Source organism: Opisthocomus hoazin, chromosome 2, assembly GCF_030867145.1.
Source record: "Opisthocomus hoazin isolate bOpiHoa1 chromosome 2, bOpiHoa1.hap1, whole genome shotgun sequence".
Lineage (NCBI taxonomy): Eukaryota > Metazoa > Chordata > Aves > Opisthocomiformes > Opisthocomidae > Opisthocomus > Opisthocomus hoazin.
Genome location: NC_134415.1, coordinates 107,677,498 through 107,821,676, shown reverse-complemented (window position 1 = coordinate 107,821,676; position 144,179 = coordinate 107,677,498).

Below are 144,179 nucleotides of genomic sequence, written 5' to 3'. Positions count from 1 at the left end.
AGAATGCTGCTTTCACATGAAAGGTCATATTTTTATCTGACAGCAGAATTCGACTGCAAGAACAGAAGCTCACGAAAAAGAAGTTTAATTTCCTATTGTTGGTGTCTGAAATGACAACTGTATTTCTTTTTGTCATTCCATTACTCAGACAGTTGCTGTCAAAAGTTTATAAGTCTCCGGAGAGAGTTCATTTTAAACAGACAGAAAGAATTTACTTCCTCCAACAGCAGTATAGACTTGTGCTCTCTGGGCAATTTTTATGATGTAAAACATATTCAGCATTATAATTTTATCAAGACTTCCTATTTTGTTATAGTTCATTTTTTTTTTTCCATTGGATATTTCTGCTTTGCTTTTATTTTCTTCTCTTTCACCTTGTTTTTATCAATTTAAGGCGTCTGATGTGGTATATGACCTTTATTTTCAGCGTTGTATTAGAGCTACTATATCCAACCATATCTCTAAAATAGATGTCTCTTCACTATTCTTTTTTATGTTATAATTCTTTTCCCATCTTTCTATCACACTTATTCCACTTGTCACTGCTTGGATCTCAGCTGTTAACATTTTCTAAATTCTGTTGTCCACTGTTAGGAATCCAGATATCTCTGAAAATCTAACCTCAGCTGTGTCTGACAATAGGATTTAGGTAGATTAGAGACTTAGATATTTTATTAAAATGTTACAATAAACCTATGGAATGACTGACGTGTTGTAAAACAAACATGAAAAAAAACCCCTTTTTGTTGTTTTGTCTCATTTCTTTCATACTCTTCCTACCTCCTTTTATTGATCATAGTAAAAGCCTTCACAGTAAAGCTGGGAAATAACAGGAAACAATGTTATGCATGAAAGGATTATCAGAACAAAACTGGGAACTTGAAATGCAGGAATGTTTGAATGGCAGTGGAAAAATGTCAGCACAACGTAACAGAAAAGTAGCCCATGTGCAGCATTCATTTATGCGCTTACTGCTTCTCATTAGGCTTTATATGTCTGTGATAAATAGCAAAGGTTTGCTGCTGTTGGCCAAAGAACTAGGGTATGCGTAGACTGTAAAACGGCACACAGCTCATTACTACTGCCTAAACAGAACCCTCATTATTCTGACGATATAAGACCTTTATGCAATGTTATTCATTCTAGGGTTCAAGACCATAAGAAATTCTTAGGAATCATCTATTTGACCTTCTGCATGTCGAAAATCGTTACAGACCCTAAGCTAGCCAATATTCAACTTAGTAATTTGGAACTGATGAAACCTGTTCTTTGACTATAGTGTATCTACCATGCTAACTTCCATGATGTCTTAACTGCTTGCATATAATATTTAGACTAGAAATATTTAAGAGAAACTCTGTTTAGTGTACCAATTTCCTTGAACTAAAAGAAGCCTTTACACCAATAAACCCATCACTTCCTTGTTCTCAAGAGCAAATTCACACTTGCTTGTAAAAGACTAGAACATTATCAAAAAATTGAATTCTCTGTTTAAGTATACTGAAGTCTGAAGCTGAAATTTCAGGGGCAAGGAAAATGAAAAGGCGGTTTCATTCAATTTGGTTATTGGCTATTGACTAATTGTTGGCAAAATTACTTGGATTCCAGGAGAGGGAAGCATCATGTCATTGTACTTCATGTAAAAAGCAACTGTGGAACACACAGAAGATTCTATTTATTTCTCTTGAATCCTTTAAACATTTTCTGTTCTCACAAATTCATTGAACAGTTCTAAAACAAGTATGATTCTGTCTGATTGATTTTCTGAAAGATTCTGTGAACACTGCTAGAACCAAAACCTAATATTTCAATCCCTGTTAATGCTTCTTGATTCAGTATTTACAGGCAAGCTAATCCATCTATACTCTCCCAGCTTCTCCAAGTATCCAATCTATAAATGTATGAGACTATGAAACTTGTTTGTGATAAGGAATCAATTGATTATACTGTCAAATACTAAATGGTAAAAGGTCTCTATGGGGTATACAAACTTAAAAAATGTCATTTGATGATTTTTTAAAAATAAAGCTATAATTACTGCGACAATGCCAAGAAAAGAGCCTTAGGTTGTCAAGAGAATGTTGCAAGGTGCAAGTTGGAATTGATTGCAGTAACGTTGTACATTTCAGTAACAGGTTATTGACTTGTGCACTGACTTGCGATGAAGAACAGCATGGAGAATTTCAGCCTGCAAGAGTATGTGACCCTCACATGAGCAAGTGTGTATTATTCCTTATGAACAGAATAGCTCTGCCTTAAGGACTTGCTCCTTTTAAACATGCATTAGTATTCCTTCTTTGTGAAGTGTTCTCTTTATAGTATGATATATGCCTGGAAAGTATTTTCTCTGGCAAAGAAAATATTAACTGTGGAATACCACTGAGATACCCTGATATTTGAAAATATGTCACAATAGAGCAAAAGTTCATTTTTTTTTTCCAGAATGAATGGGGGAAATTGTTTTATACCTAGGAATGTAGCAAACCAAGCAACTCCTTGATGCACTGTCTGTAGTTAAAAATACCTTGATTTTCCTAGTCTACTAATTTTTCTCACTGTTGACTAAATCCTGCCCTGCAAAATGCTGTGTATTTTCAGAAATATCTATGCCATTTGAAAGAGTACTTGTGTTCTTTTAGGAAAACTAGTAATGGAATGAGTAGCAAGTGAGGACAAGAGTTACTGTACCCATCATGAATAACATGATATATGCTCAAATATAGCAAACATTATCTTCAAAGGGACTACTTAGATGTAATAAGTTAAACCATCACCTCAGGTAGGATAAAGCCATTTGGGCAAATCATTTTTTTAAAAAGCTTTAACTGTCTTCACTTACTCCCTCAGGATGATTTTTGCTGAAATTAATATGATCTTACTGTCTGAATGTGACTAGAATTTTTTCACAGGAAAATCTAGGTCTTTTTAAAAGCTGTGTACCAAGATGCAGATTTGGAATTAGAACTAGTGTTTTCCGATTCATTGACAAATGAACACTAACAGCTTTCCATCTCCTTGTATCCAACAACTGCAAAATTACCTTGACAAAGAAAAGTGTCATAAAAATGTTATGTCATACACAGCGATGTCCACTTTTGTGCTTAACTTCATTATAAAATGTTGGGTTTTACACGTGTGGAGGGTTGATCCCAGAAAACACCCACCCACTTTCTCACTGACTCCCCTCTCATGTGGGACAGGGTGAAAACAGAAGGAAGGTGGGAAGATTCTTGGGTAGATAGTCATAGGTTAATAAAGACAAAAAAAGTTGTGCGCCAACCTTGTGAATGGTACTGTAAGACTGGCTTTAAAGAAGTTAGGTTTTTCTCAGTTTCATGAGCATAACTATATGCCTGACTACATGAAATTACATGGAAAAAATCTATTGATAACGCAAAAAATGCACAAGATACTTTGGAATCAAGATATAAACAAATGTGCATGTTATTTTGTTAACCAGACTAAGAAAATTTCTCCACATATAAATCCTAAAATCTAGTAACGTGGTTAGCCCTCCTACTTTCACAAGATGATGGACTAATTATCAGCTATGATGAAGAAATATGACAGCAAAATGACCCCAGTGTACAGAGAAAGTGCAGGAGACCCATTTGGCCTACAGATTCAAATGGGAAATACTGGGCTGGGTGGGTCTGCCCCAACCTCTAGACAAAAAGGAGGTTAAACTGAGATCCTAACGTTTTGACGATTTGCTGTTTGCTGGCTACATTATGTTAAATCATTACTAATTTTCAAATAAGCTGTTAAAAGTCTTCTTAAGTACTCAGCGTTTTCAAGGTCCTTGAGGGAATCGTCTTGTCAGGCATACGTATCATCATGCAGGTTACTCATATATGCTTAATAAACCGGAGACTGCTACCCAGAAATGTGGCATAGCATTTCAAGTAACTGCAAAATGCACCCCTGTGAAATAAGCAGGAAGTAAAATCTCTGTGCTGTTTAGTCACTGACCTTGACACTGTGAGAGAGTAATTCAACTTACTGTGAATTAATGGCATTTTTCTGTGGTTTGCTTGTAGCTGTAGTCTCAGGCTGAGTACACTAAGTCCAATTAAGGACTGCAGAAGTATTGACCAGATCCAAGATAAATGCTTGCAACAGCTTGTCTACCTACAGGTGGAAAACATCAACCTGGTCATTTCAGCCATTTGACAGACAAATTGACAACATCTGAGCTTACAGCTCTGCCTGAAGACAATAAATGTGACTAACAAGTGACAGCATACAGAGTTTTGATTTGAAAGAAATATCCTTCAACATATCGTCTGACTACTTGCTTCATGCTTACCGTGTACAATACTACACAAACCCTTGGGGCATGAAGGAGAAGTAGGTCAGCACCTTGCAAAAATACAGCCACCTACCTCTAGTACCATACGGCAAACTAATCACTTGGGTAACTGTACTCCATGGAATTATTACAGGAATGAGCAAGCCAGCTATGCAGTATTAGGGTAGTAGAATGGTCCAATTGAACCTTTATAAGTTGCTAATGAGCTAACAAGGAATTATGATCATTTCAGTTCTCAAAATGGAAACAAGAATTATTTCATAGATACTGTGCTGGTATGCTGTTGCTTACATCCCTTCCTCGGCAGTGCCCCAATTCTATTTCAAAATATCAATATATTATACACTGCAAAAATACAGCATTTGTAAACATGTAGAGTCTAAGACCAAATTTTTTATTTTGTGCTAAAAATAGGCCTATTTCCTATTAAAAATTGGAAACCTGTACATTCACTTCATTGTAGTCATCTTAACAGAAGGTATTGTTGTCTGATTTCTGTTTTGGCATGACACACCAGCTGAGGTTATGTGCTTTTTTCCCTTCCTAGCTGAATTTAGCTGCATATTTGAAAAGTAATCTACCTGTTTAAGTATATAAGTACATGAATGAGAAAAAGGAAATATCTCAAAGCTGAGGAATGAATACATATCTGATATGGAACCCTGTGGTGTCTTTTCTGGAAAGGCCGTCATAAATATTGAGGTTGTCAGTCATTGTCAAAGCGTTATAGTCTATTGAAGTACAACCATAAATGGCTCCTTTGGGACATATTTACTGATTTTAAGTGCTCTTCTCAACAGCTACTCTGTGACTCTGGCCCTTCAAAGTACACTAAGGGCATACAGGTGACTGCAATATGCTCTGAAATAAAACATTTTTATTTCTAGAATCTATGTGCATCCTTTTATAACAAAACACACATGCACAGACTTGAAAACTTTCTTTATTGGTTAGAGTTTAAATGTGTCTTTTTTTGCTCATTTTCCTATTCCTGATGGGTGTCCATTACAGTACCGAAAGATTAAAAGCAGGAAAAGTTATTTCTTTCAGGAGCTTGCATGAGTGGAAGTTTACCTGTTCAGTAACATTGTTCTGGTGCTTTTCTTTTTTCTATGCTTGTTAGAGTCATTGATAAATGGTTAAATATGAGCCTAAAAGAGGACAGAACTGCCCTGATGCTCCCAGAAAGCCCTAATTACTTCCCTGTGGACGAAGTGTGGCAAAATGATGGCTGCCATGGTTTTAATAATGAGACATGAAAATTGTAAATTATGTACCAGTTTACTGGAAATGAATGTCTTTTACAAAGATCTTGTAGTTGCAAAATGCAAACTTCAAAGATCCATTGTGAGAAGTTGTATGTTTTTCTGATACTTGTTCACAGACTTCTTTCTTTTCCTCCAGAATTAATTAGCTCAGTAATGATCCAATAGTCATTAAAAAAGGATCTGGCTTCTTCAGAAGCTACATTCTCCTCAGCAGCAACAAATAAAGGATCTGAGATATCAGTAACCTTTACGCTTCTTCCTCTACTACCCTCTTAATTAGTCATAATAAATGACAGAAGGGGTGTAATAAATTACTATGGAAAACTGTTGAAAAAGGGGACATTACATTTGTTAAATCTCAGGCATGTTTTGCTGAATTAGCTTCTGTAATTACCAAACTCTGAAGCCTAATATTATAATGAAGGAGGCAAAGTGAAACAGTGGTTGTTGAGCAGTGTATCTGACAAAGTGAATTGATGTCCTTTGGGGCCCAATCCAAAATTTGCTGAAATAAGTAGAAGTGTTCTCTGGATTATGTTTGGACAACATTTGAGTAAGGCTTACTGACAGACAAATACCGTTCAAGCAGGAATCAACCAGTAATGGCTGCCATCCTAATTTTTTGTCTCCATATGAGTAGGTCAGTGAATTGTCTTAGTGGAAGCTGGTTTTGACCTTGTAGTCTTCAGATCTTATTCCTTCTGTTCAGTCTCTCAGAATCATCTGTTACTTACCTATGACACAGATTTTCAAGTGTGATGTACTGATGTACTGAAAGTAATTTGGACTCTGAGTTTGGTTTAGGTTATTTGGATAAACACTAGCTTAGATAGTTTGTAGAATTCCTTGTAATTTCTATGACATTGATAGATTTATTGTATCCTGACAGAAAAATATTTCCTTTGCTATCAAATATAGTCAATCAGAAAGATTTTATATGTACAGCAGATTAGTTGGTATTTCTTGTGTCTGTAGAAGGAGATGCACAGAAGAAAAATGCAAAACGGACACCATGGAGTAAACAGTATGACCTTTTTGTATCCTATTTTTGTCCAAAATATTTTTTTTCCTAAAAGAAGTTATGAGAGATGTATTGACATTCCACTTTAAAACAGTATATATCCAGTTGATCTGAAGATAATATCTCCCCCAAAGCCCCAAAAGGATGTTCTGCTACATTTTATTTGCAAGCAACAGTCCAGATTCCATCTGGATAATGCCTAAATCACTAAGTATACATCCCAGCCTCATTTGATTTACCTTAGACTTGATTTAATCTGTAATACAAATCTTCTTCTTATGTATATATACAGAGAAATTACAGTATGATTTAGTAACAATTAATATCACAGCAATTCTTCTTTTGCATGGATTTGTTTTTCCTAAACCAAAACCAAATCAGCTTAATCTGGCACAGAAAATTTGGACTAAATCCTCTTTTTTAATTTAATCTAATTCTTAGGACCATATCCAGGGACAGTAATTTTGTGTTGCTCATTCCTTTTACCTGGAAAAAGACCAACAGGGTGCAATTCTAGAGTTAATAATTTACAGTTTTTTTACTGATTATTTATCTTGACTGAAATTTAAAAATTATTTGGTGTCTGGTTTGATCCTGGCTTTTACCTCATTTCTCAGATGCTGCCACATATGTTGGTTTGTATTTTTAACATTTGAGAGCATGAAAATATATAGAAAATATTTTTGCGTTGTAGGTTGCACAAGTGCAATACTTTGTTATTCTAATAACTCCTTTTTCATCTAAGCCTAGAAATTTTCCCACATCCATGTCACATATGTTCCTGTTCAAAACAGAAACTAATAGTTTTTCACTCTCAGGTAGAAAATAGGTCACCTCTATACTAAATGGTAGAAAATAACACTAAACAGAATTATTCTTGCATTTGTGTAGAGGGCCTTTAGGGACAGAGCAACATCATGGGGCCCAGGAAATGGTGACTTGAAGTAAAGAAAATGTCAAACTTGAACTTTGATTTTGCGCTGTGTTCTAGATTTCCCTTTCTACTGCATTACAAACTGTTTATATCATTGTTTTAGAAAACAAGACTTGCGCTTTCTTTCACTTTGAAATGGCATTGGGTGTCTGTGAGCAAAACATGCCACACTGTCATAAATATGCATTCTAAATTTTACTCTCTAAAATTTAAGCTCATTTTTCTCCTGTCCACATTTCTAGCTAAGTGCTTCCAAATTTCTATTGGTAGATGACATTAATATGCTAAAGCAAACCTTTTTCTTTAATGAAAATGGTCATAATAATCATTAATTCATTCTGAGATAAAAAAACAAAACCTCAACAGACATTCTAATTAATATTCAGGTATGGATTACTTTGGCAGAAGTGCTTTATCACTTATAACAAAACATACATGGTGAATGTCAGAAGATATTAAGGCATCAGCCACCTAATAATGAAGGTTAGGTCATGGATAACAAAGTCACTATAAGTATTTGGAAAACAGAAATAGTAGTGCAATCCTTCTCACTATGTAGCTTCAGAGACTGCGAAAGTTTATAGCCAGAAGGACTATTCAATCATCTAATCTGTCCTCATGTATCTGTCACAGTTTCTTAAATTTAATTCAATCATTCTTATGTTGGCCCAGTAATATGGGAACATCTCTCAGGTCTTCATTTTGGGAGCTGTGTCTCTGACTATATTTGTAAGGAAATTACTGAAGTGGAGTCCCAAATTCCACTTATATCTATGCACATTATAATAATATAAATATACAATATTAAAAAAGCTAACATACTCTTACAAAAAAGGTCTAGCTGTCAAAGTGCAGTGAATAGCAAAAGTGAAAATAAAGCATGAAGTAGCAGTACAGTGAACTGTATGGCACACAGTCAGTCTGTATCCTAGGAGAAGTCTATCGACAGACTGTAATTGAATCAATATTCATGTTTCTTTTCCGCTGGATCAAAAGCAGACAATACTCATTACCAGAGGAAATCATACCCTGACTTTTTAGAGAGGAGGTTTGTGTTCTTTCTTTGACTAATTTATGACTCCATTATTTTACAGAGGTGTGTGTCAGTGACACTCTAAAGAAATGATGTTACCGATACTGAAATCTGCTAAAGCAGTATAATAAAAAAATATAGAGAAGTCAGTATTGTAACTAGAGAAGAATTTGCTTCCTTAACTGCAATTTCTTTGATCAGGGTCAAAATTCTAGTGGACAACATCTAACATGTTCTTCAAATTATGCCTTTCTGGGTAGAGATCTTACACTTCTTTACTAACTAGAAATATAAAGGCAAGGGTGAATGTTTGCCGAAGTTTGGTAGATATCCAAAACAAAGCATCCCCAATAATTTTGATGGCACCAGTGTCAAAGTAAGGTATTCTTATTTTTGTGTATTGTTACTTTTACATGTGGGTTATAGAAGATAAATGATGCCTATAGGGTTACAATGTGAGCCAGCGTCAAAGGTAAAATAGCTGATGTTCCTTAACATCACTTGTCTTTCCTCCTCTGTCTGTACTATGCAGTTGTGAAAGAAAAATATGCAAAGCTATCAAAAAAGAAAAGTTGAGACAGTTTTAGCAATAAGTCTATTGAAACCTGAAGAAATCCAGTCTTTTAAAGGGTCTCTTGAAAGGATTCTACGGACAATCTCTCAGAGGTAAAGCCAAGATATCACATTAAAGGAATATATTTTCATATTTTCTTATTAATGTAAAAAAATTACTTTGTCTTTAGTATAAATACAGTAAAAGATTTAGTCCCATCACCACTCCAGCTTATGGAGGAAAAAAAACACTAAAGAGAACAGTCATACTCCTTGTATTTAAACCAGTTTCTTCACTATGAGAAGACAGTAGTTTTAGCAGAAAGTGAGTTTAAAGGACAGGTATCAGCAATAGCTCTGTCCTTCACCCAAAAAATAGAGGGAGGGCTCAATAAAATGTCTGTCTAATCAATGGCAACCGCTTGCTCTCCTGGCCCCTTCTACTCCTGTGTACCTCAAAATCACACAGCACAATAGCACAGGCTATTTTCTCTGGGGTCTCCCAGCTTTGGGTTTAGTTCTCGAGATGGTTTCTAATCAGACATTCTTCTATTTATGGATTGAATTACATTCTAATGTGTTAGTAATAAAAATTAAAAAAAAATTAACTGTCAGAGAGAGATTAATATTATTTTATATTACAACTAAAAATACTATATAGTTAAAATTATTAACTACATTTGTAAATTATATAATGTTTTATTTTGGCAGTTTCTAACAAAAATTTTCTGTTGCTTTTGATATCGTATTTTCAATTTTGAAAATGTCATTTTTAAGTGAAAGAAGTACTTCTAAAGAAAAACAAGAAATTTTTTTATTGCCTTGTGTCAAAAGATATATTTTTGGCTCAATCAAAAGAAACTTTTTTCAATTTCTTCTTTAAGAGTCCCAAACACTGTGGGTCTTATTATACCTATAGTATTTCTGATACCATAGCTTCTAAAAAAATCTTTCTCTTCACCTGTGACATCAGTGTTGCAAGAGGAATTCACTTTTCTGGAGAAGAAAAAGGTTCTTTTCCTAATAATACTTGAAAGCTGTTGTCCTTTTTAGGACAAAAAGTAAAATGAACCCCCCGCTCCTATCAAGTTTGCACTGTTGGTAGTTTTCCTAAGTGAGTTACATTCTGAAACAGTGTACACAAACAAAAAAACCCCAAAAAATCTCTTTGTTTTTGGTTTTTTTGTCTTGGTTAATTGCTAGTCAGCTCACTGTCACGTGTGACTGTGATATATCCATTGCTATCAATTAAATCAAACATAATTTACTCCAGATTTAATTTTCAAATGACTGAAGGAGAGAAAATAAATGTACTACTGTAATTACTGTCCCAGCTATGAAGCTTAGGATAAACTTATTCATAAGACATTCTGAAGTAGTACAGATGACCAACTTTGTTACGTGTTGTAACGTGAGTCGTACACAGTGTATAGAAAAGGAAAGTTTTCATGCTTTAGTTAATTAATTGGATTCATAACAAAGGATTGGCACTTAATATGCCCTCAATCTAAGCACTTTTTAAGAAAGTTTGCAAAATCAGTTTCAGAAGAACGACCTAAAGATGCACTTTCAACTTGTTTTATAACACAGTCTTCTTTGGAAAAGGCAGTTTTAGAGTGCAGAAAAAAATGTTAAGGAGAAAATGAAGTACCATGTATTTATTCTTTGCCTAAAGGAGACATAAATCCTTAGTGGCACTTTAAAAATGTCATTGTCATGGTTCCTAACTTTCTTGCTCTGTGAATAGCTTCTTTTTTCTTCTCAGATAGACTTTAGGTTAAGAGATCAGTCAAGTACACCCTGGACATCAGCAAATATGAAGTATTAGACACAGAATCCTACAAACATATTTACTAGTCAATAATAGGTCGATATTCCTTAATACATTAGTCTCCAGTTCTACATAGACTTAGGAATAGTCTGAATATTAATTTAGTACATAGAAGTAGACATTGAATCTAGCTGGACTACCATAAACAATTCTGGAAAACTGAAAATGAGGCTTCATCTTGGATTGTAATTTTCTCCAGAGAATCTCTATGTCCTGTACTCATAGGCATGAACAGCGTGTCCTGAATAACTCTGAAAACAAAAGGTTTAACTTATTTCAATTTTTTAGATTTCTCTGTCACTTCACTTGAACAGAACACATATGAAGGACTAAGGAAGACATTACTAATTTCCAAAGATCTTCAGACTTGTAATAATTCCAAATGAACACTGAAATACAACCAGTCAAAATCTACCAGAAATATTAAAAATTGTAACAAGCTGAAAATTATATTTAGAGGTTTGTAGTGATCCTAGGCTTAAAATAAATTTAGTTAGTCTAAATTTGTAGTCTTGTGGAAATCACTATGAATTGCTGGAGAAGACCTCTGCAGGATCAGAGATTTATAATAGTTCATAGTACATTGTAAAAGGATTTCAGCTGAATGACTGAATAAGTTGATTGTTTGGGCTCTTGGGTGTCTATAGGTGTGGAGTCTGTGAAGGGTGTAGAGACATGGTTATCCATACTGCACTCTGATAGCTGATCGTCAAGCTATTCTTGCTTCAGACTCAAAATTTTCTTTTTTTGTGATGGTTCCCGGATGCTCTGAAATCCCAATGATCAGAAGAATTCTGGTACATTAGGCATGTCATAAGACCTGATGAAATTTTATTCTTTGAATCAAACTCCCTACCGTTAGCCAAAGTAGTATTTCCCAGCGATGTGTTTCTGGGGGGAAAGTGTCAGTGCAGAGTGTTTGTTTAGAGCTACATACATCCAGGGAATTGTCTCGCATTGTCATATAGACAAAAATGTTCACATATGAATAGAGTAAATATCTAAAATGAGATCTAAAGTAGCTTGAGGGCAGGAGAATAATATTTTGATTTAATCATTGTGTATTAATTCTGATCCTGAGAGGGAAATAAATGGATTTTGATGTTTCAGGCAGCTGAAGTACTCAAAACCTAGATTTTTACTTAGAGTTTGTTGAATATAAAATGCTTAGGCGTAGAAAGAACAGTTCTTTGTAGCTCAGAATTGCTGCAAGACAAGAAAACCATAGTTTTCTTATGAAAGTAATATTTAATTGTACATATTTTATACTGGCACAGCACTTTCCATTTCAAGGGATGGTGAAAGTCTGCATGTACACACACTACTCCATTATCTGACATTCAGCACAGCCAAAATGAAGAAAAAGATATCTTCTTGTCTTGGCATCAGAGGCATGACTACCCAATATCAATTTATCTGCAATTTTTAATGAAAAATAGGGCAACAGATACACCTGGTATATAAGTCCTTTCTTCAGAACATAGAAAGATCAAAATAAACACCAAATCACTAAACCTAAGAAGTGCTCTGAAGCTGGGGAAAAAAATTAAAAAGTCATTAATATTTAAAACTTGTCTAGAAAGAACTCTCTTCAATATTTATAAGGCATCTTAAAACCACACCAGAAATGCTAAATACTGCAGAAATGCTTAAAATCCAGAATGCAAGTCTGTGTCACTAACGTCCTTTTACTTATACAGCTTCCTTGCAAATTCTTGCAGAAGATACACTTTCACGTATAAAAACCTTGCTTAGCAGAAATCTATCTCAATTGCTCAAATAGCTGTTACAGCACTAAAGATATTTGCTAATTGCTATTATGTAAACTCTGCAATGACTATCTTGTAGCTGATTTGGTTTACAGAATGGCAAAGAATAAAAATCCTCTCATTTCACATTCCATTTTTGCCCAACCCTAATATAAATGAATTAAAAATTAAAGATTTTACAGTGGGTTAAAAGACATTGTATTTGGGAATTAAGAACATCTGATTTATCTTATAAAGCTAGCCAATGAATAAGAAATATAAAGCTCAAGAGATCTGTGGATTGATCTTCTTTTCTTCTCCCAATTTCTGACTTTGTGACTGCTGTGTAAGAACTGATCATAATAATTTGACCTTATGACCTCTTTGCAGCCTGTTGATATCTCTGTGGACCACCTCAAGTCAGCATCAGCGAGATGCTCTGAGGGCAAGACGTTGTCGTAATGCCTTCAATGCCAGTGCTTTCTGGAAATTTTTGCGATTAATGGAAATAACCAAATAACTGAGTTGGTATTTTTGGGTGTTAGGCAGGATCCACATAGAAGTGAAAAAACGACAGCACTGGTCAGGCACAGCATCCTTTAACCAGAGGAGACAGTGCTGCAGCAGCTGTTCTCTTTGCTCTCCCTTGGTTTCCCTTCTTATAGGGGTGGATTCAGCCATTTAGACCTCAGTATTTTCATCAAATACAGAGTGTTTACATATGTTGGATATAAGTTCTCTGTTTACCTCAAACTGGTACTACTCAGCTCCCAAAATTTCCTTCTTTTAGTGACCGGGACTGCTATACCTAGAGTGGGAATAAACTCGTGCAACTACACTATGAAATGTTTCTAGACACAATGTTTCATTTTGAACTTATTGGACAGAATTTAGAGCATCTAATTCATAAGAGGTTATTCAAGTAACTTGCTTTACCATCACTGTTCAAGTCTGTCCAGGCCGCATTCAGTATTCTGGTATTCAAATCATTCTATGAAAATAGAAATTTTATTTTCTTGCAAGTCTTTGACTCATGGAAATTACTGCAGTATATTAACACAAAATCTGGTGAAATTATGGTGTGATATGATATAATATGGTATGATATGATATGATATGATATGATATGATATGATATGATATGATATGATATGATATGATATGTGAGGGTTTACACACTGGGAGTTTAGATGCAAAAGAATAAAATGCTCCAGCCCAGGCTCCCCACGGGTTCACAGCTTCCTTCAGGCATCCACCTGCTCCAGCATGGGTTCCCTTCCATAGGCTACAGCTGGATATCTGCTCCACCGTGAACATCCATGAACTGCAGGGGGACAACCTGCCTCACCGTGGTCTTCATCATGAGCTGCAAGGGAAAACTCTCTGCTCCGGCATCTTGAGCACTTCCTTCCCTCTCCTTCACTGACCTTGGTGTCTGCAGAGTTGTTTCTTTCACATAGTCTCACTTTTTACTCTCAACTGCCATCTCACCACAGTTTTTTTCTTCCCCTTCTTAAATATGCTATCCCAGAGGCACTACCACCATTACTGATTGGCTTGGCCTTGGCCAGCGGAAGGTCCATCTTCGAGCTGGCTGGCACTGGCTTTATCAGACATGGGGGAAGCTTCTCACAGCTTCTCACAGAAGACACCCCTATAGCCCCCCCACTACCAAAATCTTGCCATGCAAACCCATAACACCCATGCAGACTGACCTTGAAGACTGCCGGTAGTGAGGCATCCACAACTTCTTTGGACAACCTGTTCCAGTGTCTCACCACCCTCATCGTAAAAAATTTCTTCCTTATGTCCAATCTAAATCTACCCTGTTTCAGTTTAAAATCATTGTCCCTTGCCCTGTCACTATGGGCCCTGGTAAAAAGGATTTTTCTGACCTTCTTATAAGCCCCCTTTATAGATTGAAAGGCCATCATACATCAAAGTCTCCTTAATCTGAACTACACTGATACCTAACCCACAGTCAAAGATGTTTTTTTCTCTGGGCTACCAGGGCGAAAAAAATCTCCCACTGTTTTCGACAGATGTCTAGAAATCAAAACAGGAAGAGACAAAAAATCCCTACTCTTCTCCACTCTCCTCAATTCCTCTATGAAGGGAGTTTGATGAACACGTATGGAAAAATGTGTTATTTCTGAAGCAATGATGGAATATAGATAATTTGTTCTACAGCGGCACAGAAAGAAAGACCAAGGGTAGCATGTGCTAGGCTATTTCAAGCTACGCAGCTCTCTGTAACATTACTTAACAACAGTAGAGTGCACATTGCTGATTTTCTGTCTTTCTTTTCAAGTGCCAGTCTAACGGATCACTGGAAAGGACTGAGGGAGCAATAGAAGAACTGATAAATGGTTTGAAAGAGTTAATTTATAATAATAGCTAAGCAGCTTGCAGTTTATTTGTTAAACCACCAACTCACAGGTCAAGGGCAGAAGTACACAATAAAATTAACCATCCCTTTCGGACTGCTTGTGGGAATCTCAGTGCATCCTGTGCAAGAGAGAGAATTCAGAGATTCAAGTGTACTGGATTATGCAGTAGCCTTTTAGGGAAAAGAAGGAAAACATTCAATATATCTAATTAAGTAAGCTTGTTTCTCACCCTAATATCAGTAGATCTCTGCAAATCTTCACTAGCGTACAATTAGAACCAAGAAGATGCAGGTACGCGGCTAAATAAGATTTATCCCAGATAGACTGATAGATAGTTTCATCTATCATATCAGGGGGATATATACAGGGGACTGTGTATCATATACGGCAGGTATCTATCTACCTGCATACTTATCTACATGTATATATGACATAGACATATATTTAAATCTAACATATACATACATGTTAGTTGTATAAAGACATAAGTAGATATATACCTACCACATAATCACTGTATGTCCACAGAATCAGAATAACTCAGGCTCAAAGGGACCTCGGGTTGTCTACAGTCCAAATGCCTGTTCAAACAGTATAAATAATTAAATCAGACCAGGTTGCTCAGGCCTTCATCCAAGTGAATCTTAACATCCTGTAAGGCCAGAATGTAAATGACCTCACTAGACAACCTGTTCCAATGCTTAACTCTCTTCAAGGTGAAAAAAGTTTTCCTTATAGTAAGGCTGAACACCTCCTGTTTCAGTTACTCCTCTTGTTTTCCCATGTACTGCTGCAAAGAGAATGGCCTGCCTGAAGAGAGATTGCCCTGCAGCCCATGGAGAAGACTGTGGCGATGCAGGTTGTCCCTCTGCAGCACAAAGACAACCACAGTGGAGCAGATATCCACACTGCAGCTCAAAGAGCACCCCGTGCTGCAGCAGGTGGAGACCCCATGCACAACCAGGCTCCTGGCAGGAACTGAGTCTTGTGCGGAGGAGCCCACACAGCAGCAGGTTTTCTGGCATGAACTGTGGCCCATGGGGGACCTACATTTAAACAGTCTGTTTCTAGAGGACTGTTCTCCATGGGAAGAAAGAGCAGCATAAAGGAACTCCAGCCACTCCAGTCAGTAAGTCAGCTCCAATAGGGGACCCAACTTAAATGCACATGTAGCATGGGGAATAAACAAAAGGAGTTAGATATGTGTGCACACCTGCAGGTCTATGATCTTATGGGCATCACAGGGAAGTGGTGTGACAGATCCTATGACCGGAGTGTTGGAACAGAAGGATACAGGGTCTTTAGGAAGGACGGGCAGGGCAGATGAGGAGGGGATGTTGCCCTCTATGTTAATGACCAGCTGGAGTGCATGGAGCTCTGCTGGGGATGGATGAGGACCTGACTGAGAGCTTATGGGTCAGGGTTAAAGGCAGGGCAGGGACAGGTGACACAACAGTGGTGGTCTGCTACAGGCCACTGAACCAGGAACACCAAGTGGATGAGACCCTCTATAGGCAAATAGGAGCAGCCTTACGTTCACAAGCCCTGATCTCATGGAGGACTTCAATCACCCTGATATCCATTGGTGGGACAACACAGCAGGGCGTAAGCAATCCAAGAGGTTCCTGGAAAGCGCTGATGACAAATCCCTGCTCCAAGTCATAGAGGAGCCAATGAGGAGAGGTGCTATGCTGGACCTTGTTCTCACCAACAATGAGGGGCTCGTGAGGAATGCAAAGCTCAAAGGCCGTGAAATGGTGGAGTTCAAGATCCTTAAGGCAGTGAGGTGAGTGCACAGCAAGCTTACTACCCTGGACTTTAGGAGAGCAGAGCGTGGCCTCTTCAGGGACCTGCTCAGTAGAGTACCGTGAGATAAAGCCATGGAGGGAAGATAACCCCAAGAAAGCTGGTTAATATTCAAGGATCACTTCCTCCAAGCACAGGAGCAATGCATCCCAACAAAGAGGAAGCTGGGCAAAAATTCCAGGATGGAATGCTGGCATGGATGAACAAGCAGCTCCTGGACAAACTCAAACACAAAAAGGAAGCCTAGAAAGGGTGGAAGCAAGGACAGGTAGCCTGGTTGGAATATAGAGAAATAGTCCAAGCAGCCAGGGATCAGGTTAGGAAAACTGAAGCCCTGATAGAATTAAATATGACCAGGGACATCAAGGGCAACAAGAAAAGCTTCTATAGGTACACTGGTGATAAAAGGAGGGCTAGGGAAAACGTGGACCCCCTCCACAAGGAAATGAGAGACCTGGTTGCCTGGGATATGAAGAAGGCTGAGGTAGTCGACAATTTTTTGACTCAGTCTTCATTGGCAAGTGCTCCAGCCACACTGTCCAAGTCACAGAAAGAAAAGGCAGGGACTGGGAGAATGAAGAATCAACCCCTGTAGGAGAAGATCAGGTTTGAGATGGTCTAAGGAACCTGCAGGTTCATAGGACCATGGGATGTGATGAGGTGCATCCATGCATTGATCCCGAGAGAACTGGTGGATAAAGTTGCTAAGCCACTATGCATCATATTTAAAAAGAGAAAAAAGGAAGACCTGGGGAACTACAGGCCAGTCAGTCTTAGCTCTGTGCCTGGCAAGGTCAGTACTTAAAGGGAGCTTCTAATAAAGTTGAGGACAGACTGCTTGGTAGCAAGGCCTATTGCAATAGGAAAAGACATAATGGTTTTGAACTACAAGAGTGTAGATTTAGATTAGGCATAAAAACCAAATTTTTACTATGAGGGTCGTAAGTTGCTGGAAAAGGTTACCCAGAGCAGTTATGGATGCCCCCTCCCTGGAAGTGTTCAAGACCAGGTTAGGTGGGGCTTTGAGCAACCTAGTCTAGTGGAAGGTGTCCCAGCACATAGCAGGGAGCTTGGAACTAGATGATCTTTAAGGTCCCTTTCAACCTATATCATTCTATGATGTTGTGGTTCTATGATTCATACTTGAACAGTTCTTGAAAAATTTAAGCCTATAGGAAGGATCCATGCTGGAGTAGTTTGTGAAGGACTGTCTTCCATGTGAGAGACCCCATGCAGGACCAATAGAACAGCATGAGGAGGAAGAAGCAGCGGAGAAGAAATGTTATGAACTGACTGAAATCCCTGTTCCCCCATTCCCCTGCACTGATCATAGCAGGAGGAGGTAGAAGAGGGAAGTAATGAAGTTGAGCTTGGGGTGATGGTGGGGATATGGAGAGGTATTTTAGGTTTGTCTTTTTTTTCTCGCTATCCTACTGTTATTAATTGGCAGTATATTAAATTAATATTCCCCAAGTCAACTCTGTCCTGCCAATGACAGTAATTGGTAAGATACTTCCTTGTCTTCAGCTCAGCCCATGAGCTTTTCCGTATTATTTTCCTCCTCCATTGTGTTGAGGAAGGGGAGTGACAGAACAGCAGCTGGGTCTGGAGTGAGCAAAGGTCAAACCCACCACATTCTCACAGAAGGTAATCAAGTTGACCAGGTATGATAGTAAATACATGGTGACTCTTCGTGATCAATTTCCTCTCCTTCAAGTGCCCAGAAATGTGTTTTAGGGGGACTCGCTCTATGACTTTCTCAGAGATCCTTGGATCCTAGGCTGCACTAGTAGATATATAGATGGCAGAATAATCATTAAGATTAGAGAAAGAGGAGCTTTAGGAAGATAGCAATTTGCAGATAAATCATTTGAGACAGATATATTTGTGAAAGAAGGGTTATTTACCATACTTGTAGTTAAAGATAACATTATTTGTTTACCCTACAAATACCATTAATTAACCATCAGTTTGTCTCTAATTTCCAAACAAATTTCAAGAAGATTAACTAGGTAAAATCAGCTGCTGAATTGACATGTCACTCAGTAGCAGGTTATAAATCCTAGCAAGTGTTATTTTAAATGTTTTCTGAGATCTCATCAGGTAATGTCATCCCACATCACAGAGAAAACATAAAGTTGCTTGTTGTCATACAAGCTAAGCAGCAACTGTAATGTGCTACGATGTGATAGAACCCAACATGTTCTAAAAATTCATCAAGTCAATAAGTCACTGTTTATTTGGACACTCCAACCGTATTACATCCCATGACACTGATAACTCTTACTTGACCTATGTCATTAAAGACTGATGTGCAAAGTGAATATGAAAGGTTTGGTTTGAACAAGTATGCCACACCCCTGTTTGTACCTCTTTTTTTAGGCCCCAGAAAAAATTCTTTCATTTTATGTGTAGGTAAGTTAAAGGTGACCAGGAAATATAGCAGTACAGTTTTTTCTTCAAGAAATTAATTGAAGAAATTCATAAGGATAAATTGAATGATTTTTAATTTTTTTTTCTTTCATGTTTATTCTTAAAAGTAGCAGTCTTTGAAAGAAAAAGTTTTAATACACTGAATACACTTGATGGTATACAGTGTTGAGGAAGTCTTTCTTTAAAATAAAGAAATCCCACATTCTGTTGTCACCTCTGAAAGAGGAAAAAACCCCAACAATTTAATATCCCTTGCATGCTAAAATGGCAAAATGACTGCACCCTCACCCAACATACTTTTGATCTACCTATTTTCCAACTACCTGAAGAGAATGAAAATGCAGGAAATTCTATATCCTCTGTTATTTTCCCATCAGAGTTTTTTTGGTACTTTCATAGCCTATAGCTCCTATAGCTCAGCTTTCCATCGTTCCACAAGTCCAGTAAGATTGAAAAATTTGCAATTCCACTAAATAAGGACAGGTGGCATACACCTTACCTCAGTAGTCCTTTGTTTATGTGAAGTGACCAGCTAAACTTCAGTATGTCAGGAAGGGAGAGACTTGGAAGCTATCAGTGCACCGACTCTTCCAAGCATCCCTCAAGCACAGTAGATCAGAGACGAAAAAAAAGTCTGTAAACCACATATATTGCATTTTAAATCCCACACCTGCATACTATACTCCCTCTTATAGTCATACTTCGCAATCTACCACAATACTGAAGGTATGATCTTCGTTATGGGCTTTTGCACATTATGACCTTGAGATCTGAACTTCTTAGCTGCTCTTCTAAAAATCTAGTTCCCTCGATGACTCACTTCACACTCCAACACCCCCATAAAAGTTTCTTCTGCAGAAGCTTTCATTTTGAAATACATTCATTTTCTGTTCAGTGAGAGCAATTTGATTACAGATCTCTCCTGTGTTTCCCTGTACTGTTCTGTTCTTTGCAGTGGATAAGACAGGCCAAGAACAAAAATAGTTTGTCCTTTCATGTATTTTTAGAACCATTTCAAAAAGTTTACATTCCACAGAGGTGGGAGCGTATTTTGATTCTGAATAAAAGACAAAAATAATCTTTGTTCTCAAGGAAACGTTATTTTTTTAAGCTTCCCTCCAAAAAGGAAAGAAACTTGTTACTTTTAAGGATGTAATAGGGAACATGTGTTAAGTTTTCTTAAGGTGGACACTCAAAAGGAAATAAAAAAATCCCAAACCAAAGCATACAAGCAAGAAGCACGTATACAAAGAGGAAAAAAGGTGGATAAAAAGAAGAACAAATGCTAACCTTGTCAAAGTCCAAGACCAAATGAATTAAGAACATTTTCTAAAAGGCTGCTGAACATCCTCTAAGAAACTGCGGACCTGAAGCATCTGCAGCAGTTATAAGACACTTTGTCTTTCTTTATAAGAACCTATTAGATTGACCCTTCCTTCTAACTGGGCTCTGAGAACTTTCATGTTTCTGCAAGATTTTTTCAAAAGAACACTAGCTCCCACAGTTCATAGAGATAGTTTGGAAGGCAAGATTACTTTGACAAACAGGACAAAATAGAAATATATTTTGAATATTCTAAATACAATTCATTCAATGGAGAAGTGATGAACTTTGTGAAATATTAGGAAACATTCGAATTCAAAGATTAAGAAATAAAAAACCAATAAAACTCCTTGAAAATCTATGCAGATTTTTTCTTAAATACACTATATCTAAACATTCTGTTTCTACAGACACAACTCATAAAACTACTAGATTAAGATCAACTTTTTTTTTATTATTCTACCAGACAAAAGTATTTTTTAAACTTAGGTGTGTTGAAAATGAAAAATTATTTCTACTTGATTACCTGGAATTTGATCATGATTTTATTGTGCTAATTTAAACAAAATAAAAAACCAAGTAATTAGAAAAAAATTCAGTAGACTATTAGTTTTCAATGTATTTAAAAATAATAACTGATTCTTTTTCCTCTCACTCAAACTTCAGGAACCCTTGTACAAGTACATATTCTGGCATTTCTGACATGTATGCCCTAAATCTAGTATGAAGTTCTGTCTTAATGACACAAGGGCATTATCCATTAATTATTAAAGAGTATATTAACTTTGCCAATGTTCCCACCTTAGACAGATGTTCTTGGAAATCAAATTCATTGCTTACTAAGTTGGACTCAGTAACTCATATTATGGAAAGTCTGTATTTTTAAGATCTACAACAGAGTATTACATTTGTATACAGGGAACTCGTTTTCAATCAGCCTGGTTTTTTCAAATTATAAATTACACAAGATAGGCTGTGGAGAAACTTCTAGAAACTAATCCCTTCACAGTAAAGTAAGTATAAAAAATTCAAATAATGATGAACCACACTGTAAGTAGTTTAGGCAATAGTCCAGCAAGGCTGAGTTTTGAAAAAAAGGCATGTTCTTTCATACTACTGCGTATGGTAGACTCATTAATGTTCTGTTTCATGTTTTGATGCCTGATTCCCAGAATTCCTAAGCTGCGGCTGGACACCTAACTTTACTGTCCTTCTCCTTCTCCCACTGTATACCTCCCTCTGTACTAGACACCAGTGAGACCACGCCTTGAATACAGTGTTCAGCTTTGGGCCGCTCAGTACAAGGAAGACATTGAGGTGCTGAAGTGTGCCCAAAAAACGGCAACTAGGCTCACAAAGGGTCTAGAGCACAAGTCTTATGAGGAGCAACTGAGGGAGCTGGGGATGTTTAATTTGGAGAAGAGGAAGCTGAGGGGAGACCTTATCACCCCCTACAACTACCTGAAATGCAGTTGTAGTGAGGTGGGTGTTGGTCTCTTCTCCCACGTAGCCAGCAATAGGATGAGAGACAATGGCCTGAAGTTGCATTGGGGGAGGTTTAGATTAGATATTAGGAAAAATTTCTTCACAGAAGGAGTTGTAAAACATTGGAACAGTCTGCCCAGGGAAGTGGTGGAGTCACTATCCCTGGAGATATTTGAAAGATGTGGAGTTTAAGGAAATGGTTTCATAGTGGAATTGACAGTGTTAGGTTTATGGTTGGACTCAATGATCTTGATGGTCTCCTCTAACCTAAATGATTCTATGATTCCACATAGAGACTGTAAAGGCCAGCACAGTAGCCAACAGCACACACGGGCAATGTGAATGACCAAGCAAAGAATTACAAAAGAAAAACTTTTCTGTGACAGTGGGAAATAGATCTGAAACTCTCCCCAGCATGTGTTCATATATATTCTGGAGTGTATGAGCAATTGTCTTGTTCTTTTTTACTTTAAGATGGGTAAAGGAGTGGGAGTTAGAAAAGGAACCCAGATCCCTTCCTCCCTTTCCCAAATTCCAAATTTTACTGCTGTATGCTTTGGTTTCAGAGTTACATTTCCTCATATCAATTTGGTATTTTGGGGTTTTTTGTTTTTTTTTTTTTTGGTTTTGTTTTTGTATTCTTCAGAGGTAATTTGACAAAGTGCCCTAGTCCCAATTCTGTAGAAAAAGGAGACTTTCTTGGTTTTTAATTTAATTTTATATTTCTGTCATATATGAAAGCAAGTCAGAATTACTTAAAAATCCAGAACTCAGATATACTGTTGCTATGTTTAAGAAATAAAAATGAAAAAAACAAAAAAGATGGTGGGAGGGAATGAGGAAGAGAAGGGATATAGGAATGTGTGGAGAGGGATAATGGAGAGATGAGACACTGTAGAATGATAAAGTTGAAAGCATGAAGGAGGAGAAGGAAAAGAAATTGTGTTAGATAAAAAAGCTCATTTTGAGAAAAGTATGGCTAAAGGTCTGAAATGCCTATTTTTGCACTTGGGTTTAGAACTGAAATATATTAATACCATCTTTTATGTATCTTCAATGTCCAAACCTCTATTTTTATATTTTATATTAGTATTTCTTCACAAGGAGTAATTGCAGAGAGAAAAATAAATACTTCCTCTGAGCAACAACATAATTGCATTATAGATAAGTTATAGTCTTACCTCTGTTCTGTTTTACCACAAACCAACAGGTATTTATCTTGAGAATGATATGCATAATAATTCTTGGTATTAGTTTATAAAATCACCTTGATCTCAAGCGTGCCTACCAGGAAATCTTACCGATATAACTGAACTTTTAAAACATTCTCATCTGCATGGTATTAAGTAGCAGGAAACTAAACAAGGAAAAAAGGCTATTGTGATGTAGGTGTTCAGACAAAACACTTTAATAAATCCTACAAGATTTCTGTCTTAGAAGAAGATATTATGACTCTCTGCTGCCTCATTGTTATCTCTATTCCATTATGCCAACGGGTAGCACATGTACGTTATTCCAGCTGGTCCCCAATTCATTCAGTGCAGTGCTGGCTCTGAACATGATGGAAGTGGTTGCTGTGCAGGCATGGTGTGATTCCCATCGTGGTGAGTCATGGCACTGTGTTCGGTGCCAGCCCACGCTCAGTCCACACTTAGCTTGGTGGGGAAGTGGGAGTCCCATGGTCAGAGGGTTATAGATAGCTGGTGGGAATGGACCCCGCTACCTCCATGGCAAACGCCACCCCTGTACGCATGTACAACAAATCCAGGTACAGGCTCTGTTACCTGTGATAAAATACATTAAGACTAATTGAGATTTTATTTGTGGAGGGGATTTTAAAAATTGGTGTGAGAGAAAATAAAATTCTATAGAACTATTAAATCTGTTCTCTTTTACAAACAACTAAAAGGCATATAATTTTTCCATCTCTTAACTCATTATGGAGAATTTCAGAGTAACTGATTTAAAGTGATATTCCATGTATAGAATGGTTATCAATGACTATAACTGATTGATAATACCTTCTAGCAATCTTCTTTCCACAGAAAACTCCACGAAACAAAGGAAAAAGGACAAGTATGTTTCTTCTGCAGATCCGTATTCTGAAGGTCAAAAAAGTATTTTTGAAACCATTGTCAGACTTACATTTAGTTAGTAATTTCAGGTCTGCAGATTATACCTAAAGAATCTGATAGGTGTAGAAAAGACAAATCTTATTAACATGTGATGAAAGTGCACTATTTGTCTTTTTCAATTTTTGTATAGTTTATTACTTTGTAGTTTTCATTTTAGACTAAAAAACCTTGACCATAAACAGATTTTGCTTTGATTTTTTCACCTGAAAACCTGTCCTCTGTTTTATATACATCAGACTCTCTTATTAGCATCTTTTTCCAGTTTCACACATTTCGTAGCCAATGTTTTCTTCAAAGAAACTTTTCACTTCGCTTTATCCTTAAATATATATCAAGGACCATTCTAGTTAACCATGAGCCAGCAGTGTGCCCTGGCTGCCAAGAAAGCCAATGGGATCCTGGGGTGCATCAAGAAGAGTGTGGCTAGTAGGAGGAGGGAGGTTCTCCTTCCCCTCTACACTGCCCTGGTGAGGCCTCATCTGGAGTACTGTGTCCAGTTCTGGGCTCCCCAGTTCAAGAAAGATGAAGAGCTACTGGAGAGAGTCCAGCGGAGGGCTACGAGGATGGTGAGGGGACTGGAGCATCTCCCCTACGAGGAGAGGTTGAGGGAACTGGGCTTGTTCAGCCTGAAGAAGAGAAGGCTGCGAGGGGACCTTATAAATGCCTACAAATATCTGAAGGGTGGGTGTCAGGAGGATGGGGACAAGCTCTTTTCATTGGTGCCCAGTGACAGGACAAGGGGCAATGGGCACAAACTGAAGCACAGGAAGTTCCGTCTGAACATGAGGAAGAACTTCTTCCCTCTGATGGTGATGGAGCACTGGAACAGGCTGCCCAGGGAGGTTGTGGAGTCTCCTTCTCTGGAGATATTCAAGATCCGCCTGGACGGGGTCCTGTGCGGCCTGCTGTAGGTGACCCTGCTTCGGCAGGGGGATTGGACTAGATGACCCACAGAGGTCCCTTCCAACCCCTACTATTCTGTGATTCTGTGATTCTGTGATTCTGTGAAATGAGCTGCTGCTACAATTTGTATGTCCATGTCAATAATTTCATTACTGACACTGGGATCATTTACACTCACAGTATAGATCATCGTAATTATTAACATTCTCCCCATTCTCTGAGCTCAGATAGTCCTCTTTCTTCCCTGAAAGATTCAAAGGAAGAGTTAAAAATACCTCATGAATTCATGAGGTACTAAAGGTATTTGCCCATTTGAAACTATGATTTCTTTCTTCAATTTCTTGTGTTTCCCAATATCACTGTCTGATTTCTCAATAGTTTTACAATTTTTAGAACACAATTGACCATTTGAAGTTTTTTCAATGAGTTTGAGAATGTGTTAAGAAATTCTGGATTAATTTCTATTTCTTATGAATTCCAGTAGAAATTATTTCTCTATACATTACAAAACTCTCCAGTAGTGTTCAAAATGCTCTTTGTTGAATACTTTAAAAAGTTTTTTAATTTTTTCACATGCCCAAGAAATTGAAATCTTTAACTAAGAAAAACCTTAAATATTGATTTCTCGCTGATTATTCTCATTAACCTTTTTTCCACTGAATGCTCTATTTGGATGTCTTGCAAGTACTCCCTAGGTCTGCAAGTATACGAGTTATTTTGCCAGCAATTTCTTTCCTACAATAGAGAAGAAAAAGAATATTTTTCAGCCATCTGCCTCCTACTTATCAAACTGAAGCATTAGTATATAGACTGCATTTGTTCATATTTATTCTATGAATCTGAGAACAGTGTACACTAACACAAGTTGCTAATGTCTGCATTTTTCACATATTTCCCATGTTTTCAGGCAGCTGAGCCTATACAATAGTAACACCACCAAGATTTCTTAAAAAAAGATTAAAAAGTTTTTTTATTTTCTTTTAAATAAATACTGCTCAATTTTTTTTAATGGACCCACTGATTTGAATAATCCACTTACCTTTTTGTGAATTATTGTACCTTTCTGTGACTGTAACGAGAAATACTTCTTTGGAAATCCTTGTTTTTTTTCCTCAATTGTGATAACTGATTTCTTTCTGTGTATTGCAAGAACCTCTTCAAAGTTGAAAAATATGAATCAAATCCTCTTGTACAATAGGGAACTCATAGATAGGGACTCAGCAGGGATTTCATAGATAACCAGTTTTACAAAGACAAGACTTATCCTTGGCAGGGTGAAAGAGAAGCTAAATTATACACAGTTCATCACTGTTCTTTTGCCGTAAGTATCAATAATGATATTTTCTTGTGACTGGAAATTCATATCTAGGACAACTAATTGTTGACACTTTGAAGCTTTAAAAATCCTGTCCAACTGTTTCAATATTAAGACATTATGCAAAATAAGTGCTTGTAAAATTCCAATTTATGTACACTGTTAAATTCCAAAGTATCCACTAAAGATAAGCCTAGGTTCATAAATGGAAATACTGATTTTGAGTTGTTATTGATTGTGCATTTTCAAAGCAAAATTCTTTTTCATGCAACAAACATCTTTTATGTTGTATAAATCAGACAAGGATCATGCTCATCAATGCTTTAAAAAATACACAAGAATAATATAGTGATATATATACATACATGTTTTTGGTAGGTTATTCCATACAACTGGCATGACAGTATGTGATGAAAAATGCTGTCACACAAACAAGAATTCAGACTCTCTAAAGAGTATCTGACTTGTCTTTGCAATCCTTTCAGATGGGTGATCTAAATGTTGATCCCTACCATTGCTCAGTGTTTCCAGAATAGTTCTCTTCAGGTTACATTGGTACAACTTTGAATTTCATCTCAAATTGTCACATTGCATGTTCCTGTGAAGTGCCGTAATGTTTATTGTCACTCTTAGAGCAGCGCATGTTAATGTCATCTTCACTCTCAATTAAAGTCATAATGGGACATCCCACATACATCGACACAAAAATGCTACAGTGTTTAACCATAATAACATAGATAAGTCACTTTGGAAAAATATCTCAATGTTTTCAGTGAATGTCCACTGTTCACAGAAAATTATGGAGACATTTGTTTATGGTAATATAGTGACCATTCTGACGAGACAGAAATTCACTTCAATATGTTAGACAAAGTGTGCTAATTGCAAGTGCTAGTATTTAAAGTTTTCCAACGTCCTACTGTTAAGTTCTATACAATTTTAGAACACTTTTCCAGAAATAAAACTTATTTTAATAAGTTTTTTATCACAGCTAATCGCTGAAGAATGTACAGTAAGACCATAATACTTTTTTGGCAGTATTGGCTTGCTTCTATGGCATAACACATCTGCTCATACAGCTTTTTTCCTGCTATCATAGCTGTTTCAACAGATATTAAATCAAATTTTAGATAGTATCACAGTTGGAATAGGAGTAGACACTACATTATTATTAACATATTACTACACAGGAAGCATAATTTCCTTTTTTCCCTTGAAATATTAACTTTGAGGAGGAAGTCCATCATTGTGGCACAGAGTATATAACAGAACTATAGTGTCAAAAGAGACCTTCAGAATGCATTTAATCCTTTTCCTACTACAATTAGCTATAACTACTGTTGTAGAATAATTCTGATAATACACCAGTGATAATTTCTATAAGTACCATATGTTGGTGGCAAGCAGTTACCAGAGTGTTGTGTCTGCCCGTCTAAGTGTCTGTATGTGTACGTGCCTTCCAGTACATCATTGTGTTCATAGAACTATTAATGAAATATTTATTTCTGACAATGTTGTTCTAATAAATGTTGTCTCTATTGTCAGGAAACCACAGGTGGAGGGATGTTAAGGAAAAACCAGAATTTATCAGAGTTCCCCAAAAGTACAAGCACAAATGGTGGCAAAGGCCTTGAAAGTACAGAGAAATGGATGAAGCCAGGGGCTTCAGGCCCTCACACCAACAGTCAGTTAGTTGTCATTAAAGAAAAGCAACCTTGGGAGTTGAGTGTAATTTTCTTTAAGGATAACAAAGAGAACAAGGAAAACATATCCAACATGAGTAAACCACATCCTACATAATCTATGTGGATTTTAAATGGACTGGTGAATCACTGAAGAAGGAGATTAAAGTGCAATGCACATTACAAAATATAAAAAAGTGACCCTGAGCAGACTCTGCAACAAGTAGTAAGAAACCGTCAACATTAACATTAAACACCTTTGTCAAATAGCTTGGGATGATAATTACTCACTCTGACCCACTATATTTCTTCATAGATCTTTGAACCCAGAAGAATACAGGAAGGCGAACAGAACACCAGAAAAAAGAGAAAACTGTACAATAGTTTTAACTGTATAGTTATTGGGAATGTGTGGTGGTACAGCTCCCCCCCCCCACCTGGCAATCCCAGAACCAGCCAACATTGTATTCTTGCTTGCACTGCAAGAATAGTTAGCTGGTGTGCATTGAATCACAATGATTTTGCACTTTCCTTGCCTTTGTATGAAAAACAGTGAGTAGGGCCGATCAGGTGCTCCCTGACCCCACCTGAAACTCCTGTTGTTTGGAGTCGCACCCACCTGCAGAACTGTACATTCTGTGTAGTACTGGAATTGTATAGTTGCTGTCTGCATCATGTGGATTGTGACCAGGATGGAAAATTACAAATGCCTAAAGTCAATCATCTTGAGACCCTATAAAGGACAGTACCAAGGAAGGCCCTTTGAGCTCTTCTGGTCCGCAGCGGGCTGTACCCAGTAACTCCCTTTGAGCAGGTTGCCTCTCAGAGTAACTCTCAAACTACCTGGGCTGATCTTGAGACGCAAGCTTTGCTCGCTGAGAAATCATTAGATTTGAAGTGAGCATTTCACTGAACTCAAGGGGATTTTTTGTGTGAGTGTGTGTGTGAATCGATTCAACGCAAAATTCTATTACTTGATCACTTAGTAAATGTGAAGTTAACTAGTGATTAATAACTGCTAACTTCCTGTAACTCTCTTGCTCTCTCAACTGTGAATACACAAACATGTTCCTTAGACACAAACCGTTGTGGTCTAAGGTTAGTTCTGAATCCAGCTGCACCTAGGCTCCTCTCTGAGAAGGAGTTTTGGGAGCAAGGGGGTTCAGTTCGAACCTGGTGACTCAATGAGGGGGTCTCCTTATCCCATTACACACTTTCTTACACTCTGCATAAATCATTTTCTATATAAAATCCCTTTTAGTTTTGTATTCCATTCATTTGATAAGTAATAATTTGAACCTTGCCAACAAACTCTGTAAGATCACATTTTCTAAACTTTCAGTAAAATCTTTCCTTGCATAACCTTTGAGTAATCATGTAAGTGACCTAACTGATCACTCTTAACAGAATGAGCTGTAATAATTGCACAAGTATGACTATAATGTTGTAATAGGACTAATAATAATTTATTGATTGGATTTGTAAGACTTTCATTACACTAGCTATAAATCCTTGGCTTTGAACATAAGGTGTGTTTCTTCATCCTTCATAAAGTGCACAGAGTGATTTTTTCTGATAACCCACCCTAGACAAATGGCTGTTAAACCTGCATATGGTGCTATGTCATTCCTAGTATTTCTGTTATTCCATTCTTGAAGACAAGTCTCTAGATTATCCGCAGGTTCATTTCTCTAACATTTTCTGCATGCTTGGTTTCCCCTGCCCCCCTCCAATGTCCTTTTTTAGTGTTTTTACAGAGAAAATATTACACCTTTCCCCTCTGAAGCAGCAAAATACTCTTTGCATCTTAATCTTGAAGACTATTGTGGTATGCTCTATCGAAGAACGTAATCTTCTTTGCTTCTATGGCAAGCCAATTGCTCTTTTCAAGCCCATAGTGTAAAGGAAAACAGTTAATTTTATTCTTTCTTGAAACTGTGTTTCATGTATTTGAAAACTAGAAAAAAGTCCCAAAACTTTCTAGTTTGTGGAGTATTCGTTGAGTATTTAAAGTGAGTCTGGTCAGTTTTTCCTCAAAAATCAGGATTTCCAGAACTGTGATCATGTACATTGCTCTCCTCTGGACTTTATAAAACTGGTTCACATCTTAGAAACACACAAACTAACAGATTTCCCAAAATGTGACACATTATCTCAATGGAAGATTCATCGCTGAAGGTTATCTTTAGGTTGCACTCTTGCACATCCCACAATGGCATTTGCATTCTCTACAGCAGCGCAACATTGCTGATTCAAGTGTCTTCTGATACATAGCACCCACCACAAGCTTTTTCTTCAGCCTACTTTGTTCTTTTTCCTGTATTGTTATAGATGATTGTTCTTGTACCTTGTAGTTAGAATTATAGCTCAATCATTAACTTATTTGTTGTCCTTTCCGGCTGGGAATTACTTTAAGCTCTTTATAACATAAAGTATTTAATCAATAGTAATGAATACAAAAGTCATTCCTGTGTTGCCTTCTTACATCTTCCCCTTAACAGTGAACATGGTCTCCAAACTAGTTTTTTACTTATTTTACAGAATTTACATGTAAAAAATGTGCAGATAATTTCACGAATCACCTGCATATAAAACTGCAGTATGTGACACGTAAATAAACAAAAAAAATGTCTTAGTTCTAGGCTGACACAAAGAAAGGCAAATGACTTTGTTGACTTATCTCAGCTGCAATAACAACTTTACTGTATGTCATAATATCCAAGGCTTAGAATAAACTCAAAGTTTACAGTCTGACATAATCCGGGAGATTTTTGGAGAGAACATGGAGAGGTACCTTAGCAAATCTAATCAAGTCATCCGTATGCACCAACTTCATAAGAAGTCTTTTAAAATCATTAATCAGTGATCTATAATTCATATCTTAGTTGACATCTACACCCACATTGCACTCAAATAACGCACAAGTACAAATCTCTGCAGACAGAAAGATGGCAAATATTTTCTTACGCCAGCTACTTAAATGTAATGTTGCAATTTAGTAAAGAGTATTTGAAATATAATGTTAGGGGTGTTTTCTTCTATTAACATCTGTACCAGCCAAGAAAACAAAATCTTTAACTATTTCCTTGAGTCAGCTCTTTGAACTGAATCATACTACTTCATCCTCTACTGCTGCTAGAGGTAGTAATGACCACAATGTGAGGTAATTTGAGGCCCTGGGCACAATATCAAGACTTGAAGGTCTCCTCAAACTTTGGAATTCAATATATACAAGAGGTGGAATAACTATAACTACTGCATTTCAGAGAAGGACAAAAAATGACTACAGATCTAGAGAAATGTAAGACATGTAAAACAAGACTTGGTATGAGATTAAAAGACTTAATCCAGTCATCTAAAAACAGGTATGTCTGTGATGCTCCAAAGTAGCTAAGATAGCACATGTGTCTGGCAGATATAGCACCAAATATACAGGAGATCTGCTGCTGTGCACAGAGGTACTGTGGTACCGAAGCGTGTTAAAAGTGGGATTAAGAAGAGGAGAAGAAAAGTCTTCGGGAAGACCTTATTGAGGTCTTTCAGTACTTAAAGGGGGCTTCTAAGAAAGATAGGACAAACTTTTTAGCAGGGCCTGTTGTGATAGGACAAGGGGTAAAGTTTTTAAACTAAAAGAGGATAGATTTAGATTAGATGTAAGGGAGAAATTTTTTTTACAATTAGAGTGGTGAAACGCTGGATCGGTTGCTCAGAGAGGTGGTAGATGACACATCCCTGGTAACATACAAGGTCAGGTTGGATGAGACTTTGAGCAACCTCATCTAGAGGTAGATGTCCCTGCTCATTGCAGGCGGCATGGACTAGATGACCTTTAAAGGTTCCTTCCAACCAAAACTACTCTATGATTCTGTGATTTTAAGAAGATCGATGTCCTGGGTTCAGCCAAGACGGGGTTAATTTTCACCAGGAGCCAGGGGGGAACACAGCTGGGCGGGCTGACCCATCCTGCCCAAACAGAGCAGGGTATTCCATACCATGTACAGTCATACTGGGTTCCGGTTGGGGGGCAGCGGGGTGGCGGGAAAGGGACTCGCGGCTTGGGAGCGCGCTGCAGCAGTGGTCGGTGAGAGCCGCTCTCTGGGTTCTACTGTTTTGTTTTGTGTATTCTCCTTATTTGTATCGTTGTTGTTCCTCTTCCCTTTGTTTTGCTGTTCTGTTAAACTGCCGTTATCCCGACCCAGCAGTTTCTGCCTGTTTCTTTCCATTCTCCTCCACACCCCAGTGGGGGGAGGGGTGGCCGCGTGGGGCTTTTGTTACCAGCCGCAGCCGAACCATAACAATTGAGCACCTTGGTCTTTCTTGATTATAACTGGAATTTAAACACAGCAAACATGTAGACTTCTATATTGGTGTTTTACTCTGCGATCTGAAACTATCCCATAATGGACCTGGGAACTCCATTTACTCCTAAATGACCAGCTTGAGAAGAGACCCAGCTGGTATATTCAGAGCTTTTGTGGATTGCTACTGGGTTCTGAAGCAGGAGAATGGATTTATCTGTCCTGTCTGGGATCATCAGACATACTTCACCTAATCTGCTTTTTGTGATTGAAGAGATTTTCTTTGCCAGTATGTTTGGTTATCTATTTTTCCTTGCTTCTTACTGCTTTTATGTATGCCAGTAAATGAAAAGCTTTATTTTGCCCAATATTTGCATTTGATACAGTGTATATAGACCTTATGATCCCTGTGAAGCACAAGATTCATCTAGAACATCACATATTCCTTTCTGCTCTTACATTCATTGAAATTCACCGTGTTTTCAGTGGTCCCATCCCCAAACTGAAATGAGTACACTAGGTATTTAATGAAATTTGTTGTTCTGTCACTGTCCACAGTATCTTGCTGTAGGAGAGCACTGGAACAGGCTGCCCAGGGAGGTTGTGGAGTCTCCTCTGGAGATATTCAAGACCTGCCTGGGCAAGGTCCTCTACAGCCTACTGTAAGTAACCCTGCTTCGGCAGGAGGGTTGGACTAGATGACCCACAGAGGTCCCTTCCAACCCCTACCATTCTGTGATTCTGTGAATTTGGAAGACGCTTCTCCATTAAAGCTATACTATAGAACTTAATACAGCTCATGATGCTGAATGGAGGCACACTGTTCGTCTTGTGGTACTCACAAGAAATCTAGCAGTACTGTGAAACTCTGTATACAAAGATTGTCCCCTAAGTGGGATTAAATATCTACTGCATTCAGTTTACTGAGATACAGTATGATCAATGAAAAGACATGCCAGTCTTTCCTTCTAAGGAATCATAATACAATCAAATCAAAAGAAAATATATTTTTAAAAAGCTCTGTCTGCCTTCTCTCAAACACCATCTTAGTTGTCTCTAGACAACTATTTCCACAGGCTTAATTGGTGGAATTAAAATACCTCTGTCACTTTACTGAAACTAGAAATTTTTCATTTGCTTTATACTTGCTACATTGCCGAGTTTCAGCATCCATGCAGGGACAGGAATGACTCTCACACATTGATACAATGCACAGCCGATTCCCCCTTATTGGTCTGCTTGCGTGTTTATATACATTTTTCATATCTGCACACGCGATCACGCTTATTCGGATAGGCTACAGACATAAATCACGCGCTGTTCACGCACCCCATATTCCCTTATGATTGGTAACTATGCACTAACGCCAATAGCAACAGACCGCCTCCATGTCCTTGAACACATCTTGTTTTTGCTAACCCACATCATGTACACTCTCAGAACTTTCTCAATTGCTATTCTTAGCTGTCCTTTCCAGGGGTCTTTTGAGTTATGCTGTTTTACTTAAATGGCCTAGTCGTGCTAATTCTCAAGGTACATTGACCCCAGCACTACACGATGTTGACTATCATGGTCAGAGGCCAAAGAAAATATCTAATAATAATTGTGTACCTTAGATGTTACGAAACTTTTTGGAAAAATAATCTATACTTTTAGTAAAAAAAATTGTCACAGAATCACAGAATGGTTAAGATTGAAACGGACCTCTGATGGTCATGTGATCCAATGCCCCCGTGCAGCAAGGCCACCTAAACCCGGCTGCCCAGGACAATCTTCAGACAGCTTTTCAATATCTCCAAGGAATGAGATACTGAAAATGGGAAGATGGGCAAGCTTGCCAGTGCTTGGTCACCCTCACAGGAAAAAAGTGTTTCCTCATGTCCAGTCAGAACTTCCAATATTTCAGTTTGTGCCCATTACCTATAGTCCTGTCACTAAGCACCACTGAAAATAGCTTGGCTCCATCTTTCTGCAGACTCTCCCTTCATGCGTATGAACGGATCAATGAGATCCACCGAACCTTCTCCTCTCCAGGCTGAACAGTCTCATGTCTCTCAGGTTTTCTTCACAGAAGGGATACTCCAGTGCCTTCACCATCTTTGTGGCCCTTTGCTGGACTTTATCCAGTATGTCCATGTCTTTTGTACTGAGGAGCCCAGAACTGGATCCAACAGTCCAGATGATGCCTCACCCGTCCTGAACAGAGGGGAAGGATCACCCCCCTCAAGCTGCTGACAATGCTTTTCCTAATGCAGCCTAGGATACCATTAGCTTTCTTGGCCTTGCTAACTACTAGGTTTCCATTATTAGTGAAACAAACACCGACTCCACAACAACAAATTATTTATTTGTATTCTCTTGAATATTTGATATTACAAACAACTGCCTTGTCACCTTAGCTTTAAAAACAAATCTTCACTGGTCTGAAACACAGAACTCGGAGGAAATGAAAGCTCATAAAAAAAAAAAAACCTCCTAAGAGTAGTCTGAGTCTCATATGGGAGATGTTATTGTGGGTGTGTACTACAGGCCACGTGGCCAGGAGGAGGAAGTTGATGAGGCCTTCTACAAGCAACTGCAAGCAGCCTTACCGTCACAGACCCTGGTTCTCATGGGGGACTTCAACCACCCTGACATCAGCTGGGAAGACCACACAACCAGGCATTTGCAATCTAGGAGGATCCTGCAGAGCATCAATGATAACTTTCTGATGCAAGTGGTGGAGGAACGAACAAGGAAAGGTGCTCTGCTGGACCTTGTATTAACAAACAAGGAGGGACAGGTTGAGGCTGTGAAGGTTGGAGGTAGACTCGGCTGCAGTGACCATGAAATGGTCGAGTTCAGGATCCTGTGTGGAGGAAGCTGGGCGATAAGCAGACTCAAAACCTTGGACCTCAGGAGGGCTAAATTTGGCCTCCTCAAGGAGCTACTTGGAGGAATCCCATGGGCCAGGGCTATCGAAGGCAGGGGGGTCCAAGAGTGCTGGTCAATGTTTAAACATCACTTCCTCCAAGCTCAGGAGCAGTGCATCCCCCTGAGAAAGAAATCTAGCAAAGGAGGCAGGAGACCTGCATGGTTGAACAACGAGCTTCTAGCAGAGATCAGGCGGAAGAGAAAGGTCCATGGAATGTGGAAAAAGGGTCAGTCCACCTGGGAAGAATACAGGAATGTGGTCAGAGCATGCAGGGATGCAATGAGGAAGGCCAAGTCCCAGCTGGAATTGAATCTGGCAAGGGATATTAACAACAATAAGAAGGGCTTCTTCAAGTAGATCAATAGCAAACAGAAGACTAGGGACAATGTGGGGCCGCTGCTGAATGAGGCGGGTGTCCTGGTGACAGAGGATGCAGAGAAGGCAGAGCTACTGAAAGCCTTCTTTGCTTCAGTCTTCATTAACAAGGAAGGCCCTCAGGAATCCCAGGCCCCAGACGTAAGAGAAGAAGACCACAGAGAGGATGACTTTCCCTTGGTCAAGGAGAACTGTGTGAGGGATCGCTTAAGTGATCTGGAAGCCCACAGATCCATGGGCCCCGATGGAATGCACCCACGAGTGCTGAGGGAGCTGGCGGATGTCATTTCTGAGCCACTTTCCATCATCTTTGAAAGGTCCTGGAGGACAGGAGAGGTGCCCGAGGACTGGAGAAAGGTCAGTGTCACTGCAATCTTCAAAAAGGGCAAGAAGGAGGACCCAGGGAACTACAGGCTGCTCAGCCTCACCTCCATCCCGGGAAAGGTGATGGAGCAGCTTATCCTGGAGGCCATCATGAAGCAAGTGGAGGAAAAGAAGGTTATCAGGAGTAGTCAGCATGGATTCACCAAGGGGAAATCATGTCTGACCAATCTAATACCTTTCTACGATGACATGACTGGCTGGGTAGATGAAGGGAGAGCCGTGGATGTTGTCTACCTCGACTTCAGCAAGGCTTTCAACACAGTCTCCCATAACATCCTCCTAGGGAAGCTCAGGAAGTATGGGCTGGATGAGTGGTCGGTGAAGTGGATAGAGAACTGGCTGAATGGCAGAACTCAGAGGGCTGTCGTCAGCGGTGCTGAGTCTAGTTGGAGGCCTGTAACTAGTGGTGTTCCCCAGGGGTCAGTACTGGGCCCAGTCTTGTTTAACTTCTTCATCAACGACCTGGATGAAGAGTTAGAATGTACCCTAAGCAAGTTTGCTGATGACACCAAACTGGGAGGTGTGGTATATACACCAGAAGGCTGTGCTGCCATTCAGCATGACCTGGACAGGCTGGAAAGTTGGGCAGAGAGGAACCTGATGAGGTTCAACAAAGGCAAGTGCAGGGTCCTGCACCTAGGGAGGAACAACCCCATGCATCAGTACAGGCTTGGGGTGGACCTGCTGGAGAGCAGCTCTGTGGAGAGGGACCTGGGTGTCCTGGTGAACGACAGGTTAACCATGAGCCAGCAGTGTGCCCTGGCTGCCAAGAAAGCTAGTGGGATCCTGGAGTGCATCAAGAGGAGTGTGGCCAGCAGGACGAGGGAGGTTCCCCTTCCCCTCTACACTGCCCTAGTGAGTACCGATCTGGAGTACTGTGTCCAGTTCTGGTCTCCCCAGTTCAAGAAAGATGAGGAGCTACTGGAGAGAGTCCAGCGGAGGGCTACAAGGATGATGAGGGGACTGGAACATCTCTGCTACGAGAAGAGGTTGAGGGAGCTGGGCTTGTTCAGCCTGAAGAAGAGAAGGCTGAGAGTGGACCTCATATATGCTTAGAAATATGTGAAGGTTGGGTGTCAGGAGGATGGGGCCAAGCTCTTTTCAGTAGTGCCCAGTGACAGGACAAGGGGCAATGGGCACAAACTGAAGCACAGGAAGTTCCGTCTGAACAAGAGGAAGAATTTCTTCCCTCTGAGGGTGATGGAGCACTGGAACAGGCTGGCCAGGGAGGTTGTGGAGTCTCCTTCTCTGGAGATATTCAAGACCTGCCTGGACATGGTCCTGTGCATCCTGCTGTAGGTGACACTGCTTCGGCAGAAGTGTTGGACTAGATGACCCATAGAGGTCCCTTCCAACCCCTACCATTCTGTGATTCTGTGATTTTGTGATTCTGTGATTCTGTGATTGTTTTAAACTAAGGGAGGGTAGGTTTAGACTGGGTATAAGGAAGAAATTTTTTACCATGATGGTGGTGAAACACTGGCACAGGTTGCCCAGAGACGTAGTGGAGGTCCCATCCATGGAAACATTCAAAGTCAGGGTAGACAGGGCTCGGAGCAACCTGGTCTGATTGAAGATGTCCCTGCTTACTGCAGGGGGTTTGGTCTAGATGACCTCTAAAGGTCCCTTCCCAACCCAAAGCATCCTATGATTCTGTGATTACTGTGCTGTCCCCTGAAATAAGTGACTAATCCAAAACGACTGTACAACAAGCAGCAAGTTGAACAGTGCTGCCAAGGTACCAACACGGAGAATCTATCAGGAGTGGTTCACAAACACACTTCCATCTTCCAAACATGCCTGTGTTCAGCTCCTTTCACGTGTTAGTCCTTGAAGTGTTTTAAACACGGGCTGTTCCTCACATTGCACACAGGAAAGAGTAAGTACTGAGGCTGGCTTAGACAAGAGATTGTATCCAGCCAGTGGCAAACTGGTGAGCTGGATCAGACTCAAATGCTCAGCTTTCTTCTCTCTGCCTGCTGCTTTGCCTTTTTCCCCGTCTGGCATTCTGGTCCTTGGTCACTTCTGTTTGCAAAAAAAAAGGTGTGACTTACAGAAACTTGTATATTAAGAAACTGTCCTGGGTTCGGCCAGGGCAGGGTTAATTTTCACCAGAATTCAGGAAGGGACACAGCTGGACGGGCTGACCCAACCTGGCCAAACAGAACAGGGTATTCCATACTGACATGCGGAATCAAACTTCAGAACTCAGAGAGTTATAAAGCAGGTATGTTTATTGCGACGCCGGGTGCAAGGGGGATCACTCCTCCTAACTTGCACACCGAGTCACGAAGCATGCACCTATTTATTACAAAGCTTATCGAAGTAGGCTGGACTATTGCAATTGTTTCTAGGAATTCATTATCATACTCCACCCCCCTTTAGCACTTGCGCAGTGTCGTCTGGTGGTCGTCTGTGGGGGTCTTCTGGATGAAGGCTCGTAGTCTTCCTCGCTGTATGCTTTCACCTTTGGCTCAAAAATTCCTGAGTTGTCTGTGTTGGCTGAGTCCCAAACCATAGAAACAGTTTCAGCTAGAGAGTTGCTTCTTACAGACAACAAAGTTCTGATTATCAGTCCTTGTTTCTCTTCATCTGTCTCACAAGCAGTCCTTGTTAGCTACATTTGAGCCACAACAGTCCTTGTTAGCAAGATTACAAAGAACAGAACTAAACTGAATAACAGTGTTTAACTCTTACTTTAACATAGATGCAAAATTATATAAAAAAATTGAACTAAAGCTATAGCATAATCGAACTAATTGTCAATTCCCCACATCAATACCATGTGTCGTCATGCTGGGTTCCGGTTGGGGGGGAGCAGGGCGGCGGGAACTCACTCGCGGCACGGGAGCGCGTGGCAGCGGTGGGTAGTGAGAGTTGCTCTCTGTATTGTTTTGTGTATTCTCCTTATCTGTATGGTTGTTGTTTCTGTTCCCTTTGTTTGCTGTTCTGTTAAACTGCCCTTATCACGACCCACCAGTTTCTGCCTGTTTCTTTCTATTCTCCTCCACATCCCAGTGGGGGGAGGGGAGGCCACGTGGCGCTTATGTTGCCGGCCACAGCCAAACTATAACAGAAACACAATGACAACAGGACCCTTTATAAGCAAACAAGCTTCACTATGTTATTGTTTTCCTCTTTAAAAAGATAGATAGACCTAATATAAGACAATTAATAGACATTTGTTAGACCAAATGTAAGTCAATGAATAGCTAGTTTGTTCCCTGAATGAATGACGTGGAGGTTTTGGAGATCAGCTTTGTGAGAGTACACTAGAAATAAAACTAAAAAGACCAATAATTCTGATATTGAGCTGTGCATATTTTTCCTAGGTAATAGAAAATGGGGTGAGGAGGGAGCTGATGTAACTGATTTATGAATTAGATATATTTCAACAAATTAAACCCAGAATTTTTACATGGCTTAAGTTACTAAACTCATTAAAATTCCAATTCTGAAATAGTAGGTTGCAAAAATAATGTTTTAGTTAGTGCTATGTGTTTATCATTGCATAAAAAGGTAGCTTATTATTGTGCTTTAACATTTTACAGTCTGGTTTCATCTCCAGTTCTCCTCTTAGAGCTTCCTAAACAGTTGCACGACTAAGAGAAGAACACTGGTGAAATGGGATATACATCAAATCAATGACTTCTCCAACAGGCAAGGTCAAAATCCAATAGTTTTGGTAAGATTTCTGCTCATTTTCTTGTTGTCTATAAAATTATTAAAGTTTCTAACCAGTGTGTTTTTCTTCTTTAATAGACACTCAGTTTCATACCCAACATATAATATTACTTAAAGCACCTTACTTTGCTTTTAAGTTTGCTATGTAATACAGTGTCAAAACATTACCAATGTTAAGTTGTAACAGACATAGCATATGAAAGGCATCTCTGTGCAGTACTTCCTCCATAACCTTAAGGTGTATGACTCTCTTGTATAACTATGTCTCTCTCTTGCAATCCATTTCTGAGAATTCCATGTTGAGTCATACTCACCTCATCATGATTGTTCAAATGCTGATTAATAGTCCCTCTTACTCTTCTCTTCACATATCTTCTAATAACCAGAGCTGTCTGGTTTATAATTGCCTGTGGCCTTTTTCTTCTGTTTTTCTAGAGATAGATGTGATGTCTGTCTTTCTCTGATCTTAGGTACTTAATTCATCGACAACTTAAGTTAGATAACATGGACGAAGGAATATTGCATTTATATATTTGCTCAATAAATGAATATTTTTCCAAGATCAGATCACTAGATTTATCTTTTCACTTGTGGTTCTTGGATTTTTTGCTAACATATCTAGCATGTAAATACTGTTTTCATGAATGTGTCTGCTGACTCTTCAAAGATCTTCCTATAGTATAACAATGATATTACTGCCCTTAATTTCTTTTAGCTGTACTTTTGGGTTAGTAATATTTATCTGTTTCTGGGATATTTATGTTCCTGTCGTATTACTTTTTTTTCTAAAACCTCTGCTGTATATTTACCATTCTTACTTTCATTCTGTTCTTAATAAGAACATTCCATTCTTGTTTATATTTCATTGTGTGAACTTTATAACATAATTACTGCTGAGTTTTTTCCAGTTTAATATCTGTAATCATTAAGGCAAAAAAAAAGAAAATGAGCATTAATACTTCTTCCTTTTTAAAATGTTCCCTTTCCTGTAAAGCACACTGATTGTCTTAGTAGACTTGATTACTTGCATGTCTGAACCTCATGGTACTTACTTGCCTATTTTCAGAGATCTGAGGGGAGATGTATGGTTTTCCTTTCCTGACAGTGAACATGCTATTTTTTTTATTCAACATTTTTTTAAATAAGAGTGTAACTTTAATTAAGAAAAATATTACTGCAATGCAGTTAATATGATTATCAGCTTTTGTTTTTGCCTAATAAAATTTTACCAGAAAAAGGACCATTTCTTTCATGCACAGAAATAGCACTTTGTTCTCACAATTTCTTTCCTCATCTCTCTGTAGCTGTTAGTACTCTCACTCTGGAAAGTATTATTTCTATGGGACTTAAAGATTTCTGCCTATCTGTTCTGAACAAAATGGATGAATGAATAAGTAGAAAGTCATCTCATCTCTTGGGTCATTGAATGCTGTTTGACACTAAAACAAATTTATAACCCAACAGTATCACAGAATCACAGAATCATAGAATGGTAGGGGTTGGAAGGGATCTCTGTGGGTCATCTAATCCAACCCTCCTGCCGAAGCAGGGTCACTTACAGTAGGCTGCACAGGACCTTGTCCAGGCGGGTCTTGAATATCTCCAGGGAAGGAGACTCCACAACCTCCCTGGGCAGCCTGTTCCAGTGCTCCATCACCCTCAGAGGGAAGAAGTTTCTTCCTCATGTTCAGACCTGAAGTGTAGATATCTGGAGGAGCAAGTGCCCAGGTTGGTTGAAAGTCTCAGCTGAAGGTGAACAATTCATTAGCTGAAGAGTTGTTGTGTTATAAGGGGTGGAGGAATTTGGCAGAAAATAAACCCCCTTGTGTTCTAACTCTCCTCACCGGAGTGGGAGGCTAGGTGAGGCTAGGTTTAAATTCTGAGTGATATCCAACTTGCCACTACCAGTCCAGTCGCCTTTAATATGTATATTAAACTACCATGATTCTGGATACACTAATAGTCCAGTCGTGCTCATGAACTAGCACGGCCGCGCTCTAGGGTTCGGTCGCATTCAGTGAGAAACTGTGACAACTGGCTACTTAAACAGTGCAGTTTTATTTGTGCAACAGGTATATAGGTTTTTTGAATTGCCGGTGATTGTGACTGTCTGCAAGAAAGCATGTGCAAATATGATGTTATTAAGTAAAAAATGCATGAAAAATGTTATAAATAATACAGCCTGGCTATAAACATTAGGGAGTAACTCTCTAGAGAGATTTCTAAGATTCCCGAGAAAAGCGCTTAGTCTAAGTCTCACCCAAGGCCTCCCAAGGCATTCCAAGGTGGGGAGAAGCAAGGCTCAGCCCGTCGGCCAATGCCGGTAGTCAGAGGCACTCTGAGGTGGAGTTTCCCTTAACTTGCTCACGGTGTTATCTTCTTCTCCAGAAATCCCCTATTTACCCGGCTATTTTTATATCCTTTCTACATTCAAGGTGGAGTTTGAGTGACTGTAGTCATACATACCTTTTATCATGATTCATGTAAAAATCTCTTGCTTCATGTTTAAAGGTATCGTTTACAAAAAATCGAGGGCGCAGACTCGAAGAGGAGTGGTTGCACCTCAGAGGTGGGTAGACTTTGGGATGGAGGTGTGTTTTGGTATTAAAATTGTATTAAAACGAGCAAAGTTCACGAAAGGATAGCATTTTGGCAAGGTTTTAAAAGCCTGTTGGCTCAGGGGGCCAGATGAGCTGCTCATCTGTTCTAGAGGACCATTTCTTCCCACTTTATCATCACGGAACATGGCCACGGAATCTTCACTCCGCTCCATCCTCTATGGTAAGTTGCAGGGAGTTGCTGTGTTAGTGGATTCCTCACATGCCTGCTGCAGCTGTGTCCCATCCTCAGAGCTCGTTTTGTTTTTATGCTTTTCATCAATGGGTGAACAATGCTACGTTTTTCATATAAACTTTAATTTTCAGATGTAAACCTTAATTTTACTAATAATTCCACAAGAGTCCTGTACCCTTTCTGTCCCAGCTGTTAAGAGCTGACACTGGGACTGTAAATACAAAAGTAGCTAACTAGGTAAGAGAAGCGTAAAAGTAAATTTGATACAAATAAATGTCGTACCAAAACAAATGTTAACAATCCTGCATTTGAGTATAGTTTTCATACAGATTTATGACTTGGTAAAAAAAAAAAAATCAATATCAAATGGCACCCAAAGTAAAAGAAGTTCTGTGTGATCTTATCCAAGAAAATTGTAGTAGATGATAGGGAACTGAAATAGTGACATTTAGACATGGGTTGAAAGAAAAGTTTCCAAGATGAAAACAACTTCTGTTATCCGTTGAGGTTTATATACAGCATATTTGATCTACTTGTCATGCATACAATAGACACCCTATCTCTTGACTCATAGCATAGGGTCTGTGTAGGTGCTTTCAACAGCGTTTGATTTAGAAACATTGTATGAGTATTGTTTCATTTAAAAAGTAACAATGTAAAATCTATTCCTGATAAAATAGCCTAAAATATCTCTCTGTGTGAAAGTCTGTATTAAAAAAAAACTAGTAAACTGTGACAGCATTACCACATGATCCTCTAAAAGGAAATAATATTATACCAAAGATCAAAAAAAAAAAAAGATACTTCTGGATCATTCTTAGCCTTTACAAAAGTATCTACTGTCAGCACAATTACACCATACTGCATGTAACTGCTAAACTACATAGTGAGATATTGTTAAAAAACACCAATGAAGTGTACATAACCTGTGTCAACAATTAATCTTTAAAAGCAGCAGACTAACTTACATTGGCATGAACAACAAACATCGAGTAAATATTACTGTGGATGACATTGAATATCAGCGCGTACACACAGAACATATTGAGTGGGATGGTTTCCCAAGTGAGTAGTCTCTTTATTTCACTGTGTTAAACAGTGGCTGTGAAATCTTAACATCCTTCTTTAGTACAATTTTGTTGCATCACAAATGGAAAATATTCTGTCTATACCTAACTGATACAAGCACCACTTCATTAATTTCTGTTGTTAACTCCTTAGTAGCTATAGAGAGACAGTGTCAACCAAAGATAGGACAAGAAGATAAAAAGTAAGAAGATGGAGATGAAGAGAAAAAATCTGTTGTTCCTGCCCATTTCTTGTAGTAGAGAGCAAAAGAGATAACAATAACATAAGAATTATCCAACAGATATGTGGAACAAGTCAATAAGACAATTCGAAGACAACGATGTTTAATTTCATTGTTACTGAAAATATAAAAATATTATAAAGTTAAAATAAACAAGAATCAGTTGATACCATTGATATCTGACACCAGTATGAATTTTCAAAACCTGTCTTTGTTTACAAGCTTTGCTAGTACCTGTAGGGTGGAAGTAAAAGCCAGAGAAGCCAAGGAATATGTTGCCAATGAAGTTTAACTCAGCTAGAGAAATGCAGAACAAGAGAGAATGCTACCAATCCATAAGGGTAAAAAATGTCATTCAGTTTCAAGTCAGCCAAGGTATATGGTTCAAAGTATGTCCAAGATTCATTTAATGATAAATGGAAAAGCCACACATGAATATGTACTGTGCCTTAGTTTCTAGAGGGACAAAAACTTTCCACTACTACTGTCTTGCCTCTTTTGCAAAATCAGGTTTCCGAACCTCTACACTGAGTCTTGACTGAAATCCTTCTAAGTCTTTCTTATCTTAACATATACAAGAAGGCTCATATTAATATTTTTCTCATTTCTGACATTGATTTTTTTTGCAAATGCATCTAAAATGCTTTATGTTAAAAAATGGTATTGAGTCAGAAAATTTTCTGTTTTAATTCTTCCATTAGTCTTTCACAAAAAGTTCAAATATTAGAACTTCTGTATGAACATTGTATGCATGTGCTACTTGTACAGATATGTGTACAGATGAGCACATTGTTCATATACCATGACTTGAAGAAAAGTCAAGATATTGTCCAGGAATGTCAAGGGCAACAAGAAAAGCTTCTATAGGTACTTCAGTGATAAAAGGAAGACTAGGGAAAATGTGGGCCCTCTCTGGAAGGAAACAGGAGACCTGGTTACCTGGGATATGGAGAAGGCTGAGATACTCATTGACTCATTTGCCTCATTCTTCAACAGCAAGTGCTCCAGCCACACAGCCTATGTTGCAGAAGGCAAAGGCAGGGACTGGGAGAATGGACAACTGCCCACTGTAGGATAAGCTCAGATTCAAGACCTAAAGGTCCACAAGTCCATGGGACCTGATGAGATGCATCCATAGGTCCTGAGGGGACTGGTGGATGATGTTTCTAAGACACTATCCATCATATTTGAGAAGTCATGGCAGTCCAGTGAAGTTCCCACACATTGGAAAAGAGGAAACATAACCCCATTGTTTTTAAAAGGGTAAAAAGGAAGACCTGGGGAACTGCAGGGCAGTCAGTCTCACCTCTGTGCCTGGCAAGATAATGGAGCAGGTCCTCCTGGAAACTATGCTAAGGCACATGGAAAATAAGGAGGTGCCTGGTGACAGCCAACATGGTTTCACCAAGGGCAAATCATGCCTGTCAAATTTGGTGGCCTTCTGTGATGGGGTTACTGCATTGGTGGATAAAAGAAGAGCAACTGTTGTCATCTACCTGGACTCGTGTAAAGCATTTGACACTGTCTTGCATGACATCCTTATCTCTAAATTTGGAAGACATGGATTTGATGATGGACCACTAGGTGGATAAGGAATTAGCTGAATGGTTGCACTCAAAGCGTTGCAGTCAGTGGCTCGATATCCAAGTGGAGACCAGTGACGAGTGGTGTTCCTCACAGGTCAGAACCGGGAATGGTGCTGTTTAAAATCTTTGTTGGCAACGTGGTCAGTGGATTGAATGCACCCTCAGCAGGTTCTCCAGTAACACCAAGCTCTGTGTTGCAGCTGACACGCTGGAGGAAAGGGATTCCATCCAGAGGGACTTTGACAGGATTGAGAGGTGGGCTTGTGGGAACCTCATGAAGCTCAACAAGGTCAAGTGCAAGGTCTGTCCCATGGGTCGGGGCATTCCCAAGCAGAAATATAGGCTGGGCGGAGAATGGATTGAGAACATCCTTAAGGAGAAATACTTGGGGCTGCTGGTTGATGAGAAACCCAACATGACAGTCACTCAACGGCAGTGTGCGCTCGCAGCCCAGAAGGCCAACCATATCCCGGGCTGAGTCAAAAGCAGCATCGCCAGTAGGTTGACGGAGGTGATTCTGTCCCTCTACTCTGCTCTGGTGCGACCTCACCTAGAGTCCTGCATCCAGCTCTGGGGCCCTCAGCACAGGAAAGACACGGACCCATTGGAGCGGGTCCAAAAAAGTGCCACAAAAATGATCAGAGAGCTGGAACAGCTCTCCTGTGAAGAATGACTGAGAGAGTTGGGTCTATTCAGCCTGGAGAAGGCTTCAGGGAGACTTTATCACAGCCTTTCGGTACCTGAAGGAGGCCTACAAGAAAGCTGGATAGGGACTTTTTACAAGGGCATGTGGTGATAGGACAAGGGGTAATGACTTCAAGCTGAAAGAGGGTAGATTTAGGTTAGATATAAGGAAGTAATTCTTTACTGTGAAGGTTGTGAGGCACTGGAACAGGTTGCACAGAGAGTTGTGGCTGCCCCCTCTCTGGCAGTGCTCAAGGTCAGGGTGGAGGATTTTGAACAACCTGGTCTAGTGGAAGGTCTCCCTGCCCATGGCAGGGGGGTTGGAACTAGATTATCTATAACGCCCCTTCCACCCCAAACCATTCTATGATTTTGTGAAAAAGTAAATAAGAGGAATGTAATAGATATATGAAGATTCACTGGAGCCAAGATTATACAAAATGATCTTTTTTGAGCTCATTGGAAAGGCCAAGATGTAAGATATGTTTCTTTACAGAATTCATCTGTGAATTGTTTTTGAAAATTAAGCTATTAAACAGTGTATTAAGAATGTTGCTACTGGCATCCTTCTTATTAAGTCAAGGAACTTCTATGAAATGAAATGGATTTCAGCACTCTTGCCTGGGAACCAGTGGCTGTACACTTTTTAAACAGCTGAAGGACTTCTTTAGTACTTAACTACTTCAATACTATTGCACAGGTAGCAAGTATGCATGAATTATAAATATAACCAGCCCGTGTAACTCTGGGTGGAACATTTCAAACCAACAGAGAAGAGAGTACAAGCCACTCTTAATAATATTAATTTGAGGTAGATCATTGTATTCCCTGTAAAAGGAAAAGGACATCATATCTGAAATATTTAAACGCATTATATTATACTATAATGAAAATAAGAATATGCATTATTCGATACATATATATTCAATTAATATGTAAACACTGATACATATATTATGACGGAAAGTTATATAAACATAATAATAGAACATAAAAACACTTTCTGATAACACAATTAATGCAAGTACCAGAACTACAGCAACCGGAAGCTTATGTTTTCAGTCAGGGGATAAGCTCTCTTTATTCTTAGTCTATAACTTTCCTAATTCTGTTAGCTCTTATAAAATAATACACAATGAAAATGAAAGTCACATCACGTCTAAACTACTGGATCTTATTATATGATTGTGTCCTCTACAAGCAGATTAATATTCTAAAAATCTCATGTTGTTTATTTGGGGTCCTTACTAAAGGCTTTGCTATAAACTTGTCCTTGTTTAAATTTCTAAGAATCTGATTTCTTCAGGAGGCCATAAATAGTGTTTTTTCCTTTTGTTTTTTGTTGTTCTTTGGGAGGTGTGTGTGCAGATCTCTCATCTTTTAATATTTATGATTACAATACTGTTATTGAGGACAAAATTCACAATGTTGACTGAAACAACAATTTTACATATATTTTATGTGAGATAATGCATTGAGTATTAGATAAAGTGGCAAGCAAGCCAGCCACTTATTAGCAAATCAAATAATTGCTTTTAAAACACAAATGGATAAATTTGTCCTAGGAGGAAAGTCCCTAATAGTTTTCCTTTTCTTTTCATCTTATTTTTTCTTTAACAAACAAATGAAGGGAAAACCTAATTCCATGTGGAACAGGAAAAAGGTCATGAAAGAGTGTATCCTACAGGAGGGACCTCAGATTGAAGCAGGGGAACAGCATGAGGAAGAAAAGAGCGGAAGAAAAGTGTTATGAACTGACCACAACCCCAATTCCCCATTCCCCTGAGCCACTTGGTGAAGAAGGACGTAGAAAAATGAAGAATGAAGGAATGAAATTGAGTTTGGGGAGAAGTGGGGAGCAGGGGGAAGGCACTTTTAGTTTTGCCTTTGTTTCTAGCTATCCTACTCTGTTATTAATAAGAAATAAATGAAATTAATCTTCCATAAGTTGAGTCTGGTTTGCTCATGACATTAATTGATGTTCGATCTCCCTGTTTTTATCTAAACCCGTGATATTTTCCATTTTATTCCTCCCTCCATCTTGTTGAGAAGGGAGATTGAGACAGTGGCTGAGTAGGGGACTGTCAGCCAGTCAAGATTAATCCACCACAACTCCCCTTGGTCCCTTTAGCAGCCAGCTGTCAAACCTGATGATCCCTCTGGTACCCAGCCCAGGCTTATGGCCTCCCCAGTACTTATCTCCCAAAGCTCTTATTCTACTCACTGGTGAGCCTGATTTGCTCACAATGATTGCCCACACTGACCTATGCAACCACACAGTACTCATGCTCTACTAACTATATAAGTAGACATGTAGAACTACTTAATTTTCAGTAGATTTATACAAGGACTTCAGTTATCTAAGGGAATTCACACATCAGATTCAATTATATGAGATATTTTCAGCTGACACAAGTAACATCCTTAGTGTTATGCATTTAGTTTATTTTTAATCAATATTTGCTCTTTTTATTTCTATCAGTTAATATAGCATCACTCCCATTAGGGAGAATTATAATCCTCTTTTCTCTCTAAAAAATAAACTGATATATTTGGGAAGGTGTACAGTATGTTACACTCTTACTCCCTGACAGCGTAAGAATAAAACTGTGGTCTTTTTCCTTCTGTATTATCTATAATATGTTATAGGAAGATATGTTAGTTTAATATGCTAGTTGCAGGTATGTTCTATTATTTTACTAAATGCATTTTTATCAACAGAGTAACATTCAACAAGAAATAGCTTGTTATTAAATGCATAAATATGGTGGTTAAAATTTGAACTTCCTAACAAAAAGCATCACATTCATTTCCCTAAAGAATTCAGTTGTTTTAGAACTTGTCTCTTAAAATAACTTAAACATATCTGACCTGAATTTATAAGAAGTCAGAGAATGGCGATCACAAGTCACAGTTACATAACCTTCTATCCAGAAATCTTTCAACAGTTTTCAACAACCTAGCAAGCCAATTTATCAGTTCTTAAGAAATCACTAGAGTTTACCTCTTAAAAAGTATACAGTGGGCTTTTGTGTATTTTCCGTAACTTCCATATCAAACACAATCAGTTTAAAAGTGAAAAGATTAAAGTTCTTCATAGCCGTATTCAACTACTCTGAATTATCCACAGGGATTCTTGAAGTTAACCCTTAAAAAAGAAAAAAACCTTCATGTTATCCATGCTGCAGTAACAAGGAAATACTTGAATCAGAAGTGAAAACTGATGTATGTGATATAAGGTACAAGTTCTTTACAAATCAAGATTATCTATCATTCATATAGTTATCTGAAGCTCAGCTTCTCTGAGAATCTCACGTTGGTATATGAACATAAGACCTTAATCTGGACTGACTGGCTTGCATTGGAGTGCAATAAATTTGATAAATAACTCAATGACTAATATAATCTTATGATGTTATGCAACCTTGAAGCAAATCCAAAGTATTGATTTCAGAGTTGAAAATGCAAAGAAATAAATCAAAATAAACAGCTTCCTTTTTTCATTAACATAAGAAGACACAGTGGAAGAAGACTGTGAAATTCTACCTTGCATAAAGAATATGCAAAAAAAGGTGGACATTGCTTAACCGTATCTTCAAATCTATTTAAGCCTGGGTATATGAGGTTTTCTCCAGGTTCTCTAAACAGTTTTGACTTCATCTACAAGCAAGGTCATATGAATAAATTAATGAAAAAATCAATAAGTGTTCCCTTGTTTCAGTCAAAGTCATATATTTGGAACCATTTTGATTCTATTAAAGAGTTCTTCCTTTGAGACTAACCTATGTAGTAATCAGTTAGATTCAGGTTAATGGTGAAACTGATGATGTCAGGAGCATTAACACTGAAGAACAAATCTGGAAACAAAGAAAACCTGGCAGAGAATATTCTCAGTAGAACATTTAGTAAATTTGTACATACCTTTAAACACCTGTGGTCAGTCTATGTGTAGCTGTGCTTTCATCTTGGCTAGTACTGTCATGTCTAGAAGAACCTGAAAAGGGAGCAGTTTGACTGTGTGTTCTGGGTTTGCATGGCAAGGTTTTGGGTAGCTGAGGGGGCGATAGGGGTGGCTTCTGTAAGAAGCTGTGAGAAGCTTCCCCCATGTCTGATAGAGCCAGTGCCAGCCACCTCTAAGATGGATCCACGCCAGAGCAGGTTTGCTGGCAGGGCATGTGACCCTGTGGGGGACCCAGGTTGGAGCAGCCTATTCCTGGAGGACTGCACCCTGTGCGAAGGCACCCATGCTGGGGCAGTTCGCGAAGAGCTGCGGCCCATGGGAAGGACTCACGTTGGAGAAGCTTGTGAAGAACTGTCTCCCATGAGATGGACCTCAAGCTGCAGCAGGGGCAGAGTGTGAGGAGTCCTCCGCCTGAGGCGGTAGGAGCAACAGAGACAACGTGTGATGAACTGACTGCAACCTCCATTCCCTGTCCCCCTGTGCTGCTCGGGGGGAGAAGGCGGGTCAATTAAACTTTCCTTTTCTCCCCAAGTTCAATCTGTTTTTTCCATGATGGTAACTGGTGAGTGATCTTTGTCTCGACCCACAAGCCTTTCATCATATTTCCTCTCCCCTGTTCAGATGAGGAGGGGGAGTGATAGAGCGGTTTTGGTGGGCACCTGGCACTTATCCAGGCCAAACCAGAACACTGTACATGGGTTTTCAATCCTGTACATAATAAGGCTGTTAGAGGTCAGAGATGTCTTTTTAATACCCTTTTGCTTGCTTGTCTTACACTATTTTAATTTTTTTATATTAAAGTATATGAATGAAAGTCAGAACAAACAACTTATCCCTATCTCATCAGCTTTAGTCTCCATAATATTGCTCACACTCATGGTGTCTTTTGCTCTCTTTCAATGCCTTTTGAAAGCTTTGGTTATGGTTCTGTATTGCATGGCATTTTGAGTAGCCATTTATACCTGTGCAATGTGAATGCAAACTGAATGTAATTTTGTTAGGTTCTGATTAAAGCATTATTTGTTCAGGAGTAACTCCCTAGAGCAGGAGCAGGACTGTGAATTATCACAACAATCATCTTTATGATAAGGGTAGAAAAGGTAAATGAGCTTGTAATGGGTTTATCATCGTGTCTTGTATTTTATACATTTTTCCCAAAGTCTCAGTTTCAAATGGTTTTATCCATCTGATTTCCATTAAAGTCAGTTGACGGTTAGACTTGATGGTCTTAGAGTTCTTTTCCAACCTACAATTCCATGATTCTTCTCAGCTGGAGTCATATGGCTTAAATACCACATGGCATTATGCAAAGCAGGGAAAGTAATTATGAACAGTATAATTGCCGAAGACTAAACTCATATTGTTTCCAGTAGATGTCCCAGCTGTATTATCTGTATTGATTTCTGTGTATTTAAAATCTGATTTCTCCCTGGTATGAAACAAATTAAAAATAGTAAGTTTTGGAAACAATTTTATGGCATATGTGGACACTTTTTGTGATGCTGGAAGGCTAGTAGTACAGAAGAAATCTAATAAAACTACAATAAAAAGGTACACTGGAATGTCTGGTTTTCTAATTAAGTGATAATAGTACTATTGTGGTATATTATGAGGTTATAATCCTGTTCCCAAACCGTGAGGCTGAAGGATGAACACTTTATTCCAAGACTGGAACTACATTATTGCCTCATAAAAAGGTACAGCAGCACATTATGGGTATGATGTGGCTAGTATTAATGCTACTGTAGCTTTTTGTACTTTTTATCTGTTTAGAAAGTCTAGTGAAAATCTGATTAGAGTTATATGTCATTTATGAATACATAGGGTGAGACGATGATGAGTTTGGGACTGGATAAGTAGGTAAAACCACAAAAGGCTGCATGAAGCTGCGATCTGCCAATTACTACTTTGCAAATGTATTCACATCACTTTGAAAGGAAAGTAAAAAACATGTGAGTACTAACGCTGTTTTTCTGTTTGCATACAACTGTGGGACTATTGACTTACACTATGCCTTTAGTCACTCAGTGAAGTGAAATTCATAATGCAGAAAATGCTGCCTTAGGGTTGATCTGAAGGCATCTGTATTTTGCATTACTCGTGAATAGTCATAATGAAGTCAGTGCAGCTACACAGATATGTAAATTTGCCCACATATATTAGAAGATTCAGGGTCAGAATCATAATTCCTTGTTGGTCTTACTTCCAGTACTTTGATCTTGGAAAATAAGAATGAACTCTTCTCATTACTAATGTAAAACAGAAAGAATACATGTGGAAGGCAGTCAGTAGCTGCAGATTATCCACTGAAGTGGGGGACAGTTACCTAGCTAATGGTCAAAGGCCAAAGCACGTCTCTTTTGTAGAAGGATGCAACACACCTTGCTTGTCAGCTGTAGGCAGGCTACACTTCATACTTAGTCCAAGCTTTTCTATTTCCCTATTTAGGATAGGATAGAACTCTGTCATTCCTGTCTATGCTAGAAAGCTTCTTTGTTATGTCGCATGTGTGCTAGCACCTTCATTGTTACTCTCTTGATCAGATTCCTTCAGTCGTCCAGTGGAATGTCCTTGGCGATTAAATCTTCAAAAATTTTCAGTTTCTTCTCTAGCTGCTTTTCAAAAAGTGGTGAATATCTAAATGGTTAAAGAGGAATGGTAAAAATCTATTGCGAGCTACAGTGAAATGTAAATAATAACTCAAAGCAGCATGAAAATGAGTAGTAGAATCCAGTAAAGGAAGCTGGAAACAAAACTAGAGAGACACATGTTCTCTTTTCTGTTTGTTTGTGGCTTTGTCCAGTTATGACCTTGTTCAGCTAATCAATTAACACACAAAATCACCTTATGTTTTTGAATTTCTCATTCCTGGGATCCCAGCTGTCCCTGAAGTATGGCTCACGTCCTTTCAGAAGTTGGTGCACAGTGATGAATAAAATAAATTTGGTGGATATTTTAAAATTATTTAAATGTTTGCACACATAGTAGAGAAGTGATTAAAAATTAATAACTTTAATAGGTTTGTTTAGTATTTTAGATGTTAGAATTACTAGTAATGATCTTCCTACAGCTTCACTCAAGAGCACAATGGCTGCCTATTGTTGTGTTGCATTCCTCTTTTTAACCAAGTTTCCAACACCAAACTTAGTGTCAAAACAATTTATTTGTTTTTCTTTAAAATTCCAAATCGTTTCTTCCAAAACAGAGAAACACCTAAAAAGCACTTAAGGGAAATATGAAAAAGAGAAAGGGCAAAAACTAGAAAACATATATTCCAAAAAGGCTAGAAATTCTACAAATTGAAATAATCTCTACTTATTTAATTTATCAAGAATACCTCACACAATTTAAAGTTTAAAATTTAAAAAGTTCTTGAAACATGAGGATACAAGGCATCTTTATAATTATCACATGAAGTGCAGAGCAGGACCTTTTTCCCTACCGTGGAAACTTGGCTGCTGTGCTCATCTGCCGCTAAAAGCATCTTGTTCAACATCCCATTTTCTCATGGATATACTTAGTTATGTATTATTCAATTATCAGAGTATACGCAAAATGAGAGCATCAATGAATGTCTCTGCTTTTTGCAGAGTATACCTGTTTACTTCCTATTTCTTCTTCACATATTTCTCTAGTACAAAATGAATTATTACAATTTAATCCACGAATCAATTTGGAATCTGAAAATTTAATGCCTGTTGATGTTCAAAATCAGTACTTGCTAGCATACTTTGCATTGTATAAGGTAGCAATGCCATTTTGACACTGGCAAAATGGCCAGAATAGAAACAGTTACTTAGAACAAGCTGCTTTGAAGAATATATCATTTTCTTCAATAGTTCTAGTGTTCAAATGATGCAAATTCAAAAGATCATAGTCTTTTACAGGATAAGACTTGGGAACACTTTCGTTACTCTTAGCACAGATATTAACTGTCAGTTGCTCATCTACCAGAAGAAAAAGTAAGTTTCTGAACTCAAATTTGTATTTTGTGCATTATGACATTTGTCCAGTTCTAGAAAGATTTCACTACAAAAAGATTTCAGTATAAAAGTTATTGGGGGACAAGCTGCATTTCAGGACTTTTTTCAGTATTCACATCAAGTGGAGGAAAGTTAGACAATGGTTCAACCAATTAACATATCCTTGTTGTATGTCTGCCACAGAAATGTCCCTCTGAGAACAATGACAAATCTGTGAATCTCCCAAATGTATTTATTTATTTTTCTTGTGTATGACCTGCACTGCACTCCCTAGCTACTGCTTAACATTCTTCCAACTTTTTCCGATGAGCAGCTTACTCTAACTGCACATAGGGTTTAAAATCTGCTCAGAAGTGGAGTTAAGCTACGGCTGTGGAAACCTATTTTTTTCTTCAGCAAACACTTAATGCTGCAGTTTTTCACGTGCGTTACTGCTGACACAATAGACACTGTCTCTTTCCACCTTTGATCAGGTATAACAAGCTGACAGTGTCATCTTTCAGTATTTGTGAAGGCAGTAGAATGCTTTGCCTTTTACATCACTGTGTAACTATTCAATAACTAATCCTATGCCGTCCCTGTGAGGCTGATAAGTATTATCCTTCTCTTATAGATAAGGCAGAGAACACCAAAGACTAAATTCTATTGACGTCAGCAGAGGGTTATTAAGGATTTTGTAGAAGATCACAAAGTTAAAGTCTCTAGCTCCTAATTCCATGACCAATTCAACAGTCTAAATTATCTAATAACAAACTCAGTTTAGTTCTTCTCTTACAGAACCACAGATCATCCCCAAGTACACTGGATATAAAAGGATATAATTTATCTACTGCATCGAATGTTCTCCAGGAGGCTATGAAGACATGAACTGCAGAATAGTTTCCTCTCTTACAGTTACATTTTCCAGTTCTTTCCTTTTGCCATTGAGAGAAAAAGCAATACAGCCTCAAGTCTATTTGCTATTTAGAAAAAGTGGGAAATTATTTTAATCTCCTTCTGATTAATCCTTTGCAGGATTTATCATTTGATTACTTTTGTGCTATGCAGCATTTTCCTATGGTAAGATGTAATACATGCAGTTTGGCACAGACTAAATGCAAGAAAACCAGTAGCAGTCTTAAAATTTTAGATTGTTTTTCAAAAATCAGCACTGCAAGCTGAATGCCAGCTACTAAACATACCACAAAAGCCGAGGAGACAATCATATGTCAGGACGATCTACAGTGTGATGTAGATCTGTAGAAATGAGATTCAACATGTAACAATTTTAATAGGTCATCATTCTAATAGAGCACTGATCAAAAAGGTAAACTATCCCCTTCCTTACTACTCACTTCCAGAATATTTCTGTCCACTTGCTACCTCTAGCAAATACTTCTTGCTAGTGAATCCAGCTTTATCAGCAAGTTAAAAAATGCAGAGTAGTAAGGACAGCTGACACAGAGGACTTTCATGTAAATTCTTAACCTCCTAAATATAGGGACCCCACAGAAACTGCTTACCAGGAATTGTCCATGGCCTAGAATTTTTGGGAAGATTTCTAATTGGCAGACATCAAAAGAATGCCAAAGTCAATTCTGAATACTTTTATAATAATCAATTGAAGTCCAGCACTCAGCAATGTTCCCAACAACTTTAACCTACCAGCATAAACATAACCAAAGAAACCAGCGACTGATGTCACCATAATGTCAAATAAGATTCTATCTTCATTTTGCCTGCCTACCTAATCTTAGCTGCATGGGTAAATGCAAGATGAGATAGGAAGATCTCTGGTTAAAAGATGCTACAGCAGGTGGTAAGTGGATCTGCATCTCTGAATATGTGTTGTGCATCAAGGTAACCAAAATGTCTTATTAACACAAAAAACCCCACTGACAATTACTCAGGTGATTACTCAGATTTTGGGTGTCATTTTCTTACAATTATTGATGATTACTGCTGATCACTGAAGTTTTTAGTATAAGGGTGGGTGTTTCATCCCACCTTACTCTAGATGTCTACAGACTAAATATTCATGCTGGTCATCTAAGCCCAATGTGAAAATAGGAAAGAAGGGAGAGAAAAAAGGAAAAGTCATTTCTAGACCACGAGTAATTTTGTGACTGGTAAAATCAAGCAAAATCAGCCATGCCTGGAAGTGCTTATTTGTCCCCATTGACTGTGAAGAAGGATAATTAGATGGTTGTAGATACCCAAAGTTAAGTTAAAAGTGTTTGGGTCTACCGCCTATGGAAAAAAGGGCAGGTGATTCAAGAGGAGTACAGGGGTCTCGTTAGGTCATGCACAGAGGAAATTAGAAAGGCAAAAGCCCAGCTAGAGCTCAGGCTAACCACTGCTGTAAGGGACAACAAAAAATATTCTTACAAATACATCCACAACAAGAAGAGGGCCAAGGAGAGTCTCCATCCCTTATTGGATGCAAGGGGGGATATGGTCAACAAGGATGAGGAAAACGCTGAGGTCCTTAATGCTTTCTTTGCCTCAGTCTGTAATAGTCAGACTAGTTATTCCCAGGATAGTCAGCCCCCTGAGCTGGAAGATAGGGAAGGAGAGCAGAATAGACCTCCCATAAACCAGGAGGAAGCAGTTAATGACCTGCTATGCCCCCTGGACACTTACAAGTCTATGGGGCTGGATGGGATTCACCCAAGAGTGATGAGGGAACTGGCGGAGGAGCTGGCCAAGTCACTCTCCATCATCTATCAGCAGTCCTGGCTGTCAGGGGAAGTCCCAGATGACTGGAGGTTTGCCGGTGTAACACCCATCTACAAGAAGGGCTGGAAGGAGGATATCAGGAACTACAGGCCTGTCAGCCTGACCTCGGTGCCGAGAAAGATTATGGAGTGATTCAACCTGAGTGCGCTCACCGGGCATGTGAAGGACATCCAGGGGATCAGGCCCAGCTGACATAGGTTCATCAAAGGCAGGTCCTGCCTGACCAACCTGATCTCCTTCTATGACCACGTGACCCAGCTGGAGGATGAAGGAAAGGCTGTGGATGTCATCTACTTGGACTTTAGTAAGGCCCTTGACATGGTTCCCCACAGCATCCTCCTGGAGGAACCAGCTGCTCGTGGTTTGGATGGGTGTACTCTTCACTGAATAAAGAACTGGCTCAGTGGCCTAGTGCAGAGAGTGGTGGTGAATGGAGTTAAATCCAACTGGTGGCCAGTCACAAGTGGTGTTCCCCAGGGCTCAGTTTTGGGTCCGGTCTTGTTTAACATCTTTATCAATGAACTGGATGAGGGGATGGAGTGCTCCCTCAGTAAGTTTGCAGATGACACCAAGCTGGGCAAGAGTGCCAGTCTGCTTGAGAGTAGGAACGCTCTGCAGAGGGATTTGGACTGGCTGGATCAACGGGCCGAGGCCAACTGTGCGAGGTTCAACAAGGCCAACTGCCAGGTCCTGCACTTGGGACACAACAACCCCATGCAACTCTACAGTCTTCAGGAAGAGTGGCTGGAAAGCTGCCCAGAGGTAAAGGACCTTGGGGTGTTGATGGACAGCTGGCTGAACATGAGCCAGCAGTGTGCCCAGGTGGCCAAGAAGGCCAACAGCATCCTGGCTTGTATCAGGAATAGTGTGGCCAGCAGGAGTTGGGAGGTGATCATTCCTCTGTACTTGACACTGGTGAGGCTGCACCTGGAGTACTGTGTTCAGTTTTGGGCCCCTCATTACAAGAAGGACATGGAGTTGCTGGAGCATGTCCAAAGAAGGGCAAAGAGGCTGGTGAGGGATCTAGACTACAAGTCTTACGAGAAGCGGCTGAAGGAACAGGGGCTGTTGGAGGATTCAGTGAGGTTGTAATGAGGCAGGTGTTGGTCTCTTCTCCCAGGTAACTAGCTATAGGACAAGAGGCAATGACCTCAAGTTGTGTCAGGGGAAGTTTAGGTTAGATATTAGGAAAAATTTCTTTACTGAAAGAGTGGTCAGGCATTGGAATAGGCTGCCCGGGAAGGTGGTTAAGTCACCATCCCTGGAGGTGTTTAAAAAGCGTGTAGATGTGGCACTTTGGGATATGGTTTAGTGGGCATGGTGGTGTTGGGTGGATGGTTGGACTTGATGATCTTAGAGGTCTTTTCCAAGCTATGATTCTATGATTCTATGATTCTATGATTCTATGATTCTATGATTCTATGATTCTATGATAATGTCATTCAAGGAGTCTAGACTGTTAGATGTGATTAGCAGAGTACTTTGGACTGTAGAGGGCATTGCTCTGACAGTGAAATGAGCTAAGAGCTTTCCCCCTGCCCTTAATTAAAGTTTATTTCTCTTTTGGAAAAGGTATTTGGCTCATTCCTTCAAGACTTGTAACTGGACTGATTTGAAAGAAAACATTGGAGCAAGATATTTGCAGAGTTAAGATAATTTATTTGTCCAGTTTATAAAGCTACTAAAAGTAGGCATGCATTTCAGCAGAGTGCTTTCATCAGACTTTTCTGTTCTACCCGGTTATAACAGTTTATCTGACAAATGATATTATCTTTCCTTGGCTTGTCTCATTTACATATACTCTTGTACTATGGAATCTGTTTTGCCTGACTTTTTTCTCACAGCCATTTTTTATATGTCTTCAGAATTATTTCTGAAAATTTTGTAACATAGAGATTTTGATTTATTATCAATACAGATGTGTATATTCTGTAGATAATATGGGAAAACTCAGTCCATTGAAGCACATAAAATATTCTAGTGTGCAGGGCACCATACTGAGATTCACTAACAACACATTGAGTTTCTGACTTTGGACAAGTCAGCCAATCTATCCTGCAGGGGAAGGTTGGGGAACAAAATCAATTCACTATTTTGAGGTACTCAGGGTAAAAATCTTTAGAAGTGCATTCGTGATTATGAATTGAAAGGCCATTTTCCAAATAATCTGGAGATTGGAGTAGACGAGCTTTAAAGGTCCCTTCCAACCAAAACTATTCTATGACTCTATGAATCTATGATAGGTGGAGTCCACATCATCAGTTATGGAATGCTGCAGCACACTCACAGACTTGGAAAATGGAGTTTACTGGAATATACCCCAGATCCTTCTCTGCCATGCGACATGATCAACTCTGGAAAAAAAGGCAAAATCACATCAGTTGATCTACTGTGACACTGGGATCAGGAACAAGAACTTCAGAGTAGACTATGACCGGCCAGAAGAGGATGCCTCGATTCCATTTTCTGGCACTTTTTTACTGTAATTAACTACTGAGAATGGAATATTTCCTACAGCTCAGACATATGATTGAGTTATTGATACTGGAGACATTATTACATGTTAACAGCCATAGTGACAGCGTGTGTGAACACACCTCATGACAAATTTAGGGCAAAATGAAGTACGTCAGTCTCAATAATTTTTTTTAACCAGCTTGATTTTCCTTGGTCTTTCTGCAGTTAGGAAGATACACACAGTTAAGTTACTGCAGTTCTATGGACACACAAGAAATTTTCAAACTGCAGTAACTCTGTCGCACATTTATGGCCCCAGATACTGAATTACAAGAGGGATAATCTTTATTGCTCGGTAAGATAGGAGATAGGATCCTGTGTATACACTTCCAAAAAAATACGTATTGTAGAATTTGATGAAAAAAAGTACTAGACAATTCCTCATGACGGGAAGGGGGAGAGAAAAGGAAAACCCAGCATAGCTTAATACATACGAGGCTGAGAAACATGGCATAGTCAGAAGGCATATTTAAATTCTACAAACCTGCCTAGAAGTTCCATTGGTCTAACTTATAGCAGACCTCAGTGACCACTTTAGGAAATATTTGTCATACATGCTGTACTCCATATATAAATAATTTTTGAATGTTCCTGATCAAATCATGACAATAAATACTAAGAAGGAAATCAACATATAGAGTATTTCAGGGAAAAAGCTAGTACTATGAAGTTTAATTCAAGGAGATAAAAAGCAAAAGTAAAAGTAACTTTGACTGAAGAAGTGCTAAGTGAAGAAGCACTAATAGATAGGAAGGAGGATAAACCTTCAGATCTGGTGTGTTTTACCGAGATAATACAACAACCATTACTTGAATTACAGTAGGTTGACATTCAGTCCACAAATATCCAGGCTAAAGGGCTGTAGTCTCATTGTGTTCAATGCCAATCTAGTTCACTAAATGGAGCCCAGGGAGAGAGAGATTCAGCTTACCTTAAAGTAGATCCTTTTGTAGCTGGTGAACTGAATTGTGCTGCAGGCATCCTTCTGTTTATTGATCAGATTTTCATTAACTACAATGGTGGAAAGACACTTAATGCCACCGTAAACATCCAAAAAAAAGGTATCAGTCTCATGCTGAATTCCACCCTGTCATGTCAAGGGGAAACATTTATATCAAGGTCCTGTACAGACCAAGGCACCTATTGATACTGATCCTGGCCCCATTCTTCACTGAACTCCTGCCTGCCTTGCATGCATAGGGTGTTAAGGTCTGTTCAGGGATGGCACATGCTCAACTTACAAGACTGTGGGTCTTCCCAGAGAAGACACCTATCCCATAAGTTACTGCTAGAAAAAGCTTCTGCTTCTTTGAGACAAAAGACAGTGATGACAGCAGGAGGCTCATCAGTGGGACCAAGCCACCACTGCATTTCTACAAATACACTTAATCTCTTATCTGGGAAAAAAGAACATAGTCTTGATCCCCATTCAACCCAAGGTTGCTGGCTACTGAAACAGGAAGTGCTGAAGACACAGGCAGTCTTTAATGTAGTAGTCGTCAGCACAGGAAAGCACCACTATAATGGGAAAAAAAATATAAACTGAAGCATTGGCAGATAGAAATAGATTGTTGAATGGTTGAACTGAAATCTGTAGAGTTACTTCATATGTAACTGCTGGATGGCAATGACTTGTCTTCATATTTTTGTGACCTGTTCCTAGATTCAGTAAATTCTTTGTGAGGACTATGAAAGTTAACTTAAAACACTAAGTATCTTCAACAATGAAAGTCTTCTTCCCAAATATGAGAGCAAGAGTAGTGTCAAGATTCTATTTCGTATAAAATTAACATGATCTTTCTGTTAATGAGGGATTATATTCATGAATACTCTAAAACTATACAATTAACTGGGGTTTTTTTGATCACGTATTATTCAAACCCAAATGGCATAAAGCAGGGTTGAAAATCTTCTAAAATGTTTAAAGAAGAAAATCGTCTCATTAAGTACCAGATCAATGGCTACAAGCAATTTGAAGAGGAGTTCACTCATTTTTTCTGAATAAAATATTTTTAAAAAGAAAGAGAAATTTTTGGAAAAATATCAAATTAAATTTTTAAATATAAGGAAATTAAAAATGAGTTTTCATAAAACGTAGTAATTGTTCTTATTTTATTTATCTTTTATCCTTTAACTTCATATTTTTTCAAGTTCCAGTAATTTCTTCTGAAAATGAGGTTCAGTTCAGGAAAAGGCACAGATGAGCCTTGCCTTTATCATTGTCTGTGTTACGTTATTCAATTTTCTGCTTACTATCATGGTTTAACCCCAGCTGACCACCACCCCCGACAACTGCTCAATCACCCTTCCCCAGCAGAATGGGGGGAGAGAATCAGAAGGGTAAAAGTGAGAAAACTCATGGGTTGAGATGAGAACAGTTTAATAGTTGAAAAAAAATATTAATAATAATAATATTGTAATTAAAAGGAAAATAGCAAAGAGAGAGAAACAAAACCCAAGAAAGGCAAGTGATGCTAGTGAAAACAATTGCTCACCATCAAACAACCGAAGCCCAGCCAGTCTCTGAGTAGCAGCCCCGCCAACCTCCCCCTTAGTCTTCTTGCTGAACGACATCATATGATATGGAATATCCCTTTGGTCAGCTGAGGTCGACTGTCCTGGATTTATTGCCTCCCAACTTCTTGTGCATCCCCAGCCTACTCTCTGGTGGGATGGTATGAGAAGCAGAAAAGACCTTGACTCTGTGTAAGCACTGCTCAGCAACAATGGAAGCATCCCTGTATTATCAACACAGTTTTCAGCACAAATACAAAACATCACCCCATATGAGCTACTCTGAAAAAAATTAACTTTATCCCAGCCAAAACCAGCACACTTACTTATGAGCTGGTGTTTGAAACAATAGAAAAAGGGGTAATACTAGGGTCAAAAAGAGAAACTTCAGAATGCTTGGAAGATGTTAACTTCCTGCCTGATTACAAAACAGATGTAGTGTAAATACTACCACAGTCATAGAGCCTGCGAAACTGAGAAACAGCATATTTCTTTTGGTCAGAAAAGGACAATTCCCTCCTAGGCTTCAACTACTTATATTTTTAAATCAGAAAATAACAAAAACTTTCTCAAATATATTAAATTAACTTACAAAAAATATCAGCCAGATGGTTTAATCACATGAGAAACACCCAAGTCTTAGGTTCATTGCACCATCTGCCCAAATTTTTTTTTTTTATTATAATAACTTTTTAAGACTATATAAAGGTAAGTAAAACTATCTGGCATCTTGAAAGGATTCTGTGTAATGATTAGTAATCCATTTGTGGGTTTAATTTCTTTTTGATCAAATGCATTGTCTAGAGACTGGCCAAATGGAATGAAAGCAAGAAGCTTTTAAAGAGGAGGGATATGGTCATTTGACCAAACAGGAAACTGAGATGACAAAGGACTGGGTTCAGCTGAGCCCTAATACAGATTCTGATTCAATTATTCTGCGTCTTTGTGCTGTATGTAAGGAGTGACACAGGCAACTTCTCAAAGTCCTTTGTAGTTACAGAATTAAGAGAGGTACTGATTTGTAACTAGTAGAAATGTTATGGGAAAAACCTGTTTCTCAAATCGGCTCTTTCTTGGGAATAGAAAGTTCTTCATGTGGAGCTGCAAGAAGGTTCTTCTATTTTGTCCTGGGTTCAACTGGGATAGAGTTAATTTTCACAACAATCTGACCTGACCCAAACAGCCAATCAAATGGGTTATTCTATACCATGTGATGTCATGCTCAGTATTTAAGTGGGGAGCTGGCTAAAGGAGGTGCTTTTTGCTACTCAGGAGCAAGCTGAGCATCGGTTGGTGAGAACACTGAACGTTGTATATACTTTTATTAGTATTATTGATTGTTGTTTTCTTCTCCTTTTGCCATTCTGTTAAAATGTTCTCATCCCAAAAAATGCCTTTTTTTTCTTCTTATTCTCCTCTGCATCCCATCAGGGAGGGGGAAGGAACGAGAGAGTAACTGCATGGTTCTTTTGTTGCAAATAGAGACAAAACCTCAACATACTTGAGCTGCAGTCCTCTGGATTAGTTTTGAGGCTAGTCTTTTTTTTTTTCCTTTTTACTTCCCCAAACATTATTTTTAATCCAACATGGATGAATTATTTCATTCTTTCCCTGATGTGGTCAGTTTAAGATTAAGAAAGGTCAAAACTAGACAACTGTATGATGATACTTCCCAGGAACACCTTCTCGTTCTTGAACTTTCTTAGGTTCACTAAGGATTGAAATTCATCATCACAGATTTAAATTGAATTAAACATTAGGTTTTGGTAATGACTTAGGAATAGAGCAAGGTACATCAGTGTTTCTGTTGTAATAAAGCAGATTAATTAATTTTAAGAGGAACAATGATATCACATAGAGCAAGCCAAAGTCAATTAGTGGGTATTCTGGGTTCCAGTACTTGTGCAAATCACCACATCACTGTTTTAGATTCAGCAGTATGTGTCCAAATCTCTGCTCCTCTCAGTGAGTACTTGCCAAATGATATCTTCTTTTTCTGAACTTATGTATGCCCTCAAATCCTGTAGACAGTCAACCCAGAAACAGTGGATAAATAAACATATAGATACATAAAAATATTTCAGGAAGAACTGATCTTTATTATGGATAATTTGTCAAAAATTAAATACGAATTTTTCTGTTAGGAGACAAAACTGTCAATATCAATAGCAAATTAACCTCTTGAAGCACAGAACTTGCAAACTCTGTTATTCCCGATACTGTAAGCCTTTTAAAAATAGTAGGTGAAAAGTGCGAGAATAAGAATAAAAGGACAGGTCAATTTTTTCTTAAAAATAATATTAAAATGTTCTGTATTTCTTAATGCAGCATAAAGAAAAAACAATTATACAATTGCCTCTTTTTTGCAAGTAACCTAATTAGTAGACTACTTAGTTGTTTCTCATGTGTACACAATATAAGGAAGATTTGTACATAAAACCAAAAAGAAGTGTAAATCATAAGCAAGACATATCGAGATCATTCTTATCTTAAATAATTAATATACTACTATTAAAAACCTGGAATTCAAAATAATGTAATTTAAGATTTTCAAGGTTATCAGAATTTAAAAGAGTCAATGTTATGCATGATAAACAGGACATCCTTAAACCTTATACCTTCTAAAATAAAGTGGAAAGGTAAGCTGAATAAAAGAATTTAAACCACACATATTCTTTACAGTGAATATGAGAGTAGTCATTTGAAGTACTAGTATATTTTTACTTAAAGATTTAACTGATGCATCCCTCATCTCCCGGAAATTTTTGCCATGCAAGATAATGGTGGTGTTCTGGAGGAACAGAGTAGGTGGATTTTTATTGTTGCTGTTGTACAAAGCAAGAGTATATAAGACATACAAATGGAAATCAATGAAAAGCAGGAAATGAGCAAAGAAAAAATAATAATTTGATTACAGTGTTACAAAATGCTATCACTTATGATCCTGTTTTTCTGTTTTTCCAGTTCCACACATGGAGACAAAACATTCTAAAGCACCAAAATAGCCAATAAACAAGAAGTCAACAAAATCAGTCAATAAAATGTAGCTATATTATTAGCATCAGTAGAGGCTGAATCCCTGGGAAACAAATATTTGAGATGTTTTGATGTGTGAGGAGAAAGAATGTTTTCAGTCATGGAACATTAGTGATGAAAAGATTATTATCCAGCAATCTATAGTTCAAATGCTAAAATTTTTTAGCCCTGATCCACAAATAAAAATTCCTGCTTACAAAAGAATATACTTAACAATGAAGTACATTCATTCACAGCCTGGATGTAATGTGGAGATAGATTTACTAAACTTGTCCTTAGAAGATAAGGGCCTTAAGAAGAGTGACAAGACACAGAGGGAGATTCAGACAAGGAAGTTTCATTACTGAAAAGAATGGATGCTCTAAGAAATAAAAAAAATTCTGACTTTGAATTCTTGTTTGGTTTCGGCTGCTGCCGGCAACAAAAGAGCCACGCGGCCGCTCCTCCCCCTGCCGCGGTGCGGAGGAGAATGGAAATAAACAGGCAGAAAAGTGGTGGGTCGGGATACGGGCAGTTTAACAGAACAGCAAAACAGAGGGAACAGTAACAACAACGATACAGATAAGGAGAAAATATGGCACAAACTTGAACAACAGACCCGTTCTCACAGACAGGACTGGCACCACGCGCTCCCGAGCCGCGAGTGAGTCCACGCCGTGCTGCCCCCCCCGCAACCGGAACCCAGCATGACGGCACATGGTATGGAATACCGGGCTCTGTTTGGCCAGGTGGGGTCAGCCCCCACCCCCCGGCTGTGCCCCTTCCTGGAGTCCGGTGAAAATTGACCCTGTCCTGGCCAAACCCAGGACATTATCCACCCCTTATTCCATACCTTCTACTTCATGCCCAGATCCCCCATTGTCCAGTTGATCACCACCACTTCTCCTGTCTCCAGATATCATTCCCTTAGTCTATGGATCATCACTCTAAATTGTCCATTGAGTTCATTTAATCCATGACTTCAGGTTCCATCTGTCGTAATGGTCTTCCGTGGCAGGAGAGGTGATGTGTGGTGATGGGCGGTCACTTGCTGCATCCGGAGCTCACGGCTGATGTATCTGGTGCGGCCCGTGCCCACAGTCTGTAGATGTTGATCTTGATGAAGTTGCTGGATACCAGTTGTTGAAAAACAGGTCCAGTCCCATCATCGCTGTGCTCTGCTAGGTTTTCATCGAAAAAGTCCATCCTTCTTTAATCTGGACGATTCTTACTATGCTACTATGGGTACAAAATATAACAATTATAACAGTGATAACAGACAGTGACAGGGTTATTTAACAATTAACTTTATACAATTTATTTATGGACTATTCTCCCCCAAAATCAAATCCCCATGAGGTACACATCGGACTTCCCCATTCTTCCGCATTACCCACCAGGTACACCCAGGTCCTTGAGCAAAAGCAATCCCGCGGACAGGCTTGCCTTTGCCCGAGGCAGGACTAACCCAGACTGTCTTCCCTAACATGTTCCACATGTGCACCACAGGGACTTTATCTCCTTCTACGGGGGGCTGAGGTTTTGACTGGGCAAGACCAGCCCGATTGGTGGATCCCCTGATGTTAACCAACCAGGTGGCCTTTGCTAAATGAGCATCCGAGTTTTGGAAAGTTCCATCCCCCATTGCCCTCAAAGTGGTTTTTAGCAGCCCATTGTACCCCTCGATCTTTCCAGAGGCTGGTGCATGGTAGGGGATGTGATACACCCACTCGATACCATGTTCTTTGGCCCAGGTGTCTATGAGGCTGTTGCGAAAGTGAGTCCCATTGTCCGACTCAATTCTTTCGGGAATGCCATGTTGCCACAGGACTTGTTTTTCCAGGCCAAGGAAGGTATTCTGGGCGGTGGCATGGGGCACAGGGTAGGTTTCCAGCCATCCGGTGGTGGCCTCCACCATTGTGAGCACCTGGCGCTTGCCTTGGCGGATATGTGGCAGTGTGATGTAGTCAATCTGCCAAGCCTCCCTATATTTATATTTTAGTCATCGTACTCCATATCACTGAGGCTTTACCCGCTTGGCTTAATTGATTGCAGCGCATGTCTCACATTCATGGATAACCTGTGCGATGATGACCATGGTCAAGTCCACCCCTCGGTCACGAGCCCATCTGTATGTCACGTCTCTTCCTTGGTGGCTGGAGGTGTCATGGGCCCACCGAGCTATAAAGAGTTCACCCTTATGTTGCCAGTCCAGATCCACTTAAGCCACTTCAATCTTAGCAGCCTGATCCACCTGGTGGTTGTTTTGATGTTCCTCAGTGGCCCGACTCTTAGGGACGTGGGCGTCCACGTGACTCACTTTTACAGCCAACTGCTGCAGACGGGCAGCAATATCTTGCCACAATGGGCCAGCCCAGATAGGTTTGCCTCTGCGCTGCCAGTTGTTCTTCTTCCATTGCTGCAGCCACCCCTGCAAGGCATTGGCCACCATCCAGGAGTTGGTGTAAAGATAGAGCACTGGCCACTTCTCTCAACTGGCAATGTCTAAAGCCAATGGATAGCTTTCACCTCTGCAAACTGGCTGGACTCACCTTCTCCCTCGGCAGTTTCCGCGACTTGTCGTGTAGGGCTCCATACAGCAGCCTTCCACCTCCGCTGCTTCCCCACAATGCGACAGGACCCATCCGTGAACAAGGCATGCTGTTTCTTATCTTCTGGAAGCTGGTTATACAGTGGGACCTCTTCAGCACGTGTCACCTCCTCCTCTGGCAATGCTCCAAAATCTTTGCCTTCTGGCCAGTCCACGATTACCTCCAGAATTCCTGGGCGACTGAGATTTCCCATCTGGGCGCACTGGGTGATCAGCGCGACCCACTTACTGCACGTAGCATCGGTGGCATGATGCGTGGAGGGGACCGTCTCTTTGAACATCCAGCCCAGGACCGGCAATCGTGGTGCTAGGAGGAGCTGTGCTTCAGTGCCGACCACTTCTGAAGCAGCTCAAACACCTTCATATGCTGCCAGAATCTCTTTTTCAGTGGGAGTATAGCGGGCCTCGGATCCTTTGTATCCCTGGCTCCAAAACCCCAGGGGTCGACCTCGAGTCTCCCCTGGTGCTTTCCGCCAGAGACTCCAGGTTGGGCCATTCTCCCCGGCTGCGGTGTAGGGCACATTTTTAACATCTTGCCCTGACCGGACTGGACCAAGGGCTACGGCACGAACTATCTCCCGTTTAATCTGTTCAAATGCCTGTCGTTGCTCAGGGCCCCATTCAAAATCATTCTTCTTCCGGGTCACGTGGTACAGAGGAGTTGTAATTTGGCTGTAATTTGGGATGTGCATCCTCCAAAAACCTACAACACCCAGGAAGGCCTGTGCTTCCTGTTTGCTGGTTGGTGGGGACATAGCTGCTATTTTGTTGATGACATCCATTGGGATTTGACGGCGCCCATCCTGCCATTTTATCCCCAAAACTGGATCTCTTGCGCAGGTCCCTTGACTTTACTTCGCTTAATGGCGAAACCGGCTTTCAGAAGGATCTGAACTATTTTCTCCCCTTTCTCAAAAACTTCCTCCACTGTGTCACCCCATACAATGATGTCATCGATGTACTGCAGATGTTCTGGAGCTTCACCCTTTTCCACTGCAGTCTGGATTAGTCCATGGCAAATGGTGGGACTGTGTTTCCACCCCTGGGGCAGTCGATTCCAGGTGTACCGGATGCCCCTCCAGGTGAAAGCAAACTGTGGCCTGCACTCTGCTGCCAAAGGGATGGAGAAGAATGCATTAGCGTTGTCAGTCGTAGCGTACCACTTGGCTTCCTTTGACTCCAGCTGATATTGAAGTTCTAGCATGTCTGGCACAGCAGTACTCGGCGGTGGTGTGACTTCGTTCAGGCCACAGTAGTCTATTGTGAGTCTCCACTCTCCAGTAGAATTTCTCACTGGCCATAGGGGACTATTAAAGGGTTAGTGAGTTTTGCTGATCACTCCTTGACTCTCCAGCTGGCGGATCAGCTGATGAATGTGGAGAAGGGAGTCTCGGTTGGTACGATATTATCGCTGGTGCACTGTTGTGGTTGCGATGGGTACCTGTTGTTCTTCAACCCTCAGCAGCCCCGCAACGGAATGATCCTCCGAGAGACCAGCCAAAATGGACAACTGTTTAATTTCTTCCGTCTCCACAGCAGCTATGCCAAAAGCTCACTGATACCCCTTTGGGTCCTTGAAATACCCTCTCCTAAGATAGTCTATCCCAAGGATGCACGGAGCCTCGGGGACAGTTACAATGGGGTGCTTCTGCCAGTCCTGCCCAGTGAGGCTCACTTCAGCCTCCAGTACACTCAGCTCTTGGACCCCCCTGTCACTCCAGAAATGCAAATGGACTCTGACCCTTTGAACTCTGATGGCATTAAATTACACTGTGTACCAGTGTCCACTAGAGCTTTATACTCTTGTGGATCTGACGTGCCAGGCCACCTAATCCACACCATCCAATAAACCCGGTTATCCCTTTCCTCCACCTGGCTGGAGGCAGGGCCCCTCTAATCCTGGTCACAGAATTTGCTGCTCACCTGCTGTAAAAATGACTTGGAGGTCCCCTCCAGAGAATTGGAATCAAGATCAAACTGTCTACCTGCTCTGGAGAGCTGACTGCTGGAAACTGGAGTGGCATTTTTCCTAACAGAATCTCCTTTCGTGATTTTTTTACCTCACAACTCGCCCTCGTGCCTCTAGACTTGAGGTGGGTTTTGCATCCCACTTCCTCATGTCCTCTCCGTGGTCACGCAGGTAGAACCAGAGGGTGCCCCGTGGTGTGTAGCCTCTGTATTCCCTCTCCTGAGCAGGGAAACGCTTACCCCTAATAGCTGAGACACTGGCCCATACAGGTGGGGAGTAGGACCTACTCTCTTTCATTTGTCAGACCTCCCAGGGCAGTTTCTCCACAGCTGAGACAAGGGAGGAAGAGAGACTTTCCTCATATTGCCGGAGTCGGGCAGTCACCTCATCCACTGTTGGTGCGTCTTTACCTTTCCAGTCTACAACTGCCAGTGATTTGGCATATGAGGAGGGTGTGCTCCACACAAACTTCCTCCACATGGATTGTGAGCACTGGACTTCATCTGGGTCTGTGGGTACCTGCTCATCGTCTGTGTCACAGTAAACCAGCTCCCGCACAGCTAATTCCCTCAAGTACTGAATACCCCTCTCCATATTGGTCCACTTGCCAGGACAGCATACAAAATCGTGACTGAAGGGGTACCTCTCCCTCACACCTGACAGAAGTCTCCTCCAGAGGCTGAGGATTTGTTCCTTTTTCTCAATGGCCTTGTCAATGCCCCCATCCCTGGCCAGGGATCCCAGCTGCTTGGCTTCCTCGCCCTCTAATTCCTAGCTTCTGGCCCCATTATCCCAGCACCGCAGCAGCCAGGTGGTAATGTGCTCGCCAGGGTGGCGGCTGAAATCTTTCCGCATGTCTCGCAGCTTGCCCAGCGACAGGGACGGGTCATGATCTCTGTCTCTATCTCCTGCGATGACCCTTGCTCATGGTCATCCCTGCCGGAGCGATCTGCTCTCTTTGCGTCTTTCTTTAGTTTTACAGGGGCGACTGCTACCGGCACAGGTTGGTCATTGGGCTCAGCCGAGATGCCTGCAGCTGGAGCTGGGGCTGGAGCAGCTGCCGTGCCCGCTGGGGAAACCGAGGCAAACCCTGCAGCTGTGGCAGCGGTGGTGCCGGTCAGGGGGGCTGTGACTGCCTGCTGGGCTGGAGGGGCTGCAGGGCCGGCTGGGGGAGCAGCGTCAGTGCCTGCTGCTTCGTTTCCCCCCCTTTCCCCTTTAAGGCGCTGAACAGTGTTGAACACGGAAGCTCGATAGGAGTGGGCCAGACCCCAGCACATTGATGTGATTTGTGTCTCTCTGGAGTTCCCGGGGTGGCAGCACACTTTTTGCAGATTTTTTACTAGTTTGTCCGGATTCTGTATTTGTTCAGGGGTGAGTTTAAAACACACCGGGGGTGCCCACAGCTCTAGACACCTGCCCATGCTGTCGCACACACCCAGCCACTCACAGCTATCCAGCCCCGGGACAGGTCTCTGCACGATGTTTTTAACGACTTGTTTAACCCTAAAAAAAACCTGCAACCCATTCAGGAGGCAGAACAAAAGGAGAGTGCTACCCTGAGCATCCCACGGGTACTCGAAAGAGAGGCAGGGTGAAAGAGTGGGGGAAGGTATCCCCTCCAGTTTTCCCCACAGATTGGGTTTGATTATTAACAAATTCTAAGACATAGGGTCCGAGGTATGGAAATGATCGCAGTGCCGCGTGCAAATACAAGCCTAATTTCATGTACATTGACGTTATCATGTCATAAGTCGATATCGTACAGTACAGTAAAATCTTAATCCTTATCCTTTTCCCCGTGACGATGAATAGCACCACAGGGAACAAGTACAGCAAGTACGGATTCAAAAACCACAACCATCTGATGAAAGACAGAAACATTTTTACCGGCGACTATTTTAACACAGAAGCAGTTCTTTATGGTGCACCTTTAAAGAAAGAACTGATCACCGTGCAAACACGTAGTTTAATTTGAGATCTAATAATGTTCAAAACTAAACCTAGTGATTTTCACATTCATGTAACTACAAATTATAACTAAAAATTAAAATCTTGTGAAAATGTGGTTTATTTATAACAGTGCATTCTGATTTACAGTATTGTTCTCAGTAGGAAGGAATGTATTCCACAGATAGGAACATATATTTGTTATATATAAGTAACAAATAAATATGTGTAAATATAAAAAAGTATGTATATTTTAAGAAATTTAGAAATATACTCTAATCTTTTCTTATGGGACAGTTTAGTCTGAAGAAGAGGAGGCTGAGGGGAGGCCTTATCACCCCCTACAACTACCTGAAAGGAGGTTGTAGTGAGGCAGGTGTTGGTCTCTTCTCCCAGGTAACTAGCAATAGGATGAGAGGAAATGTCCTCAAGTTGCATCAGGGGAGGTTTAGATTAGATATTAGGAAAAATTTCTTAACAGAAAGAGTGGTCAGACATTGCAATAGGCTGCCCAGGGAGGTGGTTCAGTCCCCATCCCTGGAGGTGTTTAAAAAATGTGTAGATGTGGCACTTCAGGATATGGCTTAGCAGGCATGGTGGTGTTGGGTGGATGGTTGTACTTGATGATCTTAGAGGTCTTTTCTAACCTTAATGGTTCTATGATTCTATGACTCTAAAAGCCAAAACCTTAAGAGTGTCACCAGCCACACTGCCAGGCATTCAGCTGTTTAGTTCATGTCCTCCTTCCTGAACCCATTCCTGTGACTGGGAGGATATAGGAGAACACCACCTGTGCTTCGGATCCTTTTATCATTTTTCTGAGGGACAGATAGTCTCTTTTGATGGTGCTAAATTGTATCGTCGTCATATCATTAAACTCTATGAAATAGGAGGAGTGGATGGTAATCTGTCAGGTTCACCAGGCTTGGAAGACTCTCAGAGATGTCACGAATGCAAGGTTCTGGTAGACAGCAAACTTTTCTAGATAAATTGTCTAGATGGCAAATGGGTGCTTTGGTGTCTCTCATTTTAATGCACTGCCATTGGTTTCTGTAGCAAAATGTATCTATGCAGCAGTTCAGGTGGCCTGACAACTACTCACAGTAAAATGACACATCTGGGAACAGGTATTAAATGTCTGCCATGCTTTAGAATTACTTCTGATTTCCATGCATAAATATCCTGTATGACTACACAGTTACGAAAATCAGCACATACTTTGATGTTCCTTTCCACAACACGGAGGTACAGTAGTGCTGTCCATGATGCAGATGAGATCTTGCCATGAATCACAGAATCACAGAATCACAGAATGGTAGGGGTTGGAAGGGACCTCTGTGGGTCATCTAGTCCAACCCTCGCGCCGAAGCAGGGTCACCTACAGTAGGCTGCAGAGGACCTCGTCCAGGTGGGTCTTGAATATCTCCAGAGAATAAGACTCCACAACCTCCCTGGGCAGCCTGTTCCAGTGCTCCGTCACCCTCAGAGGGAAGAAGTTCTTCCTCATGTTCAGACGGAAATTCCCGTGCTTCAGTTTGTGCCCATTGACCTTGTCCTGTCGCTGGGCGCTACTGAAAAGAGTCTGGCTTCATCCTCTTGACACCCACACTTCAGATATTTATCAGCATATATTAGGTCCCCTCTCAGCCTTCTCTTCTTCAGGCTGAACAAGCCCAGCTCCCTCAGCCTCTCCTCGTAGGAGAGATGCTCCAGTCTCCTCACCATCCTCGTAGCCCTCCGTTGGACTCTCTCCAGCAGCTCCTCATCTTTCTTGAAGTGGGGAGCCCAGAACTGGACACAGTACTCCAGATGAGGCCTCACCAGGGCAGTGTAGAGGGAAAGTAGAACCTCCCTCGTCCTGCTGGCCACACTCTTCTTGATGCACCCCAGGATGCCATTAGCTTTCTTGGCAGCCAGGGCACACTGCTGGCTCATGGTTAACCTGTCGTCCACCAGGACAACCAGGTCCTTCTCCACAGAGCTGCTCTCTAGCGTGTCCGCCCTAAGCCTGTAGTGGTGCATGGGGTTGTTCCTCCCCAGGTGCAGGACCCTGCATTTGCCCTTGTTGAACCTCATCAGGTTCCTCTCTGCCCACCTTTCCAGACTGTCCAGGTCACGCTGAATGGCAACAGATCCTTCTGGTATACCTACCACACTTCCAAGTTTGGTGTCATCAGCAAACTTGCTGAGGGTACATTCTAACTCTTCATCCAGGTCGTTGATGAAGAAGTTAAACAAGACTGGGCCCAGTGCCGAGCACTGGGGGATACCACTAGTTACAGGCCTCCAACTAGACTCAGCACCGCTGACGACAACCCACTGAGTTCTGTCATTCAGCCAGTTCTCAATCCATCTCACTGTCCACTCATCCAGCCCATACTTCCTGAGCTTCCCTAGGAGGATATTAAGGGAGACAGTGTGGAAAGCCTTGCTGAAGTCCAGGTAGACAACATCCATCGCTCTCCCCTCATCTACCCAGCCAGTCATGCCACCGTAGAAAGTTATCAGATTGGTCAGGCATGATTTCCCCTTGGTGAATCCATGCTGACTACTCCTGATAACCTTCTTTTCCTCCACTTGCTTGATGATGGCCTCTAGGATAAGCTGCTCCATCACCTTTCCCGGGATGGAGGTGAGGCTGAGCAGCCTGTAGTTCCCTGGGTCCTCCTTCTTGCCCTTTTTGAAGATTGCAGTGACATTGGCCTTTCTCCAGTCCTCGGGCACCTCTATTGTCCTCCAGGACCTCTCAAAGATGATGGAGAGTGGCTCAGCAATGATGTCCGTCAGGTTGAATCCTGCATGCAGTCTGGAACCAAACTCTCTAGAGGCTGAATTTAACCTGTAACATTTAAAAAGAAGTTGATCAGAAGTAAAGAGCTTTTATTAAAACAGATAGCAAATGAAAAGTTTATTTCACTTAATAAACACAAAGGTAAGATGCAGAGACATGTAACCTGGGAAGAGTATAGGGACACTGCCCGGTTGTGTAGGGATTGGGTCAGGAAGGCCAAGGCACGAATGGAGCTGATCTTGGCAAGGGATGCTGAGAATAATAAGAAGGGCTTCTACAGGTGCTTCAGCCACAAGATGAAGGTTAGAGAAAGCATACCCACCCTGATAAGCAAGACTGGCTAACTGATAACACCAGGCAAGGAGAAGGCTGAAGTACTCAACAACATTTTTGCCTCAGTCTTCACTGGCAGCTTCTGTTCCCACACCTCTGGAGTGGATGGAATTCAAGAAGGGGACTGGGGGAGCAAAGTCCCTCCCACAGTAGAAGATCAGGTTCATGACCACCTGAGGAACCTGAATATACATAATTCTATGGAACCTGACGAGATGCACGCCAGAGTCCTCGGGGAACTGGCTGATGTCGATGCCAAGCCACTCTTCCTGAAATATGAAAAGTCATGGCAGTCAGGTGAAGTCCCTGGTGACTGGAAAAAGGGAAACATTGCACCTATTTTTGAAAAGGGTAGGAAGGAGAACCCGGGGAACTACCGGCCTGTCAGCCTCACCTCTGTGCTTGAATAACAAGTTATCAACAGTATGTTAGTTCAGAAAATGCAAAAAGATAGCATCTTTAAAGAAATCTGAGAAACATCTGTGTTCAAGGAATCAGTCTAACCAGCTTACAATTTCATACAGCTGCATAAGATGTTTGTCTACTACAATAAAGTAATATGCCTTACTGAATACATCACTGCATGATTTTGTGAAAATGGATTGAGAATCAACTTCTCATTTACTTAGAGAATTTCATAAAGGGAATTATAATTAAAAAATAAATAAATTGTGAGATAATTTACAAGAATGTAACCCAGTTTAACAAGATGGTAAGTACATCGTTGTGGAATTTGGGAAAACTTTTTATTTACTTTCATTTGAAGACAAATATCAAATAACATGGAATCTTTGCAATGGGTGTAAAACGTCAGGATTAGAGTCTCATCTTTTTAGTTGTCATCATTCCTCTAGTGACCCACATATGTCACATTCTGAGCATCTAAACACAGGGCTGAGTTGTGGAGCTTCCAAGAAACAATTTTCTTCAAAGCTTCAGAATGAAAATGGTGGTAAGCAGTTTTTAGAACTGTCTATTATTACAAAACTAGATACACAGGAAGGAATATATTAAAAAAGTGGAAACAGAAGAAATAAAATCTATAAGAAAGAAAATTTCAAAATAACTTGTCTTTTTTTTTGCTGAAGGAAAGCTGCCATTTTAAAAAGCAAGGTAAACTGGTTTATGCAACTGATAAAATAATTTGAAAAATTATAAAAAAATGTTTAATCACTGTTTTTTGAGTAACACATTGTCCACATTCCTTCTAGTGAATTAAAACTTCTTCGCCTGTGTGGGATAGCTGAGCAATCACTTGTACCTGACATACATGCCTCCAGTATGCTGCTGAGCCATGGAAACTGGCTTTCTAAATTGAGAATATTGGAATTCATTATTTTGTCACAATTATTCACTTAGGAGCAAGAGTTTCTGTTTTTAACCAGACCTTATACGACGTATATTGAGTACAGAGGGTCCAAAAAGTGTATCTAATTTAGAAGAGTTACAAAATGGGTGGAGAGAATGGAATGAAAATCCATGCTCAGTACAGTTCACAGATCTCCATTAATTACATCAGCCTTTATGATTCACCTGTCCCAGTTTTGGCTGTGCTCAAAGGATTGCATTGGTATTATCACCCATATATATATTGATATTACATTTTATTCTCAGAGCAATTTCCACAACAAAGACTTCATTCTTACCCAAATAATACATATCTTTACTTATTCTTCTAGACTGTATTCCTGCTTGGTATACATGTATATATTTAAGGAGGAAACCTGGTAAGACTAAACTTCAGATGTGCCAAAACAAAAGGTGATTAAAAAGAACTTTAAAAAAAAAAAAAATCCTATTTTTTTTTAAAACTCAACTCGAAAGCTGAATGAATGAAATTCTGTATTTTCTCTATCTTGTCTCGTGATCATACTACGTCATCTCAAGAAAAAGCTGTCATATATGTTTCTTTTCCACCTCTGTGTAGATATGGTCTCACAATAATATAGAATCTATTTTCAGTTGATAATATTGTCTGCAAACCGATTAAGGATATGCCTCAACAATGTAGTGAGACTAACACTTTCTGAAAAGAAAATCAGCTGAAGCCTCACATGTTTTCTACAGAGATGTTATAAGGCATCATTTAAATTATTGACAAGAGAATTTAAATAATGTTCATGAAGTAATTCCCTCCAGATATATCCTGGTTTTGGCTAAAACAGAACCAATTCTCTTGCAGTGAATTTTCATCTTAGCTAAGTTCTAAATAACTGCATTTTTCTGAAGTTGGCTGCATGTTTTTCAGACAGTGCCTGCTCCAAAGCTGATAACATCTAATGTTTATAGTTACACTGAGCTAACAGTAGGAATGGAATGCAGAAAAAGGTCCCTGTTAATAATTAGTACTATAGCAGCCAAAGTCACAGATAGACCTTTTAGGTTCCACAACTGAGGAGTCATAAAGGGTTGTTCTAGCAGGGAGAGGTGGACAGAAAAGGTGATTCAATATTGACCAGGGAGGTATTCAATGCCAGACATGTCATACTCAGTCTAAAGCTGGTGAATCACAAGGGTCTTACTCTTTTTTGTCTGTGTCTGGTTTCTGAAGAGGACCTTGATGTTGTCCTGCCTGCAACCCTGATCCAGACTCCGGTCTGTGCATTCCTGAATCCAGTTCCCATCTATGGCTGAGTCCAGTCCAGTACTTCCTGGTGCCTGCCTGGCAGCTGCTGGCAGGACACCAGCACTGGTGGCATGCAATTATAGGAAACTCAGTATCATTTTTGTATATTTTGTTTTATTTCTCTTTTTATTAGCATTATTAGTAATGTTGTATTCATTTCCAGTTTGTGAGTCTCTCTTCCTTTTACTCTTCTTTCCCCTTTGCCAGCGGGGACGGCAAGCGTTAATAGAGAGCATCTGCCACCCTGTTTATTGCCTCCCTGCCCTAAACGGTGACAAAATATTATTAGAATTTCAGATTATCCCATATCACAATTATTTTGGCCAGTATAAATATGCAGTTTTTGAGTGAGGCAGCTGCAATGGTTTTTAAAAATTTCACAGATCTTATCTATTGTCTGATGGAAAAAGCTCTTAACAGAATCTTAGGTATGGCAAATTTCAGCACAACACAGGATAATCAAAATCCTTTCTCTTTGTAACTGTGTTGCTCAACTCCACGTTGTCATTCTCATCGCATTTCAACGTAGCTTGGATTGAAAACAACAGATATTGACCAGAGGTCAACTTGTCTTTCATACTAAATTATAATTAAGTTTTATAAAATATTAATACCCAAAGCTAAGTGAGAGGAAACCATTTACAGCCCATGTAGTGCTTTAAAAATTTAAGAATTTCTGTATAAATTATGACCCTATATTACTCAGGAGTTCATTCTGATTTCCAGATAACAAGACCAGAAAAAAAGTGTCAAAAATTTTCAGTTAATTGGTTAATTTCAAACACACACATAGCAGTTTATACTTAGAAATAGAAAAGCAAAAACCAAAATCCTCAAACCTTTCATTCCCTTTAATGAAAACCTCAGATTCTACCATGTTTCACCTAGCATCCTTATCTTTAACATGTTTTTACTAGTAGAAGATGAAAGTCAGCACAAGTTTTGAAGCTGAAACTACAAAATCAAATGTCTCAAATAGGTCATTTACAAAGGCAGAAAGCAATAAAACAGTGAATTCTAAGCGTCAGTAAACTAAAAGTTGACAGGTAATTAATATATAAAAAATAATAAGATTGTTTCCAGAACTGTCCATAGCTAAAACTCTCCTTATTCTTCTCTATATATTATGTATATTTTAGGAAAAAAAACCTGAAAACACACCAAAACTAAATTAATAAAATGAATAATTTACTGTAATTTCAGCACTGCAAGTCTCAGAAATTTTTCTTAATTTTTCCTAGACTTTTTTTTTGTATGATTTCTTCTCACTTTATTTTTTATAATTTTGGGCAAATTCCTTCAACATGTTGCTTGAGCTTCCCTGTAAAAATAATGATAATTTTGTTAAAAGTTGTAACATAATAGAAGTTATTATGAGGGTTACTTGGCAACTGAATTTGTTTAGAAGTCAAAAAAAAAAAAGATGCTGTGTAGTTTCCTTTGTATATCTATTTTCATATACACACAAACGTCAGTTCCAATTAGTAACCACTGTCTAGCATGTGAGGTAAAAGCATATTAGGAATGAGAAGACAAACAAGATTCCAACAAATTAGCTCTGCCTGGCCCATGTCAATTCTTCATCCAGCTAACTCAGATGTCTGTGCAGTGTTCCTAGATCAGCAGCTTGGGAGAGCAGGGGCAAGTACTTGAATATCCTCAGACAGAGTCAGGCAAGTCTAGCCTCACTTGCTAGCTCAGTGTCAGTGCCTGTGGCAGAGTTAATAGGAAGTGAGAAGGAGGCAACAGCATCTCTGAAGAAAGGGCAGGAGCTATGCAGCTAGACTTCATGAAGCATGGGACACCGCCTTTAAAAATGTTGGAAGTTACTGTGGGTAAGACTCTAACTAAAATAACAGCCCAAATGGAACACAGCTAAACTTAAATTACAGTAAACTGTAATTTTAACATAAGCTAATTGCATGACTGGAGTTGCTTGAATGCAGACTTTTTAATGCATACAGCATTCATCCAGGAAACAAAATGCACCCTCCAAATTGACTGAAGAAATTTGGATCCACTGGTGATTCTAAACCACAAGGCTGCCTTTTATTTTGGGAGGAGAATTGTTTGTGCTCTTATTATTGAAGCTGTATATATGGATACAAGAACCTTCCGGTCAGGAGGAGACCAAGAAAGATGGAACAGGACCAAAAATATGTTCCTATGTAATAAAGAACTATCCATTTTATATGAAAAATTCACTCAGAGGGGTAGAAGGGGGTGGAGGAGCACCACAAAGAATCCTCAAGGATATATCCTATGTCTTTTCTCTTTCCTTTGGATCTCTGTAGAACTCTGAAAGTATGTCCACACGAAGTAACAGAAAATTGCAGTAATTTAAAGTTATCTCACTCATACAGTTATTTCCAAGATAGTTTGATTCAATGTTAACTCTGCATAGTACTCTGATGTACCTTATTGCTAAGAACTGGGACCTTCTGTCTCCGAGTGACAGGACCTTTCTCCTCCAAGGCTGGGGACCTGGACTGTTATACCAGTCTTTCTCATCACTGATCTTTTAACAAGCCATCTGAAGGCTGGCATTCAGTGAAATGCTTCTCTTTTGCAAATTACTTTTGCAGACATTATCTACGTCAAACAATGTTTATGAAAGGCCCCTCCTTTGTTAATATGGAAGAAGTTAAGCTTGCACTCTCCTTAGTGTTGGCAATGTTACCTTCTAGTGTAAGTGTGTTAGTATGTTCATCACTGTTACTAAATTAGGTCAACAGACCAACACCAATGTATTTATATGACCACATTCAGTCTCTGTATACAACCCAGAAAGTCCAGTTGGGGAAGTAGGGCATAAAACAGAGAAGAAATCAAATCATATTTAATTTTAATAAAATACTTCAGATTAACTTTACATTCTCTGCAATAACAATGAAGATAATCACAAATGGTTAAACTACCTCAAGATGTTTCCTCTCTGATATTTCATACGGTTTGTTTTAAGTATTGGAATTATATTTAGAATTCAATAAATCCATTTACTCTATGATTTTGTATTACTTCAACTCAGATTTTTCCATGAACCCACCTTTCTTTTTTAGATTCTGAATAAAATTGGAAGAGGTACCAGAAGCAGCACTGAAATAACCTTGTCCCCGTAAATTGTCTTCCTTATCAAACTAAAATCATTCAAGTAACATGAAACAGAAGTTAATACAAGAAGCCATGAAGCATCTCGGTGAAGTTGGACTTCAGTCCCATTTTTTTTCTCTACTGGCTATATAAGTCTTTCCCTCTAGTGGGTCTTTTTCCATAAGAAGCTACAGCTGCATCGTGTCTAACTAGAAATAATTACTGAGACAAGAAGATTGCATTGAAAATCTAGGTCAGAAATGAGATGACTGCAAATATGGTCACACTTGGATTTCTACATATTGGTTATATAACTGAAATGGTTTGGGGAAGATTTGCAGAGAAACTGGAAGAAACCACTTCAGACAGAAGATGGAAACCCAGCTGTGGGAAAGATGAAAATGTCAAGTATCTGCAATTTAATGGTGTCTTTACCTACCAGAAACTTAACCTAGTGTTGGTGAGGGATATATCCAACCCCACAACTTGGGCTTGATAAATGATGCATGCAAATATCCTTCTAAGAACATGTGCATGCATATACATAGAGAGCAAAGTAGAAATTTTTTGGGAAAGGGGGGTTTGGATGACTTGGAAGACTGCAGAAAGGTAAATAGCAGGGATTATTCTCATAGGGAGGGAAGAACTGGAAATTTTTCCAGAGCATAAGGGTGACGTGCAAAATTCTCTTCTCCTGAAGACTTAACTATTCATTTCTCTGTTCAGCATACAAGACCATAGATAACGTTTGAACCACATACTCTGAACCAGGTGCTCAGCTGCAGGACAAAAAGACTGCTACAATAGGATTGCAGAGGATCGAACAAGGGCAAGGTTTAATGCCTTCAGGAATTGATTGCTGAACTCATTTGCAGTATAAATGATTTCCTGTGATGTTGGTCCTTTGATCTTTCCCTATCCACTACAAATTAAGGTTCAACAAATTTCATTTCTTAGGAATATGGCTAACCTCTGTCATTGACTCTGTTTTCCCTCCACTTCCATTCGTAAAGAAAAAACAAAATGTCTCTCCAGAGATGCTCCCTCTCCAGGTGAATTTTCACCCAATGCTTCTTACACCAAAACCAACTTGGGCAAAATTCTACTTGGGCACACAAACACACAGATGAAGATACATATAAAATAAATCAGCACAGTTAGCTAATGCTAGTCAGAAAGCTTCTCAGCTTCGTTTAGTGGAATTTTGTACTGTATTGCACAGTATGCAACTTTTATTATTTCACATCCAAAAAGTTCTAAAAGATGACTCTTTGTAAATTAAAAAAAAATTGTGTAAATTTTATGCTGACAATGTGGTTTACATGCTAATGAGTAATGAAGAAAACCTGGCTATTAGTACATAATTACTTCATAGTAAGGATGAAAGTATACCAGTATCTAGTAAGAAATTGCTTTTATAACCTGTGTTTTTACCGATACTCCTCACAGTCAAGCAAAAAGGCACCAAGTACATTGCTAAGTGGTGTGTGAAGGGCCACAGCCTGATTACACTGGCCTCAGTTAAAGACTGGATAATCAATTTCAGATCCCAATGGTTTATGTAGACATCATAAGTCAGGAATTGCCATACTCCAGTGTTTATACTGCAACCTTAAAGATTAAAATCAAACGTAGTTTTGAAAACAGATTGTATTTGCTTTGCAATATATATAAAATAATACACTTCTGATTTGACAGAAAAGCACATTTGAACTAAACATACCGAGAATTGGTCTCACATTGTACAGGCTTACCTTAGTATTTTTCCTTTGCATGGTAAATAATTCAGTGGTAACAAAAAATTTCATATTAGAGCTGCCAATAATTAGAAAAAAAATTGGTCTTATTTTTGCAGTATTACAAAGTTTTGTGCTGATTTTTCCTGGGATTTTTAATAATGCGAACTTAGAATCACTGAAGATTAAACAGTGCAGGTCAATCTTTGCTCAGCATTTGGTATCACATTTATTGAGTATCTCATGCCTAGTAAACACGTTTTAGTCCATTTTATTTAGGCGTATTCCAGTAAATTGTGTATCATAATGCATTAATTAAATAATTAAGGGACCTGCAGCTGTAAAGAATTTAGTAATTGAAGTACAACTACTTTTATGATGGAAGGTGTTGGTAAAAACAGAAGAGAAAGGAAATACTTATATAGTACAGATCTTAAATTAGAAGCAGCAGATACAACTTGCAGGAGCCATAAAAAACTCATGCTCTGTACTTCATGCTCTAGGAATGGTGTGAGTTATTTTCAATTGCTGTATCAATATAAGCAGCAGAACACCTTTGAAATCGGTTAACATCTGTCACTCACAGTTGTTTTATTTAAAGCCTGGTCTTAAGCCGGTCCTAAAAATTTACGTCTTTCACAAGACCCATCAGTTTTAACTACCTCTTGCAGTGATTCATGAAATGCTCGCTTTCTGCTATTCTTTTAAAGAATAAAACAGTTTTGACTTACTGCTTGTTGACTCTGTGACTTTCCTCAATGTAATTCCTGTATGAATTACAGATAGGTAAAGCCAGGAGAACGTAGTGCTGGATGTAGTCCACTATATTGAATAAAATGACACATGCTACTTTTGAGAAAGCAGAGTAGTTCTGAAATAAATTGCTAGACTTGGCACTGGGAATAAGACTGTACAGGCAAGAAGAGACTCATATATTCATCTTTCTCACTGAACAACAGAAACAAAGTATGTTACAGGAAAAATACCAGCAGCTACCTGAGACACTTAAATTGTGTGTGGAAAAATAAAAACATGCAGAATGCTAATTGCTTCAAAAATCTTGCACTTTGGTTCCTAAATCTTTCTTGTTGTGGAAGTTTTAGGAACAAAATTTATAGCAGAAAACAAAAAAAGGCAGGTTATGATCCAATATAATGAGTCTATTTGAAGACATATTTTATTGTTTCAATGCATCTGACACTAAGATTTCCAGTGCAATGCCACTTAAAAAAATTGAGCAAAATGAATTGTTGCTGCCTGAGCACCCTTCTCCCCCCCAGATCCAAAGTAACTTGATCTTGGATAAGTTTTGTAACATGCAGGAGATGCTGCATCAAATTCAGTTGAGACAAAAGACTAATTCAGTAAGTTATGCCTTTTTTTTCAGATTTGAAGTTGGACCTGAGCTTTGAGGCAAAGGAATAGTTTGGTCGTATTTTTGAGATCTCTATGTAGTGCTGTACCAAAAGGAAAGCTTAAAGAAGCTGTATCTACATATGTAGTATAATTAAATATGGTCTGATAAGTAATTCTGAAATCTCGTCTTTGGAATGGTAATGCTAATCAATGTAAAAGTTTACTTTTGATCAATTTTGCTGAAGTCCCAAATCCCATATTTACCTAATCTTCTATTTAAACTTTGCAGAAATTACTAGAATCTACTACTTAATTATCAGTGTGCTATTCTCTATCTTAGTTGTCCTACTTTAAAGTTTTAATATTTTCTTACAAAAATGAAGCTTAACCTTTTTAATAAGCTTCTTTTCAAACATCAGGTATGTTTGTAGTACTTTCTCAATTTCTCTGATTCTGCTGCCTGTGCCAAAGTATATATGAATGTCAAATTCCATTTATTTTAAATTTACTTTGACTCTGAAAGAGCCCCACTTTTCTTTATCTTAAAACTTTTAGAAAGCTTTGCTTATTTGTGTTTCTCGACTATGTACAGCCATATTATTTTGATAGTATAATAGTTTCAGACTGATCATGCCATTCAGTTTAGATGTGTTCTATCTGATGTGTAATTCCTTTTCCTCAGTTTCCTCAGCGGCAGAGAAAAAACAATGACTCCATGCTTCTTTATCAGTCTCGTTTTAACTCGGATGGCACAGAAATGTAGCTATAATCATAGATTTTGTTAAGGACTGTCTACTAGTTTGTTCTGGTTTGGCATCAGCTGACAACAAAAGTGCCACACGGCCGCCCCTCGCCCCGCCGGGGTGTGCAGGAGAATGGAAAGAAACAGGCAGAAACTGGTGGGTTGGGATAAGGGCAGTTTAACAGAACAGCAAACAAAGGGAACAGTAACAACAACCATACAGATAAGGAGAAAACACAACACAAACCGCACGACCCACAGAGACGCCCTCCACGACCGCCGCCGCGAGCTCCCAAGCCGCGAGTGAGTTCCCGCCCCCCAGCTCCCCCTCACCGGAACCCAGCATGAGGGCACATGGTATGGAATACCCTGCTCTGTTTGGCCAGGTTGGGGTTGGGTCAGCCCACACTTCTGTGCCCCTTCCTGGATTCTGGTGAAAATTAACCCTGTCCTGGCCAAACCCAGGACAGTTTATTCTCATTTTACACCACAGAAACACAGAATCACAGAATGTTAGGGGTTGGAAGGGACCTTTGTGGGTCATCCAGCCTAACCCCTCCTGCCAAAGCAGGTTCACCTAGAGCAGGCTGCAGTGCACCACGTCCAGGCAGGTTTTGAATACCTTCAGAGAAGAATCCACAAGCCCTCTGGGCAGCCAGTTCCAGTGCTCCTTCATCCTCAAAGTAAAGAACTTCTTCCTTGTGTTGAGATGGAACTTCCTATGCTCCAGCTTGTGCCCATTGCCCCTTGTCCTGTCACTGGATACCACTGGAAAGAGTCTGGCCGCATGTTTTTGACACCCACCCTTAAGATATTTATAAGAATTTCTAAGATCCCCTCTCAGTCTTCTCTTCTTCAGGCTGAACAAGCGTCTTTCCTAAACAGATCATTCCTTGTAACAGAGATGCTCCAGTCCCCTCACCATCCTCGTAGCCCTCTGCTGTACTCTCTCCAGTATTTCCTCAGCTTTCTTGAACTGGGGAGCCCAGAACTAGCTGCAGTATTCTAGATGGGACCTCATTAGCGCAGAGTAGAGGGGGAAGGTGAACCTCCCTCTACCTCCTGGCTACACTCCTCCTAATGCACCCCAGGATACCATTGGCCTTCGTGGCAACAAGGGCAAACTGCAGGCTCATGGTAAACCTGCTGTTCACCAGAACTCCCAGGTCCCTCTCCACAGTGCTGCTTTCCAGCAGGTCAGCCCCTAGCCTGTACTGGTCCATGGGGTTTTTTGTACTCAGGTGCATAACCCTGCACTTGCTGTTGCTCACCTTTGTCAGGTTCTCCTCTGCCCAACTCTCCAGCCTGTCCAGGTCTCACTGAATGGCAACACAGCCTTCCAGTGTATCAGTCAGCCACTCCTCCCAGTTTTGTGTCATAAGCAAACTTGCTGAGGGTACACTATGTTCCTTCATTCAAGTCACTGATGAATAAGCTGAACAAGACTGGGCCCAATACTGACCCCTGGGGAACACTAGCTATAAGCCTCCAGCTAGACTCAGTGCTGCTGACGACAACTCTCTGAGCTCTGCCGTTCAGCCAGTTCTCAATCCACCTCACTGACCACTCATCCAGCCCATACTTCCTGAGCTTCCCTAGGAGGATATCATGGGAGACTGTGTCGAAAGCCTTGCTGAAGTCGAGGCAGACAACATCCACTGCTCTCCCTTCATCTGCCTGGTCAATCCTGCCATCATAGAAGGCTATCCGATTGGTCAAGAATGATTTTCCCTTGGTGAATCCATGCTGACTACTCCTGACAACCTTCTTTTCTTCCACTTGCTTAGAGAAGATCTCCAGAATGAGCTATTCCATCACCTTTCCCAGGATGCAGGTGAGGCTAACTGGCCTGTAGTTTCCTGGGTCCTGCTTCTTGCCCTTTTTGAAGACTGGAGTGACAGTGGCTTTCCTCCCGTCCTCAGGCACTTCTCCTGTTCTCCAGGACCTTTCAAAGGTAATGGAGATTGGCTTAGCAATGACATCTGCCAGCTCCCTCAGCACTCATGGATGCATCCCATCGGAGCCCATGGATTTATGGGTGTCCAGTTTGCTTAAAGGTTCTCTAACCCGATCCTCCTCATCCAAGGGAAGATGTTCCTTTCTCCAGAATTCCTCTTACCACCAGAGACTGGCATTCCTGAGGGCTAGCCTTGCAGTGAAGATAGAGTTATTTAATTATCCATACTTCATATACTTTAATTTTTTTCAAGCTCTCTTTTGTAATGAACTAAACAATTTCATCCAAAAAAAAAGTGAGGCATGGAGTAGGGGATAATGTACAGAATAGTGCTACCGTCCAATCACACAGTATCAACTTAACTTTAAACCTACCCGTCTTGTGGATCCTTTTTGTATGCTTTGGAGACACCTTTCTAGGATCCAGGCTTTACCAGGGGTGACAGCAGCACCACAAGTCCAGCTGGATCCTGGGAAAGACAGAGCAGAGGTTGAAGAGCTATGCCATGTGTGCCTCTTTTCTGGCATTTGCTAAAGTATGGATGAGGCAGATGGGCCACAGTGTTTACAAAGAGCCGAAGTGCAGGGCATTCTGGGATAGCTTTCATGTTGTGATGTATTCCTGCTGATATGCAGGGTGCATATGACTCATTTGCCCCGACAGACTCAATGATTTCCCAGAACAGAGATTGACCTATCTGGTCCCAGAAACGCAGAGTACTTTCAGGTCACCTTCTGAAAGATGCAGAAATGTAGCCTGTAAGAACAAACAAGAGAAATATCCGTAATATTGCAGATTTGCTCCTGCCCCTTTCCAAGGGCAGATTTTTAACCTGCTTGATGTAGAAAGCCATGTACAGTAGCAGTGGTAGAGATTTTTTTATTTCACAAAGTTTATCAATTTCTGCAGACAAGTCTCTTGAAATATCTTAGTCTCTACATACCACAGTGGCTCTGGGACTTTCTGCCTTTATGTTATAGTCCCAAGCAATCTAAAAACCCCAGTCCTACTTAGGGGAGGTCCTGCAGCAAAATACATTCATTCAATCTGGAGTTAACAGAGGTAATTTTAAATCCCTTAAGTAAGGTTAAACCATTCCTGATTTATACCAGTAAAAATGAAATAAGAATCAGACTTTAAATAACGGAGTGACAGGAGTCTCCAGCAGAGAAACAAGGAAGATATTAGAAAGAGAAAAAGTCCTGCCATGCCAGCTACATGGGAACTATGTGGAAAAATAACCTGCCATTAAGCTTTCTTGTATGCTCGGAATGAGCATATTCAGTGATCTCAGTCTTGCTCTGATCAATCAATTTCAGAATTTTTATATCCTCATTCATTCTGAAGGTATTATGCATTATATATAGGTCCATAAAAATAAAAATCATTATTATTAGTTTAAAAAAATACATCACTGTTTAGCTCGTACTCACAGGTCATCCACTTTCACTCTTTGTTATGCATATTGTTATAATTCTACACTGAATGAAACTAACTAATGGTGGTAAAGTGAAAAACTATATAATAAGACTGGTGATAATATAGGGGCCCAGCCTCTAAGAAGGACTCTCTAAAAAGAAAGACTTTTCTTTGTTGTACATGTGACTTCACTGTGAATTTCAACTTCTGTGTCTAAAACCATCTGAATGGAGTAAGAGTATGTACAGCACCAGATACATCAGCTATATGGATTTTCTGCAACTCCCCACTATGCACTGACAAGGTTTGTTTGAGGGCAAAATTGGCAGATGGCAGAGGACAAGTGAAGTTGTCTTTGTGAAATGGAAAGAATTGGAAAAAGTGAAACTATTTACTTTTTAATATTATTCATAAAATAATGTTTTATCTTCATCAGAACCTCTGTGAATTGTGACTATACCATTACAAAAGAAGCCAAAAAATTTCCCCAAATATTGAATAAAACTATGTCTCTATTAGTGAAATATTCCTCAATGGGTATAAGAAGCACTTCAGGAGCTCATTTTTGACCCACTAGAACAATACCTTTGAGGCTTTCTATTGACCTGCAGGAGCACTGGAAACAGATTTATTCAAATACACAAGTACTGATTAGTCATAGAAAGAGGGTTTCGAACTGAATATTGTGGTGCACAACAACACCTTGCAAACAAGGATCTTTTCTGTTGATCAATAGATGGCAAGCTTGCTACACCCAAATACCAGCAAGTATTCTGCTAAGGTTTACAATATAACTGTTCTGTTGTGTTTTATTTCTGATATGTATAAACCCATAATGTTTATTTTTTTAAATAATTCATTTGTGTATAAGATGCTCTTTATAGACGATGTATATTTTTAAAATAGTCTAAAGAAATAAATTATAATTAATACTACATGTGCTTGCTTCCCTCAGCTAGTATTTGTCTTATAAGGTCCACATGCTTTAAATCTTCAAGGTTTTTATTTTTATTTCCAAAAGTACCTACTTTATAAATGCTAGGGTATTCCTTAGTGTTTGTATAGTTTCTGTATTTTAACATTTGTCTTTCTGTCAGTAACTTTGTGCAAAACTTTTTATAGGAATTGCAACACACAGCTAATAATCAGGATTATCTTTAATACTTATGACTGTAAACCACAAAATAGCAATAGGAATATGTTTGATTTACTATATATCTGCAGTTACTCCTTGATGTTCTGGGCATCCATCTTATCTAATAGCATACTAGTCATAGTTTTATAGTCAGGGATAGTTACATAGAAGTAATGTGGCTAAAGGGAGAAAAGTATGTAAATAAAGTATGTAATATGAACACAACAGAGTGCAAGGAGAATTAAATTCTTAGATAAATTAATAAACAGGATTAAGGGAGATGACAGGCAGACTGAGAACTCGCAGTTTTTAACTGTCTGGGGCCAAATTGCACATCAAGTTAGTTCTTCCCATGCTCTTCAGTAGTTAGTCTTGTTTGCTGCCTTGAATATTCCAGAACAGGTGTGAGGAATCTGTATTGACTGCAGGTAATGGAAATTGTTCTCTAATATTAGCAGGGGGTTGTTGCAAGATTGGTAGTGTAGTTCGTTCACACAGTTTTAGGAACAGAGCCACAAGCTGCTACTACCTGACCTTGGGACTTCATGTAGCTCTGTGGTAGGAAACTAAACTGAGCCTAAAGGAGAGACTGAATCGTTCTGACTAACAAGCTTACTTACAAGTGATAGACCTAGTTTGGAAAAGTTTTTTAAAACCAAGACAGGCATTTGTTTGCATTGAAAATACGGAATGAATTTTAATATATTGTGTTGATTCTTTGGCTGAAGTAATCTAGAGCTGTTAACTATATTGTTGCAAAACTGATTACATTCTCACTCTTTCACAACAAGGTGCCTCTGCTAGCTCCTCTTTTGCTGTTAATACAGTCTGAGACCATGAAATTTCCATTTTTCTATAGGTACTTCATTAAAGAGGTAGTCATCAACCACACATCTATTCTATGTGCCCAATAAGTGGGCAAACACAGATTAATATTTTTCATTATAGTATGAAATATATTTATTACAGTACCAAAAAGTCAGTGAACTGAATAATAGCGCAGTACAAGGAAAACAGAACAATATACATACACACATGCAAATAAGTCTGAAATTCCATAAGGTTTGAACATAAAAGAGAGTTTGCAGTAAAAAGCTCCAAGGTATAACTTGTTAATATAACTTCAAGACTACAGTAGGTCTGAAATATTTTTTTTCCAAGTCTGCTCTTTTCCAGTGTAGCATAAAATAAACTTCCATGGCATTGCAGCTATACTATAGCAGTAATCATTATATCAGAGAGAAATTGTCACTTCTGCTACAAAGATGGAAACAGATAATAGCCTCAATGACATTTTGTGGGTCTTTCTTGTTACTTTCTGGTTACTCTCCTCCACTGCAACAGGATTATCTATTCTGGCTTTATTTTACATAAAACACAAACAGAAGTGTAGAGACTTAGTTTCCTACCAATATATACTCCATAGTATGCAATGTGCAAAAATAATGCTTAACAATAATCTATTTAATACCTGTTTTCCTTATGAAAACCAAACCCTTAAAAGTGAAATTCCATACTAGATATGTAAAGAACTTGCAAAACCCACAAAATTTTCTTTTAAAGCCTTCTGCTAAACAATATTTCATATAAAGGTTATAATGATCATGATATTGCTTCAAAAAATTAAAATAACCCAACAAACAACTCTTCCTTTCTTAGAAGAAGAATATATAAAACAAGCAAATTTGTTCACATACACACACAAACATGTACAGCTTCTAAGACAAAAATTTTAGATGTTTGATTCTGTGTAGTTTTTTCCATGCCCTAGTATGTGTAAGGTCCACTGGGGACAAATCACTGATTAGTTTGTATTTGTTTACCTCCAGTAATTTCTGTGTAGTTTCATAGTTCTCCTGATCCATGCCAATAAACAAAAACTGTATTGTGTAACACAATTAGGCAAGACTGGGAAATGTTTCATAGGAAAAATTTGAAAAAAATAGTCATTTTCAGATATACTTTTGAATTTTAGTGGCTATAATAGCAACACATTTCCTCTTTGCTGTACTTTACTGTATATTCGGAGCTCCATGTGACAAAAGAACAATTTTACAGTCTACAATTTAGTCTCAAGTAAAAGATTTCATCCCTATGGGAGAACATGATTAGACTGGAGCTTACAGAGCTTCTGAAAGTTTGGGGTCTGTCAGCATTTCTGACTTAATTTCAGAGGTTTATGACCTACTTATAAAACTTCTTTATGGAAGGAAGCTTAGCACAGTTGTCTCCTTCTGGAAACATTCTTTAGTGTTTTTAATCAAAATTTTAAAAATTCATTTCACAGCTTAATTTATAGGCAAATTAAAAAACAGTAGACTAGAGTAATGACTTCTGATATCGGTTGTGTTAGGTCATAGCTTCTTTTTTTTATGTGTGAATGGGATAAAAAGCCGATGGAGTGAACAAGAAGTACAGCATCAATAAAATGAAGGAACTGATGTAACTGAGCCAGTAAAAACTGATTAACTTCCTCTGAGCCCCACAAATCTTTTCAAATTTTAATGTATGTATTATAGCACACTTGCCTATTCAGGTAACAATGTAAACAGTACATATTAATATATATAATATATATTATACTAAGATGTAAGAGTTTAAGATTTGTTTTCGAAAGAAAATCGGACATATAATTCTTTCACAAGTAATTCAGCTTTTGATTTCCATTCAAATTATTAAGAGTTTAGTGCTAAAATATGTATTAAAATTTGTGCTGAAGATGCATGTAAATGCTTAACAATACACACAAATGTTCATAATTTCCACTGACACCTATGACAACGTGTGATTTCCTAACTGGGGTTTCTGAAATTTCAGCCAGATGTCTACTTGCGTTATTAAAGGTACAGATCTTTCCAAATACATTCTAACAGGTCAACCAACACTATGCAATTTAATGTCTGAAAGTTTTTAGCAGGAATAAATTATTTCTGATGCAAGTGGTGGAGGAACCAACAAGGAAAGGCGCGCTGCTGACCTTGTGTTAACACACAAGGAGGGAGTGGTGGAGGATGTGAAATTCAGAGGTAAACTTGGCTGCAGTGACCATGAAATGGTCGAGTTCAGGATCCTGCATGGAGGAAGCAGGGCGATAAGCAGGATCAAAACCTTGGACCTCAGGAGGGCTGACTTTGGCCTCTTCAAGGAGCTACTGGGAGGAATCCCGTGGGCCAGGGCTCTCGAAGGCAGGGGGGTCCAAGAGTGCTGGTCAATGTTTAAACATCACTTCCTCCAAGCTCAGGAGCAGTGCATCCCCCTGAGAAAGAAATCTAGCAAAGGAGGCAGGAGACCTGCATGGTTAAACAAGGAGCTTCTAGCAGAGATCAGGCGGAAGAGAAAGGTCCATGGAATGTGGAAAGAGGGGCAGGCCACTTGGGAAGAGTACAGAAACGTGGTGAGAGCGTGCAGGGATGCGACGAGGAAGGCCAAGGCCCACCTGGAATTGAAGCTGGCAAGGGATGTCAAAAACAACAAGAAGGGCTTCTTCAACTACTTCAGCAGCAAAAGAAAGGCTAGAGACAATGTGGGGCCGCTGCTGAATGAGGCGGGTGTCCTGATGACGAAGGATGCAGAGAAGGCAGAGCTACTGAATGCCTTCTTTGCTTCAGTCTTCAGTGCTAAGACTGGCCCTCAGGAATCCCAGGCCCCGGAGGTAAGAGAAGAAGCCTACAGAGAGGATGACTTTCCCTTGGTTGAGGAGGACTGTGTGGGGTATTGCTTAAGCGATCTGGACGTCCACAAATCCATGGGCCCCGATGGAATGCACCCATGAGTGCTGAGAGAGCTGCTGGATGTTATTGCTGAGCCACTCTCCATCATCTTTGGGAGATCCTGGAGGACAGGAGAGGTGCCCGAGGACTGGAGAAAGGCCACTGTCACTGCAATCTTCAAAAAGGGCAAGAAGGAGGACCCAGGGAACTACAGGCCGGTCAGCCTCACCTCCATCCCGGGAAAGGTGATGGAGCAGCTTATCCTGGAGGCCATCATGAAGCAAGTGGAAGAAAAGAAGGTTCACAGGAGTAGTCAGCATGGATTCACCAAGGGGAAATCATGCCTGACCAATCTGATAGCTTTCTACGATGACATGACTGGCTGGGTAGACGAAGGGAGAGTGTGGATGTTGTCTACCTGGACTTCAGCAAGGCTTTCGACACAGTCTCCCATGATATCCTCCTAGGGAAGCTGAGGAAGTGTGGGCTGGATGAGTGGTCGGTGAAGTGGGTAGAGAACTGGCTGAATGGCAGAACTCAGAGGGTTTTCATCAGCGGCGCTGAGTGTAGTTGGAGGCTGGTAACAAGTGGTGTCCCCCCGGGGTCAGTACTGGGCCCAGTCTTGTTTAACTTCTTCATCAACGACCTGGATGAAGAGTTAGAATGTACCCTCAGCAAGTTTGCTGATGACACCAAACTGGGAGGTGTGGTAGACACACCGGAAGGCTATGCTGCCATTCAGCGTGACCTGGACAGGCTGGAAATTTGGGCAGAGAGGAACCTGATGAGGTTCAACAAAGCCAAATGCAGGGTCCTGCACCTGGGGAGGAACAACCCCATGCATCAGTACAGGCTAGGGGCGGACATGCTGGAGAGCAGCTCTGCGGAGAGGGACCTGGGTGTCCTGGTGGACGACAGGTTAACTGTGAGCCAGCAGTGTGCCCTGGCTGCCAAGAAGGCCAATGGCATTCTGGGGTGCATTAGGAGGAGTGTGGCCAGCAGGTCGAGGGAGGTTCCCCTTCCCCTCTACACTGCCCTGGTGAGGCCTCATCTGGAGTACTGTGTCCAGTTCTGGGCTCCCCAGTTCAAGAAAGATGAAGAGCTACTGGAGAGAGTCCAGCGGACGGCTACAAGGATGATGAGGGGACTGGAACATCTCCCCTACGAGGAGAGGCTGAGGGAGCTGGGCTTGTTCAGCCTGAAGAAGAGAAGGCTGAGAGTGGACCTAATAAATGCTTATAAATATATGAAGGGCGAGTGTCAGGAGGATGGGGCCAAGCTCTTTTCAGTGGTGCCCAATGACAGGACAAGGGTCAATGGGCACAAACTGAGGCACAGGAAGTTCCGTCTGAACATGAGGAAGAACTTCTTCCCTCTGAGGGTGATGGAGCACTGGAAAAGGCTGCCCAGAGAGGTTGTGGAGTCTCCTTCTCTGGAGATATTCAAGACCCGCCTGGACAAGATCCTCTGCATCCTTGTGTAGGTGACCCTGCTTTGGCAGGAGGGTTGTACTGAATGATCCACAGAGGTCCCTTCCAACCCCTACTATTCTGTGATTCTGTGATTCTGTGATTTGAATCTAGGAAATCAAGTGAGATAAATCATGCTCTGGGATCTTTCCAAAGCTAACACATTTCCAGATTTGAAGCACAAGCATGGGTGCTCCTGCATGCTCAGAGGGAGCTGTACTCCTTTGGGACCAGCCCAACATTCTGGGCATAGATAAGCAACAGGCTACTGTAAGTGATGGATTTCCGAAAGTAATAAAAGTAATCTAACTACAAAGTGAGCATATCTTTGGTTCTTAAATAACTTCTAAGTCCTGGAAAATACACTTTTCATTCTCAACTTTTTGTTTGCAAAGTGAAAGGATATGCTTATATAAAGAGACTTACTCTGGTAGTTAATTTTTCAATTTAAGAATGATCTTATTAAGAGATTAAGTGTTTTTGAAAAAAATCTCAGGGCCTACAAACAGTCAGTTCATACGACATAAATTTCTTGCTACAGACTCTTCTTTACCAGCAGTGAGAATTCAAAAGGGACAAAGACTTATTCTTCCATAGCGTATTTTACACAATATCTGGGTATTAGAGAAAATCTTTTTCTATACACAGCTAAACCTAAAGCAATTTCTTGCTGGCAAGACCATACACAAACTAAATATTTTACCCTGCTTCTATAAGCTGAAGGTAGAATATGATCTCTACCTCTGAAATCTGGGCTACAGAGAGTCTCCTGCTTTGCTACTGTTGTTTGAATAGGAAGCTATTCATTAGTGCTTTACTAATGGTTGTAATGACTGTGTCTTTGCATGTGAAAAGATCATCCTATTATAAAAACAGCAGGCACAGCGTTTTCTGAGCAGTGTTGCACACAGCCACATCCACAATCAGAGGACTCACCACTTTTTTCCATCTAATACTTTCTCCCTTGTTTAATGAAATCCTGATGTTTTTGCATTATTGTGTTATAAGTTTCAACCAGATATTTATAAACTCTACAACCTTGTTCCTGTTGAAACCCCCTGATAAGATCAGTAGAGGGAACATGCATGAATTTCATGATAATAAACCTTTGATTTGAGTGCTGATGGATACTGTCAGATATTTATGATGATTTTTAATGGATGCAACTGCATGCAACTGCTGCTTGGTTAGCACAGTTTCAAGCATTCTTGTGCTGCTTTGATATGCCAAAGAAGAGATGGGGTCAAACCACAGTAATTTGCCTCTAGCTTGATTACAGGACTGCAGAGACATAACTTTATCTGATACAGCTCAGGAACCCTCCTGAGACTCAAACACATTCACAGGAGAGGGGAGGACACAGAACTACTTCCTCTCCATCTTCATAAATACTACAGGTTACATTGTTTCTAACCCTACTCCCGCGTGAAGGCCATCACAAGACAGTTCTTTGAAAGTATCACTAGATATACAGAATATCAGCAATTAAATGTTATATAAGTTATGTGGAAACGTTCTTGATGCAATGTTTCTCTTTGTTCCTTTCTTATAGATGTGTTTTTTCTAGCTTGATTAAGAAATGGAATTTACAATAGGAAGAGAACAGTGGGAAAGAAACACTAGTCGTGGAAAATCAAAAGCAGAAAGGAAAATATTTTTACTCATTCCCGTAATACAGCTTGGTTGTTGACTGTTCCTTGAAGGCAGTGTTCAAGCCTGTAATGTGACTGCAAAAACAAAGTCTTGGTCTTCTCTGGCAGTGACTTCAGTTTTTCAGCATTGCCTTTGCTCAGCTTTCCTCTTTCTTTTTCTTTTTTCCTCCCCTTGTGAATACCAATTTCAAGAACTAAATTGACCTTGTGCTTCTAGAGACAATTTAAGGTTTTACCTGGTCACAGATTAACATCAGCAATTGAGATTTTACAGTCCAAAGGGTAGCCTTGATTACAGTAGGGCAGTCCCACTGGAGGCTGATATCAATAGCTAGGCTGCATAAATGCACTTGAGGTCACCATTTAGCTTGGAGGACCTCAAACCCAAGTGTAACACTCCAATAGCATAAATCAAAAATCATCAAATAATATTACACTGTTAGAAAACTTCAGTAAGCAGACATTCTGGTCTTATATGCCTGGCAAGTGGTGTGAGAAGAAAAGAACATGACCCCAGGCTATGTTTGCTGAAATGACAGTTAGGAAAAAAAGAAACCTACTTTTATAGGAAAAAAAAAAATCACTAAAAATTACAAATCCAACCAATGTCGTCCAGCATCTTTTTTGAGTGAGACACTTAACCTCTGAAATCACTCTCAGATAATGTCTGTTTCATTCACCTCAGGCTAAGGGAATGACCTTCTTTAACTCATCCAGTACCTGCAGACTGCAACACAGCCATCCACATTACAATTTCTGTTCTTCAAGGAGAAATTCTTTCATATCTATTAGTGGGAAACAGATACTTTTGATGAGGTGTACAGGATGAGAAATCAAGATTGTGGAATTGTGGACTTGTTCCAGACAGATTTCTTGCAAGTGATGGTATTTGTAGCATAAAAAGTTCCTAAATCCGACAGAAAAGGAAAAGAGCTATGAGCTGGGCAAAGCATTAGTCTAGGAACCTTGTGCTCAGCAGAACTGGGTTTTTTAAGGACCATAGTGGCATGCTGTAAATGACACAAATCTAGTCCAGAGCTGGTGGACTTTCTGTCCTTAAAAAGCCCCAATAACCAATTTAAAATAAAGTTGTAGAAAAAGCAAAACCTCTAGAATTGTGCAGAACCACCATCGTGAATATTTCCTCATGTTATTGGTTCTAAATGAACAAGTTTGATTCAGTTCACACCCTGAAAAATTTTTAGTACTGAAAAATGACATTGAAGATCCTCATAAAAATGATCTTATGTTAATTCTATCAAGCATGTCTAAAACAGTGTGCTGTAATGATGGGTGCACTGCACCAGCTCTTGGAAGAAAATGTTCTGTAGCTAGCTCTGACATCAGTTCATCACAAGGCAGTGACTTTTCTCCCTGTGCTCCACAATGAAATGAAGATTGTTATACTGTTGAGACAACAACATAGTGACAGACCTTTTCTGATCTGATCAATACCTTTTCTGATCTGATCAATTTTCTTATCAAAGGATCATATGTAATCAGGAAAATGATGAATTCTGGAGTCTCTCAAGGTTTACAGATGGTGTGGATTCACCTATCAGATGATGACCCAGACAGCTGCAGAAAATGATGTTCCATTACTACAGAGGAAGAAATTATATAGAAATATATTTTGCCACTAGCAGTACATTTATACGAACAGGAGTCACTTTGAAGTTACAACTATGTGCCAGATGTTTTGTCTTTCACCATTATTCTGTTCTCCTCCCAAGCAATTTGATTTCCTGCAGTACTTCATTGCTCTGCTTAAATAAAAATTCAAGTTTGTACAAGAGCTAGAACAGCACTTGCTTTCATCCAATAGAAATAGACCTCTTGTGGTAGAAAACAAACTTAGTTTATTTCTTTCAAAGGCTAGATAACTTGAATTTAAAAACCCCTTTGGCCTCGTGCTCCCACTTTTGTCAAGGCCAGACTTCATGTCTTACCTTGGGTTGTTTTTGATTTCCCTATGTTGTGGTGTTACACAATAGTTTGTTGCAGTGTTCTTGCCTAGGGAGTCAGAGATTTCATCTAGGTCTTTCGATCTCCCGGTACTGCCCTGTGTGTTCTCCAATATTTCTTAAGTGTACAATACGTAGGTAGTCCATTGAATATAGGACTTTAACCACTGGCTAGTAAAATAAGATATCTTTTATTTCTTCTTTTGTTGTAAGTTTTCATTCTCGCCTACAGTGCAACCCCTCTAAAACAAAGGAGTGTAAAGCAGTCATATACATTTTTTATACTGCTTTTAGTCTTAAGAGCAGAGAACTCTTGCAAATCAGGAGCAGGAGGTATATAGCACCTCACGCGAACCAGGTCTTACAGTTCACTGTTCCTTTTTCAAAGCGTTTACCAAATAACTGTCCGTTATTCTAAGCTCAGTTACAACTTCCCCCATAGAAGTTTGATCAATTATTTTTTTTTATGCTTAATGAAAGGAAACAAGATTATGAAGTTTTTGCTGAGTATATTCGGTTTGAGACTGACTACACTTAATGGACCACAGAACTTTGACAGAAGCTGAGCTACTGCCTTCCTAGTTTGAACCATCACAAGGCAGTGGTATCACCTAGACATTGAGCTGATCAGACTACTCTGCATTTAAGGTTCCTCATAATCATAATTTACAGTGCAGGTAATTTATGATATAAAAGTATTAAATGATTTTTTGTTTTCTTGTTTTCATGTCTCAAAGGTAGAACATCTCTTCTCCTTCACTACCTAAACAGCTATATGTTTCCATCCAGATAAATCTGAACTGATACAGAATCTAGGCAATCCATCATATTCTATTCATTTAAAATGTTAGGTTCATCTAAAAGACAGACATACAGTAATGACTTGAATCAGAAAACTCCTGAAGGCTAAATTCTACTCTTTACCACTATGTAATGCATAACTGTAATAAACTATATTATTCTTTAATGAAATTTGTGTATCTGGAGAAAAATCCGTTGAAGAAACTGATATTAATCCTGCTGGAATTAATCTAATAGAGTGTTGAAAGAGTACAACTTAAGAGTGACATTTCTAAATATGTAAACAAAAAATTTCTAAACCCAAAATTTTTCTTTGTTGCTGAGTGGAGGAAGGCTACTGGAAATGAGAAAAAACAGCAAAGAAAATGCTTATAAAAATCAGGGGAAATCAATACCTCATTCTATATAACAGTGATTTCTTACTCTTTCTGAAAAGGTTATGTATAGCAAGAGGTTACTTGTTTTTCGCAAAGCTTACTACTACTTAGCAAAGAATGGCCCTTCACAAAACAAACTAATTGTAAAATATGAGAGTAATTTTCAGTTATTTGTTTGGAGGAGGGAAGAGAGAATAATGTGATGGTACCATAAACCATGTTTCATAGTGCGGTTCAAACAGGTTATTATTAAGTAAATGGTTATTTATCACAAAACAAGAAGTCACCTGACTACTGCATACATTGAAGAGCTCGTATGTCACTTTGTCTAGAACTAGTCACTCAGCTAAAGCTGTGGCACTTAATAGGATGTCAGAAGCTTAGGCTCAGCTCTTTACGAATAAGTTCTCTGTTCCTCTCTATGAACATGACTCGATGTCCTATTTTTTCTGCTGTTTCTGCACAGCACTTTATCTTAATCCACATTAACCCAGTATATATCTGTGATGTGAGAGTAGTGTAGCAGTATTGTAATTATCCATAGTAATTAAAAATCAGCATTTCGCAGAAATGGTTGACTGTGTTTTGCATACTGTACATTTTATTCTCTCCTTGTTATTACAGACAGCTGTTTGACACACACTAAATTTCCCTGCAAAAATATTTTCTCTTTGCAGATTGAAAGATAGAAGGTTTTATAAAAGGCTGTCAGTGTAGAAAGCTCAGTAGATGTAGGGAACTGCTAATTGCATAATATGGTGCTGTAAAGCTAGCTAATTTTCTTAATGAATGCCATAAAGTAGTTTTCAAAAAGGATCAAAACAGGAAATCATGCTGAGTGACCCTTATTTGGAAATCACTTCTGAGGCAAACAGTAAATAAATGTACAGACCTTGCACCTGATTCTTCAAATGCTGGTGTACGGCCCCAGCTTTCTGCAAGTCAGAATTTCCTCTGGGAGAAAAAGAGAAGTTCCACTGGTGGTAGAAGCTATGACTGGGTTACCCTGTGTGAAGTGTGGTTACAGTGGAGTGGTGCACCCTCCCCACGGTACTATTGAGGCATCTGTGAAAGGATGTTTATTTGCACCTCAGTACTTCCATTACTTACAGCTCTGGGGGGCTGAAATGGTGTCCAGGGCTGTGGGTGGGTCAGGGGAGACGCCAGAGGGGCTGGACAGGGGCAGTCGTGTCCTTAACTGTCGTCAGGGACCTGACAGCATGGATCCTGAGCCCGGCACCTCTTTCATTAGTGCTTATCGAAGAAAAGAGCAAGTCTGCCATTTTTACCAGAAGGATAATTTGAAAGAAAAATAATAACAAGAGGGAGTTTCAAGACACCAAGTTCCTGTTTAACATAATTAAGTACCTAAGCTCCCTGGTTTAATGCATGGGGAACTTATCATGAAATCATAGAACAGTTTGGGTTGCAAAGGACCTTAAAGATCATCTCGTTCTAACTCCCTTGCCATGGGCAAGGACACCTTCCACCAGAAATTGACTGCCGAACTCGACTGCCAAACTCCATACATAATCCCTGGAACCAGAGAGGAAACTTTAAGACTTTTCCAATTCAAATATAGCAATGTCCCTTTTGGATCTGGTCATTCTGACAAAAGGACATAAATCCTTTAATTATTATAGAAATGTTTCTGCAGTCTATAAACTTAATTACTGGCCTTGTGATCTGATATACAGACATACATGTATTTTGGGGGCTAAGAAAGTAGTTATTAAAAATGTAATCTAATACAAAGGAACTATTTATTCAATGGTGTATCTAAATATGTTATTTTTATTGTCGGGAGAAAAATTTCTTTTATGGTTGTACTATACACATACCCTTTTATAAGAATTTTAATAAGAAAAAAATTCTTTTTACAATAAATGTGCATGAAATAAAAGATATCCCTATTGTATTCATATTGAAAAATTACAAGTAAACTGACACAGAGTTAAAATACTCTACCAGAGTATTATTATGAGTATTAAGTCCAAATACTGGGATTTTCCATTTAAGTTAAGCATTAACGTACAAATTAGTGCAACAAATACCATAGACAAAAATTGTAGGTTTAAAGAAAAATACTTTTGACTGCCTTCTGATTAAGTCCACACGTGCCTTTTTCCCCTGGCATGTTTAATATATAGATTTTTATTCCATTTCTCCGTCTTGCTCTTGGGCTAGCCTCCTTGGATTCTAAAATTCTAAAATTCATTAGGACCATGGCTAGAAATAGAAGGAATCTGATGGCTAAGGTCAAAGTTCATCAGTGAGTCACAGAGTTTCACTGAGCTGTTGAAATGCACACAAAAGTAAATGAAACTGCATATTAAAAAAAGTCTTTGCTTTCTTTGTACCTTAAAATAATGGAGGAAAAAAATAATCTGCCAGATTTCAGGATTTACCTTTTGAGATGACTTAAACATAATTACTCATCTAGAAAAAAAAATGCTGCACAAATTATATTTTGATGGTAAATCATTGAAATTACTGAACATAAGGATTTGATTTTTTCTTATGAAAATTCTTCTTAATACCGAAAGCAAAAGAATAACTGTTTTGTATGGATTATGTATACCTCTAGGAAAATCATACCCACTATGTAAGCACTCCTGAGTCTTTGCACCAGGTAGCCTCATATGTTTTATTTTATAACCTAACAGTACATTAACAGTCACTTTCTGAGAAGTTTCAAAGGTAAGCTTAAGTATCATTCAACATATTTTTTCCAACATGCCAGAATTACACAAACAGCCTAATAATATTTTAGTGTCATTGTAAGGTCTGTTTTATGATAAAACACATTTCATATTCCATTTCTGTGGTGAAAAACAGAATAAATACGTCTCTAGTTGTCATCAGATTTGCTGAAAACCCATTTAGGAAAAGAAATTCAAGTATTCTCGCAAGGGTATTTCATTAAATAATACCTAATTGCCGAAGTCTTTTCTTTTCTTTTAAATATCAACTATTTTGTTTTTCTGATATCGTAAGAGATGACTCAGAATGCAATTATGGATAGGGGACTTATATGAGGCAAAATAAAATCTGGTGAAACTCATCTGAGTTCAACATTTATGTCAGGTATGAATTTGGATTACTAGATTGACTGGATAACACAACTGAAGCAAAGATTCTCCCAAAATTTGAATATGCCATACAGGGGAGGAGACAGCTGGTGCTTCTACTCTTGAAACCCAGGTAGTCCATAGTAAGAGACAAGGAAACATTGCAGCAGAGACAAGAGATAATTTTCCCCATGAAGATTTCTCCCACTGTCCCTCATTAATAAGAGGTCTCTGTTTATTTTACACAAGAAATCATAAAAAATCTAAAAACTCTTTTAGAAGGTTATTAGTAGTGACTGTAATCCCTAAATATAGCCACTTTTCTTAGATTCTCGCTGTGATTAAATTCTGTGCATTTTAAGTGCCAACATAGCTTCTGTCAATAATTATCTTTGATCTACTCTTGTATTACACAAATATTTCTTTTGTAAAGGTGTGACACATGGAGACCTCAGTGCAATACAGCTCATGATAGTTGAATCCTTTTCTTCACAAAGACAAGTGCATCATGTTCCCCAAGCCGTTCTTTAGTCTTTTATATACAATCCTTCCATGCATACATCTTTTCTTCTCTCTTGGTTACTGCCATTTTCAAATCAAAAAACTTTGCTGTAAGCTCTTTGCTTTTTTGAGATACAGCTTTTTCAGGGCTTTTTCACCACTGATGTCACCATTTTCTCATAATGTTATGGCATCAGAATAATGACACATGAATGTTTCATATTCTGATGCCATTACCACTGCATATGTTGTTTTTCATATTCCTCAGCACTTAATTATGGCAACCTGGGTTATTTCTTGAGTTTTATAACACTTATTTAGGAGTGTTAGCTGTTAGCATAACTAAAGAGTAAATAATCAACAAGGGTACATTTGAAATTATTTACATGACACTGTAACACGAGGGCATGGAATACTCCAAGTAACGGATAATACGGAAATTGCAAAGCCACATGTGCTGGATTGGGTAGCATTGTTTTTTTGCAAATGGTAGCCTGCAGCAGCTGGTGTATTAGCGAAATGTGGGAGAAGGGTTACATAATGAGTCATTTCAACTGACTATATCTCAAGGAGTTCACAACTAAATGCCACAAAAGCTACAGAAATCAGCTATATGGAATTTGATGACATTGTGTTTGACTTCAAGTGGGTTTTGAAGACCCTGCTTTGTTTGCCTGTCACACTTTTTGCATTTCACTTGAATATTTGTGGATGTGACCCAATACAGAAAAAAAAAGGTGCAGAAAATCAAGCCACTATGTAAAGCTCCCTCAGTTGTGCAAAGGTTATAAGAGGTCATAACAGCTGACACCCCTGGAAGGACTTATTCTATGGTAAGGTTTCACAACCTTTTGTCATGAAACTAATGTCTGAACATAAAAAAAAATTAAAATACCATCTACAGAGAGCAAAATTTTTCCTCTGAGATTCAATTAAATGACCAGAATCTCAGCTGTTTTCAGACACAAAACTACTATAGTCTCATACAGGTTCTGATTTTGTTAAGAAAAGCTCACAAACTGTTGCAAGTCGTTCATCCCTATCTAAGTAAGTGTTCTACAAGGGGGAACCAAAATACATGGTTTTAGTTTCTCAACAAGAATGTTTAACAGATAGTGGGGGGAAGGGAGTGCACGGGGCCAGAGAAGAGACTCGCAAGGCAGAAATGGGATCATTTAGTTCTTGCTTATACTACTCCCACTCCACATAAAAGCTATAGCTGTTAGGTTAGGTCCTTGTTTGAAAATGTCTTAATTCAAGCAAGTCTCATCTTTGGTTGGAAACATTGTTATAGATTCATAAAAATAGAATTTTTTAAAAGAAATCAGTTGTTTAATTACAGTGCTTGTAATATGCATTCTTGATTTCTGTCCAGATTGTCTTATTCTCCTGACAAGTTTTACCCTCCCTTCCTATCCCTTATTGCATCTGATGTAGTTTGGCACTGAGAATTTTTTGTAAATAGCCCTCTGAAACAACATTTCCTCCCATTACCCAGATGGGTTATTCAGTAAGTATAGCACAAGTGACTTTGTCACTCCCTTATCTTCAAATGCTCTTTTCATCTAAGCATTAATCAAAAGATTCTCTGCTCTTCCAAATATAATAAAGATATCTTTACCTTAGTTTCTGAGCACAGTTCAGACAATAATAAGCAGACTTTATTTTGATTATTTATTCCAGAATCCAGTTTCAGAATTCGAACTAGTGCCTATCTAAGACCAATAAGATTCAATGAAGCGCTGCACTGGGAATTAGATTTAACAATATTTCAGTACAAGCATTCCCATCTAGCAGTGACAGATGATTATGTCTATTAGATAAATTCTCTTAAAAGAAACAGAGGGGAAAAAAAGAAGCAAATTTGTAGTAAAGTTTGAACAATATTTATCCTAGACAAAATGGAAAATTTTAAACTGGTAAATCATATACTTTGAAGTAAACACAAGAGAGTTATTAAGCAAATCTAACACATATTCTAAGGGAATTATATGGCATTACTGCTATATTTTTTAATTAGACTAGCACTAAAGGAAGATTAAGTGTGAAAATGTCGATGTATTAGGAGTTTATAGAATCATAGAACCATAGAATCATAGAATGGTAAGTTGTCCTGGGTTTGGCCAGGACAGGGTTAATTTTCACCAGACTCCAGGAAGGGGCACAGCCCGGGGGTGGGGGCTGACCCCTCCTGGCCAAACAGAGCCCGGTATTCCATACTATGTGATGTTACGCTGGGTTCCGGTGGGGGGACAGCGTGGCGGGAACGCTCGCGTGGCTTGGGGGGGGCGCGGCGCCGGTCCTGTTCGGGAGAGCGGCTGTCTGGGTCGTGCAGTTCGTTGTTGTGTTTTCTCCTTATTTGTACCATTGTTGTTCCTGTTTTCCCTCTGTTTGCTGTTCTGTTAAACTGCCCTTATCCCGATCCACCAGTTTCTGCCTTTTTCTTTTCATTCTCCTCCGCACCGCGGCGGGGGGAGGGGTGGCTGCGTGGTGCTTTTGTTGCCGGCGGCAGCAGAAACCAAAACATAAGGGTTGGAAGGGACCTTAAAGACCATCGGGTTCCAACTCCCCTGCCGTGAGCAGGGACGTCTTCCACTAGACCAGGCTGCTCAGAGCTTCATCCAACCTGGCCTTCAACACTGCCAGGGAGGGGGCATCCACAGCTTCTCTGGGCAACCTGTTCCAGTGTTTCACTACCGTCATGGTGAAGAATTTCTTCCTAATCTCTAATCTAAATCTATCCTCTTTTAGTTTAAATCCATTCCTCCTTGTCCTATCATTACACACGCTTGTGAAAAGTCCCTTTCCATCCTTCCTGTAGGCCCCTTTCAGGTACTGGAAGGCTTCTGTAAGGTCACCTGGAGTGACCCTTCTCTTCTCCAAGCTGAACATCCCCAACTTTCTCAGCCTGTCCTCATAGGAGAGGTACTCCAGCCCTCTTATCATCTTCGTGGCCCTCCTCTGGACCTGCTCCAACACATCCATGTCCTTCTTATGTTAGGTGCTCCAGAGCTGGATGAACGACTCCAGGTGGGGTCTCATGAGAATGAAGTAAAGGGGCAGAATTACCTCCCTCGACCTGCTGCCCACGCTTCTCAATGCAGCCCAGGACATGGTTGGCTTTCTGGGCTGCAAGCGCACATTGCCGGCTCATGTTGAGCTTTTCATCCCACCAGTACCCCCAAGTCCTTCTCCTCAGGGCTGCTCTGGAGCCACCCTCTGCCCAGCCTGTACTTGTGTTTGGGATTGCCCCAACCCACGTGTAGGACCTTGCACTTGGCTTTGCTGAACTTCATGCCGTGCCGAGTTTCAGCATCCGTGAAAGGAGGAGAACGACTCTCACACGCATTGATACGATGCACAGTCAGAATATTTATTATCCCGCTTGTGCGGTTATATACATTTACCATATCTGTACACGCAATTACGCTTATATTGGATAGGCTACAGACATAAACCACATGCTGTTCACACGCCCCACGTTCCCTTATGATTGGTAACTATGCACTAATGCCAGTAGCAACAGACTGCCTCCACGTCCTTGAACACATCTTGTTTTTGCTAACCCACACCATGTGCACTATCAGAACTTTCTCAACGGCTATTCTTAGCTGTCTTTTCCAGCAGCCTGTTCAATTATGCTGTTTTACTTAAGTGGCCTAGTCGTGCTAATTCTCAAGCTACATCGACCCCAACATCTTCCCCTTTTTCTTTTCAAAAAAGCTAAGCTATCTTATCATTGCCTTAAAAACATTTGCTCAATTTGTGTTAGTTGCATCACAAAAATTTTCTTCACAGTTACCTCTGGTGCCTATGCGTATTATACACGGGACCAACATAATCACTGCATTATAACAATAAGCAATAACATTTTGATTAGTGACATTAACCAGCCAGAAATTCCCCATCTGTTTCCTGTTGCATCAAATATTTCCACAACCCCAATAAATCACAATGCAGATACAATAGTCTAAAGGCAGAACCCGGAAAACTTACCAAACCAGAAGATGCAAAGGCAGTTACTTAGTCCAGACAAATCCATTAGATCAAAAAAACCAAATAAATCCATCAGAACACAGAAACAGAAACACTATGACAAGAAACACATAAAATCACACATTTATGGTCGCGACCACACACACACGTGCACACACGCGCACACACACACAGGCACACCAAGTTTTCAACATAAATCCAAATATTACGAAGACTTATGAACAGACAGCAGGCAGGCAACAAAAGTAATACTGGAAGAGTGCCTTTGTCTTATTAATAGTCCCTGCTCAGAACTTTTTGGTCCAGTGATCAGAGGTTCTCCCCGAGAATCCCTCGGTGCTGGCTGGAGGTCCTGCGATCCCTGGGACCATTGATGTTCAAGAGCAGGGTCCTACCTGGGTACCCAAACTCTACCACCAGAAAGGAGCAAAATAATTCACTCTCCAAAACTCAGCCCCGGAGCCCTAGAAAGCAGGCACTCATATTGACACTCGTCAGATAGTACAGATAACAGCTATACATCGTTAGGATTTAGCGCCTTCAGCCATGTGGTTAGCATCTTTGTTAACCAGGCCCACTGTCTTTTTATCACCTCCCCTTCTTCCGTGTTCATTCAAGATGGGTTTGATCCATTTTGCCAGCACCCACTCCATCTGTCCCTTATCTGTAGAAATACAAGCATATCCCCTCCCCCAAGTGAGTAGTCGTACTGGACCTTCCCAAACACCTTTATCCGGGCGGAATACTGTTACTAACACCACATCATTGTCATAGACATTTTTGTTTGTTCCCCTCTGCCGAACAGCTGGGAGGTCACTATGACCTCCTCTAACATTCAACCAATTCAGGACAAAAAGGATTTTGTGTAGACAGTCTATCGGGGATTGCTCTCCCCTCTTTTTTAAAATATTTAAATGATCTTTTAGTAAGCGATGGGAATGCTCAACAGTAGCTTGACCGGTGGAGTTGTATGGGATGTCCCGTACATGTTTAACACCCCACCGCTGAAGGAAACGGGCCACCACCTGAGACCTGTAGGCTGGGCCATTATCAGTTTTAATTTGTTCAGGTACTCCCAACACAGCAAAGGCTTGCGCCCAATGTTGTTGGGTTGCTTTGGCATTGGTAGAAGTAGCTGCTGTTGCCCAGATGGCAGCCGAACACGTATCGACAGAGACATGGATGTGCTTCAAACGCCCAAACTGGTGGAACTCGATCACATCGGTTTGCCAAAGTTGTCTGGGCTGTAGACCTCGAGGATTTACACCACCATCCTGTATAGGAGTGAGTCTCGCACAGTCAGGGCAGGCTGCAACAATAGCACGCGCATCTGCTTTAGATAATGAAAACTGTCTTTGCAGCACCGCCGCAGACTGATGGAAAAAATCATGTGCTGCTCTTGCAGCATCAAAGCTTGTGGACAGTTGTACAGGAGTGGCTGTCACTAGTTAGTCCTCACGGTGGTTACCTTCTGTTAGGCTCCCAGGATTGGAAGTATGACATCTAATATGAGCTACAAATAGTGGTTCTTGCCGCTGTTGAAGCATGTGCCATAACTGAGTTACGGCACTGAACAGCAATGGGTTTTGTATCTTACCGATAAATGCAAAATGTAACGTTTGTACGATACCAACAACATATAGTGAGTCAATCACAATATTAAGAGGTTGTTGAGGCCACCGTTTCAGTACTTCCACTACTGCTAAAAGTTCTAAAATTTGAGCAGATCCTTCCGCCACAAGGGTGTGCGAGTACCAGTAGCCATGTAGTTGCCACACAAACCCAGCACGCTTTGATTTGCTGCTCACATCCGTAAACACTGTCAATGCGTCTAGCTGGCAATCAGTCACAATATTCCGTGGCAACAACCGTAAACATGTCTTAAACAATGGGTGACGCGGGTAGTGATTATCTATTACAAGCGGTTGGTTCAATACAGCCACCGCAAATTCATCATTAGTTTGACAAAACTGTGCGACCAATTGGGATGTAAGTGGCATTATTACTTGGTGTGGTCCAGCTCCAGCAATAATTTTTGCTTGTTGGCATCCTTTATGGATTATAGACGCAATAGCCTCAATCCTTGTGGTCACAGTTCGTTTGAAATGGCTAGGACTGAAAATCCATTCCAGGATGCATAATGGGTCTGATTGTTGCTCCCGCCATTGAGCCAATATCCCAATGATCTCTTCCTGAGAGTCATAGATATATAGCTGGATCCTGGAGCCTTCAAGTATCCGGGAGATAGAACCGTGTGAAATCTTCTGCGCAATAATTTGAAGTGCTGCCTCTGCTGGTTGTGTTAATTGGCGTGGTTCGTGAGGATCCTTTCCATCCTGCAACAGTTCATACAGGGGCTGTAAATCTGTATTGGTTATTCCACAAACGTTCCGAATCCATTGAAGGTCTCCCACCAACTTTTGACATCATTAAGGGTTTTGACGTTGTCAGTACGTACAGTCAACTTTCGCGGCCTAATCACGGTTTCAGTTAAAGTCATGCCCAAATATTTCCATGGGGGTTGTCGCTGAATCTTTTCAGGAGCCACCACTATACCCCAATCTTCCAACATCCCCCTTAATTCAAGAACAATGTCATCTTGGATTTGACATCATGAGGCCAATAATAAGTCATCCATGTAATGTTACAAAATTAGTTCCTGATGAGATCGTCGGAAAGGTTGCAGCGTCAAATCCACATACCATTGGCACATTGTTGGTGAGTTTTTCATACCTTGTGGTAGCACTACCCATTGGTATCGCTTCGTGGGTGATGCTCTGTTAATGGCGGGTACTGTAAATGCAAACTTTTCACAATCATCCGGATGTAATGGGATGGTAAAAAAACAATCCTTCAAATCTAGGATCAGGATATCCCATTGTTCAGGTATCATAGCTGGCGACGGTAGTCCGGGTTGTAGCGGCCCCATATCCTGCATTACTGCATTAAGTGCTCTTAGGTCTTGTAAGAGTCTCCATTTTCTGAACTTTTTCTGAATGATAAACACAGGAGTATTCCAAGGACTAGTGGACGGGACCAAGTGCCCCAACTTCACTTGTTCATCCACCAATTCTTGGAGATGGGGGAGCTTTTCAGTAGACAGCGGCCATTGGTCCACCCAGATAGGCTTTTTTGTCAACCACGTGAGCTTCAGTGTAGGTCTGGGTGCGCTCACTTCAATGGCCACTGTCAAAAAGGCGTCTGAATGACACAACCCCATTGTGATAATACGTCTCTGCCTAATAGCCAAATAGTGGTATCCAAGACATAAGGGCGTGCTTGTGCCAGCAACTCATCATCCTGGTCTACAAAGGTAATGAACTCAGTACTCATTTGTGTCGCTGTTGCACCACCGATTTCTGTCACCATGCCTGACACTACCGTCAATGGCCATGACTCTGGCCATTGGGCCCTCGGGATTATAGTAACGTCTGCTCTGGAGTCTAACAACATTTTCTGGTCTTTTAGTACAATGCCGTTCGGTCCTTTAATAGTAATCTTTCTTATGGGCTGTTCTGTGGAAAGAGATTGTACGAATGTCACCAAGGGGGGTCCACTTGAGCCAAATGCTTCACTTCCCCTATAGTTAGGGTCAGTTAGGGGGACCTAAGCAATAAAAGGAATCAGTTGGGCAACCTTGCTGCCTCGTTTGATGGTTAATGGTGGCGTGAATACCTTTAACATAATCCCTATTGGGCCTGTGAAATCTGCATCAATTACCCTTGGTAGGACAAAAATTCCTTGACTAGATGCAGAGGATTGCCCCACCAACAATGCACTCAGCCCATGACCTAAAGGTCCTGTGGCTACTGAGGGGACGACATGTACCTTATCATCTTCTATAGTGGTGTCTTGTCCCATGGCCAGATCAGCTCCTGAGGAGCCGCTTGTGGCAGCTCGGAGCTCGTCGAGACAGCCATAGCTGTGGGGAACTTTCTTGTCCTTGCGCCCCCCATCCTGGCGCTGCTCTGCCTGTTTCCCGACAGAGGGGTACCATCCTTTTTAAACTGAAACCTGCATTGAGCTGCTTTATGCCCGAACTTGTCACATCTATGGCATGTCCCTACAAATTCGTCAGCCACCACTTTTTGCTTCTTGATCTGAGGACAGTTTCTTTTGTAATGGTCTTCCTCTCTGCAAATAAGACAACCAGTTTTTGGTTTAACACCTCGATCTCCTTTCCCCGTTTGCATGGCAGGTCGTAAAACAGTGGCCATAGCAGCCGCATGTATTCTGGCCTTCTCTCTTTCCTCTGCTAAGCGAGGTAATCGGGAACAAGCCTCCACGTACCAAATAAGGGTAGACCCACTAGGTAGGGATGAAATTATCTGTTGACATTGAGTGTTGGCATTTTGAAAAGCTAAATCCTTTCCTACTGCACCTTTTGCTTCACTTGGCAAATTTGGTGCCACATCTAATGCTTCCTTTAATAGGTCTATAAAGTGCATGTACGGCTCATCAGGACCCTGACGAATCTGTGTATAAGGTAATACAGGCTTCCCAATCTGTGGTAACTCAGTTAAAGCGGCCAGGGCTAAGCTCTGTGACTGTTGCAATATTCGAGGGTGTAGCGTTGTTTGAGCCGCCCCGTCGAGGAAAGCGCCAGTACCCATGAGCTGGTCTAGTGTAACTACACGTAAAGGATCATCGGCACGTAGCTGAAGGTTTTGTATCATTGCAACCTCGCATTTATCCTGCCACTTATCCTTCCACAACATAAAGGAAGTGGGGGGCAACACCAATTGTAACAAAACTCGGGCATCAGCTGGCACTAATATCTGATTTTTGAAAAAGGTGGTAACCAGCGTCATAACTTGCTTGTTATGCAAACCATAGTTCATTACGATTTTTTGTAAATGACTCACTGTTTTCCAGTCAAAAGGAGCCCATATCCGTTGATTCCCCTGCGTAAACACCGGGAATGCTGTTAAACTGTTTGGTAGCATTTGTCCTTCAATTACAGCATTTTCTATTACCCCCCTCCATCGTTGTCCCATATTAAAATTAGGGTCCCGTATCGGGGACGTCCCGTCTCCACTCTGACCTCCAGCGGCCACACCACCCCCCTCTGTACTGCCAGGTCCCTGCAGACCACACCCACTGTGCATGCAATCAGGCTTTTGAAGACCAGATGCCCCCCCTCCTTGCTCTCTCCACTTCATGCCCCTCTTCCACGCCTCACGTTCGTCATTCCCCACCCCCTTACCGTATTTACTGCGTAAATAGTGATCAGCGTCAGCTAAGCTCATTTCCCCGTCTTCCAGCATGAGCCTAACCCAGCACCGTTGCAAATGCTCTAGTGGCAAACTTTTGTTAATGCTTCTGTTATCTGATCCCCCTGAAATCACCTCCCCCATCCTGTCCGACTCCCCACATATCTGCTGCTCGACCTCTCACAAACCGTCCGTTATGGCTTGGTGAGCCTTTCGATATGCCTGTTTAATCGTGGCGTTACGGGATCCTTTATCTAGTCGTTGCATCTCGTCCAACAGCTTTGTCATTTGATCCTGTTGCTTTCTCAATGTGTCTGTAAGTTCACTTTTATGAATCGTTGGGTATAACAGCGAATTTGCTCCTTTGGGTGAGTCAGTATCCATTTCTTGAAAATCAGAGTCCGGGAGCGGCACATTGTCCGGTAGTGGTGGGGCTGTAGGTGGCACTGGTGCCCAGTCTCCCAATTCTATACTCGGTCCTTCCCAAAACTCAGTTTCACTAGGATGAACGGGAAAAGCAGAAGGCGACGTACAGGGATCTTGATACTCTCCCGCGGGCTGACTGATTGCATAAACAGCTCTCGCGGTGGCTGCAGCCATAGTAACATCGTCCTTCATATCAGCAATCATATTTTTAACAGTTCAGAAAACAGGGGCTAATTGTCACGCCTCGTTGTTTCCGACCTGCACAGAGTCCCACAAGTTCATCCCAACTCTGTGCCATGCATCCAGATCGAACAGCTGATCCATTGTTATCAGCTTTCAGCAGCGGCACCATAATAATAGTCCCGATATGTCTCCTTCAGTTAACTTAGCGTCGGCTCGATCTGCCAATTCCAACAGGCTTTTCAGCGCCATGTTTTCTGATGCTGATACAGTGGAACCCATGCTGCCGATGTTCATGCCCCCCCCGGCGTGCCGCGGATCTGCTCCTGCCTTTCTCGGGCAGCCCGGCTTACCTCGCCAGCTGGCAGTCCCCTGCTTTTTTTCTTGGCTGCGATAAATCCTCAGGGTCTCCACAATGCCGAGTTTCAGCATCCGTGAAAGGACGAGAAGGACTCTCACACGCATTGATACGATGCACAGTCGGATTCCTTATTATCCCACTTGTGCTGTTATATACATTTACCATATCTGTACACACAATTACGCTTATATCGGATAGGCTACAGACATAAATCACACGCTGTTCACACGTCCCACGTTCCCTTATGATTGGTAACTATGCACTAACGTCAATAGCAACAGACTGCCTCCACGTCCTTGAACACATCTTGTTTTTGCTAACCCACACCATGTGCACTATCAGAACTTTCTCAACGGCTATTCTTAGCTGTCTTTTCCAGCAGCCTGTTCAATTATGCTGTTTTACTTAAGTGGCCTAGTCGTGCTAATTCTCAAGCTACATCGACCCCAACAACGCGGTTCACACAGGCCCACCTCTCCAGCCTGTCAAGGTCCCTCTCAATGGTATCCCTTCCCTCCAGAGTGTCAACCACACTGCACAGCTTGGTGTTGTCGGCTAACTTGCTGAGGGTGCACTCAGTCCCATAGTTCATGTCGCTGACAAAGATATTGAAAAACAGTGGCCCCAGTACTGACTCCTGAGGCACACCACTTGTCACTGGTCTCCACCTGGACATCAAACCATTGACTGTAACTCTTTGTGTGCGTCCATCAAGCCAGTTCCTTATCCAAAGAGTGGTCCATCTGTCAAATCCATGTCCTTCCCATTTAGAGACAAGGACATCATGCGGGACAGTGTCGAATGCCTTGCACAAGTCCAGGTAGACAATGTCAGTTGCCCGCCCTTTGTCCACCAACACTGTAACCCTGTCATAGAAGGATACAAAGTCGGTCAGGCATGATTTGCCCTTGGTGAAGCCATGTTGGCTGTCCCCAATCACTTCCTTGATATCCATGTGCCTTAGCATGGTTTCGAGGAGGATCTGCTCCATCATCTTGTCAGGCACAGAGGTGAGACTGCCTGGCCTATAGTTCCCCGGGTCTTCCTTTTTTCTCTTTTTAAAAATGGGGGTGATGTTGCCCCTTCTCCAGTCAGTGGGGACATCCCCAAACTACCATGACCTCTCAAATGTGATGGAGAGTGGTTTGGCAACCTCGTCCGCCAATTTACTCAGCACCCGGGGATGTGTCTCATGATGCCACATGGACTTGTGCACCTTCAGGTTCCTTAGGCAGTCTCGAACCTGGTCTTATCCTACAGTAGGCGGTTCTTCATTCTCCCAGTCCTTGCCTTTACCTGCAATTTGGGCAGTGTGGCTAGAGCACTTGCTGTTGAAGGCAAAAAAGTTGTTAAGCACCTCAGCTTTCTCCACATCCCGGGTAACCAGGTCTCCAGCTTCCTTCCAGAGAGGGCTCACATTTTCCTTGGTCTTCCTTCTATCACTGACATACTTATAGAAGTCTCTCTTGTTCACTTTGACATCCCTGGCCAGACTTAGTTCTGTCAGGGCTTTAGCTTTCCTAACTTGCTACCTGGCTACTCAGACGATTTCTCTGTATTCCTCCCAAGCTGCCTGTCCTTGTTTCCTTCCTCTGTAGGCCTCCTTCTTCTGCATGAGTTTGGCCAGGAGCTCCTTGTTAGTCTATGTAGACCTCCTGGTGTTTCTGCCTGACTTCCTCTTGGTCGGGATGCATCGCTCCTGAGCTTTGAGGAGGTGATCCTTGAATAACTTAACAAACATGTAGTAGAAGATAACCCCAAAATTTTTTTTTCTTATTTTAGTATGGATAAGATCCTTTCAGTGGTTTTGTTTGAAAGACTGAGATGGGATTTTCTGAGGAATGTAGTACTCTGACGAAATGTACACATCTATATGTGAACAATCTGTATAAAATCCCTTTACAGAGGAAAGATGTTTTCTACTATGTGATTCATTTCAGTCTACAGTTAACAAGTAAAATACGTCCGTTCAAATCTTCCTTGAATATGTCTGTTTCTCTCCATTCACTACAAAACAAAGCCAGGCAAAGAAATTCTAAAGCATATGCATATCTTTTAGGAAGCTAAGTGAAATGAATCCCATACTTTGATTCAGATTTAAGGTAATTAGACAGACGATGTCTCTTGTGCATCAGTTGTGCTTAATCTTGCTGTGTTAATGTAAAGTGTTGCCCCTTCTTTCAGTTTCAGGATTTTACCTTTACAATGTATTCTGCAGAAAGGAATGTTTCCTTACCCCCCAGATGCTCTGTCAGTGGTGCAGGAATAGTTTCCCTTTTGCCAGTTCTACTGTTCCAAAACACCCCAGGCCCTTGACTTGCAAATGTTCAAATAAAGGATACCTTGTCTACTGAAGATTAATAATTAAGAGGGTTTTTTACTGTTTTTAAGACTGGAAATCAGCATTCTCTGTGTGATCTGGAAGATTTTACTGTTGTTACCACTGATACCAGATTACGTCTGAAATTTCTAGGACTAAGAGGCTATAAGGAGATATTTGTAAACAAGCACATAATGGTACTGCATCTCAGGCCTCTGTTTCCTGTTCAATTATATTTTACTATGATGTGTGACATTTTTCCCAGAGTATTTTCTGAAGAAATAAGAGCCAAGAGAAATTTAGTTATATGTTTCCAACATTTGCATTAATATTTTAATGATGTATTGCATTTCATGTTCTGGAGTACTTTAGGTTTAAATCCAATGGAATTGCACTGGAAAGACAGAGGTGCTGTCACTGCAGGGCCAGGCCAGGTTCATTGTTACTTACTAAAGCAATCTGGATGTCAACTACATCACTGGGGAACCCGCAGAACTACTCTGGGAACATGTTATGCAGATGAAGAGATGAACTTGTGGGAAGACAAACAAGACCTTATAGAGATTATTTTTCTGGGACTCTGTACTACCTTAAAGCAGCATTCAAAGCCATGCTCTGTTAGCTGCTTTGTGTTGAGTCATATTTCAGCTTGGACCCAAGTTGTCTGTCCTCTTTGTCTTGGCTAACTTGTTCAAAGATGATTCACAGTTGACTATAGTTCATAGTAATATATCTGGTTTTAATATTTGAAAAAACCCTCTTATTTTTCCATTTAGCAAGAACAGGGTGTTTAATGACTAATCAGTGCACACAAGGGTTTGTGTGATTTGCCAGACACACATTTATAACACCCCTACTAATTTAGTGCACTACGTTATGGTTACCTATTTACAGTATATTGACATGCAGTAAAGCAGAGGATGACAAAGTACCGATTGTGTGTTTCTATCCAATTGCCCTGTCAAAAAGAGATACATAAAAAAAAAAACAGTACCCCCTTGAAGGGCTTATTTTCATGCTGCGTTCTGTATTACATTGTAATTTCAGGAAGGTATACATCAGTTTACAGGGTTGTACAATGGCTACTTTTAATACAGTGTTTATTTACAATATTATAAATAGAGTGAAGTACTATAGTAAACACAGTCAACCTACAAAGCATATATTCTACCTGCCTCTGAGTCAGCTATGGTAAAATAAGATTCGTAGGAGAGGATTCGTCTGACTAAATGTGCTTAGCTGTTGTCCAGAGATCTACTCTACATAAATTGCACTAGGCCCTGTCTGTAGTCGATGGAGAAAGCTAGGCATTTTTACTGTGTGATTTATCAGACCTATACGAGAAGTGTTCTTTACAGCGCTTTGCTCTAGCTATAGAGTGCAGAAGCAGTTTAGATAACCAAATGAAAACAATCAGATTAGAAAACTTTACATTTCAAGAGATGAAACCTGCACATTTGTATTCAGTTCTGCACATGGATTTCCATTGATCTGGGCATAAAACTTCAAATTTTTTCCAAATTTAAATTCTACTAGAAAATGTTAGTATATTGATTTTAATCTATGAAGAAAAAGCAAAGAAGATCATATAACAAAAATAAATTGTGTGGTTACACCACAGAGTAGTAAGGTCTAGACTGGTAATCTGGGAAAATGAAGCATGAAAGAATGTGGTATTTAAGAACGTTACTCTACACTGTGTTTCATCAAATATGTTTCTACCTTGTTCCATCAAATATGTTTATAGCTAACAGGAAAAACATTGCATCACAGCAGTAACTTTTAATGCATGTTTGTGTGTGATACTACACAGTATTGAAAATAGTTCATTATGAAATCATGAACAACCACTTTATTTTGAAAATCATTTTGTTGACAAGCAAATCATTTTAGCAGTCTAAGCTTTTCTTTAGGAATTACAAAAGCATAATCAGAGCTGCTAAACACGTTACAAATGAGACTACTTGCCTGCAAAAATGATCAATGATCAGTTATTTGACAGGGAGGTATCTGGCTTGGTGCATTAGGTGCCCACATTCCAAGCAATGTGTGGAAAGTTGCATTCTTTAGAATAAGATCCACAATAAACAGTAACAGACAACTGTAGGGGTAACTAGACTTTATAAAGAGACACTGAGTACAAATATCTTGATTCTCATCCTTTAATTATTTCTTGCATATCTAAAGAAGTGTCAGAAGGCACTACTTCCTTCTGTTGATGTAGTTAAAAGCAGAGAGTGGTAGATAAATTGTTTCCTTAAAATGAAGTCATAGAGGGTAATCCTTGCATTTTTAAATTCATCTTTTGCAGGCTTCTGTTTCTTACAGTCCAGCTTCACAGTCCTTATCTCACCACATGGACATTTTTTGCACTGAGGTTCACAATTCTCTGAAGACTGCCCAAACCACAATTCTGTAGGCTTTGAGGGTAAAAGCAGACGGAGATGGTAGAGTAAAAGGGGATCAGAACTTGTAGTTTTATACATTTCATGAAATTGCATACTGGAAAAAAAATATTAATAACCCACTGGGCCAAAGACAAAGGACAGAAATCTTTAACCTGTGATTAGGACCTGATGTGGGATTCCAGACTTCATTTTTCTTCAGTCATTTTTGATACATTTTACATCAAACAGCTGCTGCATCAAGTTCTCCAGCTGATCTGTAAGATAAACTGCTGAGTTAAAAATCCGAGTGTAATTCGAAATTCGTTATGCAAAATAGAACACTTTTCACAGGACAGATGAACAAACCAATAACAAATGAATCACATTTTCTTCAACAATAGATCAACTGTGCCAACAACTATGGGAGAAGCAGAAGATATCGAATATCTTAAATTTCATAAAACTTTGACATTCCAGTTTTGGTAAGCAAATTAGGAAAACATTATCTAGATCACAGAATCAGAATCACGGAATCAGAGAACTGTAAGGTTTGGAAGGGACCTCTGTGGGTCATCTAGTCCAACCCTGCTGCCGAAGCAGGGTCACCTACAGCAGGCTGCACAGGACCTTGTCCAGGCAGGTCTTGAATATCTCCAGAGAAGGAGACTCCACAACCTCCCTGGGCAGCCTGTTCCAGTGCTCCATCACCCTCAGAGGGAAGAAGTTCTTCCTCATGTTCAGACGGAACTTCCTGTGCCTCAGTTTGTGCGCATTGCCCCTTGTCCTGTCACTGGGCACCACTGAAAAGAGCTTGGCCCCATCCTCCTGACACCCACCCTTGAGATATTTATAAGCATTTATAAGGTCCCCTCGCAGCCTTCTCTTCTTCAGGCTGAACAAGCCCAGCTCCCTCAGCCTCTCCTGGTAGGCGAGTTGTTCCAGTCCCCTCATCATCCTTGTAGCCCTCCGTTGGACCCTCTCCAGTAGCTCTTCATCTTTCTTGAACTGGGGAGACCAGAACTGGACACAGTACTCTAGATGAGGCCTCACCAGGGCAGTGTAGAGGGGAAGGAGAACCTCCCTCGTCCTGCTGGCCACACTCTTCTTGATGCACCCCAGGATCCCACTAGCTTTCTTGGCAGCCAGGGCACACTGCTGGCTCATGGTCAACCTGTCGTTCACTAGGACACCCAGGTCCTTCTCCACAGAGCTGCTCTCTAGCATGTCCGCCCCAAGCCTGTACTGATGCATGGGGTTGTTCCTCCCCAGGTGCAGGACCCTGCATTTGGCTTTGTTGAACCTCATCAGGTTCCTCTCTGCCCAGCTTTCCAGCCTATCCAGGTCACGCTGAATGGCAGCACAGCCTTCCGGTGTGTCTACCACACCTCCCAGTTTGGTGTCATCAGCAAACTTGCTGAGGGTACATTCTAACTCTTCATCCAGGTCGTTGATGAAGAAGTTAAACAAGACTGGGCCCAGTACTGACCCCTGAGGGACACCACTTGTTACCAGCCTCCAACTACACTCAGCGCCGCTGATGACAACCCTCTGAGCTCTGCCATTCAGCCAGTTCTCTATCCACTTCACCGACCACTCATCCAGCCCACGCTTCCTCAGCTTCCCTAGGAGGATATCATGGGAGACTGTGTCGAAAGCCTTGCTGAAGTCGAGGTAGACAACATCCACGGCTCTCCCTTCGTCTACCCAGCCAGTCATGTCATCATAGAAAGGTATTAGATTGGTCAGGCATGATTTCCCCTTGGAGAATCCATGCTGACTACTCCTGATAACCTTCTTTTCTTCCACTTGCTTCATGATGGCCTCCAGGATAAGCTGCTCCATCACCTTTCCCGGGATGGAGGTGAGGCTGACCGGCCTGTAGTTCCCTGGGTCCTCCTTCTTGCCCTTTTTGAAGATTGCAGTGACAGTGGCCTTTCTCCAGTCCTCGGGCACCTCTATTGTCCTCCAGGACCTCTCAAAGATGATGGAGTATGGCTCAGCAATGACATCTGCCAGCTCCCTCAGCACTCGTGGGTGCATTCCTTCGGGGCCCATGGATTTGTGGGCTTCCAGATCGCTTAAGCGATCCCTCACACAGTCCTCCTCAACAAAGGGAAAGTCGTCCTCTTTGTAGGCTTCTTCTCTTACCTCCGGGGCCTGGGATTCCTGAGGGCCAGTCTTAGCACTGAAGACTGAAGCAAAGAAGGCATTCAGTAGCTCTGCCTTCTCTGCATCCTCCGTCACCAGGACACCCGCCTCATTCAGCAGCGGCTCCACATTGTCCCTAGCTTTCTTTTTGCTGCTGATGTAGTTGAAGAAGCCCTTCTTATTGTTTTTGACATCCCTTGCCAGCTTCAATTCCAGGTGGGCCTTGGCCTTCCTCGTCGCATCCCTGCACGCTCTCACCACGTTCCTATACTCTTCCCAAGTGGCCTATCCCTCTTTCCACAATCCACGGACCTTTCTCTTCCGCTTGATCTCTGCTAGAAGCTCCTTGTTTAACCATGCAGGTCTCCTGCCTCCTTTGCTAGATTTCTTTCTCAGGGGGATGCATTGCTCCTGAGCATGGAGGAAGCGTTGTTTAAAGAACGACCAGCACTCTTGGACCCCCCTGCCTTCGAGAGCCCTGGCCCACGGGATTCCTCCCAGTAGCTCCTTGAAGAGGCCAAAGTCAGCCCTCCTGAGGTCCAAGGTTTTGATCCTGCTTATCGCCCTGCTTCCTCCACGCAGGATCCTGAACTCGACCATTTCATGGTCACTACAGCCAAGTCTACCTCCGACCTTCACATCCTCCACCACTCCCTCCTTGTTTGTTAACACAAGGTCCAGCAGCGCGCCTTTCCTTGTTGGTTCCTCCACCACTTGCATCAGAAAATTATCATTGATGCTCTGTAGGAACCTCCTGGATTGCGCCTGCCTAGCTGTATGGTCTTCCCAGCTGATGTCAGGGTGGTTGAAGTCCCCCATGAGAACCAGGGCCTGTGACTGTGAGGCTGCTTGCAGCTGCCTGTAGAAGGCCTCATCAATTTCATCCTCCTGGTCAGGTGTCCTGTAGTACACACCCACTGTAATGTCACCCTTATGAGCCTGTTCCTTAATTCTAACCCACAAGCTTTCAATTCGTTCCTCATTTGCCCCCAGGCCCAGCTCAATGCATTCCAGTTGGTCCCTCACATATAGAGCAACTCCCCCACCTCTCCCTGTTGGCCTGTCTTTCCTAAAGAGTCTGTAGTCATCTATGACAGCATGCCAGTCATGCGAGTTGTCCCACCACATTTCTGTGATGGCGACCAAATCGTAGCCGTCCTGCTGTATAATGGCTTCCAGCTCCTCCTGTTTATTGCCCATGCTACGTGCATTGGTGTAGACACACTTGAGGTGGGCTGTCAATCTCACCCCTGACCCTGGCACGCCAAACCCAGGCTCATCCTTACGAAATAAGCATATATTGGGTGCAAAATATGTAAGCATGGAGTGAAGGAACAAGTGAGAATGAACCTGTATTTTCCTCCTACTCTCTAAAAAAAAAAAACTATTAGAACTATGCCTTTACTGATGGCTCTGTCTTTTGCATATTTCTCTTAGTTGTACTCTACATGTTCTTCAGAAAGTCTGACAGTAGCATTGAAGGAACTGACAAGAGCAGCCTCATATATGTAAGGTTTGTGAAAAACAGGGCTTTTCCCAGTGTAGCATCTGGCAAGAATATGGTAGTTAAATAAATTTTATAAATGTAACTTAAATTTTCAGAGTTGGCTTTACAAGTTTAGTAATGTAAACATTGTACAAGGTGAAGTTTCAATATGTCGGAAGAAATCTAAATAGTAGATACAGTAGTTACAGTGTGTTATAAACTCCAGGAATAACCTGCCCTCTCACAACTACCGTAGACATTTGTATAACTGTTATAGTTTGGCTGCAGCCAGCAACAAACTCGTCACGCAGCCACCCTTCCCCCCGCTGGGGTGGGGAGGAGAATGGAAAGAAACAGGCAGAAACTGGTGGTTCGGGATAAGGGCAGTTTAACAAAACAGCAAATAAAGGGAACAGGAACAACAACGATACAGATAAGGAGAAAACACAAAACAAAGCTGCACAATCCACAGAGCTGCTCTCACCGACCGCTGCTGCTGCGTGCTCCCAAGCCGCGAGTGAGTTCTCGCTGCCCAGCTCCCCCCCCACCCGAGTCCAGTATGATGGTACATGGTATGGAACACCCTGCTCTGTTTGGCCAGGTTGGGTCATCCCGCCCGGCTGTGTCCCTTTCTGGATTCTGGTGAAAATTAACCCAGTCCTGGCTGAATCCAGGACAATAACTGTATAACAATGTAACTTTTTTTTCTAACTTAACTATAGATTGCAGTCAACTCTATAGGATTTAAGGCTTTCTGGTCTTGCAGTAGGCAAGATGGTGAACATCTGTGTCATATTTAACCTGTCATTCTCTCATGCACAGGTTTTGTTTTAATAACTGGTTTTGTTATTGTTGGTGATTTTTATATATGTTTCTATGTGTGTGGCTGGAACATTAGCTTTAGTTATATAGATATATGATGTTAACTCTAGCTTAATACTTTGTATGCTTTTAGGAAACTAAAAGCTTACTTCTGGGCTGTAGTTACCTACAGCCAAAATATCGAAGGAATGTGTCTTCCATTTCATTTGAATTGCTAAGCACTTAAAACAAAATTGTTTCCTGTTCTGGGTAAGAGCGATCCTAGTTATTCACAACTCTCTTCTAATAACCAGAAGATCTTTGAGTCAGACTTGCATCTTCTAGACTGTGAATCTAGCAGATGTTCAATATATCTTGATTAATGAATGTTCTGAGCTCTGGAAATGCAGGTGAGTTTTTGCTTACAGGATATGAATAGAATGGATCTATGATGTTCAGGAAGATAATAATTCCCATTACATTCAGCCCTCAGTTATGTTGCAGACTGTGCGCAGTCAGGATTAACGAAGCAATGTACACCTCTCTGTACCTCTCTAGGGTTGCATTTGGCTGCTCTAAAGGAAAAGGTGAGAAAGGTAATCTTTGTCTGCAGAACAGTTTCAGTATGAATTTTGAGGAACTTCTTATAGTTCCTGTTGTTCTTCTTAGCTTTCAGGATTTTTTTTAGCAGTACTTGAGCTTTCACCTTTCCCTCTTTATCCTACTTATGGTGTCATAATAGTGCATGCTACTGTGGATGTTATCAACAAAATGAGGTTGATGGAGGAAAAATCTGTAAATGGAGGAGGCTAGTGCACAATTACAATGATAGACTGGATTGTCAGCTTTTCATCCAGCGAGTGAAATGTCTGAATCTGAGACCAAATTTTGATGGGACTGGACTATGGGCTAGTTAAGAGTCCTTCAGACATCATTTGACAGAACTAGTAGAAACTGACGGAGTCCTGACTTTGGAGTTGGCTCAGATATATTTTTCTTGAGAGCACAGGGTTTTGTTATTGGCTCAATGATAGACCATCCAAGAAAGTCTATGGCTTTAGTGTCTTTGATCTTGAAGTCTGGGATCTGGCTCAGCCCAGTGGCTTAACCATAAATGATGTCTAGAAATCCTAATGAGGTAAAGGAGGAGCTGACATTGGTCATGCCCTTGCTACTTTTAGATTCTTTTTAGAAAAAAAAGAAAAAATCCATAATATTTCCACACATGTTTATGGCCATCAAGCTATATGTGTGGTTATATTGAATGTAGTATAATGAAAGATACACAATTTAAATTTAGAGAATGTGCATGTTCATTGCTACACTGCAACAGATAAAATGCCAGTAACAATAACAGGCAAACAAAAAAAATTAAAAAAAAAATCAAAGATTTTGTTCAAAGTCCGTTGAAAAGCCATTCAGACATGCTACCTGTAAACTATTTTATGTTTAGTTAATTGTTTTCATTTAAAGAGACAAAGTTACCAATCTCATTATGTACTTGTACAAATTTCCTGGTTATTAAAAAAGAATATACATGTGCAAATTACACTCTTCCTAGTTTGCAGGATACAATGCATAATGCATTATCTGTTTGACATTCAAGTAATAACATCATATACAATCCATTGGACACAGACACTGCTAACAAGTTATTATGTGTTGAAGTAACAACAAACTGCCTGAGGTGTAACTGAAAATGGAACGAGTTAAAAAATATTAACTAGCATTCTGTAAATAAGCATTGTGCAGATAATATCTGCTTTCAAAGGGAAAGTAGTCAACTAGTGCAAACATTATAGGGTTCAGTGAACCTTACTGTTCCAGAATGTATTGCAAGTTCATGTCCAAGGCCAGATCCTTCTTCCAGTATAGCATTATGTCATCTTTACTGAAGACATTGTTAAAGAAGAGTCAACCTCTAACTGGAAGAATCTTGTAATTGGCTCAATGATAGACCATCCAAGATAGTCTATGGCTTTAATGCCCTTGATTTTTGAAGACTGGGATCAGGCTCAGCCCTCTGACTTAACTATAAATGATGTCAAGAAATCCTAATGAGGCAAAGAAGAGAGATGGTCTTGGTGTTTCTCCTCTCATGTCCTTGCCACTAGTAGTGTTTTCTTACAACTTATTAGACTCTCGCTGTAATTAGGCATCACTATAAATCAAAACCTCAAATACTCTTACTAATATTGTAGTGGCATTATAGACTGGAATGTGCTTAGAGGCTTCTAAGGATATATTAGAAATTTCTTGATCCATTTTTTTTTTCGGTGAACATGATTACATCATTATGTTTATAATTTATATACCTTTTTAAAAGTTGTACTTTCAATCAACTTGTATTTTAATAATACTGTAGAGTCCAGGCAACTCTAATCCATGAATTAATATGCTTGGAAGAAAGAGAAAAGGAGTGGATCAGCAGCCAAGAAAGTAGAAGTGATTTTTCAAAAGAACAAACAAACTTAAGGTGCTGGCTCAGCTTCAGTCTTAATTGCACAAGATGGAACATATTGAGTAGGCTCCAGCCTCAGTTTAGCCATGTAACTAGATAAGAGCTGAGCTACCTAACTGTTGAAGTCAAGTCAAGAACATAAATACATGTAATTAAAGCTCCTATAAATCATTACAAAGAAGGATAAAGAGAAAACAGAGATCCATAGGTTAATAAGAAAGGTGAACCAACTATTCATGATATAGGAAAGACTGAAGCAATTGTGACTGTTAGCCAACACGGTCTGGCATAAAAGAACAAAAAAATAATAGAAACACTGGTCGAAATAGGAAACTATTAAATTAAAGAATGCTTACTTAAACTAAACATTACAAGTCAGTATGAATACTTTAAATACAGCTGAAAGATCTGAAAGAATTACCTGAAATAATTTGATCTACTAATGATTTCCAAAAATGCAGGGAGGATGTACAAGGTCAGAAAAAGTAGGACAATTTTAAGGAAAAAAAGGGCTACCAAGAAAGTATAATTTAGTAGGTTATTTTCAGTATGAGGAAAGATGTTGGAACATATTTTTAAATAAAAAATTTATAAGAATTGCATAAGAAAAATCCAAAATAGATATGTAAAGGATAAATTGTGTTATACCAACCTAATTTCTCTAATTGAGAGTTGCTAGCCTTGTGGATGAGAAGGAAACTTTAGATGTGATATGTCTTGACACAGCTTTTTAGACAATCTTTTCTCTTATTCTCAAGAGCAAACTAAGAAGCCATAGTCCAGACAAAATTAGGAACAAATTTCAAACTTTACTAAAGACTGCGTACCAATAACTCAGTGTCAAACAGGGAGTGTATTTTATGCAAGGTCCTACTGGGCTTTTCCTGAGTACTGCTTCATAATTTCATTAATGACTTGGATGATTAAATACACAGTGCACTTTTATAGTTTTGGTACAGCATCTTGTGAAGGAAAACAGAATGAGAAATACAGAATGCCTTCAGAAAATTGTCTGATATCGATGCAAATAACTTCTATAAATGTAAGTTTATGTTCTACACTTAGAGAAGAAAAGATCCAAAGTATAAATATAAAATGGTGCTTAAAGGGCTAAGCAGTTGTACTATTGTAAAAAATGGTCTGAAGTTATAGTGGGTCACAAACTGAAGAGGTATCAGCAAAGTGATGCTATTAAAAAGGGTAGACAAAATTCTGAAGCGTGTTAGCAAGAATATCATAAATAAGGCATGAGATAATTATTCTACTCATTTCGATACTGAAAAAGCCTTAGTGAGAGTCTGATAACCACTTTGGGGCAAAATACTTTAAGAAAGGTTGTCCTGGGTTCGGCCAGGACAGGGTTAATTTTCACTGGAATCCAGGAAGGGACACAGCCAGGTGGGCTGACCCAACCTGGCCAATCAGAGCAGGGTATTCCATACCATGTGCCATCATACTGGACTCGGGTGGGGGGGAGCTGGGCGGCGAGAATTCACTCGTGGCTCGGGAGCGCGCGGCAGTGGTCGGTGAGAGCAACTCTCTCTGTAGTCTGTTTTGTTTTGTATATTCCCCTTATCTGTATCGTTGTTCCTGTTCCCTTTATTTGCTGTTCTGTTAAACTGCCCTTATCCCGACCCACTGTTTTTTTGCCTGTTTCTTTCCATTCTCCTCCTCACCCCAGCAGGGGGAGGGGCGGACACGTGGCACTTTTGTTGCCGGCCGCAGCTAAACCAGAACATTAAATTTGTCGCCCAAGCGTGGGGCGGGGATAATAGTTGGACTGAGCAGCGTGTGTTAAAATGGCTTTCTTAGATTTTGTTATACGCATTTATTTTGTTAGTTAAATAGTCGCTGGCAAAAATGTTCTGTCTTTGATCAAATAGCTCTGGTATTTGAAGTCCTACTTGCTGAACGTGTTCGCTGTGGTGATGTTCATTATCTCAGGGAAAAGGATCAGGATGACAATTTTGCTGTGCTGTATGATATCGATTTATGACATGATAACATCACTGTGCATGAAATTAGGCTTGTATTTGCATGTGGCACTGCGGTCATTTACATAATCCGGATCCTATGTCTTAGAATTTGTTAATAATCGAGCCCAGCCTGTGGGGAAAACCGGAGGGGATACCTTCCCCCACTCTTTCACCCCCCCTCTCTCCTTCAGGCTGGTCCTAATGGCTTTTGAGAATTTCGAGTACCCGTGGGATGCTCAGGCCAGCACTCTCCTATTGTTCTGCCTCCTGAATGGGCTTCAGGTTTTGATTAGGGTTAAACAAGTAGTTAACAACATCGTGCAGAGGGAGAAGGTGAGTCCAGCCAGTTTACAGAGGTGAAAGCCATCCAGCTGGCTTTAGACATTGCCAGTTGAGAGAAGTGGCCAGACTCTATCTTTATACCGACTCTTGGATGATGGCCAATGCCTTGGGGGGGTGGCTGCAGCAACAGAAGAAGAGCAACTGGCAGCGCAGAGGCAAAACTATCTGGGCTGCCCCACTGTGGCAAGATATTGCTGCCCTTCTGGAGCAGTTGGTTGCAAAAGTGCGTCACATGGACGCTCACGTCCCTAAGAGTCGGGCCACTGAAGAACATCAAAACAACCACCAGGTGGATCAGGCTGCAAGATTGAAGTGGCTCAGGTGGATCTGGACTGGCAACATAAGGGTGAACTCTTCATAGTTCAGTGGGCCCATGACACCTCAGGCCACCAAGGAAGAGACACGACATACAGATGGGCTTGTGACCGAGGGGTGGACTTGATGTGGAATTATTAGTAAAATTAAGGTTTTACATCTAAAAATTAAGGTTTATATGAAAAACGTAGCATTGTTCACCCATTGACGAAAAGCATGAAATCAAAAGGAGCTCTGAGGATGGGACACAGCTGCAGCAGGCAAGCGAGGAATCCACTAACACAGCAACTCCCTGCAATGTACCATAGAGGACGTAAAGGAGTAGAGACTCCGTGGCCCTGCTCCGTGATGATAAAGCAGGAAGAAATGGTTCTCTAGAACTGAGAAGCAGCTCGTCTGGCCCCCTGAGCCAACAGGTTTTCAAAACCTTGCCAAAGTGCTACACTCTCGTGAACTTTGCTTGTTTTAATATCATTCTAATACCAAAACACACCTCCATCCTGAAGGGTATCTGCCTCCGAGGTGCAACCACTCCTCTTCGAGTCTGCGCTCTCGATTTTTCTTAAACTATACCTTTAAATGTGAAGCGAGAGAATTTTACACCAATCCTGATGAAAGCTATGTATGACTACAGTCACTCAAACTCCACCTTAAAAGCAGAAAGGATATAAAAATAGCGAGGGAAATGGTGGATTTTCGGAGAAAGATAACACCGTAGATTTTCGGAGGAGAAGATCTTCGGAGGAAAAGAAGATAACACCGTGAGCAAGTCAAGGGAAACTCCACCTCAGACTGCCTCCTATAACCAGGTTCGGCAGACAGGCTGAACCTTGCTTCTCCCCTCCTTGGGATGCCTTGGGTGAGACGAATCAAGCGCTTTTCTGGGGAATAGTTACTCCTTAATGTTTATAGCCAGGCTAAATTATTTATAACCTTTTCACGCGTTTTATATTTGCACGTGCTTTCTTGCAGACAGTCACTATCACCGGCAATTCAAAAAACCTATATACCTGTTGCACAAATAAAACTGCACTGTTTAAGTAGCCAGTTGTCACAGTTTCTCACTGAACACGACCAAACGTGGCCGTGCTAGTTCATGAGCACGACTGGACTGAAGGTGCAGACTGCTATTAGTGTATCCAGAATCGTGGTAGTTTAATATATGTATTAAACACGACTGGACTGGTAGTGGCAAATTGGACATCACTCAGAATTTAAACCTAGCCGCAGCTAGCCTCTCACTTTGGTGAAGAGCGTTAGAAAACAAGGGGGTTTATTTTCTGCCAAATCAACGTGACACTTCACCATGGATACCATCGCACAGGTTATCCATGAATGTGAAACATGCGCTCCAATCAAGCAAGCCAAGCGGGTAAAGCCTCAGTGGTATGGAGGACGATGGCTAAAATATAAATATGGGGAGGCTTGGCAGATTGACTACATCACACTGCCACAAACTCGCCAAGGCAAGCGCTAGGTGCTCGCAATGGTGGAGGCCACCACCGGATGTCTGGAAACCTACCCTGTGCCCCATGCCACCACCCGGAATACCTTCCTGGGCCTGGAGAAACAAGTCCTGTGGTGACATGGCACTCCCGAAAGAATTGAGTCGGACAACGGGACTCACTTTCATAACAGCCTCATAGACACCTGGGCCAAAGAACATGGTATCGAGTGGGTGTATCACATCCCCTACCATGCACCAGCTTTGGGAAAGATCGAGGGGTACAATGGGCTGCTAAAAACCACTTTGGGAGCAATGGGGGGTGGAACTTTCAAAAACTGGTATACTCATTTAGCAAAGGCCACCTGGTTGGCTAACACCAGAGGATCCACCAACCGGGCTGGTCCTGCCCAGTCAAAACCTCAGCGCCCCATAGAAGGGGATAAAGTCCCTGTGGTGCACTTGCGGAACATGTTAGGAAAGACAGTCTGGGTTAGTCCTGCCTCGGGCAAAGGCAAGCCTGTCCGCGGGATTTCTTTTGCTCAAGGACCTGGGTGTACCTGGTGTGTAATGCGGAAGGATGGGGAAGTCCGATGTGTACCTCATGACGATTTGATTTTGGGGGACAATAGTCCATAAATACATTGTATAAAGTTAATTGTTAAAATAACCCTGTCACTGTCTGTTATCACTGTTATAATTGTTGTATTTTGTACCCGTAGTAGCATAGTAAGAATCGTCCAGATTAAAGAAGGATGGAGTTTTTGATGAAACCTAACAGAGCACAGCGATGATGGGACTGGACTTGATTTTCAACAACTGACACCCAGCAACTTCATCAAGATCAACATCTCCTGCAGACTGTGGGCACAGGCCGCACCAGATACATCAGCCGCGATGTCCAGATGCAGCAAGTGACTGCCCATCACCACACATCACCTCTCCTTCCACGGAAGACCATTACGACAGATGGAGCCTGAGATGGAGCCTGAAGTCATGAATTAAATGAACTCAGCGGACACTTTAGAGTGATGATGCATGAACTAAGGGAATGATATCTGGAGACAGGAGAAGTGGTGGTGATCAACTGGACAATGGGGGACCTGGGCATGATGTAGACGGTATAGAATAAGGGGTGGATAATGTCCTGGGTTTGACCAGGACAGGGTTAATTTTCACCGGACTCCAGGAAGGGGCACAGCCAGGGGGGCTGACCCCACCTGGCCAAACAGAGCAGGGTATTCCATACCATGAGCCGTCATGCTGGGTTCCTGTTGGGGGGGAGCGGGGCAGCAGGAACTCACTCGAGGCTTGGGAGCTCGCGGCGGTGGTCGGTGAGAGCGGCTCTCTCTGCAGTTTGTTTTGTTTTGTGTATTCTTCTTATCTGTATCGTCGTTGCTACTGTTCCCTTTGTTTGCTGTTCTGTTAAACTGCCCTTATCCCGACCCACGGGATTTTTGCCTGTTTCTTTCCATTCTCCTCCCCACCCCAGCAGGGGGAGGGGTGGCCGTGTGGCACTTTTGTTACCGGCCGCAGCTAAACAATAAGAAAGGTGTAAAACAAATTGGAGAGCCTAGGAAGAGTGATAAAAATATTTCATGATTTTAAATTTCAGCAAGAGAAATTTAGGTGTCCTGCAAAATCTTTTAATTCCAGAGACAGTAATGTACTGGAGTATTTTACTTACACAGAAGTTGTAAAATATCTTTCACTGAAGATTTTTAGAGACATGTCTGTGAAAGGAGCCAGTGGTCTAATGAACATAGTTTGAAGAGATGAAGATGAACAAGAAAACCTCTGGAGTTATCTGTAGTTCCATGCTTCTACAATATTTTGACTTAATCTCATCTTCCCCCTACTTTCGAAATGTCCACACTTCAGAGATGCTTTCTTTTATTTAAAAACTTTATATGACGTTTTTGATTACATCTGCTTCAGGTTATCATCGTCTGTATGACCCTGTGTACAACGTAGGACACAAAGCTACACCAGCGATTCCTATATGATACATATTTTGTAACTGAAATTTATTTGAACTAAATATTTGAATACCTCAGATATAGTAATGCCATCAGCAGGTTGATTTCATACATTTAACCAATACTTTACACTACTTTTATTTTGTACAGTAATGCACCTCCATCAAGAACCTGATACAGGCCTCCGAGCAACTTCAGGTGTATCCTATTTATCTAAAGATGAAGTACAATATAATGCTATTTCAGTGATTGGTCTAGATCTCGGGACATAGAACAAGTAGTCTCAAACTTGTGACAGATTCAAAATACCATCCTTACCAGTTCTTCTGAAATAAGCGCATTACCCTTAAGCATGTTTCTCAGCTTTCTAGTGTGAAATGAACTGTAAGTTTGCTCTGTTTACTCTCCATCTCTGTGATGTTCCTTAATTAGCCTGGGCCTGGAGGAACTCTCTGTAAGAGGAGAAGCAATCTAATAAACTGACTGAGGAAAAAATTGAGATACTACAGGTGAGGCAGAAGAATCCACAGCCCCGTTACAAGAGGGTTTAATTTAAGCAAAGTTTCAGAGTCTGATAAAAAACGCACAGTTCTTTGCAAATCTAAAAGCTGCCAATTTGACTGAAACAAATGTTGGATGCCAGAACTGATCAGAAAAAAAAAGGGGGGAAAAAAAAAGAGAGGACAATTGTTTATGAATATTTTGGATTGATCCTTGTCTAGTCATTTTGAGTTCTTATTCAACAGATAGCTAGGAAAAAAGAATGGGAGTACACGGCACATTTCATCCACAGATACCCCATCTTCTCCTCAACATTTTTAGGTCAGGCAATTTCCTGATCTGTTATCATTTGTGTATTTAACAACCACCAGAAGATCTTACTGAGTAGTAAAAGCATAGTACTGACCACTGAGAAGACATACCATAAGCCATGTTCTTCACCCTAGGGAAACTGGACTCAACAGATGCCTGTTTCTGGAGACAGCACGTAAGAATATACAAAACTTTTGGACCAGGAAAACACCATGTGGACTAGCTTTACTGCTTTTTATGTATACGTCTTGTTTAGTGCCAATTGCATTATTTGTTGTAAAATTTTTACTTCAAATATGTACTCTGCCTTTTGTCCATAAAGACATCTCCTTCTTTACAAATATGTACATTGCATAAGGTTATGTGAAGATGTTTAATGATGTATTTTAATCTACAGGTTAGTCACAAATTATCTGTTAGAAAAAAGTATCTGAAACAACTTCTAAAAATATGTAACTGGAGAAAGGCCACATCAGAAAAGAATATTTTTTGTTCATGAGAACATCACCTTAGCAAGATTCCATTGCAGTCTCCATTTTGTAGATACTTGAAACAGATCCATCAGGTTGTGACAGAAGCCCTGTCAGAGAAGACAATGCAATGGTATACCTCTGCAAATAGATAAAAAATATGATTTTGACTACTATTAACAATGTGGGAATCAGATAGAAAAGGTATAGAGGCAGCCAAGCAAATTATTGGTGCCTTGAAGCCACAAGTACAGAGTGCAGCTGCTGCTTCATAGTGGAGCTGGTTCATGTGGGACAGTGGGGAACAGGACTGCAGCTTCTTATAATCAATGCAATGCAGTTTCTGAAATTTCTACTCCTATGAGAGCTGTGAAGAATTTATTTTTAAAGTAAAACTTAAAAATATGTGACAAAAAGGATAATTCACAAAATAAATAAGACCAATCTATACAATATAAATATAAAAAAGTTGTAAACTGCACAGTAGAGTGTTCTATTCTGTTTAGATAGAAAAGGAGGTTCATTTTCACACAGCTTGAGATACACCAAGCGCTGGAAAGGCAGCAACCCCTCTGAACCTTCACAAACCAGAAGCAGTGATGAATCAGTGCTGGCCCTAGATCAGCTACCCACCCTGTAATTGGCACGAATATTCCAGCCTTTCCTGATACAAAACAGAATGCGTAGGAACCATGACTTGCATGAAAACAATGATTGCAGACCAATTTCCAGGCTTCTTCCTTGTTAAATGTCTGTACTAGAATAGGTTCCGTCCTTCAGGTGGTATGAGAACAAATGGTACTACTGCAGTTATGTGAGCAGGTTATGACCACGAGATTTCAGTTATTTGAATGTTATTTGAACAAAACAAAACAAGAAAAAGACACGCAACTTTTAATAGTGAAATATTTTGTTAAATTAAACAGATGAAATACATTATGAAGTTTTTATTTTCTCCCTGGTAAAATGTTCCAATGATTTTGGTTAAAACTTTCCTCATTATTTCTGATCTTAGCTAGTTCAATTGCTTTTTCCAGTCTTTTTTCCATAAACTGTGTGTAAGAGAGAAATGGAAGAATGGATCTGGCAAATATTACCAGTCCCTGCTAATCTGGCAGATTTCCTGAATGCACTCAGGAGGTGAAGATAGCTCAGAAACTGTTTTAGGCATTGCCATAGGAGAAACTGCAAGACTCATCTCTTCTGCAAATTCTTGGCATAAAGTGAGAACCCCCTTTTACTTTTTAATAAAGGACGCATCCAGCTAGAACAGGACTGAAGCCACGTGCCAGACTGCCCTGCACACCAGTGAGTGATCATGTGCTGCAAGCAGCATGAGAAGCTGGTGACTACACTGTTTAAAGGAACAACCGTGTCTTCTTTACACTCATCTTAGCCTTTCTGCATCATTTTAAGTTCTTCAGGCTTACACAGGCTATAATTTATGCTTTTGTACTATACATAAAAACCTAGGTTTATGTACAGACAAGTAGAATCTGACTGATAATATTTCTTATTGATTAAAAACTATTGGTTGTCCAAGACAGCATGTAAACTTTGTTGTTTATTTGAACCAAATACATTTCAACCTGCTTTTGCAACATGCTTTGCAATGCATTCCTCTATGTAGCATATTTTTTAGTCCCATGTCACTTTTCTCCCTGGATAATTTTAGGAGAAAAAAAATCTACTTTGAAAAACAGAATTCCTCTCTTCACAAGTCTTTAGTTTTCTATCTAGCAAAACAAATGATTGGCAGAGTAATGATGGTATAATCGTATTGTCATTTACAAAGTAGCTATGCTTGCTGGTCCATTGTATAGCTTTGCCTCTCTTGTATGTTTTTTAAGCTGTCTGTGAGAGTAATTGGTAGACAGAATGCAATAGAATGATAACCTCTACACATACTTGAAAATCCTATTAGAACCAATGTGATAGATGACAGAGTCCTTGAATTCTGTGTCTGCCTATTAGTCTATACTATTGACCCTTTCCTAGTTAGTTCTTTTCATGCTTAGGGAGATCAATATTTATCGTGTTCCACATGAAATCTAATGTAAATGAGACCTTGGAAATGATAGCTCTTTGTGCCTTATATATTTCTTAATATGTGAAAACTGCAGCTAGAGAAAAATAGTGTCCAGAGATTTAAATTTACTTGAATAAGTAATTCAAGGTAGTATGCTCTAGCCTGTGAATTTATTACCATTAGAGCTATGTGAATCTTAGTTAGTTATCTTTGAAGATGCTCACTCTACTGGGTTTGCATGGCAAAGTTTTGGTAGTGGAGGAGCTACAGGGATGGCTTCTGCAAGAAGCTGATCGAAGCTTCCCCTATATCTGATAGAGCCAGTGCCGAATGGCTCCAAGATGGATCAGCTGATGGCCAAGACCAAGCCCATCAGTGACGGTGGTAGCACCTCTGGGATAACATATTTATAAAGGGGAAAAAAAAACCCCTCCAGTGGGACAGAGGATTGAGAATGTATGAGAGAAACAACTCTTCAGATACCAAGGTCAGTGAAGAAGGAGGGAGAGGAGGTACTCCAGGCACCGGAGCAGAGATTCCCTTGCAGTCTGTGGTGAAGACCATGAGTGAGACAGGCTGTCCCCTACAGCCCATGGACTTCCACAGTGGAGCAGATATCTACCTACAGCTCTTGGAGGACCCCATATCGGAGCAGGTAGAAGCTCAAAGGAGGCCGCAACCCCATGGAGACCCCACGCTGGAGTAGGTTCCTGACAGGAGCTGTGGATCCATGAAGAGAGCAGCCCACGCTGGAGCAGGTTTACTGGTAGGATTTGTGACCCCACTGGGGACTCATGCTGGAGCAGCCTGTTCCTGAACTACTACATCCCATGGAAAGGACACATTCTGGAATAGTTTGTGAAGAACTGTAGCCCGTAGGACAGATTCCTTTTGGAGAAGTTCATGGAGGACTGTCTCCTGTGGGTGGGACCGAAAGTTGGAGCAGCGGAAGAGTGCATGGTGCACTGAGCGCAAACCCCACTCCCTGTCCCCCTGTGCTGCTCAGGGAGAGAAGGCAGAGAATTAGGGAATAAAGTCAAGCCCATGAAGAAGAGAGGGGTGGGGAAGGTGTTTTAAGATTTAGTTTTTATTTCTCATTACCCTACTCTGATTTGATAGGCAAAAAATTCAATTAATTTCCCAGAGCTGAGTCTGTTTTACTTGTGATGGTAATCGGTGAGTGATCTCTCTGTCTTTATCTCGACCCACGAGCCTGGCCAGCTGAGGAGGGGAAGTGACAGAGCAGTTTTGGTGGGCTCCTGGCTTCCAGCCAGGGTCAACCCACCACACTCACATAGATGTTTTCTTTGATTTAGAGTTACATTGATTCATATACTTCTAATTCCAGTTGAGCTTCCAGGCTGTTTGTAACAAAGTTCTCCAAGGGCTAATGAAAACAAGTTGTTTTCAGAATTAGTTTCATAAGATAATAAAAAGGCCTATGTGGTAGAATAATCCAGTTGTCCAGGATAGAACTATCACAGTGTGTGCTGCCTTGGTTTCTCTGAAGAGTTTGATTTTGTATTTCGTCTGTGTGTGTTTAAAATTTATTCCATTCTCAGTGTTCCATTAGCCATCAGCTAATCTTTCAGAAGAAAAATCTGTCTTGATCAATTACTTGGTTCCAGTTTTTGATTGTGTTAGTTTATTTTTCAGTCTTTCTGTGACAGAATGGAAATTAACTGCTCAAATAAGTTATCAAGTGTGCTCTTCTCTACTTCTTTGTCTTGCTTCAGGTTAAGCTGGTTATCATCATATCTATGGTTATTTCCTAGATCAAAATGGCAGTTGTTTTGCATTTAGTATGTTTGATGGTCTTTTCCTTATAGAATCATAGAATAGAATGCTGTGGTTGAAAGGGACCTTTAGAGGTCATCTAGCTCAACCCCCCTGAAGTAAGCAGGGACATCTTCAAACAGACCACATTGCTCAGAGCCCCATCCAACCTGACCTTGAATGTTTCTAGGAATGGGGCCTCCACTACCTCTCTGGGCAGCCTGCTCCAGTGTTTCACCATCCTGATGGTAAAAAATTTCTTCCTCATATCTAGTCTGAATCTACACTCCCTTAGTTTAAAACTATTACGCCTTGTCCTGTCACAAGAAGCCCTGACAAAAATATTTTCTCCATCTTTGCTGTAGGCCCCCTTCAGTTACGGGAAGGCTGCTCTAAGGTCTCCCCCAACCTTCTCTTCTCCAGGCTGAACAGTCCCAACTCTCTCAGCCTTTCCTCACAGCAGAGGTTCTCCAGCCCTCAGATATTTATTGTGGCCCTCCTCTGGACCTGCTCCAACAGCTCCATGTGTTTCTTGTGCTCCGGGCTTCAGAGTTGCATGTGGTACTCCAGGTGGGGTCTCACCAGAGCAGAGTAGAGGGGCAGTATCACCTCCCTCAGCCTGCTGCCACACTTCTTTTGATGCAGCCCAGAATACAGCTGGCTTTCTGGGCTGCAAGCTCTCATGTCCAGCTTTTCATCCGCCAGTACCCCCAAGTCCTTCTTGGCAGGGCTGCTCTCAATCCCTTCATCCCCCAGTCTGTATTGACAGTGGGGGTTGCCCTGATCCATGTGCAGGACCTTGCACTTGGCTATGTTGAACCTCATGAGGTTCACTCAGGCCCAACTCTCCAGCTTGTCCAGGTCCCTCTGGATGGCATTCCATCCTTCTGCTGTGTGAAATGCACCACTCAGCTTGGTGTCATCTGTAAACTTGTTGAGGGTGCACTCGATCCTGCCGTCTACGTCATTGATGAAAATGTTAAACAGCATCAGTCCCAGTACCGACCCCAGAGGGACACCACTTGTCACCAGCATTCATTTGGACATCGAGCTATTGACCACCACACTCCAATCCAACTTGGTGTCATCTGCAAACTTACTGTGGGAGCACTCAATCCTCTCATCCAGATCATTGATAGATATTAAACAAGACCAGACCCAGTACTGAGCCCTGGGGAGCACCACTTGTGACTGGCCGCCAACTGGATTTAATTCCATCCACCACAGCTCTCTGCGCTTGACCATTCATTCAGTTCTTTATCTAGCAAACAGTACACCCATCCAAACCATGGGCAACTAGTTTCTCCAGGAGGATGCTGTGGGCAACAGTGTCAAAGACCTTACATAGCTCTTCTCTTGTCCACTGATCTAGTCATGCCATCATAGAAAGCCACCAGGTTGGTCTATAGCCTAGGAAATTACTCATTTCCTTTTGCTATTTGGAAGTGTCACATCACTAAATCTCTTTTACTATAGGGACCTTGTGAGACAATTGTAACTTTGATGGCTTTGATCTCTTTTTTTCAGAAATCTGGTACTGGTACTGCACACTAATGTCTGTAATTGAACACTGTCTCTGGTGCTTCTTAATAAAAGCCAATGGAATTTAGTGTTCTGCTTTTCTTAAAAAAAATAGGAATTGCATTTTTCGAGTTTCCAAATACTCATTACATTTTTTACCTGAAAAATATTACCTACCTCGTATTGTATTTTGTAATCCTATCTTCTTTTCTGAAACTTGTTTCATCATGCATGAAGTGAAATGATTTCTCTTTATTTTGGTGTTTAAAAGATAACATTGTGTACAATTTTATGAATACACATTAATTTATCTGGGTGAAAAATAAAGTAGTTAAGAAAAACGTGAGACTAGAGAAAAGTTTTTGGATCACAGTAGAGATTATACTTATTTTGAAATGCAATATCTACAAATAACCCACAGACAGAGGCAGGTAGCTTAACAAGAATGCAAAATGAGATGGGAAATAGGAACAGTTTTGAGAATACCAGTTGCCATGAATTTGAAAATTCCCAGTTGAACAAAGAGTATAGAAGACATCAGTCATTGACAGGTGATAGAGACAAAGGTTCTTTTTTAAAAGCCCATATCATACTCTGCAGAAGATAAGACTCAGAAAAAAATCAATTCCAGATAAATATAGGAACTCCTCAAATGTATATTTAAGAAATGGATTACTAATAGGTAAGACCCATATCTAATTACTAAAGTTTACCCCATGAAGGATTTTAGATGTGTCGTTGGAAGATCTGCCACAGGAATTCTCTATAGATCCAGGACAGTGTATTTCATGCATTGTCTGTCCTTGTTCAGTTTCAAATGTCTTGACTGATAGTATCTGTATACAGATTTCTAATAATGTTAAGAGCACATACACAAGAATTATGTTGTGGTCTTTTACCACAGTCAATCAGTTGTCGTAATCAGTTTGTCAAGGGTGATACTTTTTAAATCCTACTGCTCAACACTACCTAAGCATCCAACTACATGTCTCGTCAGCTGAGTTTCCACTATTTACAACAGTTCAGCAGATAAGCCAATAAATTTTTTGTTGTATTTAATGCATTTCTTTACAAAATAAGCAAATATTTTGAGTTATTGTAAATAAGAAAGCATCTGAGGCTTTTTGAATTATTATTTTCTAGTTTAACAAACCAAAATTGTCATAATTCAGCGTTTGAAGAAGAGTTATGTGATATTTTATGCAAGGAAATCTTGGCATCCATCACAGCTATACTCACCATTCTGGAGTGTTAAAAAAAGTCATAATCTTTTTCTTTTTCCAAGGTAACGTGTCCTTTAGAGCAATTTCTGGTTTGCTATAAAACACATTAGATTCATGTTTGTGACAGGCCAAAATGGATTCCATCAGTTTTCTGACGTGTCATATAAATCCTCCTGATGTTTTTCTATGTTTTGTTTTGTCATTCCAACATAGTGAACACGGCCTTTATTTATTTTTTTAAACTTCTCTATTTATTTGTTCTATCTTTAACTTATTGTCACTGTTCTAGTGCCCTGAATAGGCTTCTAATGTGAACAATGGCATGCAATATATTAATGATTGTAAACTAAGATAAAAAATAGCAAAGCAGTACATTACTTCCTTAAAGTAACCCTTATTTATAAAACAGCTACCAGAATAGTTACACCTGTTGGCTTTTACTATGTAATATTTATTGATATTTGCATTTAGATTTATTATGTTAAAAGGGTGTTGTCCTTATGTTGTCCCAAAAGTGGGATCATTTATCCTGTGTGCGGTATGCCAATATACACACAGAGCAGAGGTATTGTCTTTATTGCATATTTGCACAGATATGGGTGCTAGGTGATAATTTCACTAAGCTAGTACCCTGCTTAGCAGAGTCACAAGGACTACATACTTCTATGAAAACAAAGAAATTGCTCATTACATCGTGATTGGCTCATTGCATTATACTCTTATCTTAAAGACATATTCCTTCCTTACTTAAATACACACGCTCACGTACCAGGGGGGTGCAGTCTTTTTGGTTATGAATTGAGTTGGTCATCACGATCTCTCCCTGCTGCCTTTGCCTTTGTCCTAATTACCCTAGATTTTTGTAAACTTCATGCTTTGTCAGAAATCAATCAACTTTTGATGCCTTCTGGGCTGGGTGTTCCCCATTTATCAGTCTGTTAGCTCCTCTTCACGGGCATAATTATTAGTAAGGCATGCATTGTTTATACAAAGTATAAACCCTAAAAGAAACAATGTCACTATAACCTAAGCAATGCTATGATCTAAATATTTCTGCCCAATACCACTTATGGTCTTATTTCAAATCTAAATGGAATAAGACATTTGATTTTTGCATCAATTTTTGCAATGAAATCTCTCTATCCTACAGGTAGTTCCATTTCTTTACACAAAGCATTTTATTTCTTTTTGCATCAGCATTGAAGAAACTTTACAGCTATGTTCTCACTGCCACAGACTCTATCAGGATAATATCATATATTATTAGACGTGTCAGATTAAGTTCAAAAAAATCTTCACATCTCTAAATTTTTTGTCAGAAGTATAGTACTTAATTTTCATCTAATGTGCCACAAAAAAGATGGCTAGAACTTTCTGACAACATCTTACTCCTTTATTTTAATAATAACAATTTTTGAACGTTATTCTTTCAATAAACTATTGAATCATTATGCTAAGCAATTCATTTAAGCAGTCCCTAGCTGTTCAATGTTAATTGTGCAAATCTATTGCCAATGTCTTCTTATAGCTTTTTACTGCATTGGACTGATAGTATTTGTGTGTGTTTTGAGTTTGTGTGAACAAGCAAAGCAAAAGGACATGTTGGACCCCTCTGGAAGCAGGGAGGAGAACACAGAATCACAGAATGGTAGGGGTTGGAAGGGACCTCTGTGGGTCATCTAGTCCAACCCTCCTGCCGAAGCAGGGTCATCTACAGAAGGCTGCAAAGGACCTTGTCCAGGCAGGTCTTGAATATCTCCAGAGAAGGAGACTTCACAACCTCCCTGGGCAGCCTGTTCCAGTGCTCCGTCACCCTCAGAAGGAAGAAATTCTTCCTCATGTTCAGATGGAACTTCCTGTGCCTCAGTTTGTGCCCATTGCCCCTTGTCCTGTCACTGGGCACCACTGAAAAGTGCTTAGCCCCATCCTCCTGACACCCACCCTTCAGATATTTGTAAGTATATATTAGGTCCCCTCGCAGCCTTCTCTTCTTCAGGCTGAACAAGCCCAGCTCTCTCAGCCTCTCCTCGTAGGGGAGATGTTCCAGTCCCCTCATCATCCTTGTAGCCCTCCGCTGGACTCTCTCCAGTAGCTCCTCATCTTTCTTGAACTGGGGAGCCCAGAACTGGACACAGTACTCCAGATGGGGACTCACCAGGGCAGTGTAGATGGGAAGGAGAACCTCCCTCAACCTGCTGGCCACACTCCTCCTAATGCACCCCAGAATGCCATTGGCCTTCTTGGCAGCCAGGGCACACTGCTGGCTCATGGTTAACCTGTCGTCCACCAGGACACCCAGGTCCCTCTCCGCAGAGCTGCTCTCCAGCAGGTCCACCCCAAGCCTGTACTGACGCATGGGGTGTTCCTCCCCAGGTGCAGGACCCTGCATTTGCCTTTGTTGAACCTCATCAGGTTCCTCTCTGCCCAACTTTCCAGCCTGTCCAGGTCACGCTGAATGGCAGCACAGCCTTCCGGTGTGTCTACCACACCTCCCAGTTTGGTGTCGTCAGCAAACTTGCTGAGGGTACATTCTATCTCTTCATCCAGGCCGTTGATGAAGTTAAACACACTCTCTCTCTGGCAGCTATTGGGCTGGTTAAGCAGTAAAGCATGCCAGAGGCTACAAAGGAGCAGAGTGTAGACTGCCACAGGGCAGATGTGCTAACTATACACACATTTCAACCTTCACGAAAGAGTAAGTAAAGTTCATCACAGAGCAGAGGGTCATTGAAATGAGTGGAAGCAAAGATTCACCAAGAAGAAGGAACAGGCGGGACAACAACTGTTTATAAATAATTTTTATTTCCAGCCATGACCCCTTCAACTTTGTCTATTTTTAAATTTAACATTTCTAATTTATAATCTAAAAAATTTTACTTTTATTTTTTGGGAGTTTGTTATGAAGGCCAAGGCAGATCCATCATAGACAATTCACTGATCAAGATCTTGTCACAAAGCTGCTTTACTCTTTTTGACTCCAGACACTATGACCTAAAGATCTATTTTCAATTGCATTTTGATATTTCTTTTCTTCTAAGAGGATTTCTTGAAAGGAAATTAAATTTCATTCCAACAGCAGTAAAGTTTTCAGATCTGACATATGTGACTACTGAGAAAATCAGCATAGCAGTAGCTGAAGATTAACCTCATATGGCTGAAGGTTGATTGTACTGTTCATGGGAAATGAGTCTTCATCTTTTTGATTCATATCTGTCAGAGATTTCAGTTGTTGATTCAGATATCATATAGTGTATCTATGATAGACAAGAACAATAGTATTGCAGTTATCACCGCAGCTTGAATACTTATCATTCTGAATGACAAGTAAAGGAAAGAAAATCTTTGCTCTTCAGGATTAAAAAGAGGGAGGGTTACTTTCCCCTGAAAAAAATCAAGTTGCAGGAAGCATCAAGTCACATGCTTGATTCCTATTGTTTTCTCTTATATAGTGGATTGTAATCCTTGTGAGGGTTTAAAAATCTTTCAGAGTTCTAGTATTGTTGATACAGCCTGCTTCTTCAAACTTTTTCTATGCAATTTTTAGATGATAGTTCTTTCCTAGATGACTGTGGCACCAAATGAATTAACACAGATTTCCAAAATTTGTTTAAAGAGTGAATGTTTTCACAAGATCACCAACCAGAGCTGCAGCTCCTTATTTTTTATGTCTGCTGCACCATCTTGATATTTTTCTTGACTCCCTAAACAATATTTAGATTTCAGCTTTCTTTGATACATTGTATCCATTGGCTGTAGGTATTACAACCCTCCATTTAAACTAGAAATGAATACACAGAATTACTACCCAAAGTAAAAGAATTTCTGCTCTGTCTCTGTGCCCAATTTTCTTTGTAGTCAATGAACAATGAGAGATCTCTGTTACTAGAGTCTCTCATGGACTCTTTATCTGGCATACGTGAACAGTATTGCCTATGAATCAAATACGGTATCTCTCCTACTGTTCTTCTGAGGCCTTGGGATTTCTTTCAACCTCTTCTGATTCCATAGAATTTGTTTAACTATATTGACTACCAAAGTCAGTGAACTGTAAAGGTTTTGAAGTAAGTATTTTCTATTCGATTCTTGTTTTCCTTAATTTCATTTTGTAGGAGTAGAAACAAACACTGTGCTTTTCACAATAAAGAGACACAGATGGGCTGTAGCACCCTGATAACCTGTGGCTTACCCAAGACTGAAAATAGAGTAGAGGGGCAGAATCACCTCCCTCAACCTGCTGGCCATATTTTTGATGCAGCCCAGGATACATTTGGCCTTCTGGGCTGTGAGCGCACATTGGTGGCTCATATCCATCTTTTCATCTGTCAGTACACCCAAGTCCTTCTCGGCAGGGCTGCTCTCGATCTCTTTACCCCCAGCCTGTATTGACAGCGGGGGTTGCCCCGACCCATGTGATGGACCTTGCATTTGGCCTTGTTCAACCTCATGAGTGTCTGAGTCTATCTCTTAAGACAGTTGCCTCAAAACTTGTTTGCAAAGCTTGCTGCAGGACATCCTGGTAAGCCAGCAAAGCTTGTTTGGAGGCCAGCTTGACCTCCTGGTGGGCCAGCCAAATATAAACCAGACAAGGATAAACAGCCACCCAAAACCAGCTTTGAAGGAGTTGGTGGATGGGTACCTCATTGTGGAAAATGTGGCTAGACATCGTTCTCCCTGCCCAACCTGCTGGAGGCAGGACTGAGAAAAAACACTTGCGAGGGACTGGGGGAAAGTGGGCTACCTGCCATTGCCTAGGGAACAATCTTACTGAACACCTTATAAAAGGTCGTGCGACCAAAAGATGAGAGGACCCCCACCACTGACGCACACAGGAACTATGGACCAATGGAATGCCACTGGATCCATGGTGATTATTATCTCTTGCAACTCTATCCTAACTGCTTGCTAGGTTTCTTTCTTTCCTGTCTTTTCCTCTCTTTCCTGTTGCTATTTTCTTCGTTGCTTTCGTTTGAACAAGTGATCAATAAACCTGTTTGATTGGTGGCATAAGACCTCGTCTCTGTCTTAATCTCACTCTGCGAATAGCAATAAATCTCTGCAGCTCGGGTATTCCTGGACCTTAAAAATGAGGTTCACACAGGCCAACCTCTCCAACTTGTCCAGGTCCCTCTGGATGGCATCCTGTCCTTTGGGTGTGTCAACTGCACCTCTCAGCTTACTGTCATCTGCAAAATTGCTGAGGGTGCACTTCATCTTGTTGTCTACGTCTTTAATGAAAAAAATCAAAGTTAATATTGTATCTCACAGTCCTCAACTGAGATGCACCTTTTAAAAAATAAATCTCACCAAGTCCTCTCAAAAAAGCCTCCTCAGGCTATTGGATAAAGTTTAGGCTTGAATTTCATAGATAAGTGTCGTGGTTTAACCTGGCACCCAGCAACTAGGACCCAACAACCTGTTTCTCACCCTTCCCTTGCCCCTCAGAAGGACTTGGAGGAGAACTGGACAAAAGGCAAAACTGGTAGGTTGAGATAAAGACAGGTTAAAAAGACAACAAAGGAAACACTCATACTGATACTACTACTACTACTACTACTACTAATGACACTAATAATGAAAATAATAGATGTGCAAAACAAACTGTATACAATACAATTTTCTCACCTCCCAATGACTGATTCACAGTTAGTCCCAGAACAGAAATCGCAGAACTCAGAAATCAGCAATTTTGCGAACTTTGCCACATTAATGAAAAAAAGACTGAACTCCCAGAAAAGTTCAATCTCCTGGTCAAGAGACCCATGGAAAAGATAAGAGTAGATTCCTACCCCCCCAGACAACCCCCATTCATAAATAAGCATGACTTTTATGGTGTGGAATGTTTCCATTGGCCAGCTTGGCTACCTGTCTGGCTATGTTCCCTTCCAGCTCCTGCACACCTGTTCATTAGCTGAATATGAGAAACTGGAAAAAGTTCTTGATTTCATAGCTACAGCTGAAAACATCAGTGTTATCAACATTCTTCTTGTATTAAATCCAAAACACAGCAGCTACTGGGAGGAAAATTATCCCAGGCAAAACCAGGACAATGAGAGAGATACACAAGTTTATAGAAAGCACATTCAGGTCAGTGGTTATATATAGCCAAAACTGGGGTGATTTGTAATTCATCATGATGATATAAATCAGCACAATGATTCAAAAGAACATTTCCAAAGTTTTCAACATCTATTGCTTAATATTTCATTATCATTAGTCAACGTGGCTCATCAATTGGGTTTCCAGCATTTACAGTAGCTGATTGATCAAGTCAAAGTCTTTGTTTACTCCATTCAGCTTGGCACATTGATTTGATCATTATGAAAAAACAAACATATGTTTTGTTTTAGTA